This window comes from Setaria viridis, chromosome 5 (assembly GCF_005286985.2).
Source record: "Setaria viridis chromosome 5, Setaria_viridis_v4.0, whole genome shotgun sequence".
Classification (NCBI taxonomy): Eukaryota; Viridiplantae; Streptophyta; class Magnoliopsida; order Poales; family Poaceae; genus Setaria; species Setaria viridis.
Window position 1 is genome coordinate 37,565,952 of NC_048267.2, and position 123,677 is coordinate 37,689,628.

General features: G+C 44.0%; 11 protein-coding genes and 1 pseudogene across 14 annotated transcripts; 7 read left to right on the forward strand and 5 right to left on the reverse strand.

Annotated features, from left to right (window-relative positions):
• Positions 1 to 2,604: 2,604 nt before the first annotated feature.
• LOC117858633 (uncharacterized) lies at positions 2,605 to 26,354 on the forward strand. Its single transcript, XM_034741745.2, has 44 exons — positions 2,605 to 2,881; positions 4,058 to 4,243; positions 4,714 to 4,803; positions 5,349 to 5,422; positions 5,499 to 5,654; positions 6,089 to 6,200; positions 6,322 to 6,377; positions 6,638 to 6,692; positions 6,780 to 6,836; positions 7,563 to 7,664; positions 8,257 to 8,337; positions 8,407 to 8,459; positions 9,144 to 9,213; positions 9,332 to 9,395; positions 9,501 to 9,649; positions 9,741 to 9,865; positions 9,959 to 10,016; positions 10,207 to 10,304; positions 11,163 to 11,247; positions 11,341 to 11,406; positions 11,492 to 11,551; positions 11,749 to 11,835; positions 12,027 to 12,201; positions 17,076 to 17,119; positions 17,198 to 17,329; positions 17,409 to 17,537; positions 17,609 to 17,661; positions 17,743 to 17,791; positions 18,487 to 18,545; positions 19,555 to 19,703; positions 19,787 to 19,920; positions 20,246 to 20,374; positions 20,462 to 20,547; positions 20,939 to 21,054; positions 21,144 to 21,256; positions 22,278 to 22,401; positions 22,480 to 22,598; positions 22,882 to 23,086; positions 23,185 to 23,356; positions 23,619 to 23,943; positions 24,078 to 24,217; positions 24,513 to 24,634; positions 24,853 to 25,054; positions 25,957 to 26,354. Exons 1-44 carry the CDS (start codon positions 2,777 to 2,779, stop codon positions 26,033 to 26,035), a joined length of 4,845 nt encoding a protein of 1,614 aa, XP_034597636.1. The 5' UTR covers positions 2,605 to 2,776; the 3' UTR covers positions 26,036 to 26,354.
• Positions 26,355 to 27,130: 776 nt separating this feature from the next.
• On the forward strand, positions 27,131 to 29,339 carry LOC117858635 (single-stranded DNA-binding protein, mitochondrial). The gene is made up of 7 exons (XM_034741748.2): positions 27,131 to 27,366; positions 27,513 to 27,583; positions 27,691 to 27,833; positions 27,922 to 28,127; positions 28,243 to 28,343; positions 28,672 to 28,731; positions 29,061 to 29,339. Exons 2-7 carry the CDS (start codon positions 27,520 to 27,522, stop codon positions 29,075 to 29,077), a joined length of 591 nt encoding a protein of 196 aa, XP_034597639.1. The 5' UTR covers positions 27,131 to 27,366; positions 27,513 to 27,519; the 3' UTR covers positions 29,078 to 29,339.
• Positions 29,340 to 31,083: 1,744 nt separating this feature from the next.
• LOC117858283 (signal recognition particle subunit SRP54 2) lies at positions 31,084 to 34,927 on the forward strand. Its single transcript, XM_034741324.2, has 9 exons — positions 31,084 to 31,490; positions 31,666 to 31,765; positions 32,489 to 32,642; positions 32,717 to 32,867; positions 32,958 to 33,106; positions 33,584 to 33,684; positions 33,767 to 33,924; positions 34,096 to 34,210; positions 34,312 to 34,927. Exons 1-9 carry the CDS (start codon positions 31,260 to 31,262, stop codon positions 34,641 to 34,643), a joined length of 1,491 nt encoding a protein of 496 aa, XP_034597215.1. The 5' UTR covers positions 31,084 to 31,259; the 3' UTR covers positions 34,644 to 34,927.
• Positions 34,928 to 35,020: 93 nt separating this feature from the next.
• On the reverse strand, positions 35,021 to 42,956 carry LOC117856511 (homocysteine S-methyltransferase 4-like; annotated as a pseudogene).
• A 1,147-nt stretch (positions 42,957 to 44,103) lies between these two features.
• On the forward strand, positions 44,104 to 50,497 carry LOC117857291 (uncharacterized). The gene is made up of 18 exons (XM_034739881.2): positions 44,104 to 44,473; positions 45,338 to 45,577; positions 45,707 to 45,770; positions 45,867 to 45,996; positions 46,098 to 46,239; positions 46,663 to 46,917; positions 46,997 to 47,081; positions 47,601 to 47,703; positions 48,022 to 48,147; positions 48,216 to 48,329; positions 48,504 to 48,622; positions 48,723 to 48,810; positions 48,896 to 48,988; positions 49,064 to 49,153; positions 49,246 to 49,365; positions 49,469 to 49,560; positions 49,782 to 49,836; positions 50,106 to 50,497. The coding sequence occupies exons 1-18, from the start codon at positions 44,284 to 44,286 to the stop codon at positions 50,133 to 50,135; spliced, it is 2,136 nt and encodes a 711-aa protein (XP_034595772.1). The 5' UTR covers positions 44,104 to 44,283; the 3' UTR covers positions 50,136 to 50,497.
• A 349-nt stretch (positions 50,498 to 50,846) lies between these two features.
• LOC117857292 (lysine-specific demethylase JMJ31) lies at positions 50,847 to 55,807 on the reverse strand. Its single transcript, XM_034739882.2, has 15 exons — positions 55,649 to 55,807; positions 55,481 to 55,558; positions 55,255 to 55,341; positions 54,990 to 55,157; positions 54,820 to 54,888; positions 54,600 to 54,726; positions 54,097 to 54,169; positions 53,874 to 53,990; positions 53,182 to 53,301; positions 52,466 to 52,484; positions 52,092 to 52,170; positions 51,676 to 51,959; positions 51,436 to 51,551; positions 51,265 to 51,358; positions 50,847 to 51,003 (listed from the first exon to the last, which is right to left on the reverse strand). The coding sequence occupies exons 1-15, from the start codon at positions 55,790 to 55,792 to the stop codon at positions 50,947 to 50,949; spliced, it is 1,632 nt and encodes a 543-aa protein (XP_034595773.1). The 5' UTR covers positions 55,793 to 55,807; the 3' UTR covers positions 50,847 to 50,946.
• Positions 55,808 to 66,546: 10,739 nt separating this feature from the next.
• Positions 66,547 to 75,119, reverse strand: LOC117854667 (putative AC transposase). The gene is given in 7 exon segments (XM_072293734.1): positions 66,547 to 67,034; positions 69,419 to 69,768; positions 71,479 to 71,634; positions 71,747 to 73,005; positions 73,007 to 73,047; positions 73,050 to 73,837; positions 73,839 to 75,119. Coding segments are annotated over 4 exon segments (2,217 nt in total). The 5' UTR covers positions 75,116 to 75,119; the 3' UTR covers positions 66,547 to 67,034; positions 69,419 to 69,768; positions 71,479 to 71,634; positions 71,747 to 72,894.
• LOC117854666 (uncharacterized) lies at positions 66,776 to 70,098 on the forward strand. 2 transcript variants are annotated; one of them, XM_034736892.2, is made up of 5 exons: positions 66,776 to 66,916; positions 67,019 to 67,091; positions 67,174 to 67,260; positions 67,344 to 67,544; positions 67,954 to 70,098. In XM_034736892.2, exons 2-5 carry the CDS (start codon positions 67,061 to 67,063, stop codon positions 69,957 to 69,959), a joined length of 2,325 nt encoding a protein of 774 aa, XP_034592783.1. In that variant the 5' UTR covers positions 66,776 to 66,916; positions 67,019 to 67,060; the 3' UTR covers positions 69,960 to 70,098. The 2 variants fall into 2 exon arrangements, with proteins under 2 accessions (XP_034592783.1, XP_034592784.1); XM_034736893.2 differs by having other exon boundaries at positions 66,827 to 66,916; positions 67,027 to 67,091.
• Positions 75,120 to 80,547: 5,428 nt separating the features above from the next.
• LOC117859329 (alpha-mannosidase I MNS4) lies at positions 80,548 to 96,211 on the forward strand. The gene is made up of 17 exons (XM_034742561.2): positions 80,548 to 80,766; positions 81,617 to 81,736; positions 81,825 to 81,917; positions 83,138 to 83,224; positions 88,515 to 88,605; positions 89,302 to 89,357; positions 89,796 to 89,868; positions 90,519 to 90,628; positions 90,973 to 91,023; positions 91,680 to 91,768; positions 92,270 to 92,351; positions 92,430 to 92,543; positions 92,797 to 92,876; positions 93,618 to 93,753; positions 94,454 to 94,524; positions 94,611 to 94,845; positions 95,412 to 96,211. Exons 1-17 carry the CDS (start codon positions 80,626 to 80,628, stop codon positions 95,799 to 95,801), a joined length of 2,019 nt encoding a protein of 672 aa, XP_034598452.1. The 5' UTR covers positions 80,548 to 80,625; the 3' UTR covers positions 95,802 to 96,211.
• Positions 96,212 to 97,026: 815 nt separating this feature from the next.
• Positions 97,027 to 97,713, reverse strand: LOC117859330 (photosystem II reaction center W protein, chloroplastic). Its single transcript, XM_034742569.2, has 2 exons — positions 97,554 to 97,713; positions 97,027 to 97,456 (listed from the first exon to the last, which is right to left on the reverse strand). The coding sequence occupies exons 1-2, from the start codon at positions 97,624 to 97,626 to the stop codon at positions 97,137 to 97,139; spliced, it is 393 nt and encodes a 130-aa protein (XP_034598460.1). The 5' UTR covers positions 97,627 to 97,713; the 3' UTR covers positions 97,027 to 97,136.
• A 14,092-nt stretch (positions 97,714 to 111,805) lies between these two features.
• On the forward strand, positions 111,806 to 113,800 carry LOC117855045 (uncharacterized). Of its 3 annotated transcripts, XR_004640414.2 has the most exons (4): positions 111,806 to 112,475; positions 112,547 to 112,882; positions 112,974 to 113,070; positions 113,430 to 113,571. XR_004640414.2 is itself a non-coding variant. In XM_072293735.1 (3 exons), the coding sequence occupies exons 1-3, from the start codon at positions 112,011 to 112,013 to the stop codon at positions 113,007 to 113,009; spliced, it is 837 nt and encodes a 278-aa protein (XP_072149836.1). In that variant the 5' UTR covers positions 111,807 to 112,010; the 3' UTR covers positions 113,010 to 113,341. The 3 variants fall into 3 exon arrangements, 2 of the variants coding, with proteins under 2 accessions (XP_072149836.1, XP_034593211.1); XM_072293735.1 differs by lacking the exon at positions 113,430 to 113,571 and having other exon boundaries at positions 111,807 to 112,475; positions 112,974 to 113,341; XM_034737320.2 differs by lacking the exon at positions 112,974 to 113,070 and having other exon boundaries at positions 111,822 to 112,475; positions 113,430 to 113,800.
• A 787-nt stretch (positions 113,801 to 114,587) lies between these two features.
• LOC117855044 (uncharacterized) lies at positions 114,588 to 118,247 on the reverse strand. The gene is made up of 2 exons (XM_034737319.2): positions 115,184 to 118,247; positions 114,588 to 115,086 (listed from the first exon to the last, which is right to left on the reverse strand). Exons 1-2 carry the CDS (start codon positions 118,221 to 118,223, stop codon positions 114,749 to 114,751), a joined length of 3,378 nt encoding a protein of 1,125 aa, XP_034593210.1. The 5' UTR covers positions 118,224 to 118,247; the 3' UTR covers positions 114,588 to 114,748.
• Positions 118,248 to 123,677: the final 5,430 nt, after the last annotated feature.

Genomic DNA, 123,677 nt, shown 5'->3' on the forward strand with positions numbered 1-123,677 from the left:
AACAAAAGTTAATTCCACTATTGAGAGTAGCAGAGAGATCTCTACGAAAAAAAAATCTGTCGAGGAATTGTCTCTAGGAGTTTTATTGAAGGGACGTGTCTTGAGTCACCTCACCGCAAAGTGTAGGAACTGATGCTAGGAGTCCTATTGGAACTCCGTAGTCCTGTAGCTGGCAGTGGCCTCGTGCGTGCGGATTACCTAGATTATGATACAGTTTTTGTCCATGTAATCTACGCTCAAATTCAAAAATCATACAATCCACCCTCCGAAAACTAATCTGAGCAGTTTTGGTCCGGCTTATTGGACGGGCCTTAACAGCAGTTTTGCAGCCTGAAAAAAAGTAAAAAGGTTCTTCTTCCATGGGAGCTAACGAAATATGAAATTATTTCCCACATTTAAAAAGTTAGACAACCCAACTTGGAGCCTGTCAGCTTGAGCCCCGACATATTGCAATATGATGTTGGAGACCAATTTTGCTGGTTCTATGGGGATGGGCTTAGGAATTGATTAGGCCCCAAATAAAATCACGCTTTTACAGGACTGGCTGGGTCCACAAAATGATTCTAAATAAAATATCAAAACCAGTATCAAAACCAGCCTAATGTACACCCCAAGCTAATCAAATTGGTATTTGGGCATCCTGCTAATGCGGTGCTCTATGTTGGCATTAGCACTAGGGCACATACTTCTCTCCCTCTCCATGTCTGGACCTAGTGTCGGATGGTAATGTCACTTGTAAAATTCCCGCTAAGCCTGCAACATAAGTATCGTGTTGCAACACTCGAACTTTTTCATTGAGTGCTAAATCTTTTGTAATATCTAAAAATATTGTACGCAACGCTAAAAAAAATCTTCCACAACACATCAAAATATAATTTGCAACATAAAAAAATATGCTAAAAAATTAGCTCACTACCATCTAATCCGAAGAGAAAACCAACAAAGAAAATGAAAAGAAAATTTGATATTGCATGCTGTTCCTGTCTGCTGCACACATGAAAGCGTGATGTTTGCAATAATAATTTATCATTGCAACATTTCTTTTTGAATCGAGGCCTCCCGCCATTTACATTGAAAGAACGGAAATACCTGTCTGGATATATTGTCAGAAGATTAACAAAAGTGGGGGAAAAGAAGCAAGTTCTCCCTTAGACGTAGGACTCCCTAGCCTGATTATTATTGCAACATGAAAAGGATACAATCTGAACGTCCCAAATATGATGTATTGCAACAAAATAAAAAAAATACTAAGAAAACATACTTCTAATGGCACCACAATCCTGAAACATGTCAGATTGACCATTGCAACACAAAATCAAACATTAAAACACCACACATCTCAGTAACAGAAATAGAGGAGACGGAATAGGATGGGGATTATCAGCGATCTCCATCAACTATGCTTGGAAGCACATGCGGACAGTGCAGAGAGGCTACAGGAGTCCCCGACCGCCCATTCATAAGGAAGTGGAGAGGAGGGATGAATGGAGGGGAAGCGAAAGGCGAATGTGATGAGGGTGGTAAGCTAATGCGGAGAACCCGCAAGAGTTGTTGATGAATATGGGCTTGATGGGTTGTGGAACAGAGGGATGGAGGAGGGAGAGGGGCGGGGTGGCAGCCAACAGGCCATGGCTAGCTAAGCCATTCGAACTACACACGCGATGTACATTTACCAATCGGCGAAACATCGACACAATGTTTTTTTAAAGGTGAATGGAATAGTTTGGACCAAACATAACTAGTTATCGGAATCGTATTGGTAGTCTTATGCGACGAGATAACAAATAGACAACATCTACAATGATTCATGTTTTTTTTATCATGGTAATATTATATATCTTAATTTATGGAAGTAAGTAAGAAAAATGTTATAAGGTGCATGACAATAACAATTAATATAATAGTGAAGGAGTAGTTTCAAAATCATAAATTTTGGCTTATGAATAGTTGCTTTGCGAAACATCCATTTCTTTCTCCTACCTTCATCTCTGTTGTCCATGTTATAAAAAATTCCTATATGGCATCCAGCGGATCCACTGGTCAGTTGACCCAATGGTTGTAAAAGATCCCAAACTGCAATGACAATTCTTTTTTTTTTCCGACGGGAGACAATGCTTGAGACGGCTGACGTACGAACATAATTTTTGTCATGAAAAAAGAGCCATTTTTCAGAAAAAAGAAAAACCATCATCATTGTAACGTTGTTAGAACATGACTCAAACCATTCTTATAGCTTATGTTTCTTTGAACTAAAATAGCCCTATTTAACCCAGTGACTAGTAGCGTCCTATTTGAACAAATTATAGGCTAGTTTAGCAGGACTTCAGCTTCTCCTAAAATAAGAAGGAGCCGAAGGAGCTCTTTTTTAGCTTCGACTTCTTCATATAAAATGGCTCCAGACCTCTAATGCTCTAGGATGAAGCTATTTTTGATCAAACTGTTTGGTAATGTTGCAGCTGGAGTCGCAGGATAAGCCGAAGCTGGAGCCCTACCCAGTTAAATTGAGCTTCCATCAACGGACCAAGATAGACAACCGCAGGATCCAGAACGAACGGTCCGGCGACCTTCTTCCCGCGAAACAAGACGAAGGCAACTAACATCGAGCACACCTCGTCGTCGTCCCCCGTCTCACTCAGATCTCGCCAGGCCCGTCCCGCGCGGCCTCCCGCTTCCGATCCCCGCGAAAGCGCAGGCCAAACCCAAACCCTAACCCCTAGTCTCTCCATCGCTGCCCTGCCGGGCCTGAGGAGAGAGCAGGTCGGAGGCGGAAGCGGAGATGGCCTTCACGGCGGCGCTGGAGGCCGATCTGCGCGCGCTCTCCGCCGAGGCCCGCCGCCGCCACCCCGCTGTCAAGGACGCCGCCGAGCACGCTATACTTAAGGTCCGCCTCTCCCGACTTACGCGGTTACGCCCACCTTCACCAGTGATCATGACGCCGTCACCCATTCCGCGCGCTCGCCCGTTGCGGATCCATTTAGCGTCGGGAGTCGTCTCCGACCGTTTGGACGGGTATTTGGAATTTGGAAGTGGTCATTCACTCATTTGGCTTTGGTAACTGAGTTCTAATTTTGTCTGCTATAACAGCACGTTGTGAATTAGTGATATACTGATATGGGAGTAGGATTGCCCCAAATTTACTTAAACGGTTGGAACCTCTGTGTGGGATTCTAAATTTCTAGCTACAATTTGTGCTTCATGGTTAAGTGAGCTTAATGATTAGTGCTTAGACAAGTCTGTTCACTAGGTGGGTGCAGAATGTCTACAACGATGAATGGTTTTGGGTGGAGTTTGAGGCTTAAGTCGCTTTGATTCAGATCCTCGGAACTGATTTTGTGACTTGTCTATGGTTGGAGTGGAAAATCTCAAGCTCATGCCGAATGCACACCATTTCCATGGTTTTGCAGAAGCTTAAGCCCCATATGCCCAAAGAAGAATAAACCGCGTTGAGCTGGAGAAACTTCACTGGTTCCTTCAAGTTGAAGGGTTTATTACCTAGTATAGGCTAGTAGTCCTGTGTTCCGTGGCTCACGTGCAATTATAAACTTGGCTTTGATATTTGAAACTATATCCAATGGAGGATTACTGTTATAATTTCTGGTGCTCTTGAGAACTTCTATGTGTAAGGTTGGGTGTTTGCCCCCCTTATGTGTGTGTCAGCATGTGTCTAAAGAGTGTGACCACATCTTCATTGTCCAAATCATCAATTGTTCAAAGCTTAAGTACTCTTTTGTTAACGACAATATACTCTGGCGTAAGTTTGTTTAAACTTTTAGTTAGCATCTGATTGTATACTTGTACTTTGCCCTTGTGATGTTAGTATGATGGATGTAACCAATTATTGTCTTTATTCCATGACTATTTGGGAACATGTAGGGATAAGCTGAGCCTTTTATCTGTTTCCCGGACATGAGCATTTTTGGTTAAACATGTTTATTCTGCAGAAGGCTTGTAGTTTTTGACCTTCTATGCATTCTAAGTAGTGGTATATCATATATGGTGTAAATACTGTGCTACTTGTTCACTGATGAGACATATTTTCATTTTTTAAATCTTGAAGCTCCGATCTCTATCTGGCCCAAGTGAAATAGCTCAGAATGAAGATATAGTGCGGATGTTTCTGATGGCATGCAGTGTTAAATCAGTGAAGTTGAGTGTAATAGGACTATCCTGTTTGCAAAAGCTTATATCACACGGTGCTGTTGCATCATCTGCATTGAAGGAGATACTAGCGACTTTGAAGGATGTGAGTTCTTCTTTTCTTACTTGTTTTTGGATCCACAAATGTCTAACTGTTCGTTTCTATAAATGTAAAAAATCAGACCAATTCTGTGCTGTCTTTTGACTGTCATGCCATTTAGGAACTGAACCTATCTCAGTGGGTGCAGTTTGAGTCCTATTTGATTTGAATTTGGGTGCCTATTTCTTCTTATTTACAATGGCACCTAGTTTCTCCTAGGTTGGCTGTTTTTTTTTAACTGTCATGCCATTTACTGTTTTTCTGATTTGAGTTTAAGAATATGTTGTAGACACAATTTCAAACCTACATCTGTCAGACTAGAAGTTTATTGTAGCTGTTTATTTTTTCTGTACTAGAACTTTCTTTATGGTTTTCTTCTGTACATGTCTTTCATAAATTTTATTTTCATAATCATCTGTAGTTAGCTGCAACCTTGAACTCACAGTTTCTTAACTCTGGTGTTTGTTTCATCGCAGCACGCAGAGATGACAGATGAGATTGTTCAACTAAAGACTTTGCAAACCATGTTGATTCTCTTTCAATCACATCTACATCCTGAAAGTGAGGTATCAATTATCAGTGGTTATAATTTTATTTCTTTTGTGCGGAAGGCTTCTTATGCGTCATGTGTTTAGCTACATGTGGTTTAATTCGATACAACGCGTTAGAACATGCAAAGCCTATCTATCAAAATAGTAAACATAAGACATAAGTAATGAGCCAACGAGTCATCACCTCTTGTTACCAGTTCTGACTGTTGGGATGTGAGTTCCGAGATTTTTAATGTTTGAAAAAAGAGTGCATTCTTGTCTTTCAGTTGGCTCCAGAATGAATATTGTTAAGAAAGTTTCATTTTTGAACTAACCATCTCGTCCCAAACGTCATATATTTAAGAACGGAGGTAGTAACTTGTAACTTTTAAATCTGCGGGTAGGAGGCAGCATGTCTGTTTGCTACTTCTTGGGTTATGTTTGAATCTTGATTGTTTCTACTGGTTGTTCTTTGGAGCACGAAGTGTCATGCCATAAACGCCTTCTCAGGATCATAGTATTGTACTACTGTCACCATCAGTAGGCTTATCTTATCAGTAGATTGTTTATGTTTATTTCAGGAGAGCATGTCTCAAGCTCTTGGAATATGCCTTTACCTACTTGAAAGCAGTCGATCTTCTGACAGTGTCCGCAAGTAAGCTCATTGCATACTGTGTCTCTCTGATTCCAAGTCTTATTGTGATATCCTAAATCACATAATGTTCATTTAGTACGGCAGCAGCTACATTTAGACAAGCAGTGGCGTTGGTCTTTGATAATGTTATTCGTGCTGAATCACTTCCCTCCGGTAAAGCTTCTTCAGCAAGACTCAGTTCCCGTGTTAGCTCTGTTGCTGATAACGTCACTCATAGCTTCAGTCGCACACTGTAAGACTCTGTCTATTTCTTTATTGATTATGCATTAAGGCAACTTTCAACTGCTAGTTGACATTATGACAAAGCATGTAAACTTTAGCCCAAAATGCAAAACCCATACATTTTTACTCACGCAAATTTTTTACTCACTAAAACGGTTGCAGCCCATGTATGCTGCTAGATTCTTCTTAGATGATGCTTGAATTTTGCTTTGTTTATGTAGTTCTGCCATGGGCTTGTAGTTGACAATTTGACATGGACAATAATATGACAAGCTCTGCATTTTACTTGTATTTTTATGGCTTCCTCATTCTAGTTAGATTCGAAAAGGACTTTTATACCAAATACATGATAGGTACTGCAGGAATGTCAATGTTTTTTTTCTGTGTGTTGCTTTGCATTTCTTCTTTTTTTGCTCTATTGATTCAGATTGCTTTACATGACAGATCACTAGCAAGCAACTCTGGAGAGCCTACTATGAGGGAGAATTTGAGTGATGTTGGAAAGCTTGGACTTCGTCTGCTTGAAGACCTGACAGCTCTTGCTGCAGGTGGATCTGTATGTGCGAACGATTTCTGATAGCACCTTCTATTCTTCTGGAAATAAGGACATACAAAGTGTTTCCTTATCTTCTCTTCACATAATCCTGTGGGTGACTCCCGAATTTTTTTTCCTCTAGGCTACGTGGCTTCGTGTTCATTCGCTGCATAGGACATTCGCCCTTGACATACTTGAGTAAGCTCTCAAAGTGCCACAATGAAAATTTTTGTTATGCCTTCATTCGCTGGAATTTTGTCCATCACTTCTTATCATGTAATGACATGATGGGGTTGAGTTAAAAATTACTGATCCTCATGCTCTACCATAGTCGAGGGTCGAGTCTCGACTGCATATTTTGTGAAGAAGATGCATATAGAACAAATCCTATTTAAATGTTATGCAGAACATGTGCATATAGAACAATCTGAGCCTCACCTAGATATTTTTTGTTCCAGGTTTGTGCTATCCACATATGTTTCTATATTCCGGGCATTGTTATCTTACCAGCAGGTCTGTGTTCCTGTACAGCCTTTTATCTCTCCGTTTTTTTTAAAACTCATTGATTGATAACTTTGGAACGTCTTAATAATCTGCCAGGTCCTGCGTCATCAAATTTGCTCACTTCTCATGACTTCACTCCGCACTAATGTGGAGGTAGGTCCATTGAAATGAGGTGTTTGACTTTAATGATATGTTTAATTTGCAGTTTAAAATTCTGATTGCATCACCACAGTCACAACACAAACTTCATATACAGATGCATTATATAAATTTTGGTATATTCAGTATACGTTCACGTTTGCAACATTGTCATGTTTATCTTTACAAGTCACAAAGTTTATGTCATGTTTGTCTTTACAAGTCACAAAGTTTATGTGTTTCTTGGTACTTGATTTTTAAATTGTAGGTCACCATGTATTCTGTTCTCTGATTTTGGAACTCTGTATGCACGAAAAGTATGAATTAGGGCCGTAGTCTTTTGGTCACAGACTCTTAGTAGCTCATGCCCTTTAAACTAATAATAGGGCTAACAGTTGATCATTTTTGGCCAAATCAGAGGCTTGAGAGGTTTGGCATTAAAATAAATAGGTCCAAGAAGTAGGCCCTTCTAATGGCTTGGCTCTTTTCTACCTTACCTTATTCATGTGATCATCTTGTTTCTAATCCCTGTTTTGTGTTGCGAAGGCTTTTCAAGGGAACCTATTATTAATATCTAATTTTGGACATGACAAGTTGTTGAAAGCATCTTTAATGTGACTTTTAGTTGAAAATTATACTAGAATAACTACTGTTTTTCTAATAGATTCCACAACACAACACTAGAACACTGGCCATTAACAACTTCTTTGTCTGATCTGATTTCTTTTTCTTTTTCTTCAGCTTGAGGGTGAAGCAGGGGAGCCTTCTTTCCGCCGTTTAGTCCTACGTCTGGTTTCTCATGTCATCAGGCTCTACAGCTCTTCACTTGTTACTGAAAGTGAGGTATTGTTTTGCCGATTCTCATATGCATCCCAGTCCTGGTACTCATTATTTAATATTAGATTAATCATGGGACTGGCCAAATAGGTTGGATATGCTTGGGGATGCATCATATGCAATCTTAAAGTAGCAGAATAAGAACAAACAATCTCAAATCTTGTCCATTAGATTATATCCACATGAGGTAGATTAAGCACCATAAGTTAGCAGTATTTTCAAAAGATCTGAATCATTCAGTTAGATATGACTTTGTATGATGTCACTAATCAGCTTTAGTTCCCATCATCCAAAATTTGATTTACCAGTAGATTAGAGATTTCATTCTGCAATTTGGAGGGTAGTTCCTACAATTTGGACATGCAGGGGAACGGCGTACTTAGAAATACACAGCTTTCCCCCCTGATATGATTGACCATAATATCACATTTTTACATTACATGTAGTTTGAAATTGCTAGCTAGTCTACATGTAACACTTTGAACCAACTAATTTGGGATATGAAATAAGTAGTTCATTATTACATGAGTGCTCATGTTACTTTTAATTCATCCAGTTATTTTAGCCTACCTATGCTCTAAGTTGCTTCTGTTCACAGGTGTTCCTTAATATGCTTGTAAAAGTTACCCGTCAGGACTTACCATTATGGCATCAGATACTTGTTCTTGAAATTTTAAGGGTAAGTTTCCTTGGCTGCAATAGAAATTCGTGCTTCTTGATAATTAATCTTTTGCCATTTGTTTATCAGGGTTTTTGTGTAGAAGCCTGCACTCTGCGCTTGCTGTTTCAGACGTTTGACATGTATGTATTATATCCACAGTGCTATTCTTGAATGTCTCTTGATACGTTCATTTCTTCTTCTGGAGGCTTTCTAATCATGACTGTCTAGTAGGATAGAAATTTAGGATTTCCTTTCCTAGTGATCCATGTTTAAGATCGGTGCTGGAGAGCCATAAAGATATCTTTTTTTTCCTTTTTGGTTAGAATCGATAGATGGAAGCAATCCTGTAGAAGATAACACTGAGATAAAACATAATCAGTGAACATGGCACGCCATTTCTTATATTATAACTATTTACTTCTCAATCTTTATGAAAGGTGACGTATGAACTTAAGAAAGTTTTTTATCTATTAGGAATCAGTGTCGGAAATATAGTGTAGATATCTCTTTAAGTTATCTTATTTTCTCCTGGTGATTGGATGCACATAAACCTTGTCACAGGCTTTGAAGATTCTTATTTTGATAGCAGTAGTTGTATGCTTTTCATTCATGTGAAGAGTTATCTGTTGAGGGTTTCGATGAAAAAGCTCCCTGTTATATTTTATATTTTGCATTGTTGCTTCACCAGAAATTTCTTCTTGGAACTTATTAACAATACAGTATGCCACTTGGTTGTTGCTTTATGTATCTGGGCATAACATTAGTCCTTTATGTTTTTTGGGAGAACTTATGCATATATCTTTTTTCTTCTGTTAACAACACAGGAATCCTGTGAATACTAATGTCGTGGAGAACATAGTTAGAGCACTTGCTTTGGTGGTAGCTACTATTCAGGTGGTATTTGTTTCCTTGCTTCACTAGAATATCATCCTTATTAGTTACATGGTTTGATCTCATTTGATTTGAGAATTTTCCATTGTTATTCCTTTAACTAGAAATATTTCTTTTATAGGCCTCAGATTCAAGCGAAGAGACTCTAGCTGCTGTTGCTGGAATGTTCAGTAGTAAAGCTAAAGGTACTCTCTACAGTTTAACAAAGTCTGATGATAAGTTACTTCCTCTGATCTTGTTGTTTATTTACTCAGATTTTAACTACTGATATTGGCGATTATCATACACAGGGATTGAGTGGAGTATGGATAACGATGCATCAAATGCTGCTGTTTTGGTTGCTAGCGAAGCACATACCATCACTCTGGCCCTTGAAGGCCTCTTAGGTGTAGTTTTCACTATTGCAACTTTGACTGATGAAGCTCTCGATGTCGGTGAGGTAAGAACTAAGAGAACTGAGAAGAGACGATTCCTATGAATAAAATAATGAATCTGGGAATTTAAATTTATTATTTTTTGTTTCCTTTTAGCTTGAATCACCAAAATGTGAATCAAATAGTATGGAATGTAGTGGACAGCTGGCCCTTCTTTGTATGGCTATGGTCAATTCGACGTGGTTAACCATCCTTGACTCTCTTTCACTTATTTTGATGAGGTCAGCTCAATTTTTAAACTGACATTTACCTTCCTATAAATTACTATATGATATTTTTCCTGTTCTTATGGTTATGGGTAATCTAATTAACAGGTCACAGGGGGAAGCTATAATATTAGAGATATTGAAAGGATACCAGGCATTCACTCAGGTGATAATAGTGATCTGTTGATGTATCAAAACCTTTTGAAAATTTCCCTACTTGAGTCCACTTAGAGAATAACAGTATCCGTCCCATGATATGGCTTAAGGGCTACTGACCTTCTGTTGCTTTTCTGTTTTATCATTTCCCATCCTTTGTATTAACTGCTTTGACAATCAGAATGTGGGATGCATTTCAGGCTTGTGGAGTTCTCCGTGCTATAGAGCCCTTGAACTCTTTTCTAGCATCACTTTGCAAGTTTACAATCAATAACCCGAATGAAGGAGAGAAGAAAAGGTATTCCACTGGTGTTCTGTTTCCTAGAAGATTGGCATATAGCCAAATATCTTGTTTTTAGAATAGAATATATCATTTGCCTGCAGTCCCCTTCTCTTCTCTTCTAAGTTCCTATCGTTCTTTGTAATACGTGAGATGTGATGGGTATCATTGTAATAGGGTTGATTAGAAATACTGTATAAGCATATCTTAGTGATTTTACCTGCAATATTCATCGTATTGTAAATTCTAGCTTTATAATTTATCTATGGTACGTCCAATTAAGTTTCTATCATAAGCATGTGGTAGCGCTCAAATTTGCAGCTTTATCTGTTCTAAAAAGGGTTTTCTATCTTTTAAATTTTAAATTTTGGAAATTAAGAATTCGAAAAATGGAATTGTATTCTTTAGGATGTTGTATTGGCGGACTGACGTGAGATTTTTCAGGGCGTGCTTGGTAGGATGCTATAATTGGAGCTCCCTTTTTTTTAGATAGCTACAAGAATATTTGCACTCTTGTCTGTTGTATCAGGCATCACTACTGAATTTATAGAGGATAAGATTTTTGTTGCCTTTTTTACTTGTGGTAGTAGTATTGTGATGATTGATATGTCAAAAATGATAGGTGATAGCTAAAATGACTACTGTATAAAATACTAAACACAGATCTTGATGGTTGCTGGTCGGAATACACCTTTGCTAATGTTCAATTTACAGTTGTCTTAGTCCAAAATCTGGAGATTTGGGCATTTATATTTCATGCGATGACTTTATTTATACTGAATGCTTCAGTTGTGCCTAAAGTGTGCTGCATCTGCTATCCATGACCGTTGCGAAATTATTCACACCACTTCTTATTTTGTTCCATATCTATGCCAGCATCTTGCAGTCTCCTGGATCAAAGAAGTCAGAAACTACAATGGACCAGCGTGATGGTATTATTCTCACACCAAAAAATGTGCAGGCAAGTAGGAAACAACCGCAATATCTGTTACAGCTATATTATGATCCCTTGCTTTTTTCACATGTATTTACACTAGTTTCATTCTGAACCCAGGCACTAAGGACACTTTTTAATGTTGCACATCGATTACACAATATCCTTGGTCCTTCCTGGGTTCTGGTAAGCAGCAAGTTTGATTACCCTTTTTTTTAGAAAAATTGAGTTTCAGGAATTACTACTAGATCTCTTATCCTTGGAATTGTAGGTGTTGGAGACTCTTTCAGCACTTGATAGAGCTATTCATTCTCCACATGCTTCCACTCAGGTTACAGTCTTTTTTCTCCAGTTTACTCGTTATGTTTGTTGAGGAATTTGTGTTTTTTTTTTTTGAAAACTGGAATTTCTGTTATTCGCTACTCTTCTTTTCTGCTAACATTTTATTACCAGAAATGATACATTGTTTCCTGTGTCTAATTTATGTTAGTGCAATCATTTTGTTGACACTACCAGTTCCTCTCACAGGAAGTATCAGCTTCTGTTTCAAGACTTTCAAGAGACACATCTGGACAGTACAGTGACTTCCATATCCTCTCTTCTTTAAATTCTCAGGTCAGGAGGGAAACCTTTGTTTCTTGCTTCTTTCAGGTCTTTTTTGTTTCTGTTTTCATCTCTTAACTGCATTGCCCGCATGCTAGGGCATTTTGTTCCATTATTGGAGAGATTTGTTCGAAAGTTGCTGCTTTTCATGTTTCAACTACATCGTAATACTAAACTGCATTTTGTTTCTTTGTTGGAGGAAGCTGTTTGAAAGTTCAGCCTTGATGAACATAGCGGCAGTGAAATCACTTCTGTCTGCATTGCACCAATTGTCAAGTCAGCACATATCTGGAAGTTCTCAATTGTCAGGCCAGCAGATCGGGAGCATTTCATTTTCAGTGGAGCGCATGACATCGATACTTGTGAACAATCTGCATCGTGGGTGCTTTCTTTACTTGTAGATAAAATAACATGCATGAATCAAATATAATCTTTTATGCTTCAAACCAGAAGTTTGTGTTAGAGAAGAAGGGAAGAATAACCAGACTGCCCTCGTTCCATTCAATCTAGGGTTACAAGTATATAAAGTATGGGCCGAATGGGCCATAAGGCCAACATGGGCCAGAAAGGGATAAACATAAATCTGTACATATTAACAGCCCCCTCAACTAAAAGTGGCTGAGAAGAATCTAAATTAGACACATTTAGTTTGAGAATATGAAATTGATGTTGATCTCTAGTCTGGTGGCTTTAGATGAAGATGAAGCTCCATAGGAGTAGCAGCACACCGAGTGTCAGTGATGCCAGAACGAGCAAGCAAGTCTTGAATATACTTGGCTTGAGAGAGATAATAGCCATCAGTAGTGGAGGTAATTTCAATGCCCAGAAAATTGCTTATAAATTGTTCACAAAGGCGCTCTTTAACAAAGGTAATGTATTCTGAATCATCCCCAGTGATCAACTTGTCATCAACATATAGCAGAATTAAAGTGCGACCTCGTGGAGAGGTATGAACAAACAGAGCTGGATCATGGTCACTCGGAGTGAAACCTGCAGCAGTAACAACTGAACTGAACCGCTGAAACCAAGCTCTCGGTGCTTGCTTGAGACCATAAAGAGCACACCTAAGATGACAAACATATCCAGGAGGAACCTCAACTCCCGGTGGTGGATGCATATAGACATTCTCTTGCAGATCACCATGAAGAAAAGCATTCTTAACATCCATTTGAGAGATAGTCCATGAATGAATGGCAGCCACAGCAATAAGAGTACAGACTGTGGTCATATGAGCAACGGGAGCAAAAGTCTCCCCATAATCATGACCATAGGACTGTTGGAATCCCCGAGCAACTAACCGAGCCTTGTACCTCTCAATAGAGCCATCAGCTTTGGTTTTAACCTTGTATACCCACTTGCATGTGATGGGGACAACATCACGAGGCAATGGAACAACCTCCCAAGTACCTGTGTGTTGTAAAGCATGAAGTTCAGCAGACATGGCATCTTGCCAAACAGGAAGATGGACAGCTTCCTGATAAGAAGAAGGCTCACAAGCAGCTTTAGCAGTGGGAAAACCAAGTCGATCAGGGACAATAATAGTAGAACGATCCCTAAGGTTATATGGTGGAGAAGAAGGTGGTGTTGGGATAGGAGAAGAAGTATCGTCTAAAGAAGGACTAGAGGTATGAGAAGGAATACGGGCTCGACGAGAATAGTGAAAAGGAAAAGGTGTAACAGATGAAGGTTGTGAAGTTGGAACAGACAGTGGAGGTGGAGGTGTTGGATCAAGAGATGGAGCTGGTTCAAGTGGAATGGTAGAGGAATCAAGAGAAGATGGAACCGTGTCAAAAGAGGAAGGACATGGTGAACTAGATACAGGTGGCAAGAAAAGGAAGGAGAGGGACTCAACAGATGAGGAGGGTGGAGGAGTAGAAGAGTAAAAATATGGCTTATTTTCAAGAAAAGTGACATTACGAGAAATACGAATACGACGAGTGAAGGGTAATAACACTGATAACCCTTGTGCTCATAACTATAACCAAGAAAAACGCACTCAACTGATTGAGCTGTGAGCTTTGAGCATTCATGAGAAGGTAGAAGAACATAACACGTGCAACCAAAAACACGAAGGTGGGTATATCTAGGAGAAGACCCATGCAAGACTTCTCCAGGGCATTTGCCCTGAAGACAAGATGATGGCTGAAGATTGATGAGATATATAGCAGTAGATACAGCTTCAGCCCAAAAATGAGAAGGCGCAAAAGAGGAAATGAGAAGAGTTCGTGCAGTTTCAATGATATGACGATGCTTACGCTCAGCAATACCATTTTGAGCATGAGCACCAGGACAAGAGAGCTGAGGCAAGGTTCCTTCAGAAGAAAGAAGCTGACGGAAAGCATTAGAAAGATACTCTCCCCCAGAATCGGAACCATTTGAACAAAAGACTTGTAAATGGATAACAATTGAGACCGATGCTTCATGAAATAAATCCAGGTGTAGTGAGTATGAATATGACATAATACTTGTGGCCACCTTTGGAGGCAAAAGGAGCGGGTCCCCATAGATCAGAATGTACAAGAGCAAAAGGTTGAGTAGTTTTGGAGTCACTAGAGGGATAAGGAAGTTGAATCTGTTTCCCTAGTTTACAACCAGTACATTCAAAAGAGGGATCAATTGATACATGACCAAGAACACCTTGCTTGACTAAGGTAGACAGACGTGAGCCACACAAATGACCAAAGCGATGATGCCATTGAGGGAAAGCGGCCGCAATAGAAGCTGATGATGATGATGCAAAAGAAGGTGATGGCGGCAACCGAAGATGATCAAGGATGTAGAGACCTGATGAGCTTTTATGGCAACGGCCAGTACCAAGAAGTGCTCGGGTTTGCCGATCCTGAATAAAACAAGAGGTGGTATCAAATCCAATAACACAATTCATATCAGCTAGTTGGCCAACAGAAATAAGATTCATGGAAAGTTTTGGCACAAGAGAAACATCAGAAGCATCAAAATCAGAAGTGACAAGATTTCCCAGATGAGTAACTGTGCAAAAGTTACCATCAGCGGTCTGAACAGAACGAGAACGAGTATCAGCGATTGGCTGACAAGAATCCAAATGAGAGGAATCGGAAGTTATATGAAAAAAAGCTCCGGAATCCAACACCCAAAAACTAGTACCTGGGTGTGATGTGGAGGACAAGGAGCTAGCTGACATGTATGCACTGACTGGAGCAGAGGTGGTGCTGCTAGATTGCTGTTGGAACTGAGGTGCTGAGTGAAGTTGGAGCTGAGATGCTACTGCTTGCTGGAACTGAGGTGCTGTTGCTTGGAACTGTGGTGCAGCTACTGCTTGGGTGCTAGAAGCTGCAAGTAGCCCCTGGCATGAAGCAGCACACTTTGCTCGCATTTCAGCCAAGAGGTGAGGATACTTCTTGAAACACCGTTCATCTGGATGATTCGTCCTGCCACAGTGGATGCAAGGAGTCTTTGAGAGGTGGCTGGTGCTGCAACCGAAACAGACAGGTACGGTGCAGCTAGCACTGAATGCTGAGACACTGGTGCAGTAAGAGTTTTAAGGCGCGTCTCAGCCATGAGAGCAGATAGTGCTTCAGACAATGTAGGAAGAGTAGGTCTCCCCAAAAGCTGAACACGAATGGGTTCAAACTCAGACCGCAGACCCATCACAATGTCAAACATAGTATTCTGCTGATCATACTTGTCTGTCAGTCCAAGATGGGACACAATCCTTGCATAAGGGAGAAGGCTTGGGAACCATTGAATCAAGCTGGCATGGTATCTTAGTGAAGGCACTGTAATACTCCTCAACCGACATGTCCTGCTGTTGGAGATGATGAAGGTTCTGGCGAAGTGAATAGCGAAGGGCCGAGCTGCTTTGTTGATAGTGACCTTTCAGGTAGTCCCACATCTCTTTTGCAGTATTGTGATCCTCAAGACAGGAGCGAATGCTCAGATCCATACTCATGCAGATAGTTGCCATTACCCGATCATCAAGGTTCCAAGCTTTGACCTCTCTATCATTAGTGGCTGGTGGTGGGGCATCATTGAGATGTGAGGCAAGATCAGCAGATCGCAGCAGCATTTTGAGAGAGAAAGCCCATTCTCTGTAGTTTGATCCATTGAGCTTCACATCCATGACAGGAGCACCAAATGAAATGGGTGCAAGAGTGGTAGAAGGAGCAGCAGATGACCCCATGACAGTAAGAAGAGGGACGACGCTGATGTTGGAGAGGTGGACGCCACAGCAGCACAAACAGCAGCACGAACTCCCTCTGTTGCTGGTTAGACGGAGAGGAGAGGAGGGGCGGCGACTGAATCGGAGACGCAGACGTACAGGAGATGAGGAGCGGCACCTCAATCGGCGCTACAGAGAGGGAGGGGCGCTGCCTCGACCGGCGACGTAGAGGGTGAGGGTGCTGCCTCAATCCGCAACGCAGAGGGGAAGGGGCGCCGTCTCTACCGGTGACGCAGAGGCCGCGGGAACAGGCGGCGCAACGGAGGGAGAGCCGCAATCAGGCGACAGGGAGGGTGTGCCGCAGGATCCTTTCAGCAGCAGGCTCGCCGGCGAAGAGAAGCTTGCCGGCGGAGAGAGGCTGCAAGCGGTGGCGGTGTTGGGGAGAACCTGGGTCTGTTACCATGTTAGAGAAGAAGGGAAGAATAACCAGTCTGCCCTCGTTCCATTCAGTCTAGGGTTACAAGTATACAAAGTATGGGCCGAATGGGCCATAAGGCCAACATGGGCCAGAAAGGGATAAACATAAATCTGTACATATTAACAGTTTGATCAGGTGTAAATACTACAAAGATGTACTTTTCAACAGTGGCAACATGAGGTGGATCACATATAAATTTATACAGAATATGTATTTGCTAAACTGAACAGTTGAGTTTACTGGGTTTCTGCTTTTTGGATTTCAAAGGTTGAGCTTAATTTGCAGTTGGTAATTTGGTATCATCTGTATGTTTTTTCTGAGATGGGTATCATCTGTATTTTTGCTTGTGAGACATCTCATACTTGTCCATTCAGTGTCGCACTGCGGTCATAAAAATGCCTGTCAATCCATAGCATTGTTAGGATTATGCTGTTGCAATTTATTACTGCATGACATAGTTCATGTGAATGAATGAGCATTGGATTTAGGAAGATCAGATGGCTAGTGAACTTGATCATTCTTTACTGACTTACTGTGTAGTGTAATTAATGTGGAGCGTATTTAGGAGATAAATCTAACTGGCACCATAAATTTTTAGTTCTGCTACTGATTATTTATGTTATTTATCCTGTTCAGGAGTTGAACCGATATGGGATCAAATTGCTGCTCATCATCTTGAGGTAGCAGTATTATCCAGTGGTACTTTTCTTTTCGTTTATGTAACACTGTGATGATCTTGGTGATGGCAACACTTGCAGCTTGCCAATTGCTCCAATCCACAATTACGAAGTATGGCACTGGATTCATTGGATCAATCAATTTGTTCGGTAGTGGGTTCTGAAAAATTTCAGGGTATCAGTTCAGCACCTCATCAGTTTCAAGAAAGCCAAGTAAGGGTTCATTAATTTTACTCTGCTGTTTACTCTGCTGGTGTGATTTGTCTGACATATCTGCTCCTGTTCTTGCTAGATGGTCAATGAAAGTGAAACTGTATCATTTGAGTATGCAGTTTTATCTCCACTGGTGATCCTCTATTCCTCCAACAAGAATGTTGATGTTCAAATGGGTGCACTAAAGATTCTTTTGCATGTTCTCGAGGTACTTATTTTCTTGTATATGCTTTTCATTGTGGGCATCAGACAATATCTTCTTTACCCATTTTGTTTCAGAGACATGGAGAAAAGTTGTCATATAGCTGGCCCAGCATTCTTCATATGTTAAGGTATCACTGCTATTCATTCGTTCCATGGCATATGTTTTTATTTGACATTTACTGGTTGCTTACATACATCTTTTCTTCCAGGGCGGTTACTGATGCTTCAGAAAAAGATCTCATCTCCTTAGGCTTTCAGGTAAAATTACTAAATTACTCTTTGCTATGCTTAGCATAATATGATTTCTCTGGGAAGTTTCTGCCCTTGCATAGCTGCCCGGGCCTGTTATGTTTATGCATACGTTGGACTATGGAAGTTGAATTGATATAGCATGTTTATTGGATCTACTATAGCAATTGGCAGATAGATTACAGCTAACTCGCCCTCTCCTTGAGAGGCTCTGAGATTAGAGATAAACTACTGCTTAACTCAAACCATCGGGAGGTCCTGAACATATAGGACCCTCCCCTAACTAACTACCTAATATCCAGCCGGCTAATCTAATCTGGCAGCAAACAAACTAACCAAATCTTATCTAAGTGCTCCCTGACTTCTTGGCCTTCTCCCTGCGCCTGAACTTCCTTCCAAAGAAGGTGTCCATAACACGAATGTGACTATGGGACTACATTGCTCAACTCTAGAATGGAGGACCAAAGAAGCTTTTTTTTAAAGTATTGATAAACTAATGTGGTACAGTGGGAAACATTTATAAATTAACACCGATTTTCTTTATACTGGTCATTAAGTCAAACAAAAGGATAATAAATGTTGAGTGCTCATTTGTTTTTGGTGTTTTTTTAATGCAAGTGATGTACATCTTGATGCTTTGTTTCTAGCACATAAGTTGTACCATGCCCTTTAAACATGCTTCAACGTAACCATTTAATTTGCAGAGCATACGTGTAATAATGAACGAAGGACTGGCAACTATACCTGTACAATGCCTTGATGAGTAAGTCTCTCGAATCCACTGTTTTTGGTAATGTTTGCTCTTGCTATTATTCTCACTTTGTAGTATGGCCAAGGGATCTTGACTGGAGAGAGGCAGCAGAGGGCCGAGGTCAAGCCTCGACTGCTCTACGCTTGTTAGGGATTTGGGGGAGAGGCAATAGATTAATCTTGCTTAAGTTCTTCCTGATTACAAGCTGAGCTGTATATATAATGCTGGCAGATTACAAGTGCCCCTTTCTCAAGTAATATCTCTAACTAACCGAATTCCCTAACAACTCAAACCTCCTAATCGATTACAACTTAACTTATCTGCTAATGAATACTTAAACTAATCCTGCTAATATTGTTGCCTGTTGACTCTTCATTCTGTTGCCTCTGTTACCATATTGTGCTTGTGTTACTTGAGATGGGCACTTTATGCAGCCCTATGTGTCACCTCTGAACTAACAATTCTAAATTGGATTGCTTTCACATTAAACATTGTCTTTGGAGCTAGAATATCCATAGTACTCGAGACTGTTGAATATGCTGTGGGAGTCCGTCACTGTGGCTCTTGCCAGTTTAACTTGGTGATTTGCTGCTTATCATCCTTGCATGACTGATGTTGCCAATTGCTCCACTTTTTTATCATATAAAAGAACCCATCAACAGCTAGTGAATAACATCCTGATTTTTCTTTTCTTTCATAGATGGCATGTCTTGTTTTGTAAGACTAGTTGAAATGAAAGTAACATGCAATAAGAAAAGGAAACCTAAATTAAAGTATTTTAAGTCTCGGCTTCCTTACAATCTCATTGGAAGGTAGACCATAAAGTATGGATCTTATATAAATGAATATCACCAACATAAATCCTGAAGAATGATGATTCAGAAAATTTCATATGCTACACCTTAGGTCTTGTTTGTTTGGCCTGCAGCTTTTCATAAGCTTGTTTCTTAGGGCTTGTATATTTAATTTTATTTACTATTTATTGCAAATTTCTTTAACTTTCTTGTGCTAACAAATGCAGGTGCATTTTGGTAACTGGAGCATATGGTACCCAGAAAACTGAAATAAACATAAGTTTAACAGCAGTTGGCCTTTTGTGGACTGCTACTGATTTTGTTGTGAAGGGATTAATCAGCAACTCTGTTGAGCAAGCTAATCACATGAATGAAGGTGTGTGGTCACAACATATAAGTATACTTCCTCCTCCCTGATTTCGTATATCACAAATATGTAGCTCACCATTTGCTTTGCAGAGGCTCAGTTGGGCGCAACAATTATAGAGGCAAACATCAAGCAAGTTCCCCCAAAACAAGTTGTTGATTATAGTAAACTTTTCTTTTCAGTCTTTTCTGTCCTCCAGAAATTGGGTTCAGATGATCGTCCTGAGGTGCATCTTCTCAACATACCATTTGTTCTATGCACGAACACCTATGATATTGTCATAATTTTTTAGTAGCTCATTGAATGATTGGTGATCTCTGTATTAGTAATTCATGGTACCTTGGCATCCTCTATGTTTGCATCACATATACAATGCACACTTCCTTTTCCTATCATGAAAATAGTTTTAGTTTGATTTTTTTCTTGAAGAAAACAGTTTTGCCAAGGATGAATCATTTCCATTGGATATTGGGCAGGAACAAATTTTCTTATTGCCAATAGCTTTGTTATACAAACTTATGCCAAGTGTTTTTTTCCCTTCCGGTTTCAAGGTTCGGAACTCGGCTGTTAGGACTCTCTTTCAGACTCTCAGCACCCATGGCCAAAAGCTTTCTAAAAGTATGTGGGAGGATTGTCTGTGGTCATATGTTTTCCCTATGTTAGAGCATGTTTCCCACTTGGTAAGTAATGTCACAGTTAGGTAGCACATTTCATCTTTCCCATGAATATCCTCTGATGATAATTAGGGTAAACCTTTTTTTTTTCAGGCATCTACCTCATCTCGAGATGAGTGGCAAGGGAAGGAGCTAGGAACTCGGGCAGGCAAAGCTGTTCATATGCTTATCCATCACAGGTTTATATATTTTTTTCAGAGAACCATAAACAATAGGATTTGGCTATTAACTGAATATGAAACTACTGCTTATCAGAAAAGAAAGGGTTAAGTGCCGTGAGCTTTGTAACTTCAATAATTTATGATCCTCAACTTGATTAGTAATATACCTAGATACTAGCTATTAGCTTCTGGTATTCCCTGTTGGCCTAATTGCTCTGGCATCAAATAGCATCGAAGTCTTGATTTCTTTTTAAGCTTGCACGCCTTTCAAATCTTAAGTGTACAAATTACCTGCTGCGAGGATAAGAGATTTGAAGTCCAGGAATGAAAAAAAGTGTTTCTTCTCCTTGCTAATTGCCTACTCATGGAGTTACGTCAGTCCTTCTAACTGACTTCTTTGCTTTTGCAGTCGAAATACAGCACAAAAGCAATGGGATGAAACCATTGTCCTTGTACTAGGTGGTATTGCACGGCTTTTACGTTCTTTTTTCCCTTTCCTCCAGCAATTGAGCAAATTTTCTTCTGGTAAACTTTTCTTGCACTGCCTACCAACCTACCGTACATATGTCGTAATCTGTTATTAAATTTCAAGCATTGTATTGAAATATGTTCAGGTTGGGTGCTTTTACTTGATTTCATAAAAAATAGCATCTTAAATGGTAGCAAGGAGGTTGCTCTTGCTGCCATAAATTGCTTGCAGACATTTGTTGGCGCAAACTGTCCAAAGGTACTGTCCCCCACCCAACAATCTCTCCCTAGAATTTTTAATCCATACTTTTTATTTAGTCTGCCCTACAGGCCTGCTTGCTTTATTCACCATAAAAGTATCTGCTTATCTTTTATTGTTAGGGAGAATTCCTCCCATGTCATGCCAATTTCACTGCATTTTCCCTATTGTTTTTCTTTTTTAAGAAGTGTATGTGAACCAGCATCAATTTGTACACAAAAAAGCACAAAAAATTAATATGGGCCTTGGCCCAAAAGGTGCAATGGTGGTAAACAAGATAGCCAAGTCTAGAAACTCAAATCACCTTGCTTTTCGAAAAAAAAGAAGAAACTCAAATCACCTTTGATTTGTAGTTCAGTATAGTGCTCACGTTGTTTGAACTCTGTAACTTGTCTAGTTGTCTTAATTGAGCAAACTAACTTCAGAAATAACAAATTCACGATTTCTTGTAACTGTATTCAAGTATTGGCATACTAGCAAAAATTAACATGGGCCTTTGGTATTTCTTTCCCATTCAAGTCAAGAGGTTACCAATTTTAAAATTAACGGACAACTTTAGTCAAGATTAGGCAGTTTATTGTATGCTGGCACTAACCACCATCACTGGAATGCAATCTGTTAGGAAATGTTATCACCTGATAATAGATGAATTGACTTACAAGTTACAAGTGTGCTGGCTTCTTTTTTGTTTTTTATTATATCTGAACTTGATCTGTATTTTACTAGAAAAAGTATTAGTTATTACCTGAAAAGTGCTTATTATTACTGTAAGTGAGCCTAGCTCAACTGGTTAGGGTGGGAGGTGTGGTCGTGCACTCTAACCCACCCAGGTTCGAGTCCCCTCTTGCTCGAATTTGGGTGCCTATTTCTTCTTCTTAATGAAAAATCGCCTAGCTCCTCCTAGGTTGATCTAATTTTTTTGCTTGAAATTGCATGCATTGGACTGGCTGTATATTTCAGATATGATTTAGATAATAATGAAAGCATCATAAATACATGTTTCATGAATATATTTTTTCAGGGCAATCTGGAATCTTCGTATGTCAAATCTGTTCTTGATATTTATGAACTTGTTCTTCAAACTTCACCAAATTTTAAGAATGACTCCACTGAAAAAGTGAAGCAAGAGGTCCTCCGTGGTCTTGGTAATTTATGACTTCCTGTTGTTATCCTCCGAGCATCAGATACTGCAATGAGCTATTAACCGTGTTTCACTCCTGCAGGTGATCTTTACGTTCAAGCACAATCTCTATTTAATGATGACATGTATCTAAGGCTCATGGCTATTATGCATCTGATGATTAAGGCTACCATGACTCCTACTGATTATGACAGTGAACTGGTATGCCTGTGCATGCATAGTTTCATTGATATGTATTTTGCCAGAATACGCGGTGTAACCATATAAGTTTCTTGGAACATGCTTCTCATTCTACAGTTCTGGTTTTGTGTGAAAACTGGGCATGAAAATACAGCACTAAATAATCCTTAAATCTATTTTTCTTGTAGACAGTTTTTGGAACATGTTTATTTTTCGATGCTTTTATCCTGATATAACTTTCATACTTCAAATTGGGTTTGTCCAGTGTTGAATTTCTTGTCTCAATTAGTCTTTTATGCTTTAGGGTAGTATCCCTGCTGTACAACGAGGTATATTGGAAATCATTCCTATGCTACGCCCGACAGCTACACTGTCTTCCATGTGGGCGCCTCTCCTCCTTGAGCTATTATGCTATCTGAATGGGCAAGAAGGCCCCCTCCAGAAAAACAGTAAAAAAATACATGATCAGAATTCCGATGCACCAGTAGATGGTACAAAGCGTGCCCTCGGTAAGACATGTTATGATATCTCATGTGCAATGTTGCATAACCCGAGAAAATATATTTCTTATATTGAGTAATAAATGTGTAATTTACTATGGCTACAGTTGAACGAAGTAAGCTCAATGGCAGCGGTACGAAACTGGATAGTGCAGTGGGCTGTGGTTGGGGTCTTTTGTTTGTAGAAAAGCTTGTGCCAATCATTGTCAACCTTTTTCTGGAGGCTCCACCGAATGAAAGGTTTAGTGCCTCACCAGAAGTCATTCAAGGTCTTGGGAGGTAATTTCTTTTTATTTGATAACATAATGCGAAAGGCTTTGTTGTTGTTGTTGTTGTTGTTGTTGATAACATAATGCAAAAGTAAGAATACATTCACTTGTCAAGAAGGCTCTATGTTGTTGCAGAGCAGCAAAACTGTTTTATACTTCTTTTCGATTTTCCATGTTAAAAAGATTCATTTAAACAATCTAGATTTTAGATAATGAGTGCGTGAAATTATTATTGTGGTCCTCTATGCTGACTCTGAAAGTTGTGTACTTAGGTGCATGAATACAAGGAGAGACAACCCAAGGGGCACCCTTTGGAGAATATCTGCTGAATGCTTCAATCGTGTTGTGACAGATGAGGTGAGGCAGGACAATGCCGATTGCAGAAGTGATGTGAATTCATATAAACTTTCTAGAGCTCGTTTCTGGAAGGAGGTCGCGGACGTGTATGAAACCTTTCTTGTTGGTTCTTGTGGACGTGTGTTGTCATCAGATGTTCCTTCAGCTGATTCTATTACAGCTGATGAGACCCTTGAGATGAGTGTCCTCAGTGTCTTTGGAGATGATATTCTGAAATTGCAAAAGGATGCTCCAGTTGAGGTTAGTCGATAAGAAGTATCTGTTTACCTCTTGCAGCAGCACACGACACCTGCTAGTCCGTTGGCTTGAAACTCACTTTTCTCCTGACCTTGTAAATGCCCAACTGTGACCATCTGATGATCACATTCTTTCAGGTTTTGCAAAGGCTTGTGAACTGTCTTGATCGCTGTGCCTCACGAACAGGATCCCTCCCTGTTCAAACTGTTGGTCTTTTACCTTTGCACTGCAGCCGATTTTCGCTGAGCTGTTTGCAGATGATGTTTTCTTTATGCAGGTATAAGCACCGTGCAGTTCTATGTAAAATAGTATGTAGATCATGTTTAAATAGTTTGGCAGCATGCCTCATATTTGAAGAAGCATGCATATAACATGTGGGGGATTTGGGGAATGGGGATCTGTCAAAAAAGATACTGGGGTGGATGGTAGAGTCTTACATGCATCTAACTTTCCATTTCTCCTTTTTGTGGGCACTGCCTCTATTAGATATGGGGCATTGGGCAATGTTAATTTTTGCTGAAGCTGAACTGTGTAAATTGAGAACTCAATGTAGCTATTTTCTGTGGTTGCAGCTGTATAGCAAAGGCAAGCACATGTGCTGCAGCATCGGAAACCAGCAAAGTTTCAATTTCCATTCTTATGAAGCGGTGTGAGGTTATACTGGGGCAGTTTTTAGCAGACGAAAATGACCAAGGTATCTTCAAAATTCATATTTTTATTCTGGAGCTTAATTTTTCTTAATAATCCTGATGTTCAATAGTTATAGTTGAAGTTAATTTTACGAAAGAAAATAAGGCGGATTATGGGAGTGTGTGACTTTATATTCTTTGAAAACTATAATGTACATTATGAATATGCTTTATTTTATAAGTTTAAAACCCCATTGATCTTGTCATACTATTTCGTTTGCAGGAGAACATCCTTTGCCTAGTGTGAGAGTTGAGGAAACGATTTGTGTTCTTCAAGAGCTTGCTAGACTAATCATAGACATTGACGCAGCTAATGCTCTCAACATACCTACATATCTGAAAGAAGCTTTGGGGGAAAACAAATCCCATGGACGAGCTCATTTATTGTCTTTGCTTCCCACTTTCTCTGAGCTTGTTGTCTCAAGGTAAGAAAAAGGTTTCTGGTAATTCTTGGATTTTTGAGGCACAGCTGACAGCTTGTGGACCATGGCAGTGTTTTTAATGCCTAGGCCATTTATCATAGCCAGCAACTTGTGCTTTCCCATGCTGGACTAGAAAACTCTGATCACGTGACATGATGGAGGCCAAAACTTCTTGATCTTTTTTCCCCCTCCGTTTCTGTTTGTACTGACAATCAACATTTTAAAGTTGAAGTTTTTGTCCTCATACAATCCACATGCACAATAAGATAAACTCTAGAAAGTGTGGTGTAGATATTGAATATTAGGGACTTCACCATAATCTCTAAAATAAGGTATTGGCTAGCTTAAGTCATTTCTAATAATTGAGTGTAGATAGTTAGCATCCCGTCGCAAATTTGTTACAACTAAGTTAGTCCATGCACAATGGATAGTTGAACTAAACCGTGCATGTCTGTTGAGATACCTGCCTAATTTACTGTGCAAACTTGAACTATCTGCCACTGCTAACCTGTCAGTCCCATTCTTCAAAACCGTGGTTCCTCCTTGAATGTTCTGTTTGTTAACAAAAAAGCTGGTGTTGGATCTCTGTGAATACTTGTTCATTCCATTTTCCCCATCTGCGTCGATCTGCATGATCCTGCTCACTTTGGGACTCTAAAAGTAGAAAACCCCCACATTTTTTAGCATCAGGTTTGAAGCAATCAAAATTATTTCCAATATTGCATGTGACTTTTGTAAGCATAAATTTGATGTTGTGGCCACCATTAATTGAACTGGAAAGAACATGACACACTGCTGGAGTAGATAACTGTGTGTATGTTAGTGTTGGCTTTGGGTTTTTATGACCCAACTTTGCTTGTGGTAGTGTAACTTATTAATTGTTACTGTCCCTGCTGATCCATCAGAGAAGCTAGGGTGCGGGAGCTTGTACAAGTGCTGCTCAGGCTTATTTCCTCAGAGCTTGGACTACAACGTCTGACATAACAACTAAAGATGAGACTCTGTTTTCCATTCTGTCGTTGGATGAAAATCATATAGTTTTGTCAGTATTTTTCCCCTTCTCTTATATTTGATTTTGTATATCCATCTTGACAAGCAACTTAGTGCTTGTCACGTGTATCTAGGAACAGAGTTTGTATATGTAACATTTTGATGGGAAAATGTGGTGGCTGTTTCTGTAGTTTATAGCCCATTCTTTGGACCTTTCTGACGTAAGGAATACCTCTTCAGCCACTGATGTAAGATATGCCACTCCCTTGTACCTTTTTGACATGAATATAGGTTGGAGTTGTCTTCTTCCCCACGCGGACAGCCTTGCTAGTAAATTCAAGCTAAGGAGCTGTTTAAACTTGCATAGGATTTTCATTGTTCCTGTGTAAGTTATGACGTTTTTATTTGAGTACTGAACCAATTTAAGTGACGTATGGTGTATAACTTTTTTATTTGAAATTTCTCCAGTCCAGACACGTTAGGTAGTTTGTTTAAAGTTTTCTGCAACTGGACTGGGGAAAAACTCCGATCTTCAGTATATATGTTGTTTGAAATCTCTGCGTGGATCATTAGAATAAAAAAACGAATATATTTATTCACGTGGTTATAAGAGTTAAGAGTGATAATTAGTAGTATCAAAACAATAGCTGCTACTCCATGCACACCACAGGATGACTGATATCAAGTGCTAAGCAACCACTTGTACGCTTGCACGACTATCTTATTGGGACTTGTGAGTTGCGACAAGTGTCTCAGCTGGGCCTTGGTCCCTCTTGCTCTCCTTGTCTCGTATAGATCGAGATGTATAAGGTAGTTAAAAACCAAACAACAATGTTCGTTTTTTGTGAGTTCTCTTGTCATCTTTGTAGGAGAACATTCTGTTGGTAAACGGAGATGCTCCATTCATCAGTCACCTTCCGAATCCTGTTTCATGAAAAATTAGGAGTCCTTTAACGTAAGTTTTTATCAGGTAAAATTGGGTTGTCCCCATGGTGTAATTTGTAAACGGAGATGAATGCAAATTTCCTTCTGGAAATACTAAAACCATCTTGGGCTTCTGGATCATTCTAGGCCCAGCCCAAGACCCAGCAGTAGACCTACCTCGACGCGAATGATGCCTCTACCGCTTACCGCGAATCCGCGACGCCGTCGTCCTTTTCCTCGCCCGCGCCGTCGAACCGCGCCTCCAGCCATCGAAGCGCGCCAGGCCACCACACCACTCAGTTCTCACCCCACCTCGTGGTCAACCTGCTCCTCCTCCTCCATTTTCTGCTACTGAGCTGCCGTGGAGTGGTGATCCATCAGATTTTAGACTTCTTCCACTGGTAAGGAACCCTAACTTGCTTGGGTGGATCTTTCGAGTGAGTTTAATCCCAATTTCATTTCTCGCGGTAAGTTTGTAGGGAATTTGGTAGGTCAAATTGAGTACATTTCACCTTTGGCTGAATGTCGATTATATCCATGTGTGTAGACTTAGCATGGGCACAAGACTTTTGAAGGGCTTAAGCCTGAAGAGGCTCCTAGGACAGTGCAGCTCAGCTGGTGTGTAGTTCCTTTCTCTTCACAGAAGAGGCTCGCAATTTAAATTTACATGCTGCTACAAAAAAATGGCATAAAATGACTGCTACGTTATTGTTTCTTTTCTATAGATCTTTACATTAAATCACGAGCATTCAGCTCCACTGTATCTTTTTCTGATCTCAATGAGAAGTTTGGCATGGGTGGCAAAGATGATGATGATTTTAAAGGTCCTAGGAAAAATAAGGAATACCAATTCCGTGGTGTATACCGGGTAATTGATACATTCTACAAGAGCAGTTATTCATACTTTAGTTTACAGTGGAGGAATTTGACTCATTTACATAATTCGTTCTTGCCAGGCAATTATTTGTGGCAAAGTTGGACAAGTGCCTGTGCAGAAAAAATTAAGGAATGGGCATACGGTAACTGTATTTACTGTTGGGACAGCTGGTATGTTTGACCAGAGGATAGTAGCCGATAACTTGCCAATGCCAGCTCAGTGGCATCGAATAGCTGTCCATAATGAGGAGCTTGGTGCATATGCTGTTCAGAAGTTGGTTAAGAAGTATGTGATATAAATCATAGGATTTTTTTGTCTTCTGCATGATATGAAATCAGAACTTTAGTTCAGAGCGTCAGTTTTACTGGTACAAAGTTGTTATAACCATGCGTTATTTCAGTTCTGCAGTCTTTGTTGAGGGTGATATCGAGACTAGAGTCTACAGTGACAGTGTCAATGATCAAGTGAAAAATATACCAGAGATCTGTTTGCGACGTGATGGTATGTTAATTTCCATTCAAGTGTCAGCTGTCCTTTTTTCCCTGTAACATCATTCTATTGCAAAAATGACTTAACTCATATGGAGTTAATTTATCCCTGGTTGGCTATATTGTTTACTGGAAATGAAATTTTTGTGCTAACTATGTTTTCCTTACTGTACACCACACATCCGCCTTATGCAGCCTATATATTTTCACTTATATCAATGTACCTTGTTCCTGTTGATTCTGAATTGATGCCATTGTTGTCCATTTTAGAATTTCAAAGCTCTAAGTTTTGTTCGTTTCTATTGTATGATTTATAGTTTATAAAAATATTATTTGTGCAGGCAAAATACGCTTGCTTCAGTCAGGGGAAGGTGATGTCAGCAAATCATTAGAGGAATTAAGTAAGTCCAGTTTGCATCTAAAAGGTTTTATGTTCCATATGGACACGTACAGAACATATGTATCATTATCAGTTCTTATTTATGATCAGCAACTAGGCAACATTGCAGTTGGAAATGTTTATCTGTGTTCCTTTTGCTTATAGACTAGCAAACTCGCTCCATGTTTATCAGCCAGTAATTCAGCACTGACTGGGTACTATGATTTCTCATGAATTTGGAAAGTGGGAACCTAATTGCCTAAGGTTTTGTTCATAAAAAACAGATTCATGTGTAGCATGTGTTCATCACGATTCACGAAACATCATCACAACAACCTTTTGTTGTGGCAGGGGAAGGACTATTCTAGCTGCAATGCAAAGGACCGTCAGCCAACACAGCGAGTTGGACAAGCGTTAGATTTGCTCCCTGTGCCGCAAGCGTTATGTCTCGGAGTGATGTTCTTATTCTTGCAGATGCAAGAAACCTGCTCTCTTTCATTTTGTTTCGCTTTTTCTGAATTTAGCTGAAAGGATCATCTTATGGACGTTGAAATAAATATAGTGTCATCTGATGTAGGAGTGAACGACATTTCAGCTATTACTTAATCTAAATTTGCAGGTCCTCTCTCATTTAATTGTGAGCTTGCATCTTTTTTGATGCATGCTTTGCATATCTGGAGAGCCCTCGCCATTATCTGGTAGATTGTAGACAGAACTGCGCTATACGGTGGAAGTGAAACTGTCGCGATTCTTAAGCCAGTGCTTTATAACAGACGCTTGAGAACCTCATTGTCATAAAACTCATAACGGAGGACCTCTCCTCCTTTTGCTTACTAGTTTTGGTATACTACTGGTTTTCATCATAGGCCTACTAAAATCGAATGGTTCGTCATCGTGTATGACACGATATTACTTCCGGAGCTCTGGTACTGGCACTCGTGAAGTCCGGGAGAAGTTTCTGTACTCCGTTTGCCGTTTTTACACTTTGTTATGGCACAGGAGAAAAGGAAAATTTTGTTATGACACAGGAGAAAAAGAAAAATTAAGTAGTAGCACAGGATGAAACCATTTCGATGGCAAATAGAGAATTTTAATAAATTTTGATGGTATATGAGAAATTGTCTCACTACTAAGGGGGCGATTGGTTCCCCGAGCTAAAGTTTAATCCGTGTCACATCAAATATTCGGAGGCTAATTAGAAGGAATAAATATGAGTTAATTATAAAACTATTTGCTCGGATGGAGGCTAAATAGCGAGACGAATCTATTAAGCCTAATTAATTCTAGCAAATGTTTACTGTAGCAGCACATTGTCAAATTATGGAGTAATTAGGCTTAATAGATTCGTCTCATTGTTTAGCCTTCATATGTGTAATGATAGATTCATCTTATTGTTTAGTCTTCATCTGTGTAATGGGTTTTGTAAATAGTCTACGTTTAATACTTCTAATTAGTATCTAAATATTCTATGTGACAGATGTTAAAAATAAGCAACTGGAACCAAACGCCCCTAAGACGTAAAGTGAGTAGTTACCCCTAAGGCGTAAAGGGTGTAGTTACTACGTGACATATATCAGCTGCGAATCTCTTTGCACCTATTGCCTGTTCTTACGTGGGATGTCATGCAATTCAATTTGACAATGCTAACCGAGTAGAGCAAATAATATCTCGTTATCTTGACATGTGCTAGATGTGGGCGTCGATGTTTTATGGATGGATGCTCTGTGCAGCCAAACTCGATAATGATGGAACCTTCAAAACAATTTAAACTTAAGGCAACACCATCGATAAAAAAAAAATGGAACATATCTAATATGAACATTTATCACTCTAGATAGATCCATGCAGTACTCCAAATAATTTAGGGATATTTTGATCCATGGATTAATTTTAATTTTTAGTTCGGATCACATACCAATTAGAAGGACTAAACGTGAACTAATTATAAAACTAATTGCATAAGTCGTGGCTAATTCGCGAGACGAATCTATTAAACCTATGATTAGCACATATTTAATCCATGATCAAATCATGGACTAATTAGGTTTAATAGATTCGTATCTTGAATTAGCTTTCATTTCTGCAATTGATTTTGTAATTAACCTATATTTAATACTACTAATTAGTAACATTTGATGTGACAGGGACTAAATTTTAATCATGGATCCAAACACCTCCTTAGTTAAAATCACAACATCATATAATACATCTCATCGTGATCCAATGGACAGATCGAAACCATCACATGATTCATAATTCTACATTTCATCCATTGAGAAGGTTGTATTATACTTGAAAATGAGAAGAAGTCAGAAATTCATAACTCCCCGACGGAAGAAAGGTCTTCGCCGAGAGAAGGCGTCAATCACCTTTGTCCTCTCCGCGTTCCAACCCCATCCGTCACCTCCACGTCACCATAACCTCCTCTTCCCCATCCCCTTCCCACGCGAGAAGCGTCCCCCTGATCGGAACCCTAATCCTCTCTTCCCCCGCCCTCGGAAGTCACCACCGGCAAGGGAAGCGGGATCGGAGCACCCCCAATCCGGCAAGATGGTGCTCGCGCAGCTAGGCGGGAGCATCTCCCGCGCCCTGGCGCAGATGAGCAACGCCACGGTGATCGACGAGAAGGTGCTCAACGACTGCCTCAACGAGATCTCGCGCGCGCTCCTCCAGTCGGATGTCCAGTTCAAGATGGTCCGCGACATGCAGACCAACATCAAGCGCATCGTCAACCTCGAGGCGCTCGCCGCCGGCACCAACAAGCGCCGCATCATGCAGCAGGTAGGGGCGTAGTGCTTCGTTGCCTCACCCGCCCAATCCATCGAAAGCTTCGAGGGATTTCAGTTCAGTGTAACTTTTTTTTTTTTGGGGGGGGGGGGGGGGGGGGGGGGGGGGGGGAGGGTAACCAATGCTTCTCGTTGATGGCGTCAATTAATCTCTGTTGCTGCTACTGTAGGCCGTCTTCACGGAGCTGTGCAACATGTTGGATCCCGGGAAGCCTTCCTTCACCCCCAAAAAGGGCAAGCCAAGCGTGGTCATGTTCGTTGGTCTGCAAGGTTGGTTCCTTTTCGCTGCTCAATGCCTCATGCTGATTGCACATTTGCCCAAGTGAAGTCTGGCTGATGGTTTCCTTTGCTCAAGAGCTCCTGAATTATCAAAACATGATTTATTGCAATCTAGTCTAATTGGAATGTTTTGCACTTTGCTCATTCCTTTTTTTAGAATAATAGGCCATTGCCTGGCCCATAATTAATTTAAATGAAACTATTCAAACCATTTTACAGCGCATAATGATGTTCACAGTGAGATTGGTCACCTCCAGTAATCCAACTCATAAATTGAAGGCGGTCAAGCTCTTACATAGATCAGGAAGTAGCAATTGTTAACTATTTTATAAAATTTTGGTGGATGTTCTGCTTTCTTGAATATAGCAGAGGTAGTCAATCGATACCATAAGTTCTTATATCTCTTGATAAAATTGAGTTATTTCCTTGAAGACACATCTAGAAGCCTAAGGTGTTAGATGTACATATGTGCTGTTTTAAATCTGAAAAATCAAGAAGATGGATGCTTTGATATGAGGTTCAATGCTATAGCATCAAGTATCTTCATTTTGGCTGAATTGGTTGCACAGAAAAAACATACCTTATGCCGTAGGCCTTTCTATGGCATATGCAAAGATGGGACAAATCCTAAATTTAATCACGTTGAGTCAATATATGTTGTTATCCCTTGCATGCTCACCATTCTTCTCACAAGATGGCGTTGTTTTCGTGCAGGTTCTGGTAAAACTACCACATGTACAAAATATGCATATTATCATCAGAGGAAAGGATTCAAACCAGCACTGGTTTGCGCTGATACATTTAGGGCTGGTGCTTTTGATCAGCTAAAACAAAATGCAACAAAAGCCAAGATCCCCTTTTATGGAAGGTGCTATAACTCGCAGGTTCAGTTATTTGTAAATCTTATTATCATCTCTGTTTTCTCTAACACTCTCTTTGCAGCTACATGGAGTCTGATCCAGTGAAAATTGCTGTTGAGGGTGTGGAGAGGTTCAAGAAAGAAAATTGCGATCTCATTATTGTAGATACAAGTGGAAGGCACAAACAAGAAGCAGCACTTTTTGAGGAAATGCGGCAAGTTTCAGAAGCAACTGTATGTGCGCTCAAAATTCTCACATTCTGGCTTTCAGCAATGCCATGAAACCTAGCAAAATTTCACTTCCATTCTTGTGTTTTCCTGCAGAAACCAGACTTGGTAATATTTGTGATGGACAGTAGTATTGGTCAGGCTGCATTTGATCAGGCACAAGCATTTAAACAAAGTGTTTCTGTTGGTGCTGTGATTATTACAAAAATGGATGGTCATGCGAAAGGAGGTGGCGCTCTTAGCGCGTGAGTATTCTCTTCCTTTTGTTGCAATACCGTCTTGGTGATTTTCTCTTTTGTGGCTTTGAAGAATTATTTCCAAAGAATCTGGAGTAAATGCTCTCAATTGGAATCTTTGTTACCTTTGCTATAGTCAGGGTGCATTTTGCACAGATAATTCCACACTTTCACTCTAGATAAGTGATGTAATGAGTACCCAACCATGAAAACTCAGTTCAATGAATGAAGATTCCGGATGGGATTATGAGATAGAATTACTTTTTAAACAGCTACATCATATCACATTTTGCCAAGAATAAATGCAGCTTGAGCTAGAGTGACTGTATGCAGAACACTATCTTTAGTTTGTTCTGTTTGTGTAACAAGGTTTTTCCCTTCATGCACACGCATTTAGGATACCTCATTGAAAGTACTTGTACATCAGAGTCACATTTCAAAACATATGTGGAACTTAACATGTCTTGCATCCTTGTTTATTTTCAGGGTTGCAGCAACGAAAAGTCCCGTTATATTTATTGGAACTGGAGAACACATTGATGAGTTTGAAGTTTTTGATGTGAAGCCATTTGTTAGTCGCCTGTTAGGTCAGTGAAAATATAAAGGTGTTTGTTTTCCTACTTTATTGGTGTGTTACCCTCTGTTAAGCTTTCTTTGTGTAATTCACAGGTATGGGAGACTGGTCAGGCTTTATGGACAAGATTCATGAAGTGGTACCTACCGATCAACAACCTGAACTTCTGCAGAAACTGTCTGAAGGAAGCTTTACTCTCAGGCTTATGTATGAGCAGTTCCAGAACATTTTGAAAATGGGTCCTATTGGCCAGGTTAGCTACGTTTAGTCCTGAAATTTCTTGAACATCTTATCAAAACCAACAGAGTAATGGATTCATTTCAATAATGTTTTTTAGAATGGCAGTAATAGAGGATTCGTTCCTTACATCATCATGATCAAGGGTCATCTCTCAAATACAGTTTTCATTTTGAATTATTTTCAGGTATTCTCTATGTTGCCCGGGTTTAGCTCTGAATTGATGCCAAAAGGGCATGAGAAGGAAAGTCAGGCTAAGATTAAGCGGTACATGACGATGATGGATTCCATGACAGATGCTGGTAAGTTGTGGATGTTGTGTTCCATACAGAAATTACTTCCATACAGAAATTACTGGGTCAATATTGTAGATGTTGTGTTCATATAACCATTTTCTTCTCAGAGCTTGACAGCACAAATCCAAAGCTAATGACCGAGTCACGGATTATTCGGATTGCCCGGGGTTCTGGCCGGCCTGTCAGGGATGTCATGGACATGCTAGAAGAGTACAAGCGGCTTGCTAAAATCTGGGGCAAGATGAAGGGGCTCAAGATCCCAAAGAAAGGAGAGATGAGTGCACTGTCCCGCAACATGAATGTTCAGCACATGAGCAAGGTCCTTCCGCCGCAGATGCTGAAGCAGATTGGTGGCATGGGTGGTCTGCAGTCACTGATGAAACAGATGGGATCAAAGGAGATGGGAGGAATGTTCGGAGGCATGGGTGGTGACCGGTAATTTCACAGAAACAACGATCACAATCATCAGAAGTCTTGTTTCAGGTCGATCAACAGGATGCAAAATCGAGGCCTTTGTTGGGCCGTAGTGCTACGGTTGAGGTCGTCGTCAGAGTTTTACAAGAGGATTCGCGTGCGCCTTGTTAAAAAATGTTTGATTCGCACACAGGGTTACTGTAGCTCCCTTCTTACACCTGAAAATTTAATTTATGTACTTATGTTGGCCCCGGTAGATTGGAAAAGGTATATTTTGACAAAATGAAGATGGTTGTGTAGTTTGCGAAACGATGCGTTATTCCTTTTCTTTCGGTTCTATCTCGTGCGACTGTGCTGGTTAAGCATGTGAATCCGCACCGAGCATTCGAATTGAGTGAAATTGCAGCCTGTTATGACTTGAAGTCATACCGGGTGAAAGATGGAACAACCAACCTTAGTCCTAACATTTCAGAACATCCGATCCATATCGCATTTTAAACGTTCCAGATTGCATTTTATTGCGACAAAGAAACATCTTAAGGACGCGCCCTCTACAGCCTCTACCGGCAATCGAAGAAATGAAACGTCAGAGCACGGCCACGGCGGGGACATCATCGTACTCGTCGGCGTCCGCTTCGCGCAGCGCCCGCGCGATGGCCCGCACCGTGGCGGGCTCGTCCTGCAACACCCACCGATGAGCGCGGCGCCCGCCTTCCTCCACTCGCCGACGCACGACACGAAGTCCTGCAACGCCGAGGCGTGAGGGGTACGTTTGGTTGGACTTTAATTTTAAAAAAACCAAAGGTAAGCAAATAGTTTAAAAGTCACATGTGCTTTAGACTAAAAGTTACTTTTTATTTTGTTACAAAACTAAAAGCACATTTCCCCTTTAAGTATTTTTGAGAAAAAATTACCCACTTACCATTGGTTATGAACATACTCGTTTGTTTCCTCCCTCATTCTATTTCTTCTCCCGCACATCTGTCCGCCTCCTCCGCACAACAAACCCCCCACTGCCCCCGGACGCCCCCAACCACCCGCAGCGCCCCGACTCCTCTGCGTTGCACCGCCGCCTGCGCCAGCTCCTCGAACGTGAAAACGTCCGCGGCGTCCGACGCGGCCGCAACGGAGGCGTCGAGCCGCCGCCGCTTCCTGCCAACCTCCACGGGCGCGCGGCCACGACGCGCCAGCAGACCATCGAGGAAGGCCGGGTTCCCGACGGTGCGCGCTAGGAAGGCCGTGCACTGCTCCTTTCCGCGGCACTCCATGTCCAGCAGTTGCGCGCGGGCCTCCTGCAACAGCGCCTCGCCAGCTCCAGCGCCAGCGCCTCCCAGTCCCGCCGCAGCCTCTCGAACTCGCTCTCGCAGATGCCGCCACTCCCGCTCATGTCGGCCTTCGCGCCTGACGATGACGTGCAGTGTCGCGCCAACGACGGATGTTGGCGAGAAGGTGGCGTTGGCCGAGAGGGAGCTTGCCTGTGGTGGCCTTGACGGCAAAGGCGATGGAGGGACCGGAGAGCACGACGAGGCCAGAGATCTTGCCGGCAGTGAGGGCCGGATTGGCTGGGGACACGATGGCGCCGACGGCTGAGCGCGTAGTAGAGCATGGGGATGTGGAGGCTGCGGGGCGCGAGGACAAAGGCGACGTCGCCGCGGGAGACGCCTAGGCGGGCACGGAGCGCGGCGGCGAGCGCGCGGACCCGGGAGAGGATGGCGGGGAAGGGGACGGCCTCGCCGGTTGTGGGAGAGGAGCGTGACGGGGAGTAGGGAGAACGTGAAGGAAAGGAAGGAGAGTAGGACCTGCTTGTCAGTGAGAGAGGGAGAGAGTTGAGTGAGGTGAACCGTGGATGACACGTAGGGTCCACTCAACAGTTTATTCAAAAGCCACAGCTGCTCTAACCAAACGGTCTTCTGCTTTTTCCACAACTACTTTCTCACAGCTGCTTTTTCACGGTCCACAGATCATAACAGCTTTTCAAAAACCACAGCCCACTTAAACCCATCCTGAGGCTTTGCAGGTCATTGCGAAGAACAAACAAGAGCAAAATGTTCATTCTCTGTTCTGGTCATTGTTAGTATGTGACAAAGGCAAGAGGGCGCACCACCCATTCTTGCTACAGCGCCTCGCCAGCTCCAGCGCCAGCGCCTCCCAGTCCCGCCGCAGCCTCTCGAACTCGCTCTCGCAGATGCCGCCACTCCCGCTCATGTCGGCCTTCGCGCCTGACGATGACGTGCAGCGTCGCGTCGGTGACGGATGTTGGCGAGAAGGTGGTGTTGGCCGAGAGGGAGCTTGCCTGTGGTGGCCTTGACGGCAAAGGCGATGGAGGGACCGGAGAGCACGACGAGGCCAGAGATCTTGCGGCGGTGAGGGCCGGATTGGCTGGGGACACGATGGCGCCGACGGCCGAGCGCGTAGTAGAGCATGGGGATGTGGAGGCTGCGGGGCGCGAGGACAAAGGCGACGTCGCCGCGGGAGACACCTAGGCGGGCACGGAGCGCGGCGGCGAGCGCGCGGACCCGGGAGAGGATGGCGGGGAAGGGGACGGCCTCGCCGGTTGTGGGAGAGGAGCGTGACGGGGAGTAGGGAGAATGTGAAGGAAAGGAAGGAGAGCAGGACCTGCTTGTCAGTGAGAGAGGGAGAGAGTTGAGTGAGGTAAACCATGGATGACACGTAGGGTCCACTCAACAGTTTATTCAAAAGCCACAGCTGCTCTAACCAAACGGTCTTCTGCTTTTTCCACAGCTACTGTAATAAATACCATTTGAAATAATATAGTAATCATGAAAAATTCAGAAGGAAATCCAAAAGAAAAAAAAAGGAAAAATGGCAAAAAGGTCAAATTCGGCCAAATTTTGACCGAAATTTGAATTTCAAATTTGAAATTCAGAAAAATTTGTCAAATGTGTGGAATACAAGTGTAAGAGTATTTAGGACTGAAGGATCAAAAATTTGGAACTAAGCTAGTGCTAAATCTCTCAGAAGAATCAGAGAAAAGAAAAAGAAAAGGACGTACTGTTCATCGTCCGAAAATAGAGTTCCAGAAAAACAGCTTCAGAGTCTGTTTTGGAAATTGAATTCTGGAAAAATTTGCAAATAAGTGCATCAAGACAACTACACTATATTGAAGTGTGAACCTTGGACTACAAGATCTGGGTGTTGTTGGCCAGGATCAATAACAAGAAGGAAGTCAAACCCAAGCTCAAAGTCAGCACAAAATCACAAGTAACTGAAAACTCTGAATTTTTCTAAGTCTGGACAGCAGCAAGGCAATAACTTGGAGCTTGAATTCAGAGCTATTTAAATCAAAAGAGATACTTGTTCATGAGCAAAATGGAACACTGGGACATAATGGAACATGTTTGAGTAGAAGTTGGATTGGAAAAACTAGCTTCAGGCCACTGAATTGGATTGACAAGTTGAGATCGACACTACTGTCGATAACTGACGAACTGAACCTTTGATTCAGTCGATTCAGAATCAATTCGAGCAACATCTCCAAATTCCACCGGTTTGATGATTATCTCGGGATGGAGCCAAAACAAAAGATGGAAAATTCAAGTTTATCTGTAACTTTCTTTAAGCATCGGTGTGCCGTTGGATCAAAGATCAACCACGATTTGCTTCTGAAGATCGCGGGCGCCAGAAGAGCGGTGACTGAGCACCATGGCGTGTCGCCGCCGCCGCTTCCGATAGCTTGCCAGCACGACGACTAGGCCACCTCCTCACCACATAAGCCTACGGGTAGGCCACGGTGTCGCCCATGCGCACGGTGAACGCTTGAATAACTACCGCTCCCGCGCCGCCGTTTTCACCGCCATTCTTTTTACTGCCGCCAGCGCCTCTTCTGTCAAGCACCGCCGCCGAGCAAAATTCCACCGCCACACCGCCGCTCCCGTCGATTCCTTCCGTCCACACCTCCACCTACACCCCACCAGTAACCTTACCAACTTGTTGCCCAGCTTCTTCGCCGTCACACCTTGTATCGCCGCCGCTTCTGTCCGCCGCCGTCGCGCCGCCCGCTCACGGTGAGAACCCCCTCGCGCTGTCTCTCTTCCTTCTTGAGTAGTCATAGTCGAGTCCTTAGGGTCCTAGGATGGTGTCGGGGTAGATGTTTGAGTAGGTTATGCCGTTGTCGTGAGTAGTCACCACCGGCCGTGGGTGTTGCCGCCCGTTGCCGTGGAGGGGATGGCTCCGGCCATCTCCGGGGAAGCTGTTGCCGCGCACGAGGTCGTATAGGTCTCAGGTTGGTGTTGTCGCCTGGTCCCGCCACCGGGAGGGCGCCGGCCGGCGAGTCGCGCCGCCCCCTGTCCCGGTCACGCTTTTGGCGGGAGGAAGAAGAAGGAGCCGGGCGCTCGGGCCCGCGTGTCAGAGAGAGAAAACGGGGGGGGAAGCGCAGGCCGAAGCGGTGCGGCCGTCTGTGGGCCGGCGCGTTGAGGCCCAGTGGCACGCGCGCGGGTGACCGAAAGAGAAAAGGCCGGAGGCCCAGAGCAGCGACGCAGGCCGGCGTCACGTGGAAAAGGAAGAAAAAGAAAGAAGGGCCGTGGGCCGGTGCTGGGCTGCTAAAGGAAAGAAAAGAAGAAATCGGCCCGCGGGGCCCGTCGGAAGGAGGAGTAAGGCCGGCGGGTAGAATGAATAGGAAGGTGGGGTCCGCGCTGTGGGGTCCGGTGTTTCGTGAGAGAGGGTAGCGCGGGGGTGAGTAAGAAAAGTTTTTCCGGGGGAATTTTCGGGAAAAGTTAGATTTCTTTAGCAAAATAATCCGTTTAAATTCGTTTTACACCATTTTAATCATAGAAATTTGTAGGAGTGTCCAAAATTAGTGAAACCAATTTTGTTAGGCTTGTTTTATTTTCCTTTATGCATTAAAATTTTTACACCCTAGGAAAATAATAAAAATTTGGGTATTTATTTAATGCCTTCCTTTTAAGGTAATTAAATAAATACTTAATATTTATAAAATGTATAAAATATGAATAATGCTTTATCAATCACAAATAATCCTTAAACCATAAGAAATTAGATTTTCAAGTTAGAAAATAATTACCACTTCTCAAAGATTAAAAGAAAAGTTATAGGAAGGGTTAAAAATAAGAAAAATAAATATACAGGTTAATCTTTTTAGATTTCTTTTATGTGTTGACTTACAACTTTATCGTGATAAGTCGTATAGTCCTTGTTGGCTTGCAACTTTATCATAGAGGAAAGTTGTATAGTCTGTCATTCAAAAAGTTTGCATTCTAACCCCTGCATGTATATATGACGTAGATCCAGAAGCACCGGAAAAAGATTACTGGGAATTTTCAGAAGGACCCTTGGAGTCCGACGAAGTATTTGAATTTGTTCCCTGTGATGCAAATCCGTCGGCGTCTACTAATCTTTTTAACGATCAAGGCAAGCCCCGGTGCATTTATACCTATCTATTTTAGAGTCGATATTTCATGTGACTAGTTATAGGTTATTTGTTTATTGTATGCACTAGGTCTAGGAGTTGAATGAAACATATTTCTTGAGTATGATCATGCCTTGAATTAAGGACATCTTTGCCACTTGTTCGAATCCTAGAAACTACCCAAGTCTAGAATTGCTTACTTGCTTACATACTTGGTTTACCAACCTTAAGGAAAACTTTGAAGTCATATATGTTGCTTAGGAAGGATAGTTTGAAGTATGAAACGGACAGAAGCTAGAGATATAGTTCTGTCTGCTAGATTAATCTGGTTAAGGCCCGATTCATGTCTTAACTGCTGATCAAGTGATAACATCTGATCACTTACTGGGTATGGGACCAGTAAAGCCCAGTAGATTAGTAAACTCTATGATCAGGAATGCTTCGTACCCGCATTTGACGTGCTGGAGATTGGCAGGGGTGTAGCCTGAAAACTCACATGGAGATCGGGCCAGACGTGGGGTCCCATGTGGGGGTGCATCCCTGGATCCGGGTAGTTGTATTCCTAATCATTGACTTTACTAATCGAGAGGTTGTTAGTACGACCTGGACAGTCGTATAATACTGGTGATCGGGGTGCTCTCCTGCAGGATGTAAATTGATCCGGATCGCCGCAATTCTCGGTTATGAATGCACTTGATCACTGTTGAGCATCGTAGTATAACTCATGTGATATAAAATCTCCTGTTGCCAAGTACTGTATGAATTAACAGTTATGATTGTTTTACTTCTGTTATCATCTAGAATGGTTAGGTAACAACTTAACTAAACTAAAAGACAAAACTAAGGCCTCACTCGTAGTAAGCTTTTTCGGCAAAAACCGTGTCAACCAAGCACACCCAAAGGCTGACATACATTCCAAAGAAAAACTATTATATTGGTTAGTCGGGTAAGACTTGCTGAGTACCCCGTACTCAGGGTTTTCCCCTTGTGGTTATCTTTCAGAAGCTCCACAGGAAGCTACCGAGGAGGAGACCCCGAAGACCTAGAGTATTGGCCTGAGTCTCTCAATACTCTAGAAAACAGTTTATCGACGCATCTTCTCCTGAACTGCTTATGTTTAATCTTAGAGCTTGTCTAACTATGCATCACTAAGTTTGTCTCAACTTAAGGTCTTGTAATAACTCGTACCTCTTAATTATGTATGTAAAAATGTAATGTTTGTTGATATTATCCCATCGCGGATATTATCCTGATGTATGGTGATGAAACACGCCGTGGATCCTTCGAGGAGTCCTAGGGACACTCGACGGACTACCGAACTTACGCTGTTTTAGGTGCGTCTCGGATAATTGTCGTTCTAAAGGCGATTAGGCGCACTTAAACCAGCTTAAGTTGGACGGTTCCGCCACAGCTACTTTCTCACAGCTGCTTTTTCACGGTTCACATATCATAACAGCTTTTCAAAACCACAGCCCAACTAAACACATCCTAAGGCTTTGCAGGTCATTGCGAAGAACAAACCAGAGCAAAATGTTCATTCTCTGGTCTGGTCATTGTTAGTACGTGACAAAGGCAAGAGGGCGCACCACCCATTCTTTGGTCTCGGCGTTGTACGACTCGTACCGGGTACACGACGATCGGTTTGCTCGTAACCTGAAAATCGACGAGTTCAGAACGCAGCTGCTGCTAAACGCTATTAGTACAAAAGAACGTGGAAGTAGTAGAAACTGGCAGCGTGAGATGTATACGACTTTCTTGATCGAGAGGATGAGCCCGTGGATCAGCCTGGGAGCTGTGCAGTTCACTCCGACGGCGGCCACCCTCTCGCAGGACTCCGCCACGGCCGCACACTCGGCGATCGGGTCCCCGCTCGCCGCGTTCACCCCGTCCTTGAAAGTGAACGAGAACCAGGCCGGGACCCGTATGCCGCTCTCCTACAGGAGCTCCGCGTAGGCCTGCAGGCTCACGGGCAGCCACGCCACCATCAGGCTCACCACCGACAGCATTCGAACAAATCAGATCTAATTTTTTTCGAGAATAGTCCTTTGTATTAAGAAGAATGAGTAGAATTGTTACAACGCAGGTCGGGCTCACGCACACGATTTTGAACAAATCAGATCCAATTTGCTACGAATAGTTTTACCTGCGCCTCGAGCTTGTTCGGGATCGTCTCGAACGCGATCAGGTCGGGGCCTGCGTCCGCCAGCACCTGCAGCCGCCTCCTGTGGAAGCTATTGAGCGCTTCCTTGGTGACCGACTTGCCGTAGTCGCCACTGCATCAACATTCAACAGCAAGTGACGCCTTGTACTCGGATCATATGCGGCCTTCGTGCGTGCCTGTACTCGGAGCCGTCGCCCAGGTACGCCCCGTAGCTCCCGACCGAGGCGGCCACCAGCACCGGCGGCGCCGAGCGCCCCCTCGTGTCGCCCTCCACGAAGGCTCGGCGCGCCTCCTGCGCGACGTGCACGCCACGACGCAGCAGGGCCTCGCCCTCGTCCCGCGAGAAGCCCTTCTACCGGAACCCCTCGATCGTGGCCTGCGACCCAGTCCGTCGTGACAAACACGCGCAGGCCTAGCAGGGTACACGGCGATCTCGTAGAAACGTGACGGGGAGTGCGCACCTGGTACGACGCCGAGGTTATGATGTTCGCGCCTGCTTCCAGGTAGTCCGGATGGACCTGCATCTCACAAAAAAAGCCAAGATTTTTGGTCTGGTGTTAGACCAGTGTGTGCCTGTGCAGCAGGTCGTGCATCGTGTCGTCTCGATTGGTTCGACGAGCAACGGTAAATGACCACAGTGTGTCAACGGTCACGGTGGCGTGAACTGTCGCTGCTGGTGAGTGTCTGACCTTGCGGGTGAGGTGCGGGGCGTTGGCGAGGCACTTGGCGCTCCAGAGAGCGTCCTGCAGGTCCGCGCCGTGCTCCTCCAGCTCCGCCGCCGTCCACGACATGGCCGTTTGGGGGGACGTGTGGCTGTCAGCGGAAAGCCGCCGGCGGCCACGTGCGGAGCGGCGGTGTACGTGTCATTCTGTACTGACAGTGCAGTCTACGTGCCTCACGGTCGTCGCAGCATGGCTGCACGAGCGGCGCCACGGATGGACGCGATCGACTGTTCCGGACGATGTTTTCTTGTTGCGTAGACTCTTCTTCCCCATTTCTTTTGCTACATAATCTTTTCTCCGATGACTCATTGCTGTCCTCCGATCTCAATATTTTGTGGCCTAAATATCCCTGGCGCATCATCAACTCACCATTTACCCCAATTCTAGGTTAGATGGAGCCTCAATTCGAACTCATCAACAAATAGTTAGAGATCTGCTCATCCCCACCCACCAAAATAAACAATGATATATACTACTCAATTGCGGTGTTTGGATGCGAGCTACTAAACTTTAGTAGGATCACATCGGATATTCGGACGCTAATTAGGAGGACTAAACATGAGCTAATTATAAAACTAATTGCAGAACCTCTATACTAATTCGCGAAACGAATCTATTAAACCTAATTAATCCATCATTAGCCACCATATTATCAAATCATGAACTAATTAAGCTTAATAGATTCGTCTCGCGATTTAGACTCTATATAATTAGTTTTGTAATTAGACTATATTTAATACTCCCAACTAGTATCAAACACCCAACTAGTATCAAACATCCAATGTGACAGGTTTCCAGGTTCCATATTTCGTGGTGTGGTCAAACCCGCGGGGGCGCACGGCCAGAAAACCGGTGGAGAGCGCCCAAACCTCGAACCCAGCGAAGTGCCACACGGCCATCCCCCTTCTGACTCCCATGAATGCGAGTCGCCCACCGCACCCCGCACCCCATCCCCCGTCGCGAATCCCGAATGCTCCGCCACCAAACCACCTCTCCCACTCCCTCCACCGACGGCAACAGCGACACCACCTCGAGGCCTCCACCGAAAGGACCATCTCGCCCCCGGGGCCGGGGCCCAGGCCCCTCCTGCTCTCTCCAGTCTCCCCCTGGAGTATGGGCCGAGAACCAGGGCTAGTTTGGCCATTTCGTGATCCGATCAAAACCTCCCCAAACCCAACGCACCGGCTAGTCGCTGCGCTCGCTCGCACCCGACCTCCTCCTCGGCTCCCCCCCTCCTTCCCTTCCCTTCCGCCCGAAGTCTCCACGCTCCCTTTCTTCCGTTTAAAACCTTCGCTTCGTCTCGACTCTACCCGCGGCCGGCCATTCTCCCTCTCCCTCGCCTAACCCACGCGCGCGTCAAACCCTACCTAGGGCCCCGCGCGAGGCTCCAGATCCAATGGGCGCGGCGCCGTCGACGCCGAGGCTGGGCGCGCCGCCGTCGCCCGGCGCCGCGGAGCAGATGTTCGCGGCGCTGGTCGGCGGGAAGGCCTACCCGATCTCCTCCGAGTTCTGGAACCAGCTGCTCGAGCTGCCCCTCACCCTGCAGTGGCCGCGCGACCGCGTGCTGCAGGCGTGCCACGCCTTCGGTGAGTCTCGCGCCCCCCCCCCCCTCTCGAGATCCACGCCCTCCCTGGCGGCTTGGGCCTGCGCTGATCGCTTCCCTGTGCTGTCGCGTCCGGTGATTTTTTTTCCTCTCTCTCCCACGTGTGCGCTGTGCGGGTTTTGATCCGTGGGGCAATGCGGATCATATGGTTTCTGTGTGCGGGCTTGTCGCTTGCACTGCGGTGGGTTCACGCCTTTGAGGTGAAGCACTAGGTTGATCGGGTGTTAACGGCATCATTGCTACGCTGATTGCGTCTCTAGGGGGAGGCTCTACGTGTTAGTTTCTTCGGATTGCGAGCTTATGATGGCAATTCTGGGGGGTTTAGTTGCTGTTCTGGCGAATTTCATGTGGGCGTGCTGCAATCGGCGGGGCATGTGTTTGTATGGACTTCCTTGGCAGGCTGGCCTGGGTTTTTGTTGCAAATTATGCCATATTGGTAATCACGTTTGTAATTTCTGTGCGTTTGGGTGACCGGGTTTGTCTTCGCTTGGACTACACGAGTAGACTGCATCTCCCCACTTTTTTGGTAATCTGAATGCCCAGGTGGAAGCAAAGTGATGATTTTGAGTGGCTGAAAGTGTGAATGGTGCTAGCTCCAATTTGATCATTCTATGGAAATGCAGTGATTTATTTTATAATTGATTGATTTATTTTTGAGTTCATTGCGTCAATTGTTGATTGCCAGTGCCACAGACCCTGTATTACAATTGGTGATACTATTTCAAAGTCAGTTTAGTAAACTTGATGCTCTGCATATTTTGGCTGCTTTTACTTTTTTACATGATTGGTTTCTCAAATTTAACTCCTAAATATCTATGCTTACGGGTTTTGTTATGTGCATATGCAGCCCAGAACAACTACCAAACCAAGCATCTTGCAAAGATTTTGATCCATTTGGTTTGGTGCTTGCAAGAGTGCACCTCAACAACTTCTGTATCATCTGTCGTATATCGAAGGGCTATCAATGCTGCATATATCTCATCCATATTTCTCAAGTTCATCATTGAAAATGCAAAAGCTGATAATTGGCAAGAGCTATGCCTTGACATTGACAAGAATGAGAAGGGGATGGAAAATTTTCCTGCAGGTAATTGATTATTCATATCCAGTCTAGTCTGTTGGAAAGCATATTCTGCAATCCCGCTATGTGCACATTATTATAGAAGTGACTTGGCTGGAATTCTGATGCTCTTTGATGTTGCATTGACCCTTGAAGAAAGCACTGTGGAGTATTTTCTGATGAGAGGCGTGCTGAACTACATTGGTAGTGTAGATGTAAGGTATCTCATTCATCACATCGCTTTATATATTAGTGTTTTCCTTTTTACTGTATGTTTTTTATTTGATCTAACTGTTTTGTTTTGTTATGTATTAAGCTCGGAATCATGCTACCTACATCATGAACTTCTGAACTTGATGCTAGTTCTTATGTCAACTCAGTTATGTTCTGGACCATCTCCGGAACCAAAAGATGTGCATCCTTTCATTGATGCAGCTATGCTTCAGGTATGCTGAAACTAGTGGTGCATCGTATATGCTGATTTATTTCCAGTCACTCTTGAGATAAAATTTGGAGTGTATCTCCATGCGGCATTTTTCTTCTACAGGACAGCTCCATAGTAGTCTCAGTGGTGCGAAAGTTATTGCTCAATTTTGTAGCACGGCCAAAATTTCCTCCAAATGGTTCACATCCTGTTTTTTCTGATGATGGTAGGCCTGGTGTTCTGCAGCGAGTTGGCTCAGCAGCTGGTAAGTGGTAACATGGATCCTTTTCTTCAGCTCACTTGTTTATATAAGAATCTGAGTTACTCTAATTCTTTACGATGCGTGTCATGTCAATGCCCTAAGCAGTGTGTCTCCTTTTAAGTTCAGCTTAAAGATGTTTGGAATATATCAGTTGTCTTGTACTTTCGTGCTTCTCATGACAATTTCAATTGTTATTCCTCTTATGCAGTCCAACCCTTGTTTCTAATTCGCAACAGTATGCTAGTTTGATCCATTTTATGTGAGATAATGCCAGAATAGTAATGTATAACTTTTTACAATTACCAAAGGTCTTGAACAGTTCTTTGGATCATATCAGCCATTGGGCCATTCTTATAGTTCCCAGTCTCTGCTAAGGGAAGTGTCTGAATTATGGAAAATCTCTAAGTCTCTCATCTGATTCTGCAGCAAATTTTGTCTTACTGCCATATTATACGTTCACCTACCTTGTAAGCTCAACTCCTGAGGGTGCAACAAGTCAATTGGCAGATAACAGTTTGCTTGTTCTGCTTGTTATGATCCACTACCGGAAGTGCATTTCAACTAATGAGTCCATTCCAAGCAACAATTTATACACGGGTTCAGATACCAATGACAAGGAAGCACAGGTTTTTCATGAGAATCCTTATTGCAAAGCATTAAACAATGCTAAGGACATTCAATGTAAGATGCACCATTACTACAGAGAAACTGTGGCACTGTTATAGATCTCTAATAGTTACACAAATGAATTATGCTGCAGATGATCGTGCTGATGTTGAAGGAAATGCTCAAGATGGACCTGTTGCCAGGTTGTCTTTTGCATCGTTGTTTGACGCTCTTGGAAGGTAAGCAACACCTCATTTGCTGACATTTAGGTATATTGAATTTTAATTTATTAGCTGCATGCCAAATTGCCAAATATCTCAAACATGTAGGAGAGCTGTGTATCATTGCATTAATAGAAGAAGATAGTTACAACATCCGCACACCCAAATTGCCAAATATTGTTTGCCATTCTCAAGAATAATGGCAATGATCCATTTTTCCTTGGAAATGAAAACACAGAACAGTTTTGGTCACTTGTGAATTATAGATAAAATTAAACATTGTTCTCCTGATTGAATTCTGTGCCATCTTTTATAGATAAAATTAAACATTGATCTTCTGATTGAATCTGCAGTTCTCTATGGTTGGTGAGTAATATATTGCATATACGTTCGGCGTTTATCAGGGCCTATTGTCTAGTGTCAATCGTAATTTGGATCAATCATAGTGTTTATCATATTTCCAGCATGCACACTTAAATTCATTACTAGAAAAAGCTTCTTGCATTTCACTTAATTAGTTTCCCTCTATCCCTACAGATGCTTAAACGACGAGAGCTCGGTTCTGTTGCTCTATTCTTTGGTCCATGGGAACTGTGACTTTCAGGAATATGTCCTGGTTCGAACAGACTTGGATACTTTGGTATGTCTTGTTAGCTTCATTTCTAAATTATTATTGATGGAGTAAAGGGTATTTAGGGCATCTTGGGTTATGCTTTTGATTAATGAAACAGCTGCAGTGTTGAAATAGTTTTCTTTCCAATGAGAGTATATTATCATTTATTATGATTTTGATTAGTATCATTTGCACATTGGCCTTTTTTTTGTTTCATCTATTTGCCATCAGGAACTGGTTTATTTATTTTGTTGTTAAGAAAGATATTTATTTTGTGTATAAATTGAATCAGTCATCATAACAACCTCTTGGTGCCTGCTAATTTCTTGTGAATTATTTTAACAGCTCATGCCTATCTTGGAAATGCTCTACAATGCATCAAGGAAGACTTCAAATCAGATTTACATGCTGTTGATTATTCTCCTGATCCTCAGTCAAGATTCAACCTTCAATGCTAGTGTGCACAAATTGGTAAGCAAGCTAGTTAACTTCTAATTTGCTTATGGCAAAATTATTAATGATCTAACGTGCAACTCCAGGTGCTTCCTGCTGTTCCTTGGTACCATGAACGCCTTATGCACCAAACGTCTTTGGGATCTTTGATGGTTGTAATACTAATCCGGACCATCAAGTACAACCTCTCCAAGCTAAGAGTAGGTATCAGATTCTTTGGTGTTTAGTACAGGAAATTTGAAACATTCTTGATTTGCCACATTGGAAGCTGCCTTTTGAATTTTCCTGCTATTTGAAGCTGCAGTTTGTACTTTGTGCTAACACTATTTGTAGTTACTAGTAACTATTTGATGATAGCTTATCTACACTTGCAGGATGTCTACCTTCACACAAACTGTCTTGCAATATTAGCAAATATGGCTCCTCATGTGCATAGGTTGAGTGCCTATGCATCACAAAGGCTGGTTAGCCTCTTTGACATGCTTTCTCGCAAGTATGCTATCTCTTTCTCTCTTTCCCCTGATTTATTTACTTGATTGCTAATTTTAAGTTGCACCTAAAGCGAACTTGTTTGCTTGTGTACAATGCACTAGGTATGCCAAACTGGCCGAGTTAAAAAATGACAAGTCTCACAAAGTTATATCCGATCAGATGGAAGCAGACAACATCGCAGATGATATGGTAGTCTACATTTATTTTGTACTGTAATGTCATCGGCATCCTTGCTTATGTTTCTCTTCTTCTAAATAATGATTCATTTTTATAGTCTACGGAGCTTCACATATATACAGATTTCTTAAGAATTGTTCTGGAAATCATTAATGCAATCCTTACATATGCATTGCCTCGGAATCCTGAGGTATGTGTTGTGGTCAGCAAGTCAGTTTACTTGACAGGAAGAATAGAAGAGCTCCTAACATTTTGTTTTCTACAGGTTGTGTATGCTGTATTGCATCGTCAGGAGGTTTTTGAGCCATTTAAGAACCATCCACGTTTCAACGAACTGCTTGAGAACATATACACAGTATGTGTTACTGTTTATATATCATGAAATTTCAGAAGTACACATAAATACATTTTCCAGATTCTCATCACATTTGATGCTGTGTCTGATAGGTATTGGATTTCTTCAATAGCCGAATGGACATGCAACAATTAGATGGGGAATGGTCTGTGGATAAGGTGCTTGAAGTCATCAACAAAAACTGTCGTTCATGGCGTGGAGAAGGGATGAAGGTGGATTATTTTGTCTTTTTTGTTCTTTGCCTTAAATTTATGTACGATGTATGATCTTTTGGTAATAAGATTGGCTGATAACATACAATGACTTATTTTTCAGATGTTTACCCAGTTAAGGTTTACATATGAGCAAGAAAGCCACCCTGAGGAATTCTTTATCCCATATGCATGGCGCCTTGTCCTGTCACGGGGGTAATCATTTGTTGTTCCATATTCACAATTTATCTTTTTTTTAGCAAAATTTTCAGATAGATCTTTAGCAACATGCATGTCAGGGCTTTTTAATCTTTAGCTGAGCCATTTCCTGTTTAGACTATAGAGTGGTGTCTTAATTCATTCATGCATTTCAAAGCTTCACATTTCCAACTTCAATTCACACTGGTTTGTCTAACTGTTTGATGTATTAAAAACAGATTCTCTTTCAATCCTGGGGCCATAAATCTGTTCCCTGTGGAGATTCACCTTGATGTAAGTTACAATCTTCTTCTCTCCATAGTTGATGCTGATAATATTAGTCAGATACGACATCCTTTCTTAAATATATGATGTTTACAACGAAGAAATTAGTTCACAGGACTAGTTTGATTGTCCTAAACTGCATATATTTAAGAATCGAGGTAGTATATGATTTGGTCCAAACTCTTGTCTCTCTAGAACTATTTTTGAGTAATATGTGCAGTGCAAGTGCCACTTTCTCATCGTGACATTTTCTTTGTGCCAAAATTGTTTACTCCCAGGATGCACCATCCGGTGAACAAAAGGTTTAGGAAGAATGATCCGAACCTGAGTTCTGACAAGAACATAAAGACATATTTTTGTTTCATCATGGCGAAGAGCTTGTTGTAAATAGGCGGCATATACCAGATGGTCGAACTGTACTCATTCTTTTGTATTAATAGTTCTGTTGGTTCATAATGCTTGTATAATGGAAGAAGGGATGGAGGGATTGCGCAAGGTGCTAGATATTTTGTTAGTAGTGGGGGTAGATGACTATGTAGGGTATATACTCAATTCGTTCATAAATTATTGTTGTATTGTAAGCCGAAAGACTTTTGTAATCACCCCGGTCCCACTCTGTATAACTATGTAATCTAACCTTTCTTTTAAGAACTATACCCACCGTTTTTCCTGTGCCGTACTGTAACTGTGACTGATGCCTGTGCTTCTCGATGTCACTGGGCTGGTAGCCTGGTACCCTCGGTTTCTCGGTCGCAACGGACCATCGCAGGTCAAATGAAGCTTTCAGAAGTATACATTTTAGGTCGACATGCGTGATGGGTTGCATCGTTATCATTAATTTTGAAGTATCAGGGTGTTTGGTTCGAAGAAAGGGGTGATCTGTCGCTCTCACTCGGGTACTGTTGCCACCGCCACCTAAACAGACAAGCATATACCAAGCCAACGAAACACACTATTTAGTGAGACGCTCAAAACATTCCCTTTCCCCTCACCAGTGTGCTATGTTCTGAACGACAGTGTGGCCATCCGTTCACCTTTTCATTAAATAAACAGCGACAAGTTTTGATCCACATTGTACAGGTGCCATTCATTGGTATGCAAGACTGTAACTGTAACACATTAGCCGGGTCGGTCTATATGCACCCTGAGATACTTGTCTAGGACATTCTGGAATACCTGCATCAGGAAAACATAATCGTCAAACATGTTTTGAGTTGGTTTCACAATGAGAAATCTGCAAAGACATCCATTTCGAGAATGTTTCCATGATAGCAAGCACGGCTAGTTTGCTTCAAAACTTCAAGTAGGTTGTAAGCACAGATTGACAGTATTGTATTTAAGCTAGGAATAAACAGGTCCGTTGGTTTTCACATGTTATTTCAGTGAACAATTAACAGATCGTGGCTTAATGATATATATTTTTTATGAATGCAGTACCTGAAAAGAAAACAATTCTTTTCCATTGAGAAGCACATCCATTGCAGCATGCTGATCCTCAAATACGCTATAGAATGTCTTGTAGAACTCAGCCCTGCATCATGCCATTCAACAGTTTAAGTGTTATAAAATGTGGTCCGCCTTACAAAAATGACAGTATAAAGTCCTTACTGTTCTTCTTTTGTGGTCTGTTGATCGATCTCATCAAACTTCCTAGTCAGTATCTCTGCTCCTACTGGCCCGAGCATGTTAAGGACTAAAGCTTCTAATGTCCTTGGGAATGTATGCTGAAATATTATGAAGAGAGCTCAGCTTAACAACAACCATTTTTTTTGCACTGTACACAATTGGGTTTGGAAAGAAAACAGAAACGCAACAATATCAACTGACTGTTCAATACGTAATGCTTACCACCATTGCAAGCATCATACTCCGCAATTCAAGTGGTTCTACTGGTAAAATGATTTTTGCAACAGGATCTTTGTCCAAGAGAGACGAATCATCTTCAGCGGCAATCTTTGTTTTGTCTCTTTGGTTGGAAGATGTATCCTGAGATGTGGATTCTGTTTGGTTATTTTGGTTAACCACTTCAGCACTGTCGTGGACCAGTGAGATGAGTTCATAAAGTGCTTGGAGAGTGGAGGGTTCCAGAGTTTGCAATGGTGAATCTTTTTGTAAATTGAATAGCTGGAAACCTGTTAAATGATAAGCATATAAAAGTGTCAAACTACCAGCAACACTATAACAGTTATTGTGTTGATGAATATAACCAAAAATAATTCATAGGGTGGAATCTTAATATGCCTCAGGTGGCATAGAGTATTGACCTGTCAATGCTTTGTCCATAGGCTGAATATTGGTGCAATCTTCCAAACGACAAAAAGGACTCTTCTGCACCATTATGTTCTGTCTCATGATAAATAAAAGGTAACACAAATTATTCATTCAAAGAAATAACAACATATTCCCTTGTAGGAAATAGGAGTGAAGAACCAAAGATACAAGGAGAAAAAGTATTTCAAAGTGCATGTGTCTAGTAGACGAATCATCTAAACTTTAAAGGGTCAGATCAGGGCAAGGAGTGAAATAGACTAGGTGACTAGAAATCAGTAACACACTTCTAAGGTTTTCAAATGATGAAAAGAAAAGCCTTCTTTTTCTTATTCTACTACTATAAACAGAAAGGGATAATGAGGCATACCATCTCCTTATCCACCAATCTTCACTACAAATAATTTGTAGAAGTAGAAATCCACGAGACAGGATGGAAAAAAAGGGTAAAACAGTGAGATATAGGTCAAAAACAGGTATTGTGAAATGAGCATTTTGAACAGAAAACAAAACTTGGTTAGGAATTAATTCCATCAATGTCCTTCATATGTGAAATCACATTAGTCAGCATAGAAAATCCTGTCCTCTGTCATTTGGAATCGGCACTATGGCCATTAGTCAGCACTCAGCACCTGTGGGGCAGGCAGCAGGGCAGCAGCTACTGTCCTCCAGAAGCTACCTAGGCTTAGAGAAGAGTCGTTGAGATATTTGGCTAGATTGCTTATGTATGTGACAAGTTTGTTTAGTTTAAAGAGTCTGAATTATATTGATAGATTGTTCGGGGGCATTTCTAAGAGCTAAATCAGTATGCATCAGTCTAAATTTTCACGGGAAGAAAGTTTTGAAGGAGCTACCCAATGAATTGACCTTTGATGGTAACAACTATCAGCATATACCAAAAAGGTAAGTTACGTGACAAAAATGCTCTTATCACTGTGTTGCTGGTTAAAGACTAGGAGCCTATGAGTGGCAAACAGAAGGTCGCTAGCAAGTACAGAATGTACATTTAGCGGCAACATGGACAATCAACCTAGGGCTAATGTATTACATGTTCAAGTAAATGTACATAACTGACTCATAAAATACCTGCTCACGATTCGGCGTAGATAGTAAGCATCCATATGTTCCAACATTTGAGTCATTATTCGTGACTTCCACCAAAAGTTAACTGCTATGGTTAAATCATCACTGTCAACTTGGTGATACCTGTTTCAAGAATACTCAAAATTTTAGCTGGGTCAATGCAGTACTTGTTTATCAGGTACACACTAAATAAGGAAAAAGTGCTATGTGAAAGTAATATGGCTCAGGAATAGTAGATGTATTGATGCAAAGCACCGGGGTTACATATATAGGCTAGGGTCTCCAGGGTTTATAGAAACATCACCAATCAGGAGATCCTAGCCCAATAGGACACCTACCTAAACCCTAGGGGCGACGCACGGCAATGGGCCTGTGCGGCCAGCACCCAAGGCCCATAGGGCCGGCCTATACAGCAATCTGTCTAACACTATGCTACAATGTGCGAGCTGTCATGAATATTTAGTATTTTAGGAGGGAAAAGACATCTCAAACCACATCACTGCATTCTACATTCAGAGAAGTTCAGAATAGTATTGTGCAATAAATTTCACTTCAGACTCTACATATGCAGATTAAAAGTGGCTGAATATCTTTTCCAAAAAGAAAATCTAAGTATCCAAAAAGAAAATCTAAGTATCCAAAACTGAGATGCCAAAACCTGGATATACATATGTAGACAAAGTATAGGGGTGTACCATCCTTCTGGTATGAAAAGAACATCGCCGCAATTTAGAAGTACTCTTTCAGAATATTCTTTCATGTATCTTGCCCTTGTATAGCTTGAATAATCTGGCTCCTCGATGCTGACAGAACTGCCAAAAAGATAGTAAAATCAGAAGAGGTATTTCAGACTGCCAATTTTTAATTACTCCAAGATAGTTCAAAGAATTGAAATACTTCCGGAGTGGAGGACTTCACCTATGGTTGGAGGCCTCACCATACACAGGCATTGGGTATAAAAATGGGGATGCAGATGGAGGCCACAAAGTTACTGTGTGAATTTATAAGAGAAAGATACCGTTAGCCTAGGTTCCTCTAGGTAATCATCAAAGGCTGCTACCATAATCTGTAAGACAGGCAGTTACAAAGATAAGAATCCTTCACAATTGTGAAAGATTCCAAAATCAAATTTGAAAAGAAGAAACAGCAATAAAAAAAATGTATTCCATCTGCAGTTGCAGTAAAAGGAGTTTCTATGCTGACCCAAATTGACACATCCACCAAAGCACCAGCAATGCACAAAACATGGAGGCACTTTAAACAATGTCAAAGATCCTTGTGACACTACCCCTCAATGGCAATTAAAAGCAATTGGATTATATGAGAAAATTTTGCAAATAAATTAATTGCTTAAAGTTATGGTTAACAGTCTAACATCATATCAAATAATAGTGAATTACTAAATAGCATCAAACACACACCTTTTTTACAACCAGCCACCACGCAAAGAAGGTTATGGTGGGGATCATAATGAGTACTTGATCTCATGTGAGCCCCATTCATCCAAAAGTTTATCGATGAAAATGATTTTCCTCTCAGAAATATAGGCTGCAGCAATAAAGAGAAACAAATTGACAGAACAATCAAACTTCAAAATCATGAAAGTAGACTATTTGACTAGAAGGCAAAATTAATACAGACCTCCTGAATGTCCTCTTTCAAAACTTGTAACGAGCATTTCTCTCTGTTCTCAGTTTTCATAATAGATACCTGATAAAGGTAAATTACATTTTTTAGACGAACCAGGCAAGAGAGCTGCTGATTGCATTAGAAGAAGAAAGCCTAAACCGTGTAGTGCAAAATGAGCTTGCCTGTGCTAGATATACTTGTTCTGAGTTCTCTGAGCTGCTCGAGCACATCTCCCTCGAACAAGTAGGCTTCTCAAGGATTCCCTGATCTACCAATTTATCACTAGCCGCATTCATTTGACCAAGGTAAGACTTGCACGACTGAATGAACGTGGAGAATGGAACAGACACCTGAATGGATGAAAATAATAACATTAGCACCTCAATGCAATCTGTCTATGTGTCTGACTTTACAATCTGCAAGTAGCAATTCAGAGCAAAAACCAGCCCTCTCATGGCTTCTGAGATCCCCATAGAACACGTGCCCAGTTTTCGACATCATAGCTTCCAAAGCGACATCACGTCCCACTTTTTCCTGAAGAACAACCAGACGAGAACTGAGGATTGCAGCGAAAATGCCTAAAAGATGCGTTGTTTTCACCCGCGATGCCTTATGCGCATTGAGGAGGCTTGCTAAGAAAAGGAAAGGAGCAAGAGAGAGGATTGATGGAAACCAGCAGGTAGTCGAGGCCGCCACGGAGAGGATCCCACCGGGTGGAGGCCGCCCACTCCTTAGCCACGCCGCGGAACACCTGAAGACGCGATTTCCCCCCACACGGCGACATATCAAGACCTGATGGAAGCAGGGGAGCTTCGGGAAGACGAGGGGTAAGAAGGATTACCGCGGGGACGTTCTTGGGCTCGACGTCGGCTGCGAACTCGTCAGCGGACGGAGGGGACGCGAAGCGGGCGGCGCGGAGGCCGGCGTCCAGCCGCGCGCCCACGTACTCCCCCTCTTCCGCAGCCTCCTGCATTCCTTCGCCCATCGCTGCTCCAGAGCACGCAGCAGTCTGGAAAACGAGGACATCGCCATGGGCTGAGCTCGGCGCAATCTGGACCCGACGTGAGGCCCGTCGGATTGCTACGTTCAGAGCAGGCCTGGGTAGCAGCAAAATTCTCAGCCGAAACTAACCGAATTCGGGCCTACTTTTAGTTGTTTCATGGTCCAAGGGGGGCCGACCGCATCCAATGGCCCATCCATTTATCCTTGCGTGGGCCGTACGTTGAGCGCGTGTCTGAGTACGTACTGGCACTCTGGCAGTTTACGTTTTACCGTAACGAACCTCAGAGTTACACAGAAGAGTTCATGATCTATATATACATGCGCATCTATGTTCTGTGTAACACATATTTCCCTTGCTTTTACGAGCTACAGCTACGTATTCAGTGACCGAGAACATGCTTCTGGAGTTCGTCGTCTGTTATATGAAAAAAGAGCAGAATGTTGCAGCACATGAATCATCCGGTAGCAGCGCATGCCGCGTGCCGTTTTTCTTTTTGTTTCATAGACAAAATCTTCTTGTGCTCATCTCACTTATTCATACGATTCATCTCACCGTTAATTTCAGAATGAATAGATGGACCATGTGGTCATTTGTATATGTAAAAAATCCATGTTCATAACACAGAATGTATGAGTAGTTCCTTATGGCTCCCCTTTTTTCCTTTTCTTTCCCAGTTTTCCTGGATTTTTCCTGTATTTTCCTACTCTATCAATGAAATAGGCACCTTCTCGTGCCCGTTCGTTCAAAAAAAACACAGAATGTACGAGGGAAAATGAAAATATCATAGAATATATGGTTGTCATTATGTGACAATTATTCAAGCCATTCACCGTCGTTCGTCACAAGTGCGCTGTAAATCTGTACGCCAAAGCCTGGAAGCAAGCCTCCGTGCGATGCTAATGTAGACTCTGTCTACTATGAAACAACACATAAATTCTCCATAACTGAGATTTTACAAATAGTGTTCATTCGTATCATAAACTTATTATATTGCTAAACCTTCACCTAAACTTGATGAAAGAGTGTGTTTGTTAATTTATGTGATAGAACTTGCACTGCGTATTCCTCTTATATGATATGGCGGAGCTCCTGCTATCTTTTCAAAAAAAAAACTTGGTGAAAATGTCCATTGTTGTCATCTCCAGAAGTAAGTAAGGGCGACGCATTGTATGTCTCATCTCCCTCCTCCTGCAGAAGCAACAAGAATCTGATCCAGTAGGTTCCATTTTATATAACCTGCATATATTGTAGTATTGGTGATGTTTTATCAAAAATCACATCATTATGACTTCACAATATTGCCCCACACATGGTAATTGCCGCAACTGAAATTTGCTTCCTGAGATGAAAGCCCATCAAATGGACATTTTTTCTGCAAAGGAAAAGAGATCCGCCACCCTCGCGCCCTCAGGAGTGTCAGGAGGGAGAAATTTGAATTTTTGACACCCTTTTCGTTGGGTTTTGCAAGTTTGACACACAATGAAAAGAGTGTCAAAAATCCGAATTTCTCGGAGGGAGAAAAGACCCAGAAGTAGAGACCACAATTTAATTGGCACGACAAACGACTACAGAAGTGCTTACCTCCAAAATGGTTGTCACAAATGCCAGATAATAAGGCACACCATCGCTGCTGACATAAGGAAGAAATCATCTCTGAAAAAATAGTTAGAACCTTTAAAACTATAAGATTAGAATATGGAGTGAAGAGGGTCAATCATATCGTCTCCAAACCTCACCAGTCACCGCTAGAGAAGTCAGTGGTGCTGAGGAAGGTGCATGCGCTTGAGAACATCCTTCTATCAATTATACCGTAAGAGAGTTTTGTATTTGAATGCATATATAGTCATGATGAGCTTATGCAGTTGAAGAGATGAGAGACTCCATTTGCATGTGACATAGTTAAAACTAGTATTATTGTCTTATATTGTTATCGTATGGCTAAAATTATTGATAAAGTGATGATTTAATGTTGCTTTCACAATAAGGGGGTGTTTGGATCTTGGAGCTAAAGTTTAGTTCGTGTCACATCGAATATTCGGAGGCTAATTAGGAGGACTAAATATGAGTTAATTATAAAATTAATTACACAGATGGAGGCTAAACGGCGAGACGAATCTATTAAGCCTAATTAATCCATAATTAGCAAATGGTTACTAGTAGGTCAAATCATGGACTAATTAGGTTTAATAGATTCATCTCGCCGTTTAGCCACCATCCGTGCAATGGGTTTTGTAAATAGTCTATGTTTAATACTCCTAATTAGTATCTAAACATTCGATGTGACAGGAGCTAAAGTTTAGCCCGGGGATCCAAACACCCCCTAGTTACATGTTTTGTTACATTGGCTACCATTATATTGAAGCGGGTATGGGTCACCCGCTAGGTACCCGTTACCCGATGGGTGGTGGGTGTGGGGGAATTTAAGACCCAAGGTGGGTGATGGGTATGGGTGGTGAGGTGTTTTGCGTATCATGGGTGTGGGTATGGGGAGGTATTACCCGATGGATATGTAGTCGTTGCCATCCCTACTTATACTAAGTTTACCATTTGTAGCTTCATACACACGAGAATCCTGATGAAATCATGATTCATAGATAAGTTGTTAGCATCTAGGAAATAAATAACTGCAAAACCTAGAAAAAATAAGAATAATTTTTGGTATACATGTTAGTACGTAGCGAATTCCGCTTGTATGAAGTGTCTAGTTATATATGAATTGTTGCCAGAGACGAATAGTAAGACCAAAAGGTTACTCCATGCGAAGATTAAAGCACATAAATAATATTCAATGTTAGCTAGCCGCACGCTCTACATGTTCACACAAAGATAAAGGCACATAGATTTAACCTCAACTAAGCAAGCTCTCTCATGCTTTTTTATATTTGATGATGTGAAATTAAAAGAGACACACAAGGACCCTGAACAAGTATTACATATAACTAAATCCCAATGAATATATTGGTTAAAATTCAGTACGAAGAACAAAACAGAAAAGGCTAAATAATTCCATGACTGTCATTCCTCCATAGTTCATACATGCCAGTCAAAAAAAATCTACCTCTATTTCCTCTTTTTTTTATGGAAACCTCTATTCCCTCTTATCTACTTATATTAATTGTTAAAACATTTAAATAAAGCACCATGGTTTCTGAACACAAAAAGTATCATGGATCAATAAGTTTGATCTCCGTAAGATTTAATAGATATATATATACGTTTCACTTCCTACAGAAATTTCTACGTACACGCTTGCAATTAAATATATTCTTTAATTTCTTGATGGACGGGTCAAAACAGATCAAGGGTATATAAATCAAAGAGGGCAGATCTAATATCGAATTAATGAAGATGCATGTGCATGAGAACTGGAGATCAATCGATCGAAAAACAAGCAAAGGGATATGATATATGCGACGAAGTAAAAAAAAGAAGAAGAGAAAAGGGTAAAAAAATAATCAAAACCAGGACAACAAATAATCTGACGACTATACGGTGACAATCTAACAAAGATCTCATGCAGAGAGAAATGTGTCGCACTCTTCGATTCCTACTAGGGCAACACACGTGCATCTGGTGTTGAGGCTAGCTATATATGAGGACAGTAAGATCAACAATTCCGTGGAGAGAACCACAGTGATGACCCAAATGACTCACCTGACTAGCATCTCTTCAGCTTAGTGATATTATTTCACCTCAGAGATTTTTATCTCACTACGGATTTTTTATGCACGAGCCATGTTCATCTGATCTACCTTGTACATAGTATTTTTCTGTGGCTGCGAGGTGTGGAACAGAAATTTAAAGGCTAGAAAAGTGCTTGCCTATTTTTCTCTGTGCTCCAATGAGCAGGTGAAACTGCACAGCACGATCTGAATCTAGGCATCCAAAGTTGCCAAACCTTTCATCACTAGGAGGAGGAGCTTAAAAACAAAGATATCAGATCATGCTGGCAGCTTCAGCTGCTTACTGTGCACACACATACGATATACCACGCACATCGATCTACCAGCTGAGAGGTATATCACAGGATAATGGGTGAGGGCCGGGGATGGGGTGGGTTAGGGCACGGGAGCCCCTCATATATAGAGCAGTAGAGATGCTGAAGCAACGACACGGCATGCATATCTCAGTTAGTGTTAAACGGCAGAGGTTGAAGTTCAAAATGGGAGGAGCTGAATTTTTGCAAGATTTTAAATTTCGAAAAGGTAGCTACGGTCTACGGTGGTCCTATACACGAGCGAGACTACAGAGGAATATGTCGAGTAACCGAGGTTGTTTTAGTTCGCATGCGATGCTGATGCTGATGCTCACAGCACCAGGAGCATAGCATATGATAGCCTGGGTATAGCTAGGGTTTGCAGAATTGTATATCTCTGTACCTGGACACCTTTTGTTCTGGGATTAGCCGGGGCGCTAAAACGCAGCGCGCAAGGCCAAGTTGTTGGCCGTTGCAGCAAGGGTACACACGATGACCTAATAAGCTGTAGTACGCGTGTACGCACTGCACGTCGCACGGGACCATCTATATCCCATGTGACTGTGAGCTGCTGAGCGAGCCAATTTCAGGCGTGCGATTGAGCGAACTTGCACGCTACCTCTTCTGACGATGATGATGCACGATTGGTGTGTGGTACAGCTGCGACACGCAGGGACGAGTACTTTTGGTGCTGATTCATGGTAGACTGCTAAAATTGGCTAGGTTTTGATTCGGTGAGGGTTTCGAGTCGGATAGTTCGGCACAAAGAAAAAAAGCTGGTACGGTCAAGATTATATTGGAATGAAGCTAGCCGCGAAGTCCGTTCGAGATTCACGAATCGCCTTTAATTTTAGTTGTTCGTGCACACAACGTGCTATTTCCTTCATTCCAAATTGTAGGGCATTTTAACACTTCTACCATACCTTTTGCTATTCACATCAAAACGTATACCATATCTAGATATATAGTAAAAATTTTGAACCCAGAAATACCAAAACGATTGGGGGAGTACTTATTAACCTGCTGAGGATGTTACTCTTTTTTCCCGACGCCACAGACTCACAGCTCTGAAGCAGCGCGCCTTGCCGGTTCTCGACTTCTCACTACTCAGCCACGCGCGGCAGGCGCAAGCGCAACAGCAGCCGCGCCCGCGCGTGCCTCGTGTACGTACATACTCAGGATATTGCTTGTTGCCGGTAGGATTCCTACGATCCTGAATGTTCGAGCTGCGCACACGCCGTCCCGGGCCAGCACCGGCCGACCGGGTCACCGGCTGATCAGCGCGTGGTGCGCGTGCGCCCTGCCGCCTGCACGGTAGAGCCGCCGAATCGCCAGAGATCGGTATGCGGTGACGGCTGCCAGCCGGCCACGTCCACATGGTCGCGCCGCGCCCCGGTTCAACTCGCTCTCGTCCCCTACATGCAGTTAGAGTTACACACTTGCGTGGGGCCGCAAGCTTGGTAGAGCCGCCGCTGCAGAGCATTGATCATGTTGTCACACCTAGCAACATTAGCATGTGTTTGGTTTGAGGGTTGAAGTGGGTTGGGATGAGTTGAACCTAGTTGTAATGGTGTTTGGTTGGAAAACTAGTTGGTTGGGATCATCCCAATAAAGGAATATTCCCCAAATGTCGGGTTCATCCCATCCGGCCGAAACGAATAAATCGTTTCGATCCACTTGGACGACGTCTTCCTTTGTCTTATCTCCTACGCGCGAGGGAGAGCGACACGAGGCAGCTCCGGACTAGGCAGCGCTTCGTGAGCCGGTGGAGCTGGACATGGTGGCGCGACAGAGCTGCATGGGAGGGGCTAGAGAGCTGCAGCGCGACATGGTGCGGTGGATCTAGACGGGGCGGCGCAGTGGAGCGGCAAATGCACGGGTGTGGTGGAGAGGCCCCAGTGGGGCCGTGTGGGTGCGGCGTGGAGGACAACACATAGAGGAGCGGAGGTGGAGGCCGGCCAGTAGAGTTGAGCGGAGGTGGGGTAACGGAGGGTGGGCGGCGCTAGAGTAGTGGAGCACCGGTGGAGCATGGCTGAGCGAGCTCGAGGCCGCCGAAGGGAGCTCCGGCGCCGCGAGGAGGACGGCGCTGGTGCGAGCTCGCGGGGAGGTGTTTAAAACGGGGCTCCGCCCAAGGGGTGATCCGGTGCCGGACGAGCATGCTCGAGCTCTGCCTTGGGGATCCGCCGCCGGCTAGGCCGAGCTCGGGCACGCTCAGTGGAGCGGGGAGGCCGGCGCCAGCGACGGCGGGCGGTGCGGCGTGAGGCCGGCGGTCGGGGCGGCTGGGAAGGCGTCGTGAGGAGGAGGGCACGGTGGGGAGGACTGCGGGGGTGGTAGCCTGGGGAAAAAGATAAGGTGTAAGAAAAATAAAAGAGAATGATAGGTGGGCTCCATAGATAACTGTTGCTAACGGTGCCAAGATTGCATCCAACCCATCCCTCTCAACATTTGCAACCAAACAAAAAAAAAAACTAGGACGGACATGTCTCTCTCAACAAAACACGAAATGAGTCGAATCCAACCAAAAAAGGAGGGATGGAGCTAGGGGGTGTTTGGATACCACCCGCTAAAGTTTAGCACCTGTCACATCGGATGTTTGGATACTAATTAGGAGTATTAAATATAGATTAATTACAAAACTAATTGCACTGATGGAGTCTAATTCGTGAGACGAATATATTAAACCTAATTAGCCCATGATTTGATAATGTGGTGCTACAGTAACCATTTGCTAATGATGGATTAATTAGGCTTAATAGATTTATCTCACGAATTAGCCTAGAGGTTCTGCAATTATTTTTATAATTTGCTTAATTTAGTCCTCCTAATTAGCATCCGAACATCTAATGTGACAATGTTAAAGTTTAGCGCTTATCCAACAAACACCCATGATTAGCAACCAACCAACCGCCGCGAGATTTGGCTTTCTGGGGCGCAAGATCGAGGGCCTGTGTGCCGGTGCCAGTGCGCTGCTACGACGACGTGCTACGGAAGTTGGGCGCCGATAAAGCTGCTGCATGCCACGACGTCACGGATTCGTGCTGCATCGCGTGCTGCATAAAATCGCTGCGTTGGACAACAGTTTCTCTCGGATCGAGAAAGCTAGACGAAAGATGCGGTTAAAATATGCTCGAATGGGCCAGTATTTTACGTGGATTCAGTACGCATAGAGCACTGCACTGATAATCTTCTTTACTGAGCGGCAAAGGGCGCCAATAGCAAGCTCCAATGCTCCATGGTTAGCAAATTAGTAGGGGTTTCTACAAATAGTAGTTACAATCATGCAAAGATACATGCCGTCGACACGTACAGATCCTGGATCGATCAGATTCCACTTACGGCGTGGTTGGTTGTATTTCATTGGCCAAGCTTGGAGAGACAATCTTCTTGATTTTCCTCTGTTTCCTTGCCTGATTGCGTCTGGGGCCATAGCCACACTGATGCAAAAGCACCAATTCAATCCATAAATCTAATTAAACTGGTAGGAAACCATTCGATATACTTGAAGATGGAAATAAGACTTGGCTACACTTATTCTATTTAATTGCGCACGTCAGAATTCGAATTCGAACATCTTTTAAGACCTATGACGATCCTAATAATATCATATTAAGGCTCCCTTTGGTATGGCTTCTCAAAGTGCTTCTCCACCAATTTTTGATGAAACCCTACCAAAGGTTAATTTCAAAACGGCTTCACCACCGAAGCCGGGGAGAAGCTGCAAAACGGCTTACACTAGAGAGGAGGAGAAAAAAAAAGTGGCTTCACCGGCTTCTTCCCTCTCTCCAAGCATTAATGATCATAAAATTACCCATATTGCTATTGAGAAACTGGTTTACCAAACGTTTTGCAAAACGGCTTCAGCTCCACTAGATAAACCACTCCACCAAAGAAGCTGAAGCCGGAGCCATTTTGGAAGGAACTGGAGCTCTACCAAACGAGACCTAAGTTGCATACATTAACTAATTCAATCTAAAAACGCAATGTAGCTGGAAAAAAGAAAGCACTCGCCACATTTGTGCGACACGCCAGCTTGTACACACAGTTGGACTGGCTCAAAAGTCCTTGATCATCTCAGCCGACGACCTTGATCATGATTCATGCAACACACACGCGAACGTGTATGTACCCTTGAAATATTGTTCACTTCCGATCCGTCGCATAATACTCATTTCGTCCCAAATGTTAAATTTAACATTTCTAAATTAATAGTTTTTACAGTTTATACAGACATCTACGACCTTCGATCGGGAAGATGGAAGGGAGCTAGCTCTAAGCTCTGCAAATTAATGGTCGTACTCCCCTACGCAGCTACCAGTAACCGTAAGGTGCGGTCAGCTAGCTAGCGCCTCGGCGGCCGGCCGGCCGCCTGGCCGGTGGGCGTGCGTACTTGCAGATCCACACGGCCAATGCATGCGCAAAGCCATATCGGAGGGGCGCAGATCACATGCGAGCACGCGCGCGTGCCGTGGTTCATGTGCGCGCGTGCATGCATCTATACGTGGTCCATCCTATATGTTCTGAATGCTAAAACGTACGCACATTAGTGCTTTTGAGCAAAATGTGATAATCAAAGTGGTTATCGTAGTGCAAAGGAACAACTTCCACAAACAGTCACTGACAAGTATGTTCCTACTCGATGTCAAAGTGTGGAGGACTATCCATCAGTCAGTCAGTGTTTAGATAGGATTTATAGAGTTGGATTTTATATAATATTGCGACATAAACTATGATACGTTTTTTAATTAAAAACTGTTCATAAAGTATGGGTCAAACGGATCTAGCAATTCACGAGGTTTCGGACAAAACTAAAAAGAAAAAGAAAACCCTACTATATGTTGCTTACTGGCACGGATGTGGTCTCAACCATTGACTAACATCGAGCTTCAAAGATGTTGGTGGTCCCGGTCTACCACGCGTCGCTAGTGCGCCGCATGATCTGCCAGCATGGGGTATTGTCTGTACACCAGTAACCAATGCCCACCCAGGATGCATCGAAAAGCAAGTTCATATATTCGTACTATCATTCATGTAAAGTCAGTAATAGATGCATGGTTTAGCGTGAAGTTAAGAACGACATGGGACCAAACTTCGTTTGCACAAACATCGTAGCAATCCACGGTCCTTGCAATACTCTATCCATTTCAAAACATTGTAGCAATTCACAGACCTTGCAATACTCTATCCATTTCAAAATACAGTACGTACTCGGATTATTCGAAAACATTAGATATTATAAATTTTGATTAACTATTAATCAAATTTTGCACATGTTTAATATACACAAAAGTGTATCCTTAATTAGATTCATATTTCAAATATTTTGAATAAGATTTGGTTTCATATCAATTGACAATAAATCACAAGAGAAATTAATTATCAAAGTATATTTTTAAATATATATATAATATCTTAATCTGCCTTATAAAAAAGAAAGGGAGGGGATAGATGCTAGGGTTTACAATCATGATTTTTCTTCTCTCGATTTAAGCGAAAAATAGAGATTTGATACAGGTCAAAGATATTAATTATAGCGTCATTGAAAATTAAAGGCTTGCATTGTAAAATAGTGATTCACATTGCTGCATTATTTAAGCACTGTAACAGTTTATCTATTTTTTTCAAGAATGTCCGGGGAGGGGGAACTCCACCTAAATGCATTCATTGAAAGGAAATGACCTGACGAAAGTATGGTCAGGTCATTTTCCTTAACTAGGTTTTCATTATATCCTCGCCAATTCAAGAAGTGGTTTACGGTTTACCTACAAGTAGGCTTACGAGTTGGTGGCGTAATGTACCACAACAAATATTACTTCACCTTGTTGTAAATATAAGTCATTTAGGTGTCTTAGTTTGACTATCGATTTTGTGCATATATATTATTTGAAATAGAGTTATATACATGTTTTGAAATAATTTTGATCAATATGTTACTCTGCAAAGAAAAACACAAACCATATGTTCTACTCTATGTAACATTTTTATATATTATTGATGGCCAGAGCCCAAAGTTAAAAATATTTGACTAACAAAAATCTCGATTTGACCTATATTTGCAACTGTAGGAAGTACATGCCACTGTTGCGTTCCATGTGACTGAATTGCAAATTATCACCAAGTCTCGTGTCACGGAAAGTTCAAGTTTAAACAAATCCTAGTAAAAAAAACTTCAAACAAATAAGCTAGCTTATCAACAACCACTACGATAGATTGAGCTGGCGATAGCAATCATAAACACACATTTTCTTAGGAAAGCATGAGGTGGAAAACAACTTCCACCCTGTACGAAAGGGAACAACAACAGAAGTCTCTGGAAGTCTGTGAAGCAGGCTAGTAGCAGAAAGGGAGGTGTAGGCCATGATTACACCAAAAACATAACAACATGTTCCCCTCCAACTCAACTGGATCCAGCTTTAGAGCCAAACCAACCATGATAATGCTTCCACAAATTAAATCCCTGAGACAGGGAGCATGACTTGGGAAGAATCAAATGTGCCCACAGGCATACTTAAACCATTAAACCTGCGCCGAAAGCTTGATTGGTTGAAATGTTCTAGCTGATGCTCATCACATTCTGTCAAAAGGCAAGCCTAGGATCGCTGACGTTTTTGCCAACTCCTCACATATTTAGTAGAAACAAAACAAACTCTTGTGCTGCCTGTAAAAGGGTCCAGGTCCTGTTTCACATACTGATCTTCAGTAACTTATGTCTTCTTCAGGGCACATCGATTCACAACAAGCTGATAACAGGTTGAGAGAAGAATAAAATAAAGTTCATGCTCCCAATTTATAAGACTGCAAGCAAATAAGCATGTCCTTTGCTCAGCAAACCCAATATGACTAAGCCTTTGTGATTAAAGAATTCAGCTTTCCTGCTGAATTCCAGTAGACCCTATTTTCTAAACAAATCGAGTCATGTTGCTGAATGATGTGGTCATAATACAATCAGATCACTGGCTTTACTTTAGTTAACTTTTCAAAAATTATTAAGAGGAAATTGTGACCCACAAAGCTAGAGTTTCTTATAATGAGCTCCCTGCACTACAAATACTGCAAGGCTCACAGGCAGCGATATGCTGTCTTGTTGTGCTCTTTCTAGATAATCTTGAAGTGTCTGCCATCAATCCATCATGGTCTGTGGTGCTCACTTGCACATCCCCTTTTCTTTCATATCTCATAATTTCCGCTCCAGGTTCGGTTTGAGCTAACTAAAATCCTGTTCTGATTGCTCATAGTGTTTCAGAACTTGAGCTGCAAAGTGTGGTGGGAGTGAGATCATGGGAAACAACAACGTCATTGGACAACAAGGTATGCATTTTGCTGAATACAGTATGCTATCTAACAATGAGGTTTCAGTATTTCACTAATTATCTTCTTTTCGACATTTCAGTATCAGAAGAGACCGCTAACAGAGTCGACAAAACCATTGAGCATTCAAGTGATTCACCCGGGCTCAACAGCACGAACAGTGAAACAAGTATGGCTACTGGTGTACTAATTTAGGCAAAAATTCAGTATAATGAATCAGCACTGATCTGCCTGTGTATGCGACTATGCTAGATAATGAGAAGGATGGCACTGAGGATGTCAATTTGTCAAAGTCCACAAAGGACCCCATCATTATCAATGCTGAAGATAAGCAGGTGGCCTCGTATCAAAATATTTCATCAGATAAGATGGAAGGCTTAGATGAGAAAAACAGGGGCTCAATTCAGGATAACACATCAACACAAGATGATCAGAGTAGCAACTCACCAAAAGGTTAGTTCAGTTCTCCGATTTCAGCTTCTAGCTAGCTTGGTAACTTGCCATATCATTTTTATTTACTTGCTTTAGTTCAGAAAAGTTCTCCCGTCATCCCTAATTAGTGAAGAAGCATGGCTATCATAGAAATTTTCATGATGCCAGTGGTAAAAAAAAATGAAAATAGCCCCCTAAAACAGGAATGAAAAATAGCAAGGTAAATATGGAGATTCCAAAGGAATGCATATATACTCCTATTAGGCAGCTACCCCCCTTACCATGCTATCTTCAACAAACAACTACGCTTGAACAAATAAACTTCGGAATATAACATTGATGACTATTCACTAACACAAAAGCACCATTACTGCTTTTGGTTCCCCTTTAGCTCTGAATTCTCTTAACAAAAACAAGCAATTTGGTACAGATGATGAACCATTGAGGAAAGAAGCAATTGAAACAACCATATTTTCAACCGAAATAATTGCTCTTGTTAGCACCACAATTGAAGATGTAACAAGAAACAAGGACAGTTCAGTCTCTAGTGAAGAAATCAAACAACTTTTGCATGGGACTAGAGATGCAAGTGAAGCAAATATTGAAAGCAGCTATAAATCATTATTACAGGAAAATATAGAAGGTTCACTAGAAGATCAGGAAGAAACTAGCAGCCATGAAAATGCCCCCATGGATGGTAATCTAACTGGTGAAGATACAACTGAAAACTTAGAACAAGGATACATTGAGGTGCCAACGGTAGAGGTGGCAATGCAAGGAGAAACTACATCATCAACAGAATCAATTGTCAGCACTTATCTTGATGCTGATGACTCTGAGATCAAGGAAGTTGTAATAGAAGATAAGCCTGGACAAAGAGACAGTCCACCAGATGTGCAGCCATTAGATGGCATAAACATAGAGGCATCCACGAATGACAACATACAAACACAAATATCACATGACAAGGAAGAAATCAGTGCAATCAGCAAAATTGCAGCAGTGAAGCTTATGATTGAAAGTGATCAGGCACTTGAGGATGATAAGCTTATCCATGGATTGGGAAATCAGGATGAAGATAGTACAGAATGGACATCATGTGATAATCTCTATAATGGTGAAGTTGTTGCAAAGTGTCAGTCATCTTTAAGAAATCCAACTGCAATAAGTGACCAAGAACTGGGAAATGAGCAAAATGAGAGGATAGTTGCTTCAAGACAGATTTCAGCTTCTGTTACTTCAAAAGTGGAGCATACTGACATAAAAACAATATACAAGGAAGAAGAAATTGTTGAGAGAACTGTCGCTGTTTGGAATTTTGATGATAATTTTGCAGCAGAGAAGGAACCTGAAGTATATGATGATGACTTAATCAGTATTGCTGAGGTCAACGGAAAGGATTTTACAGGCTTGCATTCATCTTCATTGAATCGTCATCTTATTATGAATGAAGTGAAGGTACAAAGAGAAGTCAATGGAGTAAATGGAACAGTAGAGTTCAATAAAGAGACAGTAAAGGAAAATTTAGAAGAAGATGATAAGGTAAATACTGCAGAAGGATTAGGTCTCCATGCTGATGCCCATGTAGTGGCAAAGGAGGAAGGAGACCCATCCAACTTACTGATGACATTGCCGTCAACTCCTCTTCAATTACTAGAAGATATTGACAAAGAGGTGTACATAACTAGAGATACACAAGAAACTACGACCAGCACACAAGGTGACCAGTCTCAACTGATACTGCTTGAAGAATATGAAGTTGTGAAACTTGAGAATGGTGAAATTTCAAGCAAATGTATGCAGTTGGCGGCAAAAAATTCGAATGTAGGCATAATCTCTATTGATGGTGTCAACCATGAGAAAGTAGGCACAAGCACTAGAGCCTCAGAATTTACCTTTGAAGCCAACCAGAAGGAAGTCACAGCAAGCACTGCAGCTACAGGCTTTACTGCTGAATGCAATCAGGCAAAAGTCACATCAAGTGTTGATATTGCTACCGAGGAACAGCATCCTCTTCAGACATCAACTCCAGGGAGAGAAGCTGGTGAAGAGACTCCATTACTTCAGGCAGTGCAAAGTATAGGTTTTTTCAGTTCTACTATACAGCATATCCAAGTAGATGTGGAAATTCCCATGACTGACATTGCTGTGATGCAATTTAAAGCTGAAGCTGAGGAAGAATCTGAGAAGAGCCCACTGTTAAGCCCCAGGGAAACATCAGGAGACTTCAGAATACCAAATCATTCTGCAAGAAACAAGAAACCATTTCAGAGCTTACTGACAGAAGGAGAAGTTGGTATGTGGTCTCCATTGAAGGAAACGGAACCAAACCCAAAGAGCAATATCATGATTAGTTCACCAAGAAACGAAGAAAAGAAGAAGCCAAGATCCTCTCTTTTTACCAGTTGCATGTGTTGCGCTACTACTACGAGCTAATGTATGGCTCCATGTGTGAGCTTTTCCTTTCCTTGATTCCTCAGTGTTTGGTTGATTGTTTTGTGCTACATGCTTGATGATTGAGTTGGTATCGTGAAACACGTATTTCCCAAAGTATAAATTTTGATATTGAAAGCAATATGGCTCGGGAATAGTAGATTGATTAGGATGCAAAGCACCGGGTTACATATATAGGCTAGGGTCTCCAGGGTTTATAGAAACACCACCAATCAGGAGATCCTAGCCTAATAGGATAACACCTACCTAATCCCTAAGGGGTGGTGCACAGCAACAGGCCTGTGCGGCCAGCACCCAAGGCCCATAGGGCCAGCCAAGCTAACCTGTCTAACAGATATCACAATTTGTGCTTGATTGGGTATTTGTAAATTTACACCAGTGTATGTGATGAGAAGAATGAATGGCTTGGGGTTATATCAGCAATTACGTACCCAGTGGTCTAAAGAGTTATCTAGACAAATGTGCCATTTGTGTATTGTGATAGTGTAATATAGCATTTCAGTATCCAATGGCTCCTCAGTAATTGTTCTATTCCCAAAATAAGGCATATTTGTTCATATGATCTAAGCATACCCCACATATCTCCCTATTTTCTTTAGTTTTTTCTTATTCCAAAACTATACTTCAAAAGCCATGATCCAGTGTATGTTATTTTTAGCCAGATAAACAAAAGCAGGTTTAATAAATCAAAATGTTCGCTTCATAGTTCAGAATAATTTACCTAACACTCTCTTATAAAGGACAGACTGGAAGAGTAAACCCTTTCAAGAGAATAAAAAACCTACCAGTTTGTGATCTTTCATGTTAGGTGACACAACAAAATATATCACTGACCTATCAAGTGCTCCTCAGATTATGTTTTCAAGTTGTCCAACTAATCGCGATTAGTCGTCCTAGTCGCTACTGAGGCAACTTGATTTTAACTGCGATTGGTCAGAAAGTCACCCTATTAGTCACGATTAATCACAATTAATCGGCCTAGTAGGTACTGAGGTGACTAGACTAGACTTTCCGATTTGAAAACGTTCCTGAATAATCAGTGCACGCACATGTATGTCCCCAAATCATAAATTAGTCAGTTCACATGCCACCCAATTCCACGTCATCCCAGAGGACGATGCTTCCCATGATGCTTTCTGTGTCATAGAACGACAGCCATCATCAAAATTTTGTCTAAAATTTTCCAGAAAACTAAACTGTGATAAGAAAATATCCTGATTATGCAATTTATATTTCATTATATGAGTGTTCAGTAAATCCAATGCAGACATCGTGGAATTTTAGAGACAACTCTGTCTGAATCAGATGATTTTCACCAATTTCTCCGTTAAAACAAAAAACATGAATCCAAAAAACAAGATATGCTTAGATAACTGAAGCGGAAAATAGGGAATAGAACTCAGGAGATAACCGAAGCGGGGGCAATGTGGAAAATGTTGCAATAACAATGTTGGCATACTGAACGAAATGCAAATAAATAATGGCAAAGATGTGTACATACAAACCATGCTTCTCAATGTTTGTCTCCGTAAACTCAGGTATGTTTCATATCGCTGGTCTTCGGTGAATCCATGGTCCTCATTGCTCAATGCAAAGCTGGGAAAGCGCACATGGACGAGCATATAGAGAGCTAAGAGAGGCGTGCCGCAGCCGCAACCTGCCGACCTCGAAGAGAAGGGTTTTGGCAAGGGGAATCCAGATGCTTAGTTTTCAGAAACGCGTGGTATAGGAGAAATGTGCTTCAGGCTGGCGGGAGGAGGGAGGCTAACCGAAGCGGGAGATGAAGCGCGCGTGGTCGCCGCCGGTGAGGTGGCGTTTGAGAGATACCTCGGAGGCGTCGGAGTTCTCAAGGCCACCTGCGTACCCCCGCAGTGGACGGTGAAAGGAGCGCAACGACCGGGGCAGCGCCGTCCTAGCAATGATTCCCGCCAACCGCCTCGCCGGACGCCGGAGAGTGCCGGTGCCAATGCCGCGAGATGGATCCGCCATGGCACCCAACCAATCCAAGCCAATGGAGATTGATGCACTGTTGCCGGCCTCCTGCCGACTGCCGTCCCGGCAGCTCGCACTAAGAAGGCCTCTCTGCCTCGCAGGGAGATGCGCGCACCACGGCACTTTGCCTCTGCACCTGCAGCAGCTAGGGATGAAAACGGGAAAATGCCGTAACCATTCCCGCTCCTGTATTTTTTTTTCCGGGAACGAAACGAGAACGGGAAGGTCGTCCTTTTCCGGAACGGAAACGGAAACGGGAAGGTCGGCCTGGAAAACGAAATCGGTATTACGGATATCGGAACAGAATAATTTGAACAGGAATGTATTGATTACGATCGGGAAGCGGTAATATATCAATATATGTAACCATTTAAAATAGTAAGCTCGATGCAGCAATAGCAACCATATGCAAATAAGTTGACAAGTTTATAACGTTCACAAGTTCATAACGTTCACAAGTTGACAAGTTCAAATTAAAAAAAATTAGTTCATGTATGTGATCAGGCAAGCCAACAACACGCGGCCACAACCACAAGTCCTTCCAGAGTTCCAGCCACAACAGTAACACAAGTCCGTAATTCACAAGTCCAAATTAAAAAAAAGCATGCCACAACCACGTCTCCAGTTGATATTTCTACACGTCAAAGAAGGCCAGATCATCTGTATGTGACCCATCTTCTTTATTACTGTCCGCGACATCGTCGTCCTACAAACAAATAGGAGGCATCCATCTTCAGAGTTACAGTAGCAAACAATATTTAAAATGACTTAAACTATATAGTAAAATGACCTCAATCTTCAGCTTTGAAGCAAGGGAACCAATCTTCTTATCTAAAAATCATAGTTAGCCAAGATACAAGATACATATATCAGAAAACATGATGATGATAAAATTTTGTACAATAATTAAAACTGAGATGTTTTCCTAACCTCTTCTTTCTGTAGCAACCTAATCTTTCATGCATGTCAAAGCTTCAACCATTTCAGGATCAAGACGGCTACGGAAAGGATCAACAGCACGTCCACCAGCGCTAAAAAGCAGATTCAGAAGCGACGATTGAGACTTGTATAGCTAGCAACGAGCTATTTTTGAAAGAACATGATACTCATCGGTCTGATTCTTCCACCATGCCAAGATATCAAACTGACCACTAAACTTCAAAGGTGGATCTTCCATATACTTTTCCAAGTCATTCATATCATTAGCATCATGCCCACTAGACTCATATAAGAAGTTCTCTAGTTCATCGTCTCCATTGTCCACTAACAGGCCAGCTGTATCTATATCCTTAGCATCATTTGAGCCACCTTTAGACCTCGAAGATGAAGGTTCAGCGGTAGCATAAAACTGGTAGAGTTTCTTGATGACATCAACAAGTTCATCAACATAAACTTAAGATGAGGTACCATGAAATTTTCTGATGTAGAACTCCATCAGTCTTTTCTTATATCTAGAATCTAGAAAGCAGGTAACAACAAGTGTAGTGGATGATTTCTTCCAATATTTTTCAAACTTCCTACTCATAGAACTTGCCATTGCACTAATAGTGGTATCTTGACAAACTGACCATTCATATAGTAAAATATTTATCTCACAAAACCCTCTATAGAACAGATTTGCAGTGGGATATAAAGTACTAGACAACAGTTCAGTAAGATCAAAGAATTTCTTCAAGCATTGGAACAATTTAAATGCCATGACCCATTCACTAAGAGAAGGAGTGATTTTTTCATATCTACAGCGATCTGACGATTTGAGCCTCATGAATGCATCTTTGTAGTACAAAGCATCTCGAAGCATCAAATACGTGGAATTCCATCTGGTTGACACATCTAGTGAAAGGTCCTTGTTTGTATCCAATCCACACAGTTGCACGCTTCATGAGCTCCTCCCATTGCAATGGAGATCCTTTGACAGCAAGAACTAGTTGTCTAATATTCTCAATTGTGGGTGTGATTACACTCAAACCATCTCTAGCAACAAGGTTCAGTATGTGACAAGCACACCTCACATGGAAGAATATTTCATCACATATCAAAGATGTTGCACGAGCATTGGCCTTCAGATTAGAGATGATGTCTTTGACTGCTACTTCATTTGTTGATGCATTGTCCAAGGTCAGAGCAAACATTCTCTTGTTAATATACCACTTAACCATAAGTTCAGTAAATATCTCTGACAGCTTTGTACCGGTATGACGGCCCTCTACATGCACAAAGTTAACAATCCTTTTCTGGATAGACCAATTGTCATCTATCCAATGCACAGTGACACACATGTATGACTTGTTCTGATTTGAAGTCCACATGTCCATGGTGGCACTAAACCGGCAAGATACAAATTTGAAGTACTCATACAATCTCTACTTTTCAGCTAAGAACATGTTCATAATTTCCTTCCTAATGGTAACCCGAGATCTGATTAGAAAGGTAGAACGCAGAGATTTGATGAATTCAACAAAATACTCATGCTCAGATATATTAAATGGGTACTCATGCATGACTATTGCCAGGTAAAACTTTCTCAAGCTAGCATCTTCATCATACCTGTATGGTACCACAAAAGTGATGTCTTTCTTCTCATCTTTTTCCACTTTGAGCTGCTGCTGGCCCTTCACTATACTATGTGTCATCCTTGGATGGGTCCAAAATCCAGTTGTTCCATAATTACTCTCACATCTACCCTTGTGCTTGCATTTTAGCCACTTGCAATGAGCCCAGACCTGAACATATGTCTTCCCATTATCCTCAATGACCACCCTCTTCTTGGTAAAGTACTGCCATACATCAGATGTGCACCTCTTTTGCCTCTTCCCACAATGCTGATCATCTTCAACAGGTGCAGGCTCATCACCCTCAATAATGATGGCATTTGTTGTATATGTTCCTTGCAGACCTTGCTGTCCAACATTTCCACCACCAGCAGCACCACAATTTCCACCAACACCAGCACCACAATTTCCACCACCAGCAGCACCATTTCCACCACTGCCACTACCACTGCCGCCTACAACAGCTGCACCAACACCACTGCCACTACTAGTGCCACCTCCACTTGGCAAAGAAACCCCATCATCAATTGCTGTTGTTGGACTAGATGCAAGAGTTGCACTAGACAGACACAAACCACTTGTTGACCTTGACATCTTAGATCCTACCAAGAGAAATACATGAATTAGTCAACAACATTTGATTAGTGAATTAGAGAACCATTCTAATATGACAGAAAGGTCCAGAGATTGTAGTTACCTAAGTTTCATGCCATAAATCTCTTAGTATTATCACTACATTCACTAGACAACATCCACCAAACCATCTATATAATTCTATATTCAGTTATCCTTGGGCCAAACAAAATTGTTGATGGTCCAAATGTACACGCTCAATAACAAAAATCAACAGCAGCTACAAGTTAACATTCCACCAGCATATCAAGCTTCTTGTACTGCTACTACTGCCTAATAGTACTAATCTAGTAATCTTAGACATACATACTGAGATTGTATTAGAGTATTGACCTGAGGTTGTTAATTGTTAAGTACCTGAGGTTGGAGTTAGAGTAGGAAGCGGGTGCTATGCACCACCACCGGTAGTGGCGGCTCAAGGATGAGCCAGCGCTTGGATCCTAACGAGCCAGCAGTAGAGGCGACATGACCCGGACCCCAGTAGGCGGCGTCATTAGTCCACCGACGGAGGAGGACGGCTGCCGGGGCAGAGGCCGGAAGGCGCGCGATGGGGCCACCGGCCGCAGGAGCCTGGACGCGGCAGCTGGACTCCTGGAGGCAGACCCTGGATGGCTCACGCGGTGCCTGGAACCTGGACGACTGGACAGAGGTAGGCGGGAGGCGGACCCTGGAGGGAATCGGGATGGAGGTGGGTAGGCGGCACGACGCGCCTGCCTCCTGGAGTCGGGGTTGGGGATGGCCGCTAGCGCTACTGCGCTTAGGGTTTGTGTCTGCCTCTGCCTGGGCAGCTGGGCCTGGTTGCGGTTTAGGTATTTAGCAAAATTTGTTGGGCTAGTAGGCTGCGCGGCCGTGCGGGATGGGAGAGTTTGCTGGCTGTTGGGCTACAAGTTAACGTGGGCTGAAAACGAGGATTTGCCGTGCAAAATACGGGAATACTGTCGGTAATTTTCCTGCCCAAATATGGAACCGTGAATACAGTTGGGAAAACCCCTTAACTAATTTTGTTCCCGTTCCTGCCTAAAATACGGTCTCGGTTTCCTGTTTCCTATTTTTCCTGCAAAACGGTATGCGATCGATTAATGCGGTATACGGTGGCAGGCTGCAGGATGTTTCGGGCCGTGTTGATTGTTGAGTGCCGGTGGAGAAATAAAGAGACCGAGATGGGATGGGTGGGTCCCATCCCAATTTTTTGATAGGATACCTCCCAACTCGTGTTTGCTAAGAAAGATGGATTCGTCCTATTTTTTATTTGGTTGGAGGTACTACTTGGGACGAACACCGTTGTTTCCTTCCGTTAGCCACCGTCAGCGGGTCCCACCTGTCATTTTAACGAACAATCTTCTTCCCCTCACCCCCACCACATGGGGAGCTCACCCGGCCTGCCATGAGCACCGACCACGCCACCTGGACACCTCGCCCTGCCGGCCCTTGGCACTGGCCGCGGTGCCGGGGGAGCTCGCCCCGTCGGCCTTAGGCCCCGACCGCGCCGCTTCCAGCCCTTCCGCCCCCCGCGCCAGCCTCAGATGAAGACGGAGAAGGACAGAACGAGACAGCCCCGAGGTGGGATGACCCCGTCCCATCGTTGTGTCCGGACGGCGGGACAGGGTCATCCCGCATTTTCGTGGTATATTCTTCTTTTAGGACCATCTCATCCCTCATGACTTCGAACCAAACACATCCCATCCCCAAAACCAAACACACCCTAAGATTTTATATACCCTTTGGTATGATGGATATTATCCTGACCATACACCTATACATTGAGGACGACTTGATTGCTGGCTATGAAAAGCCACGCCAGATATTGTGACTGCGCGCCACAATCTGTGGTGTGGTTTTTGGTGGCCACCAACCAAGCAGCCATGAGTACATTTCGAGATTCAGATTGTGTCAGAATTATGTACAGGCATAGCAAAATTATATCCCGTCACTCTATATATATGATGCATCCATGGTACGTGTACACGTTGAATATATAATAAATATGCAGAACCGTCCGTTCTCTGGTTTTCAAATTCATTTGAAACTGAGACCTCTCTCTCCTCTCCGTTCATCCTACCACCGCTGCTCCTCTCTCTCTCCATGGCGACCGTTGACGGTGGTGGATGCGGTCCTGGAACGGCGGCATGCCAGATCCGGCGGTGGTAGAAGCTGATCTCTTTTAATTTTTTATTTATTGTAAGAGTATATAATGGTTTTTGAATATGTTCGATAACGCACCCGAGTAATTTTTTGTGTTGTTTGGTGATTGCTTCGATGAACGAGTTTGGTGTCTAAGCATGCATTTGTACTTCGTAGATTTGTTGAAATGTATAGAGCATTATTGTGGTCAAATGTACAGAGATGTACACATCATCCATCTGGTCTCCTTAGATTCTACTTAATCTCATCTCTTGTCATGTAAGAGAATGCGATATTCACAAAAATGTACAACAGTTATAACTATAAAATAAATATGCTACATATTCAACAAATCCAGGTGAGTAGAGTACATCACCAGAGGGTGCGGTACTAAATGGCATGTGCACATGCAACGGTTATGTTTTGAATTTTGAAATGACGAGAGGTGGAAAAGTCAGTAGCTCCGTCAGTGTCCTGTTTGGCACGGCTCCACTCCTAAACTTCAGCAACTCCATCAAAAAATTCAGCCAAACACCTCAACTCCAAAACTCCATGGAGTTGCCAACTCCATGGAGCTGTAGTGCAAATGGAGGTGGAGTTTTGGAGCACCTCTTTTGCTGCTCCAGAAACCTCTCTTTTGAACCTTCTCGTGGAGTTGGTAGGTAATTACCCACCAATGCCACTGGTTACACAAAAAACGTTTCATTCTATTCTCCCTTATATTCTCCCGAGCCCCACTCGCCGCCAGAGCCCTGCCCGCCGCCGCCCGCCGCCCACTGCCGCCCCCGTCGCCGCGCCCGCCACCTGTCGCCCGCTGCCGCCCGCCGCTCGTCGCCGCCCGCCGCCCGCTGCCGCTCCCGTTGCCGCGCTCGCCGCCCGTCGCCGCCCGTCGCCCGCTGCCGCCCGCCGCCCGTCACCCATCGCCACCCACTCAGCCGCCTGTCGCCGCCCGCCGCCCGTCGCCACCCACTCAGCCGCCTGTCGTCGCCCGTCGCCGCTCGCCGCCCGTCATCGCTTGTCGCCACCCGTCGCCCCGTCGCTACCCACCCCGCCGCCCGTGGAGGGTCTCCCGTGTGCGGCACAGTGCAGTGGAAAAAGGGGAAGAAGAAGATGGGATAGAGAGGATGACAAGTGGGGCCTTAATTGGGGGCCAACAATGGCAATCCACACTGAAATCGATCTTTTTTGGAGCTGAGAGCACCCATCTAGCCAAACACCTCATTTTTGTTCTGGAGTTTTGGAGCGGAGCTGGTTCCATGTGGAGTTCTGGAGTAGAGCAGCTCCACCCGGAGTTGGAGCCATGCCAAACAGAGCTTAGCTCCGTCAGCACCTAAAGGTATTTTATGTAATCCCCATTTGCAAAGATTGTTTCTTTCTCTCGCATCTGCTCTGGTTGTCTTTTGTTTTTCATGTGTCAAGTGGTGCTTTATGTCACATCCACCAGAAGGATCGATGGTACAAATACATTGAAGAAAAAAAGAAAATACGATTCAAAATACGCACATAAGGGATAAAAATCGCACGGAGTTTGGACAACGGTCCGGATAGCTTCTAGCATGCCTGAATGGTGTACAGAACATCGAGAATCTGTAGAGTTGAGTAGTTGACTCGTCGGCCCGTAGTGGGTCAGGCCCTTGCGTCCTGTACCTGTTCGATCAAGCACAAAGTTTTGGCAACAGCACCACTGTTGGAGACAAAAACGGCTAGGCGAGGACAGTAGAATTCATATTGTTGTCAGTCGCTAGGAAGAGTTTTGTCGGTTTGTCCATAGGTTGAGGATAAGGTGTACAATGAAAATTATATACACTAGGCTATTGGGATAAGTTCTATCCGTACCTGAGCTGTTTATCTTGAGATCTGAATTGGATCAGAATCGGTAGACATTACGTTCCATCAAGGGTGTAAAATCCACTTTCGATAAGGCGTAAGTCAAGCGTCAAACGCCTCGTAACGGTCCATAGAAAAATTAGAAGAACAACTACCTAAATATTAGTATGATAATTTAATTGAATGTCTAGTTATTGTACTTAAAATGATCGTTGCTAGTAGGGTAAAAACGCTAGGGTAGAAACGCTTCGTCTAGAAGTCAACAATACCAAAACTCTTATCTATAGTTGTCTAAATTATATTATTTGTTAAGAGTTCTTCGTATTCTTAGTTTTATAGATAAAACATTCTATTCTTGTGATCGTAATTACGCTATGATATAATACCTTTTCAAACATTACGATAAAAAAAGGACCGACGAAACTAAATATGCCACCAATGGTTGATAATAACCGGCAAGTGAAGCACTTCCAACGAGATGTCATTTCGGTGCGTGTGACTAATGGGGCATTGTCACAATCTTGTCACCACAGGATTGAGCGCACAAACTGCCCAACACCCAGTCCTTCAGTATACCTTGCAATTCGATTGATCTTAAGTAGATTCTTGTCGATTTTTCTTTCAGCTTGTACCATTTGTTGCATGGAAATTTTCTCATTGTCATGGATGCGTTCCATGCCATGGATTTGTTTGCAGAATGTTGCTACTGGTGGTAAATTTCTCCATCTCAAACGTAGGCACGCATGATTAGGTGTGGTAATGGATAGTGCTTATGCCTCCTTCACAATCAAGTTCATACCTATCTATTTTCAGCTAAAATCATATATTATTATGGACCGATCCTTATTGAGCCCGATCTTAGATTGCTAGGCTAAGGGGGTGTTTGGCTCAAGAGGGCTAAAGTCTAGCCTTGTCACATCGGATGTTTAGATACTAATTAGGAGTATTAAACATAGTCTGATTATAAAACTAATTACACAGATGGAGTCTAATTCGTGAGACGAATCTATTAAGCCTAATTAGTTCATGATTTGACAATTTGGTGCTACGGCAGCCATTTCCTAATTATGGGTTAATCAAGCTTAATAAATTCGTCTCGCGAATTAACCTAGGGATTCTGCAATTAGTTTTATAATTAGTTCATGGTTAATCCTCCTAATTAGCATCCGAACGTACGATGTGACATAACTAAACTTTTAACTCCTGGTATCAAACACCACTAAATTAGAATCCCCTACCACCTCTACGCATGATTGATCTCTTAAGTCCTGAGCTAATTCTCTCTTTAGCTGCCAAACGATAGAACTGCTCGTTTTGCCTCACTTTCCAGTTTCTGTGTTTCAGCACTCGCCTGCTTGAGAGACGGAGTCCTGGACACTGGGCCTCGATCGGTACGGCAGTTCCAGTCTTCCAGAAGACACAGCGTCCCTATCCTCTCTCCCTCCCTCTCTCTCTCTCTCTCATAAACGCACATTCCTCCTTCCACCTCGGGCCCGCCCGTCCCCAGGCTCGACTCGAACGCGATGCAGCCGATGCGGCGGCGGCACCGAGGCTTCCCGCTCCTCTGCCTCTCCTTCGCCCTCCTCGCTGCCGCCGCTCTTCTCCCCGGCACTGCCGTCGCCGAGGGCGTCACGCCCTCCGAAGCGCGCCGGCTCCGCGACGAGGTACCACCCGCCCCTCAGATCCGCCGCTCCTAACTCCTGTACCCATTGCTAGTGCCGTAGCTCCCGCGCGAAGCGACACGCTGAGTGGTGATTTTAGCTTGAGATGCGAGAAGTGTGGTGTTGGGTTGCAAGGGTGCAGGTGGCAGTCTGTGCTTGCTTGGCGAGCTGATTCTGTGGTTCAGTGGATGATTGGGCGGATTTTTCCGGCTTCCTTAGATTGGTGTTCTGTTTATACCTGATGTGAGTTGGTCAGGCGGCAGCTTTGTCGTTCTGTTAGTGCACATTTGCTTTGGTTCATGCCTATAACTGGTGATTTTGCCTATTCTCTTAAATGGTTCTACTTCATCGTTAGGTTATGCTTGTACGCATGTGTCTCACTTGTGTAGGTTTCAGTTCAGGCTTATTTAGTAGGTATGCTAGTTACCATGTATCAGTACTGGATGTGACATGTCTGAGTCACAAAGGCTGGCCTGGCAATTAAGGTTAGGCTACCATAGAACAAAAATACTGCGTAGAGCTTGAGGCTGATGTTAGCTGAGGTACCCAAACTATAACACAATTTCCATACAGTGCAGCTGATGCCAGTACAATTCTCTGAGACAAGTTCTCCAAGGAACTACTTATACGCCTATATCTTCCACATCCACTTTTTTATGACAGCATGTGTTAACTTAGCTACTGATCATATTCATAATCTTGTCAGGGATTGACTCATACCAACAGGAGTGACTTTCTGAGCTTTGGGATTGCATATTTGCATAAGAACAAGCTAGCCTTGTTGTTGATGCCCTAGTTTATGGCAAGTTTATTTTCTTAAACACTGGCTCAAAAAATGGTATCTTTCATGTAGGTGAAAGATATGTTCTATCATGCATTTGATGGGTACATGAAGTATGCTTTCCCACTCGATGAGCTGCGACCCTTAAGTTGCCAAGGTGAAGACTCCCTTGGTGGTTATGCACTTACTCTTGTAAGAAACTAAGAAATTATCATATTTCATACCATCTATCACCATCATGGACCTGTCATCATTCATGAACACTTACTTAATTGAACAGATCGACTCTTTGGATACCTTGGCTTTACTGGGTGATAAGGAGAAATTTGGGGCTGCTGTGGAGTGGGTTGGTAAGAATGTCCGCTTTGATATTGTAAGTAAACATGTGGACCATTAAGTGAATTTGGTTTTACTAGCCACAGATCTCAATGAATATTCACTATAATCAAGTAATTGTTATTGGATTTGTTGTAATACCGACACATTGCGAATTCTTGAGTTTGCATATCTGAAAATGTATAGATGCTAAGTTAAAAATTATGCATCCACCGAATAGAAAGAAATGCTGTTATGCTAGTTTCTGACTGGCAGCAAGATTTGTTAACTGGTACTTCCTCCATTCCAAATTGTAAGTCGTTTTGGCTTTTCTAGGTGCATAGTTTTCGCTATGCACCTAGATATACGTTATGTCTAGATAGAACTAAAAGCTATGTATCTAGGAAAGCCACGGAGGGAGTAGCTGGTAAAATCATTACTTTTGTGAGCATGTGATGTAAATACGTAATTTACAATGATGAATTGAAATCTCGTTTCCTAATCTGTGTATGTTAAAACCTTTGCAACTGTGGTTACACTATTGTTGTGATTTTTAGCCAAATACTACCTTAATTCTCTCATCTTATAGAAAGTACTTTCAGCTCATTTTCAGCATCTCTTATAGATGTTCAAGAAAAATTATCTCCTATAGACTGGACAGTTTATAACTTTGCATTTAAAGAACTCACAGACTGTTGGAATTCAAAATAGAAGTGAACGAAATGCTAAATTGGTCTGGCTTGCTCTAAAGGGCTATATTTGTCAGTTTAGAATCGGTAGCATAATAGTACGCATTTCTGAAAGATTTTTACTTGTAACTTACTTAGGTGAGTCATGATGATTACATCTTTGGCAGCGTCAAATTTTGCATTTTGGAAGCTATGCACCAATAACCAAATGGTATTCTTGCAATATTATCACTCTGGCTGTTAATACACTTGAATGAAATTGCTCTGTATGTATTGACAAAATTAGTTAGGTACCATTGCATCCATTATTTTCAAGATTCTTTTGGTAACTCCAATTTTCGTCTTTTTTTTCTGTATCGAAACTTCTAGTACCAAACATACTTTTATTTGTGTAATATTCCATTGTCTCTGGTATTTCTACTTCTATTCAATGTAGCTGTTTTACTTGTTTATTAGAGGTTTAGTATATATGTCAGAATGCTAGCTTTTGGCTAACTTTTAGCAACCTATTAACACCAGATTTTTTGTTTACAGTACATGCTATTTGGATAACCAATTAATTAATCATGTTTCCTTACTGTCTATGCAGAATAAAACCGTCTCTGTTTTTGAAACCAACATACGTATCCTTGGGGGTCTGTTGTCAGCTCACCTGATTGCCAGTGACTATGCTACTGTACGTCTGTTTTATCCTTTGCCTGTCATCTCTTTTAACTGATTTCCTGCTAGTTTCTATTGACTTGCATCACTCTTGATCTTGAACATCATTTTTTTTTGTATGACACAAAATGAGAATTATATTGATATGAACTAAGTACTGAAGTGTGTTATTGATACTGATACTGCGGCGTGATGCGAGCTAAGTACTGAAGTATGATGTGAAAGCATTACTGAAGTTGTGAGCAAAACCAAAGCTAATTAAGAACTAAGAAGATGTATTAAAAAAAACCCGACCACTGATAGAACTCGTCGCCCTTGCTTTGCCTTAAGAGAAGAGAGTTATGGACCCTTTAGGGAGGTACTCACATGACTTGCTAGCACCTGGGTTCGAACCCAGGTGGGTGACCTCTCAACTAGAGGTCCACCAACTGAGCTATCGCTCAAATGATATTGATATGCCAGCATATTTTATCCTTGTGACTGGTTGCGTTAATGTACATGGTAGGCAGGTTCATTGGTCCTCCAAAATGGGCAATAATACTAGCTAGCTACCATGCCTATTTTATTGGGAACATTGCTGCTTAGGATTGTTCCTTGATGTTGAACATTTACTTCAATGTCTGATTATAGTTCAGTTGCGACCAGGTTGTTGGTTGTCTTTAGGCACAAATCCATCTTCTCTGTTCTTTATGGGTAGTGCAATTTAGGCCTTGGAAACTTTTTAAAACCCTTTCGGTATACAAATTTATGTTTCATATTTGAGGTTATCTAAATTATTAAAATTGCCGAATGCTGAGGATCAAGTACTGCACTTTCCTGATGCTTCTTTAGCCTTTTCTCTATTATTGTTGCAAGGGTTCTTGAGCCTTTTCAAATTTCACTAAAAGTTGCAGTGAAGAAAACAGTTGCAGTTGCAGTAAAAGGGAAACTATCCACAATACAATGAATAAAAAAATGAATTGGTGGACATTTCACTGTACTACTCTTCATCCACAATATTTGTCCAACTATTGTGTGTGCATAGATGAATAAGACATGTTTCTAAATTGGAAAAAAACTTAACAGAGTTAAACCAATAGTGTCTAATTTAATTTAAGTTTCCATCCTTCGTGTTTTATTCATATCTAAGCCTTGAGAAGATTTTATAGTTATTATTTTTAGGCAATAAAATTAGCACAATGTGTTAGATGTGTATGTATTCTTGTATTTTCCCATTGTATAAGGGGTTTTGTGCATATTTCCTAATACTTGAACATGTATATATTTGGGCCTAGAGCCCCCATATTGAATACAAGTGCTATTCATAACATGGTACAGAGCCAAACTAGGTTTAGATTTCATTTCAATCTCCTAGGTGTTCCCGTTCCAAAAGCACGTTGCACTTGCGTGCTACCCATCCACCAGCGTTGCCTTTTCCATCGATTGGATTGATTTTCCTCTACCAATTAGATCTTGGCAACACATCTTCGTCAATTTTGCTGCAGCCGACTTGTTTTGTCGCCACCCGCTCGTCGCCGCCGGCCCAGCCGCCCGCTTGTCGCTGCTGCCGTTTTGTTCGCCGAACACATCTGCTAGCGATTCAATTTGGTGGCTCGTCGCTTCTGCACGTCATCTGTCGGCGCGTTGCTTCCTCGGTTACCGTCGGAATTCGTTTGTCTCTTGGTCGAAGCCACCGGCGATTCGCCGTTCTTGTTGTCGTCGACACATTTGTTTCCGAGACCGCATGCCGCCGAGTTCGAGTCGGACCAGCACCTGTTATCCGTCGATCAAGTGGGAGCCAAAACGAGCGGAGCCTGTACTCGATCTTGATCCACGCGCATCAATAGGACGCAGATCCTTTTTCCTGCCTCTGTGATCCAATTTTGCTCACTTGTTTGGGATTTGTTGTGACTCATCTACTCTGCCCGCCTTCCTACTTCTGATGGCGTCTCCGGGATTTCTTGTGACTCATCTACTCTGCCCGCCTGCCTACTTCTGATGGCGTCTCTTGCTCCGTCATCGGGTGCTGTACAGGTTCTGCGATGCCCGGTGCTTTTCAATGGCACCAAGTATCGCAACTGGGTTCCCCGTCTGTGTTTGCATATGCGTGATCTTTGTCTTTGGGAGTTTCTTACCGGTGATATACCCTGCCCAGCTCCTCCTGTCCCTCCTGTCAAGCCTACAATTCCTGACACAGCTGCTGAGGCCGCGCAGAAGAAGCTGCTTGATGGAATCATATGCGTCTCAGTTTGCTGCATACAGGACATGGTTAGATGAGGATGCTCGTGCTGGTGCTGTTGTTGCTGCTAGTATGGAGGAGAGTTTTTCTGCTGATATTGTTGACTTTGATCATGCACATCAGATGTGGGCTTTTCTTCGTCAGCGTCATGAGCCCACTGGTCAGTCTACATATATTGCTGCTCTACATCAAGAACAGCTATTGCGACAGTTGAGGAGTTCTTTGCTCAGATGTCTGCAGTGTGGCGTCAGCTTGACTCTATTGGTCCTCCATTATCACCTAGCACTTGTGAGTCTTGTAAGGCTCAAAAAGTTGCTTTGGAGACTAGGCGCACCCATGATTTTCTGACCCATCTTCGTGATGAGTTTGAGCAGCTTCGTGCTCAGCTGGTTTCCCCCGAGCCTTGTGTGTCTGATGGATGCTCTTGGTGTGTCTCTGATGGATGCTCTTGCTGCTGTTCGTAATGAGGAGATACGTCTTCGTAGTGCTGCCCTATTGCAGTCTTCGTCTTCTTTAGTCTTGGTTGCTTGTTCTTCTTCCAAGGCCTCCACTCCACCTATGGCGCCTTCTTCAGTAGTGCCTTCTTTTTAGCGTGGAGGGGGTGGTGGTCTTAAATGTGACTGGTGTGGCAGGGATAACCATGTGGAGGCATATTGTTATAGGAAGAAGAAGGCTCAGTTTCGTGAGGCTCAGTCTCGCCGAGGTGGTCGTTCTTCACAGGGTACTAGTGGTGCTGGTGGTTCTGGTACTGGAGGTTCTCAGCGGAGTTCTGCTGGTTTTGAGACATAGGAGATGCTCATGTTGCTTCGTCGCCTAGCTGCCTCTACACCTGAAGGAGCTGCTGGTTCTGTTACTCAGGCTTCTGCACCGCCAGGTTCTGCTGCTGCTTCTCAATCTTCTTCGGGTACTTTTCCATGGATTCTAGATTCTGGTGCCTCTTTTCATATGACTCTTGATCGTACCAGTCTTTCTTCCATTAGTACTCCATCTCTTCCTTTTATTGTTCAAACCGCAGATGTATCGTCTCTCTGTTGCAGGACAAGGCACTCTTTGGTCTTCCTCTTTTCATGTTCCTGCTGTTTCTTATGTTCCCAAACTGACCATGCAGCTTATCTCAGCTGGCCAGCTCACTGATCATGGTTGTCGTGTTATCCTTGATTCTGACTCGTTGTATTCAGGATCGCAGCACGGGTCTCCTAGTTGGTGATTCTCAGTGTCTTTGGGAGCTTGATTGGCTTCGTCTTCCTTCCGCTGCCTCTACTAGTCTTGTGGGCTCAGTCGCTTCTTCCACGTCATCTACATCGTCGTTTGCTCAGTGGCATCATCGTCTAGGACATCTTTGTGGCTTGCGTTTGTCTACGCTAGTTCGTCGTGGTCTTTTAGGGTCGTCGTGGTCTTTTAGGGTCAATTTCTGGTGATGTATCTTTGGATCAGTGTCAGGGTTGTCAGCTAGGAAAACAACTATTCTTCTAGTGAGTCGGTGTCAAAACATCCTTTTGATCTTGTTCATTCTGATGTATGGGTCCGGCTCCCTTCGTTTTTAAAGGGGGTCATCGATATTATATCATATTTATAGATGATTTTTCTCGCCACACATGGATCTATTTTATGAAACATCGTAGTGAGGCTTTATCTATCTATAAAAATTTTGCCACCATGATCCGTACTCAGTTTGACACTGCTATTAAGATTTTTCGTGTTGATTCTGCTGGGGAGTATTTGTCTGGAGCTCTTCGCCAATTTCTTTCTGAGCAGGGCACCCTTGCCCAATTCTCTTGTCCTGGTGCTCATGCTCAGAATGGTGTTGTGGAGCGCAAGCATCGTCATTTGCTTGAGACTACTCGTGCTCTGATGATTGCCTCTACTATTCCACTGCATTTTTGGGCTGAAGCTGTTTCTACAGCTACTTATTTGATTAACATTCAGCCTTCTTCTGCTCTTCAGGGTGGGATTCCATATGAGCGTCTGTGTGGCAAGCTGCCTAACTATACTAGCCTTCGTCTCTTTGGATGTGTGTTCTATGTGCTTCTTGCACTGCATGAGCGCACCAAGCTGACTGCTCAATCTGTTGAGTGTTTTTCTAGGATATAGTGCTGAGCATAAGGGATATCGTTGTTGGGATCTTGTTGGCCGTTGGATGAGGATATCTCGGGATGTTACTTTTGATGAGTCTCGTCCTTTCTACTCTTGTCCTCCTCCTGATGCTTCTCCTTCATCTTTCGTTGAGCCCCTTTCTTTTCTGACAATTCCTGATACTCCTATTGCTCCTATGCATTTTCCACACCTAGTGCCTGCTTCTGCGGCTCCTGATGAGCCTCTTATGGTGCCTTCTTCTGCGTCCCCTTCATCTGTGGAGCCTTCTTCTTCCGATTCCACTCCACATGTTCCTATGGGTACTATTTATGACACCAAACCACCTGTCACACGTTTCTATGTATGAACTCGGTGGGTTCTTGAGCCATCTTCCTTTGATGTTTCTTCTCCTCTTGCCGAGCCATCTTCCTCTGGTGTCTTCCTCTAATGTTTCTTCTCCTCCTGTTGAGCCATCTTCCTCTGGTGTGTCTTCTCCTCTTGATGAGCCACCTTCTGATTTGTCTTCTCCATGATATGCTCTTCGTGATCGTCTCTTGGTTCACCCTCCAGACCGGTATGGTTTTCCTCGTGCTGGTGTTGTTCTTTCTGAGCCAACTTCTTATCGTGATGCCATTACTCAACAGGAATGGCAGCATGCGATGGCAGAGGAGCTTGCTGCTCTTGAGCGCACTAGCACATGGGATCTTGTCCCTCTTCCCTCACATGTTCGTCCTATCACATGTAAGTGGGTTTATAAGGGGTTTTGTGCATATTTTCTAATACCTGCACATGTATATATTTGGGCCTAGAGCCCCCATATTGAATACAAGTGCTATTCATAACACAATGCATATAAGGATCAAAGCCAAAAATACTGTGAATTTAAATTTTTTATTATTATTTTCAATCCAGATTAAACATTCCTCTGTATTAAGAATGCTTCTTGGCCAGAGAGATTTTTGAAGTTTATTACGGTTCAAGTGGTCCAATACTTATTGTTGCTTCTCATGGACAGGGTATGAGAATCCAATCTTACGATGACCAGTTACTTAATTTAGCTGCTGACTTAGCTCAGAGGTTGTTGCCTGCATTTGACACTCCTACAGGTTCATTACCTTTTCCATTATTATGATCTTCCTGGAATGAATGGATTATATATTGTGCCAGACATTTGATTTCCTCTTTCTTTAATGCTTTTTGTTGTAAAATCACCGTTTCCACTGGTTGGGGATTGTCACTTAATTGCAATGATCCTTTTCCATCCTGGCAATACTCATCGAAGCTCATACACAACTGCATTAGCTCCTTTAGAACAAAAACAGAAATACCGTGAACATTGCTTAGTGATGGAAAGAACTTCGAGATCGTCATATTAACTGGTCTGTATCCAAGTTTGCATACTGAAACATGGTGCCAAATATTTACGTGGTTGTTTCATATTCTCATTAGTTAATCTATTTGTTACTTCACTGCTTCAATGAATGCAATTGTTGGATACAAAGTTTATCTGGGAAATGTGGTTTGCAAATGCAAATTATGTAAGTCACAACTTCTATTGAAACCTGCTCGCACCTGAACCATTTTGGTACTCCTTACTTTGGAACTGGAACGTAAATCTGTTCTGAATGTTCTTCAATATCATACATGAAACAATTAGCTAAATTGGTCCCCCTGTTCTTACCTTATGGAAATTCTCCATTGCCTTCCAGTCAACTTGAACAAAGTACCTTTTCACTTTTTTGATATCATGCTGTCTTCTTAATTGCCTGTGTGTTTCCTGACTAGTGTTGTTTCCTTTGCAGGTATTCCATTTGGATCTGTCAATTTAAAGTATGGAGTTGATGAAAATGAAAGCAAGGCAAGCTTCTTTCTTCCTCCCATTTTGTTGGTTGTTGAGCTTGGCAAATAGAAACAGTTCTGCGCACCTATTAATAAATGTGAACCTTGAATATTGATTTTGGAACCACTAAGAGCATGAAGGGAGTACCCAGTGCTGAAAGCTCCCACACAAGATGGGGTCTGGGGAAGGGAATTTCTAGGCAGACTTACTCTTTCTTATTTTGGAAAGGAGCCTTAGTGGAGAGACTCTACCACTGCACCAGGCGTACCCAATGCTGGAACCACTAAAAGAACATACAACTGGAATTTTGAAACATCTATCTCATTTTATTTCCATTCATTTTTTGTAACAAATATCAGCCTGTCAACCTTGCCTAGTTTTCCATTTGTTCTCAAATGGATATAAACGGTCTTGAATTTCATTGCTGAGAGGCTGACACTCAGTATGTTACTCCAGATAACATCAACTGCTGGTGGTGGTACTTTGACACTGGAATTTGGCATATTGAGTCGCTTAACTAATAATACTGGTAAGTGTCATATATAACTGTGCACTGTTTTGATGAGTGCATTGATACCTTATGCTGTACATTTTCTACATGATTGTGATGTCTACCTTTTTCAAGGAATTTAGGACTGCTTTCTTTTTTGGTGGTTTATTATGTTGGCCAGTTAGTATGTAAGGTATATGTTATGCAAATTCTTCAAGCATCCCTCAACCCCAAGTGGTATGCTTTGTGATTGTCTTGTACTGTTATTTGAATAGTTCTAAAGTTTATGCAGAACGCTAATTAGCAATGGTATTGTGTGAGTGTAGGTATAGTTAAATAATGTCATCATGTAAAAAAATGTATATGTATATCTATGTTCAGAATACTCTATGTTAGATATTTAGAATAAAAAATGTTATATGTATATCTGTGTTCAGAATACTCTGTAAGATGTTTAGAACACAATAGTGCATACCAAACAAACTTTATAAGCTGAAAGTATGATACCTTGCTTAACATAATACGCTGGTTATGCTTCTTGGTTGTTCATCTCATGCTTCATTTATATTGGTCATCTATCACACTTCTTTAGCTCTAAGAGCATTTTTTGGGCCTCTGACAGTGATTTTGGTACTCATTATTAGTCCATTATGCCATAATTTTTAAGTTTGCTACTTCTCTGGTTGCAGTTTTTGAGCGAGTTACAAAAAATTCAGTGCGTGGAATATGGTCACGCAGATCAAAACTCAACCTTGTTGGTGCCCATATAAATGTCTTTACTGGTGAATGGACACAGAAGGTTTACTTTTGTCTTCTCTGTTTTAAAGCAATTGCTAGCATTTTCTCATTAACAACTCTGTGATTTCATTGCATTTGTGGAGCCAGGCAGCATACTTTCAGTAATAATTATCATGTCGAGATAATGACCTGCTAGTTCTGTTTATTAAGTTGACGTGTAACTGAACCCCATAGAAATGTTCATTTTGTTACGGTATCAAAGAGTTCCCGATTTTCTTCCTGACTGGTTGCATGATACATAGATATATTAATATGTTTTTAAATTTGCCTTTTCTCTGCAATTCTTAATTTTTTAAATTGATTCACCATTACGAACAACTGCTAATGATGTTTTCCTCATTTCAGGATGCTGGAATTGGCACAAGCATTGATTCTTTCTATGAATACCTTCTAAAGGCAAGGAAGGCTACCCCCTTTTATTATTCTTGGTGTTTGTTTTTATCCATTCCAGTACCTGTAATCACATTTTCCATTATTCTTTTAAACAAAAAACTTTACATCTGCAAAGTATTCAAGGTACACCATACGATAATGTCATAAAATGAGCTAAGGCTACAGGTTCCTAAAACTTGTGTAGTATGCTCGAGTAAGTTCATGAGCCTGGGAGTTTCTTTTGTTTTTGGGTAAGCCTGGAGGCAATCATTTGTGAGAGGAATGGCTTGTTCGTTCTAAAAGCAATCACTGAACTGTAACTGTAAGGACCATTTTGGTCCTGATGCAGTGCAGAAGATGGGCTGGGGTGTTGCCCTGGAAGGCTGGAACTCTAAAAAAACAATTCAACACAATTCCGTGAAGCGCAGTGTACTCTAAGCAACTTTGTTGCTATAAATGCACGATTCTCAGGTTCCTAGTTGAACATAGTGTGCAAGTTTTAAGGACCTAACATAATCTAGTCTCAACAACTCCCAGAGTAGATTATTGAAGTTATTGTTAATCTATGTTCTTTGCTAGAGGATGGACAAAACTAGGCTGATCAACTAGCTGGTCCATTCTTCCTTTTCTTCTACTATCATGCATTTTAACAGTTAATTTTGTGTGTCAAAATCAAACAGGCATATTTATTGTTTGGGGACGAAGAGTACCTGTATATATTTCAGGAGGCTTACAAGGCTGCCATGCACTATCTCCATCATGATCCTTGGTAAAAGTCCTAATTCCTAACCATTACACTTGACCTTTTATTTGTTATTCAGAAGTTGGAAAAGCATGGTCATATTCATGAGCAAGCTGATATAAATCAAAGTAATTTGTACTCCCTCCCTTGTGTTTTTAAGGCATGCATGTATATCAAAATTCTACCTTCTTAATCTTTGACTGAACAATTGTAAATTATAGGACAAAAATCTGGTACCGGTGGATTTACATTTGAAAGTACTCTATGATATGAATCTTGTGGTTGTGAGCAATGTGATATAGAATATAATAATGGTCGAAGTATGGCTTTGCTGACCGCGTCGGTCAAATGGTGGCTTACATTTTGAAAAAGATGGGAGTATTTAGTATCTCTAGCACAAAAAAGGTGTAGCTACGTATATGTGATTATATTTGTTTAGTCCTTGGTGATTATCAGATAGTTCAGGTGAGAAGTTTTGGCTACCCCCCTTTCATTGTTTTAAACCCATGTTTGATAATTCCATACCAGGTATGTGGAGGTAAATATGAATTCTGGTGCTACTGTTTGGCCACTATTCAATAGCCTGCAGGCATTCTGGCCAGGACTTCAGGTTTGGATTACTTATATTTTAGAAGTATTTGTTGTGATTCTGTTGCACATACTCTTGCTTATGCTGCTTAGATTTAAGGTTTTAGCTGGAGATGTTGATCCTGCTATTCGAACGCACGCTGCCTTCTTCAGTGTCTGGAAAAAGTATGGTTTCACCCCTGAAGGTTTTAATCTTGCTACATCCACTGTCCAGGTAATGAAGCAAATTTTGTTCCCAAACCTTGTGGCAGGATGCGCTAACTCTTGAACTCCAAACTATCAACCTGACACTCTCATGTTACACCTAAATACAGAAAAAGGGTTGTAACCTGTAGCAAAGTTGCATGAATTGGTTGAAGGGTTAATTTGTTTCTTGTTGGCCTGTGACAGCGGCACTAAAGTTGAAGAGGAAAAGAGACCGACTTATTTATGCTTGTACTGACATTGCTGTTTCCAATGTTTCATAGAATGGACAAAGGAGCTATCCGCTACGGCCAGAGTTGATTGAAAGCACATATTGGTTGTTCAAGGCTACCAGAGATTATAGGTGTGTCTTTCTTTACAAGGTGAAGATAGAATTTATTGTATTGTATAAGCTATTCAATATTTTAGTTGCAATTGCCCTTACTGGTAGAAAGAAAAGTAGAGTTGCTTTTGGAGTGCGGTGATTGATGCTTGGGGACCTCTGGTGTAATTTTCTCAAAGAAGACCAAGCAGTAATAATGTCAGGAAGGGGATAAAGTGCACAGAATCACATTTATTATACATTCAACTAAATGTTCACATTTGCATTGTCAATGCAAGATTCACCATTCTTTTATATTTTTTCTTTAAACTTGGTCAAGGTTGCCCAAAGCCCCAAACCATTCGATGACAAATTTAATCCGTCATTGTCTACTTATGTCCTACTTGTACTAACCCAAGGTAATCCTGTAGTTGTGATTACCCAAGGTGTGTATGATATGTGTTGTGTCAAAATTCAACTCCAATCTAAGCACATGCTGATTAAGGTCATAGTACTTGCATTGCCAGTTCATGTGGCTGTTGTTTCAGTCAATTCTTGTGAACTGAAAATTCCTTGTGTGATTTCTTTAGTAGTATTGGTGTCTGACCAGTTTGATTTCTCCTAGAGATGCAAAATATCAATTCATTATTACGAAAAAAGTTGCAGGATCTAACACGTTTAACTGACGCTAACATGTTTAACTGACACTATCAGGATTTAATACTAATGTCATTCAATAGTATGCCCTAGCTTTAATGTTTTATCTTTATTATATTAATGCAGATACCTTGATGTTGGAAGGGACATATTAGCAAGCCTTCAATATGGTGCTAGATGCCCTTGTGGCTACTGCCACATATCAGATGTGGAAACACACAAGCAGGATGACCACATGGAGAGTTTTTTCCTTGCAGAAACGGTGAGCATCTCTACAGCAAATGCTGCTGCCAACTTTTCCTTTGCTGATATGGTGCTGGTATGCCGATGATGTTTCTGGCAGCGGGAGTGTGCGGAACATCCAGTGAGGAACTCATGATCTATTAGATCATATTTTAAAACAGATGATGGCAGTTGTATTACCCTTAGCATTTTGCACAAAGATGTTGGATGACAAAATAAGTTATTACTAAGCTCCACTCGTAACAAAAATATTTCTAGGTTTACATAATGTAACAAAGACCTGCGTTTGCCATTTTATCGTAAACTGCATAAGTATATGATTATCATGAGCGAACGGGCCTGCAGCCTAGTGGTTGCAGTGCTTTAGTAGCACTCCAGCAGCCTGGGTTTGATTTTCACCGTGGGGGTGAGTTTCAGGGCTGGGTAAAACAACACCCCTCGGCCCCTGCTGTTCCAGTGCCCGCATTTTGAGAGATATATGTGACCTGTAGCCTGTAGGCGCGTCCTGGCTGCACCTGGGCAGATATCCTTGTGTGGGTGGGGCCTTCGGGGTGTTTTCTCAGTCCGGCAGTGAGAAAATTCTTGTGCTGTTAATACCAGGGGTGGTATTTCCCCCAGGGCCGGGTTTTTTTATATGATTATCATAAAAAAAGTCCTTGATTATTTCCATTTCAAGATTTATCCCCTTCTGCTGAAATCTAACTACGAGCGCATACCAGGTCAAATATCTCTGGCTTCTCTTTGATTTAGCCGCTGGCCCTGATAACATTGTTGAAAATGGACCATATAAGTAAGTATGATACCATGGATTCAGTAAGTTCAGCTGTTTATTCAGACTTAGAATTTGTACTTAACAGTGTATCATCGGCTCGACAGGTACATATTTAGTACGGAAGGTCATTTACTACCTGTTACTCCTGAGATAGTCTTGGTAGATGAGCATTGTTCTTATTTTGGAGCATTCTGTAATGGTGGTGCAGACCGTGGATATGGTATAAGTGCTAGTTCTATGAAGCATAAAAAAGCAAACTATACTCATTTAGATGATATCCAAACCCCTTCCAGTCACTATTCAGCATCCAACATGTTTGCAACAAGAGGTTACATCAAGGTAACTCTGATGTGTTCCTGATAAACAATTTTTCTTGCTCACTACACGTGTAAGCCTTGTTGGTAGAAAATGGGACACAGTGGATTATATTGCGTAAAGTTTAAGCTGTTTAAAGGGTCTATTGATGGGTTCCATGGGACATATAATGGTGTATGGGGCATCCTACAGTTAGCAGTTGTTGATTAATTAGAGTTAGGAAGAGATTAATATGAGTATGTAGCTTGCTTTCTATCTCAATCTAGTGTATATGGCATCCTATCTTTAGTAATTATTAATTAGTTGGAGTTGGGAAGAGATGAATATGATATGACAGCAAGGAGCATATAGCTTGCTTTCTATATCAATGTAGTGTATCTGTTATTTGTTACATAAAAAGAATGTCCTATTTTTCTGGTTTTGTTCTATTTGAATGCCAGTCCTGCTAAGAGGATCTTCATGTTTTCGTCATTTAGATAATCTAATACTGTAAATACATTCACAAAATTCAGAGTGTGTTTCTATGTTTCTGTCCCAGAAGTTATGCATTATTTTTCTTTTTTCCAACCTTAACGTATCCTTTTTGATAGGGAGTTTGTCCAGGATTGACTCATGCACAGAAACTTGGGATATCATACTCTGATGAAGAGGGTAACGTCATAGAGCAGACTTCTGAAGGTCATGAGCATCACGATGAATCTGCAATAGAATCTAGCGTCCGAACCCAATCAAGTAATGTTATACTTATATCTCACCCAGTTGCAAGCCAACAGGATCAGGCTTTGGAGAGCAGCTCTGGAAATGGAGATCATGCTGATATTGTGGTAACTGCTGATTCTGATTCCATAAGCCATGATAATAATGATGGCTCACTCGGAGCAAACACTGAAGAACTTACTGAGGACACCGAGCGCACCTCCAAACATTCAGAAGATGAAGATATCGCTCAGAATTTGAATTTGAAGGAAGATATCAGCTGACCTTTAGTTCATATAGGGACCAATTTTTGTCACTTATCTGCAGAATCTTCAGGATCAAAGCTCGCTCAATGCAGAACAAGTTATTGAGCAAGCAAGGTTAGAGCCTGGTGGATGCTGTCAGTATGTGGCCCATTAACTAGTTGAGATGAGCTGATAAGGTCATGGGGCCATGGTTGCGTCGAGGACAGTGACCTACAACCTCCGGAATTGATATTTACTTTCAGATGTGTTCTTTCTATAGTATGATATTATAGGGTGGGAACTCACCAATTTGTTCTTTCTGTATTTGTTGCATAGGTTCTTTTGATCAATAGCAAATGTAAAGTTTTGTACACCAGAACTATATGAAGAGACAGTGGATACATGATGAGCTTTATTCAATCACAGATTATTAGGGCAATTCCAACCTAGACACCAATTACTTTAAATATTTGCTATGTCCTACGTGATATAAACACTATACATTGAAACTGGATGCTTCTTCAAAATAAATTCTCATCAGATACCCCTCCTCTCTCCTCTCTCCTCTCACTATCCCGCCTCTACTTAACTTTGTACTTCTGGTAAGCTTGTTTTTAAAATGAGAAATGGTTTCCTTTTGTCTCCTCAACTCTTCTGCCACAACATTTTTCGTACATGAGCTGTAATTAATGTTGTATCTTTTTTCTTACAACATTTTTTCGTACATGAGCTGTAATTAATGTTGTATCTTTTTTCTTACATGCGCCCTGATTAATGACATAGAAACCATTTCTTTCTTGGAGCTACGCCTCTATGGTCTTGGAGCTGCACTTGGTGTAGAGGTTTAAACCACTTCCTTACAAATTTTAGACTCCAAAAATCGAGGAGCTGAAGCTAACAAGCTGTTATGTAAGTGTGGGGGACATGGACTGTAGAATTAATGACGTGAGTAATTAACATAAGTCATGTGGTTGTACATTTTCGGCCACGGTGGAGGACTGGGGTCTGTGGCGGTGTGGGCTGTGGGAATGGTGGCGCCACCGTGGAGGAAGCGAGTTGTGTCATTGTGTATTTGTGTGGACGAAGTTGAGCGTGGAGAGGGAGGGAGATGAATGTTTGTCCCAGGCTGATCAGGAGCTTAAAGGGCTTTGTCGCCTCTAAACAGCAAGAGCTCTACTGAAAGCTCAAATTTATGCAGAACGTTTCTCGTGAAGTTTGCTATATGCGCGTAATCTCCACGGATCACTTCACTCGACCGCTAACATCTCGCAAAAGTTGAAGCTTAGATACAAATAGCCATGCCCGAGTTTACACCGATGACCACCGCCATGTTTACATCCGGATCAACAACAACGGGAGGGGACGGGATACGATCTAGAGCGAGAGGCCGCCGGACTCCTCGTCCTCGTCGAGGTCCGAGGTGTAGACGGTGTAGAGCGACCAGATGAGGCCGAAGACCCCCAGGAGGATCCACCCCAGCAGGTTGTTGCTGAGCCCCAGGCTCAGCCCGGTGCCCTCCGTCGACATCCTCTCGTCCACGAGCGCCAGCGCCGGCCCCGCCGACGCGGTCACCGCGCCCGCCGCCGCCAGCAGCGACGCGCCCGCGCCCTTGGCGCTCACGGCGGCCGCGTTCCTGCCGTCCTTGGAGTAGCCGCACCGCACCCTCTCGCTCCTCGCCCTCAGCTGGGGCAGCCCTGCAAAGATGCATGTACACAGAGTTCGATCACCATGAGCTTGCAAAGCGAGCGAGCGTGTGCGTTAAAGGCGAGACCAACTGCAAACGATGCGTACCGAGAGCGTTGGGCCTGGCGATCGCGGCGCGGGCAACGACGGTGGTCGCCACGGCGGCGCTGATGGTGGCCATGGCTGCTGCGTATCCGGATCTCTCGCTGGCCGCTTGCTGGAGAAGTTTGGTGTGTTCGTGGCTCGCGTGCGCTAGTTGGCGGCCTTTTCCTTTTAAGGCGATATACACGAAATTATCGCGAGCCGATGTGGCTGCAAATCGTCTGCCGCCGCCAGGATTGGGTGAGGCACGGGATTGGCTATCCTGCACCCACGGCCTATCCGCTCGCGGCCAATCAGCGTGAGCCAACTGGACCCGTCGATTTCTCCCGTGTTAACGTATGGACACATCCGGACGTGGAATTTAGTCCAAAAAAAATCAAGCTTGAACCCGCAAAATGCTCAGGTCTAACGGCTGCTTCTGAACTTAATAAGGGATGTTAGCAAAACTTGAGACTCATGGGTTGCTTTTGGGTTTGGTCAAACTCAAGCACAAAATGAACAAATGAATGAAAATGAGGCGATCATCTTCGAGAGGCCTTTTGAGACTAGCCAAACTGCTCAAAGTCCACATCAGCTAGATTCATATTCTTCGGCTAGTGTATGAGTCACATTTGCATGCCCATTGCTTAAAACTTCACTATTGCTTGAGCTTATATATCATAGTTTAACTTACATTGATGCAAAACACGCCATGCAAAGATTATTGGACGTGCAGGCTACAAAATACACCGAGCATTGAATCTTCAGATGCTCCAGTTTACACAGGTCCGGCGTGTGAATGCCAATGAACGCTCACCCTGAAGGGATCTTGTCACGGCAAGCACATATTAGGTTTCCCTAGCATCGGCATGCCATGCCTTCAATCATCACTGTTGGAACCAAGGGAGTACAACAATTTAGGATTTAGAAAAGGGATAAGGGTTTGAGAGATAGAAAGTAAAGGTCCTGTTTGGGAGGAAGGGGTTAAAATTTAGCCCTGGGCTAAAGCCCCCTCAAATGGAGTGCTAAATTTTAGCACTGTGGGATGTTTGGATGGGAGGCTAAACTTTAGCACTTTGATTGTCAAAAGACTCTTTTACCCTTATTTACCTCCTCTCCTTCACCCCCTCCTCTCCTTTTTCTTTTACCCCGCGTGTGGTGGCGGTGCTGGACCAGGATCTGCAGCCCGACGCTAGCATCGTCGATGGCGTCTCGCTTTCGCCGGTGCCGCCCATGGTCTAGGCACCCTTCCTGGTGGCGAGTACTAGTATCGTCGGCGCCTTGGTGGTCGTAGCCTTCACCTGCCACGCTGCCGCCTCCGCTCGCAGCCGCGCGACATGGAAGGCGCCGTCAGAGGAGAAGGCGGCCGGGGAGGAGGAGGGGCTGCCGGCGGGGAAGGGAGTGCTCCAGGCGCGCGCTGCATGTCCTGTGGGCCGACGACATCGGCGGGGGCAAGGAGGAGGAGGGGAAGAGCGGCGGCGGCGACAAGGACGGGGAGCAAGGATCCGGCTAGCCGCCTCAGATCCAGCCGGCCGCCACCGTCCTACTACTCTTCCCCGTCTCCCTTGCCGACGGGGAGGACGGGCCCGGCGGTGCCGAGAGAGAGGGGGTTGCGGAGGCGGCGGGCTGAGCGGAGGAGGCGGGGCGGGCCGGAGGCCGCGGGGCTGGCCGGAGGCGGCGGGTCCGGCCGGAGGAGGCGGGGTCGCCGGAGGCCGCCAGGGCGGAGGCGGCGGGACCCAGTGGAGAGGTGGCCGGCGGAGGCGGCGAGACCCGGCGGAGGCGGAGGGGAGGCTGGCGGAGGGAAGGCAGCGGTGGCAGGGCCGGCGAGGCGAGGTGGGGTCGGGCGAGGCGAGGCGGGGCCGGGCGGAGCGTGTGGGGAGGAGAGAGAAGGGAGGGGAGCAGGGGGTGGAAATTGGTCTGGGGGACCACTTTTAGTCCCATTTAACCTATTTTAGCACCTCTTGGAGGGGCTAATGGATTATGGAGGGCTAAAGTTTAGCCCCTCCATTTTAGCCCTGGTGTTTGGGAGGAGAGGGCTAAAATCTGACTAAAATGGGGGGCTAAACTTTAGCCCCCCTCCCGAACACCCCCAAAAGATACTTCGTATTTTGATCGGTTTGATACCTTCAATTACCTGTGGCCCTTATAAGGTAGGGAGGTTTTGCCCCATTGTTATGAATTGGGACTCATGTTAGAATCTAACTCTTGGTTTGGACTTGCAGAAACCGAACATTCTAGTTTTGGAAACCAGATACTCCAGTTTCGCCAAACTTTGTAGTTTGACAAATTTTAGTCGTCAACATGCTCCCTGTTTTTTTTGTAAGCGTTACCCAACAAGAAACAATTTGTAGAATAAAATTATCTAAGGCCGATGATTAACAATAATTCATCGCCACACATATTTAAGCATCTTGTCGTACACATAAATAATACCTATGGGAAAGCACTCAACTTGTAGCATCTCCATCATATAAGAATTCTTAACAGTTAACTTCATAATCTTAGCATCTCATGACACGCCCATGCTAAATAATCAACACATTCTTTTAATAGGTAAGTAACTTTTCCTTGTAATTGGTTTTCAATTTTTTGTTAAACAAAAATTGGCCTTAGAATGTTGCCATCTCCAGTATCTACTTCATCTAAAGGATCCGACGATGTAAATAATTGCCTTGACTTGTATAACCCATTAAAATTTTCAATGGATTCACTGGTTTCATTCTTATTTGACCAACATCCACACGCTACTTCAGCCACTGCACATTACCATCCATTTAATTACATAATGTGATTTATCCGATTCTTAATCACCTTGATATGTCAAAGCCATCCTTTGACACACTAAAAAAGCTAATAATATGAAAGATCTGAACCCATCAAACACTTAACTTTGTCTTGCTCCCAAATAATAGGAACACCAATCATATCATAGCAACAAGCCAACATAAGCCGATGTATCTCCATGCACTACTCTAACTTTGTAGTTTACCTACTGAATTAAGAATCGTGCGAAGTTGAAGGTACACATCTTGCATGAATCCAATGTCTCCCCCAGATCACACTATAGTTACCTTGCACCTCATTGATGAAGAAGGTTGTAGCTAGCGTCTTCCTATGAATAGTGAGTTCCAGAGAAGCAACCCCTGTAGCCCCAATGCGTTCAACTGCTCCCATGCAGTTGAGAGTCATATGTTAATCTTAATAAGCTCATCATCTAATTTACCTAACTTCTTGAATATGGATTATGGCACGAATTAATAACACCACCATCAACAAGCATTCCTAGCGTTCCATTGACGTGACCATTTACATACAATGGCGTTCCATTGACGTGACCATTTCCTTTGTAAATACAACACTCTTAGTTAAAGTCAAATTGAGAAACTTTGTCTTTCACAGCAACAATCTTAGGCATTTTTCTCAAGGATTTTTCGTACCATGTGTGCTATAGTTTCTGATCAACATTTTTCTTAGTGTTGAGTAAAGTAATTCGGCCTTAATGCAAGTGTGTATTGCTGAAGTGTTTCCTAATCTTTTCATAATTATACTCCTGAATTCATTCCTTATGAGTGCATAAGTAATAATACTTATGATGCATAAATATAGTATGGAAAATAATTTATGTTAACCTGTGCTACTGTTTGCGAAAAATATTTTGTATTTTCGTACAATATTTATTCATATCATACTTTATAGACTTATACTCCCCTGAATTCTTTGCTCACAACATGGAATTACCGAGTAGAAATAATTCCAATTTATGTTTTCGATGACCACTCATAAATATTTGTGGAACGCGTCATATAAGTGATGCATATATTTTTCAGCCTTTCTTTTTCCATGTTGGAACTTGGTTATATATACGGCCACTCATTCTATACTTGGTTATATATTTACTACACACATGGTGCATCTGTGCCACACACAGCACCCCCAGCATGTGTGTTTCATGAATTGATGCATCGCCTAGGCAATACGATTGATGGCTACTCGGCCAGTGGCGGAGGCAAGGGGGCAGGCAGGGGCCCAGTGCCCCCCTCCCCCTCCAATCCCCACAAATCTTCAATGTCCAATTAAAAATTTAAATTTGTGACTACATTTTGAAAAACTTAACACTACCTATCAGGATTTAAAATTTCGGCGGAATTTCGTTCGGAACTCTCAAATTCTGATCTTTTCAATTGTGACTAGTATAAAGCATTGTGCTGGTAAACTCGATCTATATATAGTGTAGGAGGTCCAGGGTCAAATCCTGGCTTTATTTTTGTGGATTCAGATATATGCATCAGTAACCAATCTGATAGAAGATGTCGGTGCGGAATCTGGCCGACAAGTAAATGTTAGTAGTTTTGCCGTGCGTTAGATCGGATGTGGCCTAGCATACAATGACACAGGATTTATACAGGTTCGGGCAACCTGCCCTACGTCCAATTCGGGGTCGGTCGATCGACTGTATTCCTGAGCCCAGGTGCTCAAAGTTTGCAGTGGGGGTACAAACAAGTGAGGGATGAGAAGGAGGTGTCCGAGACCCAGTCGTGCTCTAGTCCGAGTGGAGGGGAGAGATCGGGGCTCAAACGTGCGCTATGTGTTGGAGAAAATCAGAGTCTTCTATCGAGAGAGAAAGAGCGCACCTCCTTTTATAGTCTAAGGGGACGGCCTTACAAGAGAGAGAGGGACAGTGCGGGCGTTGTCTAGTCTTATCGAGGCCCACGTCATCGAGTACGGTATGGCCACCATCCTCGGTCCCTGTTCATCTCGTCAGGCCACTCCGTTGTGGTGGCACTATGCAGGGCGTGCGCAGGGTGTGGTGCGGTACGGTCTTCTATACGATAGTTGATCTGAGTGCCTTTCCTTATCCGTTTCACCTACTTCTGGAGCCCGTACCGAGCGGGCGTCCTCGGTCGGTCCCGACCACGTTGGTCGGGGGAGCGGTGTGAGTCGGTCCAGCATATCCCCGGTCGGGGGAGCTCGGTCGGAGTTGGATTGTGGTCCCGGCCCCGACCAGGCCTTCTGGTCGGAGGCACGGTCCGTGGACGGATCATGGTCTCGGCCTGGCGTTGCATATTTGGGCTGGCCTAGGTGTGCAGTATCGTTGCGTCTCTTTTTGGGCCAGGCGTTGTGTAACGACCTAGATTTAAATCAGCCGAGCTTACTCTTAAGACAAGTTCCCTAATCCAGTTGACTCAGCTTTTCTTGAGCTATACCGACTTAGTCTGGTTTTCAGCCCAACCTAGCGCCTTAGGGAGGGTTTATCCTTGGTAAGACGAGCTGAACACCCGGAATCCTTTAGTAAAAGTTGGAGAACAAAGCCCCTGCAATAACTTTGTTCAGTGGGACACTGGCTGGTGTTCTACAACTCTTGTTAAGGGCGTCAAAGTGGTGTAGTGGTGTAGTTCGGAAATAGGGAGATCAAGAGGCTGGAGGATGGACCTAGAAAAGGATTATGTGGATCTCTCGGAAAAAGCGCGCCAGAGCGCGTGTGCCCTGTCTCAGAGCGCCGCCGCCGCGTGGCGTAACTTCACCGGCGAGCGCCGCCTTGCTCAGTCACCAGCCGCGACACGATGGATCAGCGCGCCTCCTCCCCAATCGCGCGCTGGAGCACCCTGCGGGCTTTTCCGCCCCGTCTCGTCTCGCCCAAGATCTCGCCGACCGTGCCAGGTGCCCTGCCGTCGCTGCGACCGAAGATTGGCCGCTGCCGCGCCAGTCCGCCTCACCTCCCGTGCGCATCTCCTCACCAGGATCCCTGACCGCGCCCCAACGCCTTCTGGCTCTTCCGTCGTACCTCAGTCGCGCTACCCACGCGCGCGCCCCGCGACGATACCGCCTTCGCCAACCACCGCGTAGGCAGTGACAACTCCTTTTCTCCCCCGCCTCGCCAGTAGCATGCCCCGGCAAAGCCGCTAGTACGCGCATGCTCGCGTCGTATCGCTCGCCTATCACCTCTCCTGCAGCGCCCTCACCTGCAATGCACCTCCCTCCCTCCTGCCGCACACTGGCTGAGCTGCCGCAACCAATCCGGCGCTTGACGCGACCAGGCACCCGCTCGACCTCGCCAATCCTTCCGTCTGGCAAAACCGCGCCTGCATAGCACTGTCTTCAGTGCCCAATGCCGTAAGACCCTGTCCTCGGAGCTCCGCTTCGCTGGCCAATGGAGACGCCGACCAATTGCCGCCGCGGCAGAGCACTCCATTCTCTTCGATCTTATCCTCACGCTGCTCGAACTCTTTCTCTTCCGCACAGCTATAAAAGGGGGTATCGAAGCCTCTTACTGGAGTTCCCTTTTGCCACCACCACCTTGCCGCCTTGCTTGCTTGTTCTTCTCCAGCGCACTCGCCGCCGCACACTTCTCTGCTTCACGCGCAAGTGCCGTCGCCTGAGCTCTCTGTGGAGCTCCCCTTCCGCCCAACACCCCACCAGCCGTTTTGCCTTCCCTCGCGCTGTGCTAGAGCTTACTTGTTGTCCACAAGAAGCACCGTTGCCGTCGGGAAAACCGCCAGACCTTGCCACCGCCCGAGCCTTAAACGCCCTTCGACGTTCCGCCTGAGCTTGCTTCTTCCCGACCCCAAAGACTTCGTCAGTAGGCCCAAAGGTAAGCTGCTGACCCTTGTCCGTTTCGCCCGACCCCTATCTGTTGCACCCGACCCTTGTCCGCCTCGCCGGAGAGCTCGGCTGTATCTTTTTCTTTTGACCAAGGGTATCTGTGTCAAATTTCGGAGTGACCCCCTGTCACTCGCGAGTTATAGGAGTTGTTTGTTCTCCTTTGTCACCACTATAAGGACGGTGGACGGGGCAGGGCCTTATGAACTATTTTTGGTGGTCGGTGGATTGCCTCGTTTGTCTACATAAATTGTTTAAGGTCAAAAAGTGTTGGTGTTCGTGATCAAGTATTTGAAAATACTAATCTCATACCTAGTATGGGATGGGGAAGCCTAGTACCTGATTGAACTAGGGCGTGGCTTATACCCCTGCTGTCCCTGGAATGAGGTTCCCGTGGTGCATCATGTGGGTGCAAGTGCGGTGACAGTACGGCATGAGGTCGGGACTATGGAGCATTGCATGCCAAGGGAAGTTTGGACCTGACACGCGCTTGGGAATTGATGGGGACGGCCGACACAGGAAGCGACCCTCTGTGGTGCACGGATGTCGTGAGATTAGGTTCACCATGCATGGTTAAGAAATTCGAATTGATTCGTCTGCCTCTTACGGTTTGGGACTGCTTGATCACTATGCTACACTGAGTAAAGATGGAACATGATGATGATGTGAACCTTGATGCTTGTTTTTTAAATTGTTTGGAAACTATGTTTGTTTAGCATAAGTTGCTAACGTAGATCAGTTAATGAACTTAGAGCCTAAGCTAAAATATTGAAAGTAAGAACCTACTGAAATCGCTTTTGGCAAAACAAACCCTTCAGCCAAAGAGCCTTGCATGTCTAGAAGTTGGTGGAGTAGTTTTCCCACCGGTCGGTTAAGTCTTGTTGAGCTTAGCAGCTCAGCCTTGCTTGTGGCACATCTTTCAGGTGATGTTGAAGCTCCTGAGTTTGCTGCTGTTGGCACTTAGCCTCCCCAGCTTCCTCCTAGGTGGACGGTCGAGTGGGATCCTTCCTTGGACGGCGTGGATAGGGACCAGTGATGTCAGGATCGGCCTCATCCGTGACATCCGACCTCGGCGCTAGCTCCCGCTGTTGTATCTTTCCGCTGCTTATGAACTCTGTAAAACTTTGAGGAATTTCGAACCTGAGTTGAAAAATTTATGTAATTGTCTAAGTTGGATGATCTGTTGTATTCTCTGAAACCACTCACCTTCGTGTGAGCTCTGCTAATCCGGTCCTGTAAAGTGGTTCTATCGGATGAAATCCAACGGACTGCTGAGTTAACTTGGTTAAAGCATAAGACCACATGTCAGGCGACTTATTGTGCTTTAGCTAAGCTAATCCGAGCGATTCCGCCACAGCTGGTACCAGAGCCAGGTTAGCAGGACAGAGAAGAAAATGGGTCCTAAACACCTTTTTCTAAAAGTAAAACTTGCAAGAAACGTGTTTGAAAAATCTTGTACGATCGTTAAGGATGACCTTAGTGCGAGAGGCCCTAGGGGAATTTTGGGGTTCTTTCAGGTGGCTACTACCTATTGGTTATTTTGCTAACTTCCAGCACTTCACCACGTGTATCATACGTGTGCCGAGTTCCGCATCACGAGTATGCGAGGGTTGATAGGGAGTTCTATTCAAAAGAACCTATCATCACAGTTGTTTTCGCCCACGTCTATCATACGTGCGCAGGTTCCATATGTTAACTCATGCGAAGGATGGTATGGTTCGATTCCAATGAACCTATCATCACGGTTGTTCGCCCACGTTTATGATACATGCGCATGATTCCGCATCACGAGTATGCGAAGGGTGATATGGTCCTATTCAAAGGTGACCTATTTCCACGGTTGTGATGCTGTCCATGCAGCATTAAACGCATGAGTGCCGTTTCTATAGTAAACGGTGATGAATGGGGACACTTTCGTGAGTGCTGGCACGAAAGGTTCATGTGGTTGTGTTTTTCTGCAAGTACACTAACCGCGTTCGCATAAGGGAGACGATATTAGAAACCGACTAGATACTATAGGGAGTGACGTAATTGTTGCCTTGCCACTGGTGCCCAACCCCCGAGGGGGAGGACTTTGCCGGTAGTCCATCTTCTGCTGGGTTCGCGCGAGCGGACCTGGTGGGTCTAGCCCCCGAGCCTACGGCCGACTGGGGAGTCTATCGAAGGATGAATTTTTTCCAAGGTCGCGAACTCTTGTGTCCCCACCGGTTGGTACGGGGTGATCCCTATTGAGGGTCGGGGCGTCCGTCTGTGCGTGTTCCCGACCGTGACTTGTGTCGTCGGTCATATTCCTGAGTCAGGATCTGGCGGCCCTAGCCTCTGAGCCCTGTTGGGCTTGGTATGGATCGGCCGAGCTTCATGCGTCACCCCATCCATGGTCTCCGCAACCAGAGGGGTTGAGTTGACGTCACTTGCCTCGATGGCTCGAGTGATGGGCTCGGTGAGCTCGTAACGGGCATGTCCGAGTGGAATCCGGGTCCGTTGTTCGCAACGGGGTCGGCATAGCCCTCGTGTGGCATTCCACTGCTCCTTAACCCGCCTCCTGGCAGATGCCCGAGCCTTTCTAGAGACCGACTCGGGTGGCCTGCTAGCCTCCCCTCGATGGAGATTCTATGGGCATGACTCGAGGTCAGGATCGAACGAGAAGTCAAGATGACCCTTTCCGCTTCTGAGCAGGTCAGGCGAGGGCCGCTGGGGCTCATATGTTTTTCTTCCTGGCTCCGTTTGATGCGAGGAGGCCTCGAGCCCTTCGCGGGCCGGCCTTCGAACCCCAGTCGGTCGCAGCTCATTTTGATTGAACCTCTATTGCTTTGTGACGCGATGCAAAGCAATGTAATGCAATGACTGCATGCATGAGATGAATGTATGAATGTACGAATGAATGTATGCATGCATGGAATGGATGAATGAATGAATGAAATGCAATGACCGTATGTATGAGATGAATGAATGTATGAATGAATGAATGTATGCATGCATGGGATGGATGAATGAATGAATGTAATGACCGTATGTATGAGATGAATGTATGCATGCATGGGAAAGGAAATAGAGGGTTGGTAAAATTACCTCGATCGGGTTTTTAGGCATCACCTCATCCGCGGTTTCCGCAACCGGCGGGGTTAAGCTGACGCTGCTTACCTTGATGGCTCAAGTGACGGGGTCGGGGAGCTCCTAACGGGCGTGCCCGAGTGGAATTCGGATCTGTCATTCGTGACAGGGTCGGTGTAGCCTTCTACTAGCATTCTACTGCTTCTTACCTGTCTCTCGGCAGATGCCCAAGTCGTCCGACCGGCTCGGGTGGCAGTAGTAGAATTCCATAGAAGTAGTTAGTTCTTTGTATTATGATGAATTTTGCAAGGAATTGAGAGCCCCTGAATGAACAATTTAAGTTCTTTGTGATCATATTAATCATGAAGGAGAGCTTGTCCCGCCCGTCCTCATTTTTTCCCTTAAGTAATTCTGCTTTTTACCCTTTTCCTTTCAAACCTGCCCATTGACCGTAGGCTGCAACCTTTAGAACCTAGGCATGGCCCGCGAGGCTCAGCTGCTTGTAACCGTAGGTCGTGATGGGGTTTGATCGGTCAGGAGGTTGAAGCGTAAGTTACTTAGGGCAGTTAGAGGAACGGGATGCCCTTTCATTCGGGTGCGGTGTGTGATTGCACAAAAGTAAGAAGGGGTTGGTACAGCACCTCCGTGGAGCCCCCGAGCAACTCAGGCAGAGAGTGCTCGGACTGGGGCGCTGTAGGAGCGAGTGTCGAATGGAAATGACCGTTAGAAACCGAGTTAGGGAAAGAAACGACGTAACTACTCAATGTTCCGTGTGTTGGTAAGGATGTTGCCGTCGTCGTCCTTCAGTTAGATCACCCCGGCCACTGTGTACTGTCCTTCTTCTTCTTGTTGTTTTGCCGCGTGGAGGGACCCTAGTCCTGGACCTCACTATTGGCCTTGCCCTTGTCCTGACCGCCGCTAAAGATCGCCCCAACCGCCTCCTCGCTGGAGGCATGGTTTGTGGCGATGTCGAGTAGGTCGCGGGTGGTACGGGGCTTCAGGCAGCCGAGATTGTGGAGAGGAACGCGTTGATGACATCTGCGTTGACGACATCAGGAAGGGAGTTGCACTGCCTTGAGAACCTGCGGATGTAATCCCGCAGGGACTCGTTGGGCTCTTGCTTGCAGCTCTTGAGGTCCCAAGAATCCCTGGGATGGACATACGTCCCCTGGAAGTTCCCGACGAAAACCTTCTTGAGGCCCGCCTAGTCGTGGATGCTGTTGGGCGGTAGAAATTCGAGCCATGCCTGAACTAACTCTCCTACGCAGATGGGGAGGTACTGGATGATGAAGTACTCATCATCTGCTCCATCGGCTCGGTAGGCGAGCTGAAAGTCTTCGAGCCGTATACCGGGGTTTGTCTTCCCAGTGTACTTGACTATATCGGTGGGCGGTCAGAAGCGTCATGGGAATGACGCTTTTTGGATGCAACGACCAAAGGCTTGCGGTCCCGGGCCGTCCAGGCTGGGACTTCGGTCGTTGTACCGATCGCTCGGTTGGCCACCACGCCTGGGGTGTGTCTCCTCGTACTCTTCGATGGGTCTGCTGGGGCCCGTGCCACCTATGCTCGCTGTCGTTCGGTGGTCGTTGGTGTCGTGCTGAGCCTGGCGTCCAGTGTTGATGATGCTGCGAGCGTCACGATTTGGCCCGAGTCGCTCGCGGACGTGCAGACGCTGTGGAGCAGGTGACGGGTTGGGCTGTAGCGCGATTGCGGCACCCTGCCCCGCTCGAGGCGGCTGCTGTGGTGGGCGAACGGAGCGATTCGACAGGTGCGGCCCCAATGCCCCAGTCGGGCAAGAGGCTGCGTGCCGTCATCACACCACGGAGCTCTCCGCCTACTGAACGGTGGTGGTCTCTAGCAGCGCCCAGAGGTTCCGGTGGATTGCCTGCTCCTGCGGGTTGGCAGGCTCTGGGAGGCTGCGCAGAAGCATCGCTGCGGTCACGATATTCTGGCCAGCCCGAGCAAACTGTGGGGTGTCATCCCCGTAGCTAGGATGTTGCGTTAGACCTAGCGGGCACGGCCTGGAGCACCGCTCGTCGGGTTGCGCGCGTGCGACTCAGAGCGCGCCGCTGGGTGTGCCGGTGTGGGTGGCTGCTGGGTCGGCCTGTGCCAGGGCCTCCCTGTGGTGATCTGGTGGGGTGTGAGTCTGCTGAGACTCCACCACCTCCGGTGGCTGTCCCAGGGCGTCCACCATGGCACACTCCTAGGACAGAGGATGGCTGGACACCATGATGTCGCCGATGCTGGAGCCGTCGCTCTCTATCTCATTGTCGTAGAGATCGTGCAAGGAGGTGGGAGCGTAATCCGCCATTCCCACGAACTCGCATGGGTGAGGGGTGACATCATGATCCTCCAGAGCCCCCGTGGGTACGCATCTGCAGGGGACGCGAGACCATTGGGGAACCAGCCGCGTGGCGAGCACGGCGAAGACAGCGGGGTCCCTCCGGAGAGGTAGCGGAAAGTGTTGATCAGTGAGTACATGATAGCATCCACGTCACTCACCGTGGGGTTCGAGCCCAACACAGACTCGATGCAGAGCACGAGCGCCTCCACATCAAGATCATCGAGCGGCTCGCGGTCAATGGAGGGAGCTCCTCCTCCCGGGGACGCCGGGGTGGCCGCCTCCTTGCGGAGGCGGAGTACGCCGAGCTGATCGGTGACGAAGTCCAGATTTTCGAAGCGGAAGGTCTGGGATGGCGCGAAGACGGGTGAAACCTACATCCTACCGAGCATGGGTGCGGGAAACTCCAGCGAGCCGAAGCGAATCGTGTCGCTCGAGCTCGTCGTGCCAAAAGTAGCGGGAAGGTGGGCCATCCAATGACCTGCAAAAACACGAACACACGACGTCGTCCCCACGGATGGCGCCAACTGTCGGTGCGAAATCTAGCCGATAAGTAAATGCTCGTAGTTTTACCGTGCGTTAGATCGAATGTGGCCTAGCACACAATGACACAGGATTTATACTGGTTTGGGTAACGTACCCTACGTCCAGTTCGGGGTCTGTAGGTCAATTGTATTCCTGAGCCCAGGTGCTCGAAGTTTGCAGTAATGGTATAAGCAAGTGAGGGATGAGAAGGGGGTGTTCGAGATCCGGTCGTGCTCTGTTCCGAGTGGAGGGGAGAGACCGGGGCTGAAACGTGCGCTATGTGTTGGAGAAAATCAGAGTGTTCTATTGAGAGAGAAAGAGCGCACTCCCTTTTATAGTCCAAGGGGACGGCCTTACAAGAGAGAGAGAGGGACAGTGCGGGCATTGTCTAGTCTTATCGAGGCTCACGTCATCGAGTACGGTATGGCCACCATCCTCGATCCCTGTTCATCTCGTCAGGCCACTCCGTTGTGGCGGGTAGGTTGCGGCGGCACCTTGTGGGGCGTGCGCAGTGCGTGGTGCGGTACGGTCTTCTATACTGTAGTTGACCTGCGTGCCTTTCCTTATCCGTTTCACCTACTCCCCGGGCCCGTACCGAGCGGGCGTCTGAGGTCGGTGGTCCCAGTCGGTCCCGACCACGGTCGGGGGAGCGGTGTGAGTTGGTTCGGCATATCCCCGGTCGGGGGAGCTCGGTCGAAGTCGAACTGTGGTCCGGCCCTGACCAGGCCTCCTAGTCAGAGGCGCTGGTCGGTGGCTGGTTCATGATCTCGGCTTGGCGTTGCACATCTAGGCCGGTCCAGGCGTGCAGTATCGCCGAGCCTCTTGTTAGGCCAGGCGTTGTGGGAAAGCGGGTCTATTGGGACCTGGGTCTATGGACCTGTCAGAAGAATTTTTGTGAAATTCAGCACCATAAAATATATTTGTCAAATTTTGTTTGATTGGAATTCCTGAACAAAATTCGCGGAATTCACGGATTGGGTTACTTCTGTCCGTGAACGATAAAAACAGTGCTCAGCGGAGTAAAAAAAGTTGCTACCAGCCCCCTCTAACATGAAAAAAAATCAAATTCCTGGCTCCGTCCTGTTGGCTATTTCTTTTAATTCATAGCCAAACGTAGGGCTCATAAAAAAAATCTAGCCCACTTGTCGTTATACTACTCCCTCCGTTCCAAATTGTAGATCGTTTTGGTTTTTTCAGGTGCATAGAGTCCAAATTGTAGGTCGTTTTGGCTTTTACAGGTGCATGGATATTATTATGCATCTAGATATAATAACTAAACATGCCCTATTTTTATTAGAAAACAAGGAGAGTCACCTGTAACTCATATGTATGTATGATTTATTCAATTCTGTTCTTGAAATCGTCTCGAATTGTGCAGCACTATTACATTCTTTTGGTTTAAACAAAATCGTATGTGACGAAGAGGGTGACGTCGAACCCTACTAGATTATATTTTTCCGAGGAGGAAGTCAAGGTATCGATAGTGACCGATTGAACGCAACTACGCGATATGCATAGATAATTAGATGTACACACGGCTTCGGCGACAAAGACACCCGCACGCGGCGGGCTGGTTCTTTCATCGTGCACGTGCGGTAGTATAACGCGCGTGGGTGTCACTTTGCATATTGTTTTCCGTTTCAAAAAATAAACGCGCCACGTGCGTTAGTACAATATCAATATCGTACCCGCACGGTGCTTTCGAGTACTTATACTAGTCCGCTTCTCGAGGTAACAGTGTAGATAGACAAGTAGAGGAGGCGCACTGCGGCGCGTGCGCTTTCAACGTGGCCGCGTCGCTCGGGGACCGGTCAACCAAGCCGCGCGCGTAGCGCCAATTTGACTTGCTTCTGCCCGCCGTGTGCTTCCGCTTCCGCCTTCGATACGTATATAAGCGCGGGCGACGCGCGTGGCGCCAACGAGCAGAGCGCGCGCAGCACGCGGCGCCGGCGGCCAACGCATCACGAGACATGGCGGATCCATTCTTCTACTTCGGCCAGGACGACGCCGACTTCGGCGAGGACTACCTGATGAGCCTCGGCCTGATCCTCCCGCCGCCAGCGGCAGCGTTGCCAATGCCGGGCAGCGCGTTCGAGGCGTACCAGCGGCAGCGCGCGCCGGCGTTGCTGGAGTCACCGATGGGCCGCGGTCATCAGCACAGCAACTCCGGCGCCGGCAGCGGGGCGAACGTGAACGTTCACCGGAGGATGTTTGATTACCTGAGACGCATTGTCCACCACGACGCCGCGGCGGCCGGAACAGCTGTGCACCCGGCGCCCGGGAACGAGGAGGCTGCCACCGTGCCGTCGTCGACGCCGCAGGCGCCGCGAAGCTCGCGGTTCCGGCACATCATGCGCGAGCGGCTGCGGCGGGAGCGCGTCAGCCAGGGCTTCGCCGACCTCCACGCCCTCCTGCCCCCCGGCGCCTCGTCCAAAGTTACTCACAGCTCACCAACACACACACTGATGATCCGAGCACAGTACACTGATGGCTGATCCGTGCGCAGGGTAGCAAGAACGACATCGTCGGCGCGGCGGCGGGCTACATCTGGGAGCTCGAGGGGAGGAAGGGGTGGCTCCGCGCGAGGAACCAGGAGCTGATGCTGGAGCGGGCTGCCAGCAGCCGCTGGAGGGGAGGAGGAGCGAGGAATGCCGGCGGCGGCGGCGGGGACGACATGGTGGTGAAGGTGCGAGCCGAGAGCGGGGACCACGCGACGGCGGTGGACGTGTTCGAGGCGGTGCTCCGTCGACTCAAGGCCATGGAGGAGCTCCGGGTGACGGCGATCCGGTCGTGCTTCTGCGCCGGCGGGATGTGGATGGACGTCGGAGTGGAAAGCCACCAGGTACGCGCCTAGTTTCGTTCATGTCACGCTTTGATGTGTATGTTGGATGTGGAATATCTTCTTAAAAATTTTGTGTGTGGTTGTGAACTAGTCCCGGACCAAGAAATGTTCAACTTCAGGCCCATGACAAGTCAAAGAACCGCCGCACACAAAATTTGATGAACATTATCCAGTCATCCAGTGACGATGTACTATTCCTTCATAACTTTCCGAGTTTATTTCAAAACAAACTTCCTCAAAACCGTGCAAACAATTAACAGTAGTGGTTCTTTTTTTTTACAACTATTTTTTTTCACAACAACGGATGGTTACAATTCTGCGTCAATAGAGAGTAAACTGTTTTTCTTGCTGGCGGTGTAATTTGAAAGCAGCACTTTGTGTCCTATATGTGTCCGCCAACTGTATTCTGAAAACTATATTATACGGGGGAAAAAAATAAAAGGATGGTTTTTTTATTTATATGCTGACAGGTCCACATTTGCTTCTATTAATATAGTCTTTTCTGTCAGCGTTTGATCACTAATGTTGATGCATCGTGTACATGAAGGTATCCACGCGTGAGGTGGACAAGGCAATAACAAATGCCTTGATGGAGCTTTCTGGGAACGAACTCGGCAAGCAAGATCCAAGCAGCAGCAAGCCGAGATTTAGCTGCCAAGTCGAAAGTGGTGTGCCGATGGGTTGATGTTGGTCGTTACACGAGTAGCTAGGGACGATGAATTCCTATAACATCGTTAGTTTACCAAAATTGTAAGTCGTTTTGGTTATAAATATTTATATGCACTAACTAAATATAGTGTATGTTTAGAAAAATCAAAACACTTACATTTTAAAACGGAAGGAATAAGTACGGCACTGCAAGCTTCCAGTGCTCACGTACGTATGAAATTTTATTTTATTTATGCAGTTACTTGATAACCGCATTGGCATTTTTTTAAAAAAAGTTTCTTTACACGTCTGTTGTCTTACATGTGCCTGGTAGGCTGGTAGCTGTAGCTCGTTCCGCCTGCGATTTGCTAATGCAGTAACGCCGTTCTCGGTTCTCCTCTCACGGCACTACTGCACAACACCTCCATCTGATGCGTGGCGTGCACCTCGCCGGCCGGCTCGCCGCTCCACCAATCCACGCACCCGCCGGCCGCCACTAGGTGTCCATCGAGTTCCGATCGCGCGCGCGTCCAAACCAATCGAATTCCCCCTCGGCACCCTGCACTTCCGATCTTGTTGCCAATGCCAAGTATGTACGGGAGATATGCAAATCCGGCCCATCTCCTGCGCGCGCTGTGATGAGCAGTTGCCGGGCACAGCGGTCTGCAGGCACGGGAGCGTCATCAGACATGCAAGTCTGCAATGTCGTGGTTTGGAGGACTCTCATGGAGACTTTGTTCTAGGCTTCAAGCATGTGCGTTTGTGTGGCTCAGACATGCCGCTCGTCAAGAGGACTCTGATCGGGCACTCCGTCAATGCCACCTCGACTCCATGGTCTTGTCAATGCCGAAGTCTCCCTCCACAGCCACTACAAGTTCAGCTCTCACCTGAATTTGAACTTCATTGCTCTTGAGGTCCAATCTGATGCCCTCGTCTGAGTTCTGACACTTTGATCGAAATTTCATGCTCTGATTTGAGCCCTGATAGATCTTCAGGCTAGTGATAGATCTAGTAATTTCTGGATAATATGGCTTAACAAGAAGTCTTATTTTGAGTCAAGACTAAAGGATGGAGATATTCCTTACTCCTTTTGATGAAGTATTAAGAGCTTGCAAGCGCCATTGAACTACATTTCTCAACATCTAACTGGATGAATCTTATTGGTGATACACTAGTAATGCTTCAGACAACAAAAATAGATTTACACTTCTTCACCCACTATTTCTTTGAATGTAGACGCATGATAGGCGAGGCTAAAGAAGAAGGTACGCGCCGAACCAGTTTCTGATAGACATCCTGCATTGATGGCCTTGATTGAGGAGAAGTTTGCAGGCAAGAAAATGCCACTTCCACGAGCAGAGCAATCTCTTCATTCTCCACCATTGACGGCAATGGAGGCCGCTGGTCCAATATATCCATTTCAAGCCTATGATGCTGTCCCAGGGAAGCAAGGGATTGCAGCTCACTAGGGTATCTACCCATCATAATCTCCAGTAGGACGACACCAAAGCTGTAAACATCACATTTTGCCGTCACCACTGATGTGTACGAAAGCTCTGCATCAAAAGAAAGCACCAGAATAAAATTCAGAATCTATTGCGAGAAGAGTTACAATATATTTCCTGTGTAGAAGAAAAAAAATTGACCACATACCTGGGGCAATATAACCATATGTCCCTGCTAGTTCGCTCCAATTTGATGAATCAGGTTTTATAATTCTTGCAGTACCAAAATCTGAAACATAAGCCTTGAAAGTTGTGTCAAGCAACACGTTATTACTTGTAATATCAAGGTGGATTATTGGCGGGTCGCATTCATGGTGTAAATAGTACATAGCTTGTGCCACATCTCTTGCAATAGTTGCCCGCTTCTGCCAGTCTAGCTCCTTTGCTGACTCCTCATTTTCCAAGATAGCATGAAGGCTCCCTCTATCAATGTAATCATATACTAGGAATTTGTATCTCGGATGGGAGCAAAACCCATACAGTTTGACAATGCTTCGGTGCCGGATCCTTGTCAACACTTCGATTTCACTATTGAATCTCTTTTCATCACTCATCAGTTCCTCAATCTGATGAAGTTTCTTCACTGCAACCGATCTCCCACCTTGAAGATGAGCTTTGTAAACAGTACCATACCCTCCTGAGCCAATGATATACCTCTCGTTGAAATATTCTGTTGCCCTCATGATATCCTCAAATGCTAGTTGTCCGTCGAAATTCCACACTGAGAACACATCTATTCTGTTTGCAGATATAATATTTTGCGGTCGTTTTCTTTTCTGAATAATTGTAACTAGACCAAAAATTGCGAGAATAATAACTAAGCACACAGGAATTGAAATGACTAACAACAATCTGTGAATTCTTTCTTTGTGGTGTTCGATTATTGGAGTTGAAGGGCAAGTTGGCAGACCTGAGAGGTTACCACAGAGACCTTTGTTGTGGAAGAACCATCCTGTTGAGGCATTGAGGAATAGTTGCCCCGCTGGAAGGGGCCCTTCCAAGTTGTTGTATGACACATCAAGTGTAGATAGACTAACCATGCTAGCGATGGAGGATGGAATGCTTCCACTAAATTGATTGTGGGAGAGGTTCAAGAACTCCAACATCACTAAGTTCCCAAGTTGCGCAGGTAGCCCGCCTGTGAGGTTATTCTCACTGACATCCAACACAATCTGCAAGTTCCTTAGATTACCAATGGTCATTGGCAAATTTCCACTCAAGCTGTTGTGTTTAATATTCAAGGATCGTAGCTTACTGCAGCTTCCGAGCTCTTGTGGTATCAACCCACTCAACTTATTTACAGACATATCAAGGTACTGTAAATTGCTCATCTGACCAAATTCAATGGGTATCTGACCTGTGAATTGGTTTTGTGATAAATTGAGCCGATACAGGTTGGACAAATTGCTCAATTCTGGTGGTATGTTGCCACTCAGGTTATTGGAGTGGAGTAAAAGTATCTCCAAATTTACTAGGTTGGATAACTCAGATGGCAAGCTTCCAGTTATCGTGTTTTCTGAAGCGACAAACACGGTTAGATTGACACTTGAAGCCCAGGATTTGGACAAATGGCCACGAAGGTTGTTTGCCTGAAAGTTTGCTCTAACAAGCTCTGGGTATGGGCCAAAATTGGATATATCCCCTGTTATCTGGTTATAAGCCAGGGAAACTTTCTTGAGGCTCTTGCACGTTTTCAGACTTTCAGGAATAGGGCCGGTGAACATGTTTTTAGCAACACTGAACTCTTGGAGATTTCCCCCTTTGCAAACATCAGAGGGCAATTCCCCTGAGAGAGAGTTGTTTAAAAGGCTGAGCTGAACTAAGTACGTCAGTTTCGCGAATTCTGGAGGCAAAGGACCTGACAGCATGTTACTGAAGAGTGATAGCACTCTCAGTCCAGTGAGGTTCGACAAAGATGCAGGAATTGACCCTGAAATCTTGTTTACAGATAGAAACAAAGTGTCAAGATTCACCAAAGCGTCAATCTCATTTGCGATGGAACCCACAAGCTGGTTTTCAGAGAGGTCGAGGTAATTAAGACTAGTAAGGTTCCACAAGCTTGGTGGAATGGGGCCTGTTAGCTGGTTGTTAGCAAGCTCAAGATCAAGCACATTACTGAGGTTCCCTAGAGCAGATGGTATGAAACCCGATAGCTGGTTGCTGTAAGTGTGCAGGACGGTCAATTTGGCCAAGTTGCCAAGGCTTTCAGGAATCTGACCGCTTAACAAGTTGGTACTAAGTGCAAGATTCGTCAGTGTCTTAAGTTTACCTAGAGAAGGTGGTATGGACCCTGATAGCTGGTTGTTGTAGAGTTGCAAGATGCTTATTTTGGTCAAGTTGCCTAGGCTTTCAGGTATTTCACCGCTTAACATGGTGTAACTTAGCTCCAAATAGTCTAGATTAGTGAGCTTTCCAAGCTCCTCCGGGATCGGCCCTGTAACCATATTTTGGTGGATGACAAGTTGAACCAGCATTGTCATGTTCCCAAAGGATGCAGGTATACGGCCTGTAATGTTGTTTAAAGAGAGTCGCAACTGCCTAAGGCGTCCCATGTTGCCAATCTCGGATGGTATCTGCCCATGGAGCAGGTTGCCAGTAAGATCGAGGAAGGAGAGCATGGGCAGGGAGGCGATGGCCGGTGGGATTTCTCCACGAAAGCTGTTGTACTTGAGGTCGATATATGAGAGGAACGGGAGTGCCGAGAAATTGAGCTCACCAAGTTGTCCATCGATGCCGGTGTTTGGCAGGGAGATGTTAGTCACCACCAGGGGTGAGTTGCGGCCACGGTGCAGCAAACCGCAGGTGATGCCTGTCCAGTTGCTGCACGGGCTAGTTCCCTGTATCCATGAGTCCAGCGCCGGCGAGCTTTGCAGGCTGGACTTCCACTGGATGAGGGCAGCTGCCTGCTGGGACCTTAGATGAGCACCTCCATGGGACCTTACAGCATCGGTGTGCAAGAAAAGAAGGCACGACTGGGACAAGAAAAGAAGTAGATCAAACAACACTGTGGTCATCTTTTTTTTGTGTGTGTGCGTGTGTGAGAGAGATAGAGGTAGAGGTAGAAGGCTAGGGATGGTCTTTGGTGTTGGGGGGCTTATTTCGCTTGAACAGCTTGTCCGGACAGCGGGATGCCGGGGTGTATTTGTAGTGTCTGTCAACCAACTGATCGTTCGTAGAGCACTGTGCATAGTCAGTTGTGGGGGAAAAAGTAGTGTTGGACAGTGGGATCTAGACTGCCGAGTCCAGCCAGCTCTTGCAAGCCTTAAATTCGGTCAGGTCGATCGGTCTTCTCCCTGACAGCAACACGCAACATGTTTGATACTAGTTGTTAAACTTTAGCAGTATCACATCGGTTATTCGGATGCTAATTAGGAGAAGTAAACATGAGCTAATTATAAAACTAATTGCAGAATCCCTATGCTAATTCACGAGACGAATCTATTAAATCTAATTAATCCATCATTAGCAAATGGTTACTGTAGCACCACATTGTCAAATCATGGACTAATTAGATTCGTCTCGCGAATTAGACTCCATATGTGCAATTAGTTTTGTAATTAACCTATATTTAATACTCCTAATTAGGATCAAACATCCGATGTGATAGGTGCTACACTTTAACGGGTGCTATCTAAACCAATAGAAGGAAGGACTTCACCTAAGAGAAGCTCAAGTCTTCCTCAGTCAGCAACCGAGTGAACTTGCAAGGTCGGCACTCCTCCATTTATCGTGCTTATCGCGGTCACGGGGAGTGCTTGACTTGAGACTGTTGAGCTTTTCAAGTGGAGTGCTTGCCGGGGTGTGCTTGACCTAGACTTGGATTTTTCAAGTGGATCCAAATATCTCATGTTCCTGATAGAGTTTGGAATGCACGCTTTTCATATATTTTTTTGGACGCCTGCATGTGTTTTCGAAAACAAAAGGTAGCCTAGTTTTAATTTTCAAGACAAATCCACTCATATTATGACCTAATTTTAAGAAGACATCGATAGGCAAAATTTAAACGATTAACTGCACTATAGTAGTTTTTTGAAATGCTGGACGGAATTGAACGCATAAGCACAGCACTTGAAGCTACCAAACAAATCATAGAAAGGGACTGGAGTGCCTTATACGTTGCAGGGACATCTTGGAGGTTAATCATGGTACGGTGGTGACTGCTGACAGTCAACACAGGTTGCAATCCCCTCGGTTCACACTTTTCTTTGACAATTGTATTGGAGCAATAGACGGTACTCATATTCCAGTTGTAGTGCCAACAAGGTACTATAACATACGGGAAGGCATGGATATACGAGTCAGAATGTCATGGCCATATGTGACTTTGACATGAGGTTCACTTTTGTGGTGGCGAGTTGGCCTGGGTCAGTTCATGACACGAGGGTGTTCAAAGATGCCATTGATAAGTTTGGAGATAAGTTTTCGCATCCACCTGAAGGTAATGACTACTTTTATGCATTGCCTCATTATTAGAACACTTGCCATGTGACTTACATAACCCATGTATTATGAATGTGTAGGCAAGTTCTACCTTGTTGACTCGGGTTACCCAAACCGACCGGGATATCTTGCACCGTACAAAGGAACCAAGTACCACCTGCCGGAGTTTAGACATGGACCAATGCCAAGAGGTAAAAAAGAACTATTTAATTACACACATTCTTCACTTCATAATGTCATTGAGCGGTCGTTTGGAATTCTAAAGATGAAGTGGAGGATATTGCTTGACCTACCTAGCTATCCAATGCAAAAGCAAAACCATATAATAATTGCGTGCATGGCACTACACAATTTCATTAGGGAGAGTTTTTTGGGGTATGCGGACTTTGATTTGGTTGATCATGATGAGAACTACGTTCCATTACCCGAAGGATCATCTTCTGACGGTAATGTGTCACATACACATCATGGAGATGAAGATCAAAACATGAATGAATTCCGTGATTGGATAGCCGATAGTTTGTTTAGTAGATTATAGATGTGAACTTTTAATAGTGAATTTATTGTTGTTGTGTGGAACTGTTGTATAGATGTGAATGAATGTGTATGATCATTTGTATGAATTTTTTTACCGAATGGAATGAACATGTGGCACAATAACGTTTTTGCCGTTCCTGCTGTTGCCACAAGAATTTGGCGCCACCAGATTTTTCAGCATGGAACAGGGTGGTGGCGCCACCAGATTTTGGCGTCAGGAGCTGGTTTTACCGCCAGGTTACAGGGCAACTGGTGGGGAGAGAAAACAGGGGCAGCATGGTAATCTTGTCACTGCATTTAATGCTTTTAGTCACTTTTAGTCACTTGAACCAAACACCATTTAGTCCATGGACTAAAGTGGGACTAAATCCATGGACTAAAGAACCAAACAGGACCTAAATTTGCATTTGTGGAGTTTTACTGATCACCCAAATTTTATCTATATGCATTCCATCGAACATTTTGAACAATTTGAATTTGGTAGAAACCGTGTCATCACCTTCTTTTGAATTTTTTTCTCATTTTGCATAATTTGAGGGGTTTCATTGCTCCCTATAAACCATAGTAATTTTTTGAATTAATCTATGTCTTTGCCGTCTTTCTCATTTTGAATATGTGGGGCTTAATTACTTCCCTTATTTTCTAAAACTTTCTAGACTATATTAAATTTTGTGCAAAATGTCTAGATTTTGTCTTTTATGTAGTTTCGTCTACTTTTGCATTTTCTCCTTTCAATTACTTACTTTTATTTTTGGAGATTTTCAGTCTTCCATTTCTTTTGTAGTTTCTCTCACTTCATCCTGTGTTGGGCTGCATCATTGGCTTCATCTTTTACCTTTATTTCTGTTTGCTTTGTCATAATTCTTGTCTATTTTGGTATTCCTGTTGGGTGATTGAAATTCGGGTGAGCACCTCTTGTTGTTCACCCAACTTTTTGATCACCATAAGGTTTGGGTGACATGATGGCCTAGACCTGCTAATGAGGGGTGGACCCGCCCCTCACCTACCCCTCCCGGCAATTAACAGGAATCGCAATTAACAGGAATCGACACGGACCCACCCCCACCCAAAATGCCATTTAATTAACCCACCCCTCTCTACCCCATTTTATGTGGGTACATCGTGGGTTCAACGTGAGAACATAATATAATACTACATATACCAAATTTGTACTGCGAAGGATAAATTTACAATAAGAGTCATGCGCACAGTAGTTAACAGCTGTGATTATACACCTAGTCAAGGCGATCATGGTAGGAATTTACAAACTCATTAACACAAATACAAATATCCAATCCATCCTGACAAAAGAACTTTTGGTACTAGGATGTGTGACGACTGACCCCAAATCTCTCGAGTTAATCTTAATCCGAGTCCCTGATCCCCTATCTCAGCTCTACCGAGTTTAAGTACTCAACCTCCAGTCCGGTCCCGACCCCTGTGACCCGACCCCTCTCCGCTGGCCCCCAGTTCTGACCCCGCCGACCCCAACTCACCCGCCGGATCCTTCTAAGTCTTCACAGCAGTCTCTCTCTCAATCTGAGCAGTGGACCATCCGAGACTGACCGATGGACCCACAAAAATCTTTTCCCAGATCTTCCGCGACAGACGCACTCGAGTAGCATGCCTGCTTCAGAGATTCCCCGCCGCGTGGCTCGTTTCCTCCGACACCCGCCGCTCCGCCCCGTCGCCGACCACGACCGGATGGACTCTCACGCCCCCCCCCCCTTCCCCCAATCGCAGCGGAAGCTCCTCTGCTACTCTTTCTGCAGCACCTCGCCGCCCGCGCCCATCATCACGTCGTCAGATCCCGGCTGCAAGGCCCGAGGTCTCCCGTCTTTTCCGTAGCCCTTCCACAGTCGCGCCGCCCAGGTCTGCGCTACGCAACGATTCCTCCTCCGCCAACCCCGGCCCTGGCCGCGACAACTCCTTTCCTGCCTTGTCAGCGCGGCGCTCCGACGGTCTGTTGCTTCGCGCTCGCCCGCGCGACTGCAGCCCACCTATCGTCTCACCCGAGCAACCTCGCTCCTAGCGCCGTTCCCTCTGTCACATCCATCATATCCGCCGCACGACGACGCCCGCCTCCGCCAAATCTCAACCACCGGCAAACCCGCGCCTGCGCCGCCCCGACGCCAGTGCCCAATGACCGCCGGCATCATCCCCGAAGTCCTGCTCCACCGCCCTCGCCGCTCAATCACCACCGTGGCAGCGCACTCCATCGCTTCTTTCCGGTCTTCGTGCCGCTCCAACCCTCTCTCTTCCGCGCAGCTATAAAAGGGAATGCCAGAGCTCCACCGGAGTCCCCTTCGCCATCGCTGCCCTCTTTCTTGCTCCCTGTTCGTGCTCACAGTGCCACCACCAAAATCTGAGGAACTCTCCTCTCCGCTCAAACACCACCTTTCCTCAATCCACCAGCCACTGCTTTCAGTGCTGCCCAAGAGTTTGCTTGTGATCCACAAGAAGCACCGCCGGACATCCTCGCCGCTGTCCCAAGCCCCTTAGTCCTTCCGCCCAAGCCTTCTCTGTAAGACGAAGGTAGGCTACCGACCCTTTTTCCGTCTCGTCCGACCCCTTCTGTTCGTCCGACCTTTGTCCATCTCGTTCGACCCCTTCCATCCGCCCGACCCCTGTTCCGTCTTGCCTGACCCTATCTGTTCGCCGACCCTTTCTCCGCCTCGCCCGAGGGCTCGGCTGTATCCTTTTCCTAGACCCGAGGGTATATGTGTAAAGATGTGGGAACTTCTCAGCGTTAAGTCTAAGGACCCCCAACATATCTATCCCTCTAGTCTAAGGGTCAGATCGTAAGCTTCTTTCCATCCGACCCTTTTACCTTGTTCTTCTCCAACTCAAGCGAACTCCCCACCTTTTTCCGTAGCTATGCTACCAAGTTTCTGAGCTAGGACTTGCAAGTGTTGCTATTGAAATAACCGTCTAAAGTGCTAACTCTTGCATTGCATTCGTGTAGAGCTGCATCTCGCCGACGACTTCTACGAGTTGTACCCGGCGCCAGAAGAAGGAGTTGTAGCCGAGCTCCCGCCTCCAGAAGCCGAAGCCGCCCCAGCAGAAGACCCTTTCCCTTCCTCCTCGTTCGAAGGCAAGCCCCGGATGCATGAAACCCCTATGTTTCCCAAACTTGCGCATGCCTTCTGCATCTTGTTTGTGCATTTACGTATAGGAGTTGTTTGCAACCCTAGATATATAACTTAGACCCCCATGATCTGAACACTAGCTGTTGGACCGAGTAGCTGCTTTGCTTAAATAGGAAGCGGTAAAAGTCGAGTGATTTCCTGTCACTCACGAGTTGTAGGAGTTGGTTGTTTTCCTCCTGTCACAACTATAAGGACGATGGACGGGGCAGGGTTTTGGTTAACTTTTTGGTGGACGGTTGATTGCCCCGTCTGTCTATAAAATTTGTTAAGGCCCGACAGTGGTGGTGTTCGTGATCAAGTGTTTGAAAGTATTAACCTCATACTTATTATGGGATGAGGAAGCCTAGTACCGGATTGAACCTAGATGTGAGCGGTCGCCCCATTGTCCTTGGAACGGAGTTTCCCCTGCTAGCTGTCGCACGTGGTGGCAAGTGTGGTCACAGAACGGCAGAGGCTGGGTCTGTGGAACCTTGCACCAAAGGAAATGGGCCCGACACGGGTTAGGGGATTGATGGG

What these genes read in the sequence shown, in the direction of transcription:
- LOC117858633 (XM_034741745.2), top strand. Translation starts at nt 2,777, where the DNA reads ATGGCCTTCACGGCGGCGCTGGAGGCCGATCTGCGCGCGCTCTCCGCC. An exon ending in CATTGTTATCTTACCAGCAG is followed by an intron (nt 6,693 to 6,779) that starts GTCTGTGTTCCT and finishes ATAATCTGCCAG; the next exon opens with GTCCTGCGTCATCAAATTTG. An exon ending in AAGCTCTCGATGTCGGTGAG is followed by an intron (nt 9,650 to 9,740) that starts GTAAGAACTAAG and finishes GTTTCCTTTTAG; the next exon opens with CTTGAATCACCAAAATGTGA.
- LOC117858635 (XM_034741748.2), top strand. Translation starts at nt 27,520, where the DNA reads ATGGGCACAAGACTTTTGAAGGGCTTAAGCCTGAAGAGGCTCCTAGGA. An exon ending in AGGACAGTGCAGCTCAGCTG is followed by an intron (nt 27,584 to 27,690) that starts GTGTGTAGTTCC and finishes TCTTTTCTATAG; the next exon opens with ATCTTTACATTAAATCACGA. An exon ending in GATCTGTTTGCGACGTGATG is followed by an intron (nt 28,344 to 28,671) that starts GTATGTTAATTT and finishes TTATTTGTGCAG; the next exon opens with GCAAAATACGCTTGCTTCAG.
- LOC117858283 (XM_034741324.2), top strand. Translation starts at nt 31,260, where the DNA reads ATGGTGCTCGCGCAGCTAGGCGGGAGCATCTCCCGCGCCCTGGCGCAG. An exon ending in AGCGCCGCATCATGCAGCAG is followed by an intron (nt 31,491 to 31,665) that starts GTAGGGGCGTAG and finishes CTGCTACTGTAG; the next exon opens with GCCGTCTTCACGGAGCTGTG. An exon ending in GGATTCCATGACAGATGCTG is followed by an intron (nt 34,211 to 34,311) that starts GTAAGTTGTGGA and finishes TTTTCTTCTCAG; the next exon opens with AGCTTGACAGCACAAATCCA.
- LOC117857291 (XM_034739881.2), top strand. Translation starts at nt 44,284, where the DNA reads ATGGGCGCGGCGCCGTCGACGCCGAGGCTGGGCGCGCCGCCGTCGCCC. An exon ending in TTGATGCAGCTATGCTTCAG is followed by an intron (nt 45,997 to 46,097) that starts GTATGCTGAAAC and finishes TTTCTTCTACAG; the next exon opens with GACAGCTCCATAGTAGTCTC. An exon ending in TTGTTTGACGCTCTTGGAAG is followed by an intron (nt 47,082 to 47,600) that starts GTAAGCAACACC and finishes CTATCCCTACAG; the next exon opens with ATGCTTAAACGACGAGAGCT.
- LOC117857292 (XM_034739882.2), bottom strand. Translation starts at nt 55,792, where the DNA reads ATGGGCGAAGGAATGCAGGAGGCTGCGGAAGAGGGGGAGTACGTGGGC. An exon ending in ATCTCAGAAGCCATGAGAGG is followed by an intron (nt 55,158 to 55,254) that starts GCTGGTTTTTGC and finishes TCATCCATTCAG; the next exon opens with GTGTCTGTTCCATTCTCCAC. An exon ending in TATGGACAAAGCATTGACAG is followed by an intron (nt 51,960 to 52,091) that starts GTCAATACTCTA and finishes ATCATTTAACAG; the next exon opens with GTTTCCAGCTATTCAATTTA.
- LOC117854666 (XM_034736892.2), top strand. Translation starts at nt 67,061, where the DNA reads ATGGGAAACAACAACGTCATTGGACAACAAG. An exon ending in CAGCACGAACAGTGAAACAA is followed by an intron (nt 67,261 to 67,343) that starts GTATGGCTACTG and finishes CGACTATGCTAG; the next exon opens with ATAATGAGAAGGATGGCACT. An exon ending in GAGTAGCAACTCACCAAAAG is followed by an intron (nt 67,545 to 67,953) that starts GTTAGTTCAGTT and finishes AATTTGGTACAG; the next exon opens with ATGATGAACCATTGAGGAAA.
- LOC117859329 (XM_034742561.2), top strand. Translation starts at nt 80,626, where the DNA reads ATGCAGCCGATGCGGCGGCGGCACCGAGGCTTCCCGCTCCTCTGCCTC. An exon ending in CATTCTGGCCAGGACTTCAG is followed by an intron (nt 92,352 to 92,429) that starts GTTTGGATTACT and finishes CTTAGATTTAAG; the next exon opens with GTTTTAGCTGGAGATGTTGA. An exon ending in GTTTTTTCCTTGCAGAAACG is followed by an intron (nt 93,754 to 94,453) that starts GTGAGCATCTCT and finishes AGCGCATACCAG; the next exon opens with GTCAAATATCTCTGGCTTCT.
- LOC117859330 (XM_034742569.2), bottom strand. Translation starts at nt 97,626, where the DNA reads ATGGCCACCATCAGCGCCGCCGTGGCGACCACCGTCGTTGCCCGCGCC. An exon ending in CGCCAGGCCCAACGCTCTCG is followed by an intron (nt 97,457 to 97,553) that starts GTACGCATCGTT and finishes GCATCTTTGCAG; the next exon opens with GGCTGCCCCAGCTGAGGGCG.
- LOC117855045 (XM_034737320.2), top strand. Translation starts at nt 112,011, where the DNA reads ATGGCGGATCCATTCTTCTACTTCGGCCAGGACGACGCCGACTTCGGC. An exon ending in CCCCCGGCGCCTCGTCCAAA is followed by an intron (nt 112,476 to 112,546) that starts GTTACTCACAGC and finishes ATCCGTGCGCAG; the next exon opens with GGTAGCAAGAACGACATCGT. An exon ending in TCGGAGTGGAAAGCCACCAG is followed by an intron (nt 112,883 to 113,429) that starts GTACGCGCCTAG and finishes GTGTACATGAAG; the next exon opens with GTATCCACGCGTGAGGTGGA.
- LOC117855044 (XM_034737319.2), bottom strand. Translation starts at nt 118,223, where the DNA reads ATGCACAGTGCTCTACGAACGATCAGTTGGTTGACAGACACTACAAAT. An exon ending in ATATGGTTATATTGCCCCAG is followed by an intron (nt 115,087 to 115,183) that starts GTATGTGGTCAA and finishes CTTTTGATGCAG; the next exon opens with AGCTTTCGTACACATCAGTG.